The sequence below is a fragment of the Labrus bergylta genome, chromosome 18 (genome assembly GCF_963930695.1).
Source record: "Labrus bergylta chromosome 18, fLabBer1.1, whole genome shotgun sequence".
NCBI lineage: Eukaryota > Metazoa > Chordata > Actinopteri > Labriformes > Labridae > Labrus > Labrus bergylta.
In genome coordinates, this window is record NC_089212.1 from 14,360,406 (window position 1) to 14,469,997 (window position 109,592).

At 41.3% G+C, this 109,592-nt stretch overlaps 6 protein-coding genes across 6 annotated transcripts; 3 read left to right on the forward strand and 3 right to left on the reverse strand.

Annotated features, from left to right (window-relative positions):
• Positions 1–20,208: 20,208 nt before the first annotated feature.
• Positions 20,209–22,591, reverse strand: LOC109992575 (homeobox protein six1b). Its single transcript, XM_020645252.3, has 2 exons — positions 21,718–22,591; positions 20,209–20,919 (listed from the first exon to the last, which is right to left on the reverse strand). Exons 1-2 carry the CDS (start codon positions 22,275–22,277, stop codon positions 20,625–20,627), a joined length of 855 nt encoding a protein of 284 aa, XP_020500908.2. The 5' UTR covers positions 22,278–22,591; the 3' UTR covers positions 20,209–20,624.
• Positions 22,592–29,207: 6,616 nt separating this feature from the next.
• Positions 29,208–34,827, reverse strand: six4a (SIX homeobox 4a). The gene is made up of 3 exons (XM_020645257.3): positions 33,782–34,827; positions 31,514–32,208; positions 29,208–30,412 (listed from the first exon to the last, which is right to left on the reverse strand). The coding sequence occupies exons 1-3, from the start codon at positions 34,513–34,515 to the stop codon at positions 29,820–29,822; spliced, it is 2,022 nt and encodes a 673-aa protein (XP_020500913.1). The 5' UTR covers positions 34,516–34,827; the 3' UTR covers positions 29,208–29,819.
• Positions 34,828–35,977: 1,150 nt separating this feature from the next.
• mnat1 (MNAT1 component of CDK activating kinase) lies at positions 35,978–67,983 on the forward strand. Its single transcript, XM_020645208.3, has 8 exons — positions 35,978–36,178; positions 41,714–41,866; positions 42,265–42,338; positions 43,197–43,300; positions 43,463–43,603; positions 44,749–44,880; positions 56,296–56,417; positions 67,675–67,983. Exons 1-8 carry the CDS (start codon positions 36,090–36,092, stop codon positions 67,793–67,795), a joined length of 936 nt encoding a protein of 311 aa, XP_020500864.1. The 5' UTR covers positions 35,978–36,089; the 3' UTR covers positions 67,796–67,983.
• A 2-nt stretch (positions 67,984–67,985) lies between these two features.
• On the reverse strand, positions 67,986–70,992 carry trmt5 (tRNA methyltransferase 5). Its single transcript, XM_020645205.3, has 5 exons — positions 70,875–70,992; positions 70,127–70,725; positions 69,415–69,539; positions 68,666–69,305; positions 67,986–68,205 (listed from the first exon to the last, which is right to left on the reverse strand). Exons 1-5 carry the CDS (start codon positions 70,913–70,915, stop codon positions 68,144–68,146), a joined length of 1,467 nt encoding a protein of 488 aa, XP_020500861.3. The 5' UTR covers positions 70,916–70,992; the 3' UTR covers positions 67,986–68,143.
• A 50-nt stretch (positions 70,993–71,042) lies between these two features.
• Positions 71,043–83,336, forward strand: slc38a6 (solute carrier family 38 member 6). The gene is made up of 16 exons (XM_020645253.3): positions 71,043–71,315; positions 73,952–74,082; positions 74,206–74,279; positions 75,177–75,229; positions 75,314–75,353; positions 77,276–77,354; positions 79,288–79,373; positions 79,466–79,524; positions 79,619–79,690; positions 80,113–80,169; positions 80,554–80,633; positions 80,719–80,819; positions 81,313–81,437; positions 81,768–81,912; positions 82,199–82,293; positions 82,435–83,336. The coding sequence occupies exons 1-16, from the start codon at positions 71,223–71,225 to the stop codon at positions 82,516–82,518; spliced, it is 1,374 nt and encodes a 457-aa protein (XP_020500909.2). The 5' UTR covers positions 71,043–71,222; the 3' UTR covers positions 82,519–83,336.
• Positions 83,337–89,377: 6,041 nt separating this feature from the next.
• prkcha (protein kinase C, eta, a) lies at positions 89,378–107,425 on the forward strand. Its single transcript, XM_020645256.3, has 14 exons — positions 89,378–90,068; positions 94,967–95,030; positions 96,725–96,878; positions 96,970–97,004; positions 97,106–97,188; positions 97,814–97,943; positions 98,041–98,174; positions 98,284–98,418; positions 98,700–98,873; positions 100,819–100,973; positions 103,426–103,564; positions 104,087–104,275; positions 106,645–106,791; positions 106,933–107,425. The coding sequence occupies exons 1-14, from the start codon at positions 89,718–89,720 to the stop codon at positions 107,080–107,082; spliced, it is 2,040 nt and encodes a 679-aa protein (XP_020500912.1). The 5' UTR covers positions 89,378–89,717; the 3' UTR covers positions 107,083–107,425.
• The last annotated feature ends 2,167 nt before the right edge of the window (positions 107,426–109,592 follow it).

A 109,592-nucleotide genomic window follows, 5' to 3' on the forward strand; every position in this document is an offset into this window, starting at 1 on the left:
TCTGCTCGTGCAGGAGGGCAGACCGTGTAGGAAGAGGACTCTTAAATCTTGCTAGTGTCAGTTTTATCAAAACATCTAGTATTTAATTTAGTAGAAATATTTCTTCAAATGCATTGCGTAAATGGGGGTACCACCGACATCTTAATATATTTATTATGGCCAAATTAGTGTAATATTTAATGAATGGCTTGATTTAGGCTAGTATAGTATCTTAAGCGTGCACATTTTGTTATTATCATTTTTTTTTTTTTTTTATAAAATCGTTAGTTATTATTCGCTTTGTTATTGACTGAAGGTTTTATTTATCTGCTTGATTTAAATCAATACCTCCAGTATTTAAATACACACGCATGCACGCATTCAAACACACGCACACACACACACAAAAGAAAGCAACATAGTATTTTTCAGTAATATATTTTTGATTTTGATTTTCCGTCTTTTATTAATATTTTTTGTTTGTATTTTGTTGCAGTGTCTCCAAACTTGAATGCAAACATAGTTTCCCTAATGTTAAAACCAGTCATTGAAATATATTGACTTGGACATGGTAGCTGTAAACTTGAAACAGTCAAGACTTTTAATCTGAAAAGAAAATGCACAGAGAAAAGTCTTAATTTGAAGAGACGATATGAGGGGGGAGGGATGAGAGGATACGAGGAAAAAAGTGAGCAAAAAATGCCAAACAAGAAGTTAAAATCGAGCTTCTCCAAACTGATGGGGCAGACACCTGGTTTGGTCCAATTTGTAATGAATGAGTCTACAGTAACTTCAGCAGCAGACAAAAGCCTTTGAGCAGCTAAAGAGAGAGAGACAGAGAGGAAACGAGTGAAGGGAAAGAAAAGGGGGTTTGGGGGGGGGGGGGGGTTCTGTTTTATTTTTTTTTTATGCTGCTCTTCTTTCAAAACCACGGGGACAAAATGGCTGAATATTTCCGTTTCTATTGAAAATAAGGACGACCGGAGGGCACTGGATGAAAAAGTCTTTCTCGCAGTCAATAAGGTTGTCAAACTGGTCAGCGGTAATCAGTGCTAATGATGGGTCTGGGGTCCCCGCGCGGACAAAAGGGGCCCTGCCGCTGTTTTGTGTAGGGGAGCGAGCGCAGGTCCCTCTCCAAAGAAAAGAGTCCTGCGAGGGGAGTCTGGGCCACGGAAATCACAACTTATCCTGTGTGTACGTGTGAGTGTGTGTGTTTGCGCTATAGTGTGAGCTCATGGCTTGGCCTATTAAGAGGATTGTACACCAGTTGATTGTTCTCTGACGGGTAGTAGCCTTGTCGTAGATTCAGCACATATGCTTTAGTCATAACTATAATGAATGGGCTTTAAATGTAATAAAACGCCACGTCTTTCTTTTTTCTGCATTAGAGAAAATATTTCTCTCCTGTTGTTTGCCTGCTTTGGATTGAACTGGCTATATAAGCTTTCTCCAGGTATTACAAAGTGTTTTGACAGGTTAAAGTGTAATGTATGCAGTTAACTGAGTATGGCTCTTTTCAGTCTGTGATATGTGTTTGAAGGGCAGGCTGTAGCCTTGACTCTTATTGTTGGTAAATGTGTCAGCGCGGTGCAGTGTGCAGACACTCTGAGGCACAGTATAGTTTGTCAGCAGAAATCGTTGCACAGATGAAGGCTTTCCCTTACTGTCTGCTAAGAGTGTTCATTAGCCTTTTCTGATTTAATCCATTTCAAATGTTCAGAATATTAATTTAACAACAAAATGTTATCGATGCATCGATAGCCTATATAATCATCATACAACAAAAAACAACCATAAAGGTACAAGGCCTCATGAAAACCAAACCAAAACTCATTAAAAACAGTTCTACACTGAAACGCAATAAACACAGAAAAGACACAGACTGTCAAAGTGAAATGCCACTTGTTTCATGAGCTTATTGTTCTCTAAGTCACGATATCCTATCCATTATAGGCCTATGTAAACGATACAGAATTTTCTTTTTACGTTTATTCGTTTGAACTCTTAAGACCCTGAAATTGTTATAATAAGACAAAGTCATATAGGCATATTTAATAGGCTACATTCAGTGCCATAAACTAAAAAACGACTAGAATAGGATTTACCAAAGCCTACTCTAGCATGTAGGCTATCAATTGTAAATCTTAAGACATAGAGGAGCAATGTTTTCACTGTTTTGATGCTATAAAATTCGTTAATTGTTGAATGTACCTTCAGTAGTCTTATTACTGTACACCTCTAATAGCCTATGTGTTAATACGTGTTTTATAAGTCAGGAAAATACTTGTTTCTCTGGGTTCAACAGGAGCTGTGTTTCTAAGAAGTGAAAGTAGCAGAGATGAATGATTTGAAACTGTAGCCTTGTTAAACTATAAGGTGGCACATAGAATAACCCGTTATCTACAGTCTTCAAACAGAGAGAAGGCCACAGATACGAGACGCTGTAAAAACGTCCTTGTCCAGCTGCCTCCTCTCTAAACTCCCCCTGTCACACTGTAAGGATGAAGGTGAGGAGGTGAGGTGAATCAGTGCTCCTTTTGTTACATCATCAGATGCAGAAAATCCAGCCTTTTAATGTATTTCTTTTTAAGAAACACTAACCGTAAACAAGTTTTTCTTTCAGCTGTATTATGTGAGGGGTGATGGTGTCAAGCAGCATTGAAGAGTCCAACCTTCAAATGTCATCACCCTGTGCCCTGCAAAACAAACCACATATGGTGGGGCTATATGTTCTGCGACTTGTACGCTGTCTCCATCCTGCTTTCTCCATCACGCCAGAGTTCAGAGTTACACCTTTGTAGTTGCAGTCAAGACCAGCTGATTAACAGTAGAGCCATAAAAATGCAACAGTTATCGAAGGACATATACCATGGAGGAGGGAGGCAGTTATAATGCTTTCTTAGCTGTAGGATCTACTTCGTGAACACACACGTTTTCCGTCTACCAGGAGGTCTTAAATCAAATATAGACTGTAAATAATAACTGTCATATAGGCTACTGTACTAATTTCAACAACCTGCTGTCTTCATAAATGATCTTTCAAACTTGCGTTCATATTATCGTCAGGTCTGTAGTGCTTCCATTGCCGCAGTATAAGAACCTTAAACAGGCGATTGGAAACATACAGAAAGTTCACTGAATCATGCAGGGCTCCGTTTTTAAGTGACTGGAGATTCTTATTCTGGACCCGCTGGATCCAAACAGTCCTATCGACCAATCCTGAATTTTGCATTGTTTAAAATAATATACATTACACTATATGAGGAAGTTAGTTTTTTTTTTTTTATTCTATTGCTTCATATGTCCAGTGTCTTGTTTAGTTGCCATTTACTTACTACGCCAAACATGGATTATTAGAAAACCCAAACTCCACCTTACAATCTTAAGGTAATAATAATAATAATAATAATGATATAAATAATATTTATCATAATAATCCGTCACGCTGGCTAAACACGCGTCCTCTCTGCACTCTAACAACTTTAAATTGACCCCCCTGCTTGTTGTTTACAAGGTCAAACCGGTACTATGTGATATTGTCAAAGACTCGTCAACATCAACAAGCTCTGTGGAGAAAATGAATAAAAAGTGGTCGTTTTTTTCCCTGCCAGGTCATTTTACAAAGGCCATGGATTTATATCAAAATATTCATAAAAAAAAAAAAGCATTTCCCCACCTTGGATATGAAGCTTTTTCATGGCCGGTCTGTGCGGGCTTTTCGTAACAGGTTATTGTTACTTAACCAATGTAACAAAGTGAGTGAGTAAAACTTTATTTATATCACATTTTTAAAACACAAAGCAGCTGCAAAGTGTTTCCACAAATAAATAAAAACAAGCAAAATCATGAGGAGAAAATAAAGTAGATAGATAAATCACAATGTCAAAGAGTGCGTAATAAGAGTCAGGCAAAAACAGAACCAAACTAAGCACAATGAAGGCTTTAAGAGTTCCATGGAGCCTTCTCTGTACAGGTGAGAGGTTTTTTGTTTTTTTCAAAGAGTAAGAAACAATCTCGGTATGGTTCATACTCTATCTGCTTCATCTTTAGAAGCTTCTCAGCGTCGCCATCACAACTGAAAAGTGCAAACAGCGTGCTACTGACGCCCCCCGGTGGTTGTAATAACATGTGCCTGAGGGATCTTAGTTAGTCCAGCTCTTGTGCTGTCTTCCCAATAATTTACCTCAAGAGCAAACAAAGAGGAGCTACTAAATGCAGAATTTTTTCTCCACATTAGCAGGTCCATGGTTTCTGTAAAACTACACATACCCCCCCCCCCCCCCCCACACACACACACACCTATTGAGATGCATGCAATCATAATCTCATCATTGTCTCGTCACAGTGTACATTTTTTCGTTTTTATTTTGCACATTGTTACACATCATTTTATGTATTTATCTATATATAGCCTTTATGGCAGAGATACAGGAATGGTTACATTTACATTACATTACACATCAGAAGATTTTTCAGCACCATGGACAGAGACACAGCCCTCTACTTATTCTCCACAAATGCATCTTTGAATAATATATTCAATCATTTATTAGATCATTATCATTGATACAAAGTTTGGTCAACACCAGTTCCCATAACAGCTGCAGAGATGGGACTCTCACACTATCATAACAGCATTAGTAAGGGCTTTCACAAATATTGGCATGTTGTTTAAACTATCCCATTAATTCTTTCTCCAAACTCATAAAAAAAAAAAACATTACTGGACATTGTCATAATAAATTGGTGAATTTCCTTCTCAAGGTCATTGCTACATTAAGATAACAAACAGTTCAATGAAAACTAAACCCCAGCCCCCAGGGTCTTATTACCTTAATAATGTATTCATTAGCAGTACCATATTCCTTTAGTTGAGTTAAGATACCTATGTGTGTTATCCCCTGAAAATGCAGAAATGCACAAAAGTATTTGGAGCTCTATTCTAAAAAACATCAACCACCTTCATAAGCCTGCATGAATGTTTTGACCAAGTTAAGTTCATTCTGAGTAAAGGTCCCAAATACAGCAATTTAAAATAAATTCATTACAAGTTATACTTCTTTAAGGAACTTCCCTTATTCAAGTATGAACATACAGTAGTATCTGCTAACTGACTCAAAGTGTTAAGAGCAGAAGAACTGGTTGTGTGTTTATTGGTGCCGGTGAATGAAACATTAAACTCTCAGTAGATTGTTAAATCTGCTGAAGCAGCAATGTGTAAGCAGTTATAAGTGGAGCTAGTTTAACCACAATAAGTAGTTGGGTGAATGAGGATAACGTTTCCAAATATTTAGGTCAAAAGATAAATCTGAAGGGCCAAGGGATGATTTATTTATTATATTATTTATTTTACACTCTTTATTAATCGTAGAGGGAAATCCTGGTCTACACTCTGTTTTTGGAAAAATAAATAATCTGCAACAGGTCAAATTTGAACTCATAGTCTTTGATTTTTTTGTGTGAAGTTTTTCAAGCATAAATGATTCCGGGCTATCCCTCTCAGTGTTTTAAATGTTATGTTGCATTTCCATGTTAAATCTTAATGGCATACGTCTAATAGTAAATGAATTGTTGAGGAGTAAAACATACTATACCTTACACTGGGTATTGAAAGTAGAAGTTTACTAGAATAGAAATACAGACATAAAGCAGAAGAACCTCAGATTTGTGCTAAAGCACTTGAATAAACTGTAGTCTATGATTTTGGCACCATGTTGGTGAAAAATGGATGGCTCTGCCAACTACATGAACCCATTGTCACCAGTATGATAGTATAAAGCATGCTTAACATGACACAGAGTTCACCTCATAGATTACATCCTTTGAGTATGATAATGTCAGCTCCATCAACAGATTATAGTCATAGGAATGTATTTTAAGGTGAACATGCAAAGTAATTTTGATTATTCCCAGATTTATACATCAAAAAAAGCAATTCAATACACACATGGATAATAAGAGCAACTTGAGACATTCAACAAAAAACGACCGTAAAAGATGTTGAAGAAAGAACGACACACATTTAAAAGAATCCACTTTCAAAGTTTAAGTGGAAGGATCTTCCTTTAGTGATACTTCTAACAGCTCATAGAGGTCTGACCTCAAACATTGGTATTTTTTTCTAAAGACTCTTAAGGCAGAATCTGTGCAGAGCCACACTCTGATAAGGATTTGTCATTTCAATGTATGCCATTTTATTTCGATGTTATATCCTGATCTATTAAATAGTAAATCAATCAAACTGATGCTGTGAATTAAAAAAAATGCATAATTGTTCTACGGTGTACATCAGGATAAAATGAAGATCCTCAAGTAAAAAAGGCCCCTTCTTGAATCGACTGCGTTAGTAACTTCCCAGCAGGTCCTGCATGTATTTGAGGGTTTTAACCTATGGCAAAAACTTTGACACACCTTTTTTATTTGAACCCACAGAAAAACTAACATTAGAATGATCCCTTAAGGCTTTCTTTAAAGTTCGACATTTCATAACTTTACACTTTCCTAATAGCCCCTAATGTGAGGAAACCGCATACGAGGCTCCTTATTCGTCATGCTCCATCTGTGTTTGGTTATTACCTTAACAGGGCTCTTTAAGCCTGTCTTGTATTGATTGGACCCATTTCAGGCCCTGAGGTTGTGCAGACCCTACATCTTAGCAGAGCAATCAATTTATCTATTAATTCATTGATCCAACCTTGCCTGTCATCTTCGCTCCACAGATTGCTATCTTATTAAAATGCACATAATGTGAGGCAGTTTTGAGGCTGATGTGAGCGAGGTGAAGTCACTTATTGTTCACCTCACACAAAAGGACTCATGTCGACCTGTTATTTCAGTTGAATGAAATCTCTGTTTAGACGGGAGCTGGTAACTAATAGGAGATGAAAATATGAAGAGAAAACATGCGCTGTGTGTAGTCCTCCTAATATCAATAGATTATATCTAAGATGAACCAGAGAGGTTAGATGGTCTGCAGAATAATCAAAGACTGTCTTTCACAGAGCGTGAAGTGAAAAGTTGAATGACTATGTCGATAAAGCTATTTCAGCTGTGCTTGTTGATTTGTTTATCAAAGAAGACCTGACTTTTGTTCTGCAACCTCTGTGTGCCATTCTACTTTGTGATGCTTTTATGTAACAGACATTTAATCAGGAATATGCCCTTTGTAAACCTGAAATGTTGAAGGTAGGTGGTTCTGGTTTACAAATAGACATTTCACATGTCACACATGCAAAAGAACAGATGTAAAAGATGTAAAGGATGAATAACTGTCATGTCTAACTGGGATTTTAATGACTATGAAAAGTCAAAATACATACTTTTTTTTTGTTATTACCAGATGCAAAAGGGCATCTGGATGAGGTTACTGTAAAATACAGTCTAACACCTTAAGGCCCTGACCATGTCAGTTTACACTGTGTAGAGCAGCATATTGTCAAATAATAAAAAGAAAATTATCAAGTTCCTTCAGAGGGAACCTTTGGCCCTGTGGTTCTCTGGCCTTAAATTATTAAGATTATTTAACTGACATGTTTTACTGATGAATGAATGTATTTTGATATTTTGCTACTGCATCAGAGCATTGTGAAGTTCAAGGCAAATTTCCCACTGGGACAATAAAGCTTTAATCTTAAACTTAAAGCTGTTGACCGCCTATTGAATTTTTTCAGTTTACATAAGCTTATTTTTGGAATAAAACCATATCTTTGTGTCAGTGAAAAAAAAGTAAAGAAGAATGAGAATAATTTATGTGGATTTATACCAGGTTAGTGAGTGAAATACAATATATGGCCACTAGATGGAGACAAAGCCCAAAAGAAGATGTGTAACTAAAATGTGCCTTTGAACGGAAATGTCATTCATTAATATTCAGATACATCTCTCCTGTATTGTGCATCTGTATGAAAAGTCCTTTTTTTGTTTTTTTTTACAGAAATAGAAGCATGTTGGATTACTATATAAAGTACATTTTCTACATTTATAATTTGGCTATATTTAGAACACACTGTGTTATTCTTTTATAAAGAGCTAACCCAAATATCGAAGTGCAGTAAGATTAATAATCAGGCGTTTTATACAGGCTATTTTTAAATAGTTAATTAGCTTGTAAGTTAATTGAAAATCTTTTTTTTTTAAATTAGGATTCTTTTAAAATGATATGTAAACTAAATTCTTATATCCCGTTCTCTTTCATTCATTTAAGCACTTTGGGGACTATTTGAAGACATTTTTTTTCCTAACAAATAATCAATAACGAAATAAATCTCAAAATACCAGCAGTTTTTATTGGTTAGTTCCATAGGTTAGTTCAGGAAGGTAGGAAAAAAGATACTGTATTTTGAACACAAGATGGCGCACAAGATCCACAGTGGAGAGAAGACAACACAGCAGTTGTGGCTGCATGTTTTGTAGACTTCTGTCATATATCACTGCACAAGTCAATAAAAACCAGATTGTTTGTAATAGTGTTTATAAGCCTTAGATTATTGCTAAATATACAGTCAATGCAACAACAACCATGACATGAAAAACCTTACAAATAAAAATCGGAGGGGAATGTCACATACACAATGGGTTTGTAAAATTTACCCCTCAAGTTCAATCGAATTAGAAAGGTTTACCAACAATTGGAAAATTACAAAGTGTAAAATGAGTTCTTTAAATATTTTTTGATCGACATCAAATTAACTGCAGGTAAATTTATATTTAAGTGTAAATGAGCGTACAGCATTACTGAGTGCAGGGTGTGAATGTACATGTGTAAGAAAGTGTTGAGGTAGGGCGAGGGCAGCAGTTGGGATTTTAAGGGTCTAAATTTAAACCCTCTGGTCTCCAGTTTCTGCAGCTGTCGCCAAGTTTAAGTTCAGCACCTTAAGCCTTTCTCAGTCATGCTCTGAGGTCGTAGATCTGAACCTGCCAAACAGAAATGGGGAGAGAGAAGCAGAAACTCTTGCTCGCCCTTTAGGTCATATCTGCAGCAGCTCCTCCAAGTTAAGATCGTGCCAGTGTCATTCAAATTAAACCCATTCCTATAAAATGACTAAATATCACTATCTCAATGCTGAATTTCCTCAAAAGTGTCCCCCTTCCCCTGTTGCTGCATTTGTTTGTTTTACTTTTTCTTTTTCTTTTTTTTTTACCTTTTATTATTTTTGTAGAATCAAATAATAAACAACAGAAAAGGAATCTTCAAGCAGCACCAAGGTATCTTTAAGTCATCCATTGGGATTTCACTGATGTGTTTATTGTGACCTGTAAAACAATAATCTGGATACAAACAACTCCATTGTTTTGCAGAATATTCCAGTATTTGTTTATCATTTTCATACAAAAGATCCACTCCTCAGTTTCTAACAGCAGTCTGTGAAAGTTGAGTTTAAGATAATTAAAATATGTAAGTGAAACACATTACCAAAGATGTCATTTTAAAAACATCATACTGAAGTTGGACAATAATACATGTACCTTGTTTGCTATTATCGACAGGTTAACAAACCCTCTTGTGTCAGTAACACCTGAACTTCATTCTATCAGGGCCAGCTAGGAATTTGCCTCATTCTTTACAGAAGACAAATTCAGATAATTAGATGAGCAGTCAGACAGTACCTTCATATCAGCTACAGGATATGCGCTGTCTATTTAAAGCCATTTTAAATACAATGATTGCTCTTTTTATTCATGTTGTCCTTTTAGATTGTTTTTTAAACCTGCGCAGCACTTTGGTCAACTGAAGTTGTTTTAAATGTGCTATATAAATAAACTTTGACTATGAAAACCTAAGGACTTTACACAAAAACTAAATTATTTTTTCTGCTGTCTAGATATTCTACCTAGAGTTTTATTTTTTCACAATTGTTTAACAAGTCATGGCTTCAGATATAATCCAGCTGGTAAGACTCTTCTCCCAGGTGTCTTCCAACAGACTCTAAAAAAAACAGCAGCTACCAAGCCATTATTAAGAACAATCGAGGTAAGTAAATTATGGACATTTTTCTAGTCAGGTTTTTGACCACATTATAGAACTGAGACTGCTTTTGTTAAGGCATTTAATGACATCTGCTTAAACACAGATTGTTAATACTACTGTATCTACATTGGACTGAGTTAACCCTAGTATATTTCTCAACCAACTCTAGAACTGGGTTCGTCCTTCAAGCACATTAATAAACTGGTTTGTGTTACTTAAAATAAAGGGGCTACTTTGTGTTTATAGATAACTTCACATCTGAGCAGACTCATTTAACATATGGAGTTCCCCAAAGCTCCATCCTGGGACCTCTTCTGTTAACATCTACATGCTCCAACTTGCTCAGATCATAGAACACAACAAAATAACTTCCAATAACTATGCAGACGACACACAGACATCTACATCACAATGCCAACAGGGGACCATGGTCCTATGAGCATTGAGTGTCAGTTGAATAAAAAACATACTGAGGTACTTGGCTTTTGAGCCAATGAGAGGCAATTAAAAATCATCAAGCAGCTTCATTTGTGAACATTAAACACCTCTTATCAGGCCAGAAAACACATTTATGTCTCAGCAGGACCTGTAAAATTTTGTCCATATTTTTATTTTCAGTAAAAGATGCAGTAAAACCACTTAGACCACTCAGGTCATCAGGGACAGGTCTAATTTCTGTCCCCAGAGTCAGAGCTAAACATTGAGAAGCAGCATTCAGTTTATAGTCTCCTTATATCTGTAACAAACACCCAGAAAACTGCAGGTCTGCAGAAAATATCTTATTTTCTTTTCTTTTAGTTCTTTTAAATCTATAGCTTAAAGACTCACCTGTTTTCAGCTGCCTTTTATGAATACATTTTAATAAATTATCTAAATCCCTGTTTTAAGGATATAGTATCACTTCACTGTAACTTTTACACGGTCTTATTACTGTCTTATTAAATACCTACTTTCTGTTTAGTGTTTTCCTCCCTTTGATTCTTAAATTCTTAAATGTAATTTTCTCAATGTGTTTCTAAATACATTTGTCATAATGCTTTTGATGTTTAGTGTGAAGCACTGTGAATTGCCTTGTTGCTGAAATGTGCATTATAAACAAAATTGCTATGCTTTGCCCACAATCAGACAATACATATCAAGAGAAATACTTTAGTTTATGTTTTCCTGTCTCTTTCTCTGTAACTCTGCATGGGTTGAATAGATTGCCTATAGTTAAGACCATAGCTTGATATGTTTGCTGTACACTTTCTCATAGCCTTTTGCTAGTAAATAGCTTATCATTGCTAGTATACATGCCAGGCTTTTCCTTTTCAACATTTTATTAAACCAGTTTCATGATATAGGTTTTAACTACTGTTTTAAGTTTTGTTAAATACTGTTTATGATGAAAATCACTACATGTTAGCGCAGGAACAATAGTCTGAGTTGTACATCACTTAAATGTTTTTTTTTATCCACATTCAGGCTTAAATCTTATACAATGTCTCTTTGTGCATTACACCTGTATCTACATGTTCATGTTCTATGTTGGTTGTCATCCTTTTATGTCCTATGTGTCGCTTGTTTTATGATGGCGTACTGCCAAACCGAACTGCCATATCATCTTATTTCATCATGATGCTTTATAAGGATATCTTTATGAATGTTTTTCACTCACACATTCTCTTGGAAAGCATCACAACCTGCACACACTGTTAGACAATGTGCAATGTTTTTTTTTTAGCATTTCACACAGTGCTTTGAGAACAATTTAATTTAAGATTTATGCCAAAACAGTCCAAATGAACTCTTAAGTGAAACCTTCATGTGTCAATAACTGATTTGCTCCTTTCCTCCAGGTTCCTCTATAAGACAACCTCTGCAGGTCACCAGCAGTGTGTTGAAGACACAGGGAAGGATGACAATGAAAAGGTTTCCTTTTCTGCTTCTGCTTCTGAATGGTGAGTTTGTTTTACTTAAATATTCTTTTATAGGTTGTTCCAAATGCAGCAGAAAGCATTTCTTGTCAATTTATATGAGAGTAATCTGGCAACTCTCCTGCACATCATTACAGCTCCCACATATGACTTACATGCTTTCCACATGTGTCAAAACCCGACTAATTAAGCAGTGCAACCTGCAATTTTTAGCTGTAAAATATTCTGTAAAATGATCCGTAATACAAGACAGACAGTACAGAGCAAGACCAATATAAGGGTTATTCAATCAGATACCAAACGGATTCAGGAAGGTATGAATTCATTTCCAATGTGGCAGTGGATAATAAAGTGAATATTTACAACTTTGATTTAAGTGTTTTTGACTTTGTGGAACTGTGCACTGATTTGTCTTTGCAAATCTACACAGAAGCTATTAATTTTAAACAGATAACTTTATTAAATGAAATGCAACATTATCACACATAGTCAACCAATTCTAGTGTTTATATATGCTCAGCCAGATGCTTTAATACATATGCTGCAGACAGTGCTGGGAGTAATGTAAAGAGTGCAAATGCTCTCCTGATGGACAAACACTAAAACAATTCTACAATCAACTGTTGTGTGCGTTGGATGTTTTGCAGAAATGCTTGCATGTATTTGTAATTTGGGAAACATATACAGTGATGCTGGTATACCTTTGAAGGCCTATATCAGCTTGATAATACATTCAATTAATCAGTACAGTATCTTGGTCAGGATACAATATATATGTAGACTGACTGCTTGTGTATGCTAGAGTAGCACCACAGTCCAGTGGCAGCTCTCTGCCTAATAACAGAGCTTAGCTGGCATACCATAGCCGGTGGCACATTGGTGTAGTGGTAACTCAGAGCGAGCCTTGTAATTACCACCAGCCGCTGACACCATGCTGTAAATGCACCGGGCAGCACTGAGGGGACCAGCGGAGACTTTCCCCTCCCTCTGCTGCCAGTATGCCCTGCATGGCGATCGTCAATACCTCATGGGTGGTTTGATACCCAAACAGCAGAGAGAAAAAAAAAAAAATATGAATATTTTGAACATCAAAAATGTTTTCTCTGTCATCTTGTACACACTCAACTGGATCATAAGCCCTGAAGGAGTCCTGAAGGCTTCCTCTCAGGAGAGGCCAGCTGGAAAACACACTGCAGGGCCGGAATGGGAAGTTTATTTTGCTTGGTGCATGAATATCTGTGGGATGTGGAGCTCTGAGCGCAGAGGGCTGCAGGAGCACTTCACTTTCTGTACAGAGGAGTTCATCCCCGCAGCACCCTCACCTCCTTCTCCTCCACTCCCACTGTCGGCACCCTAATAACTCATCAAACACCTTTAATTTTCTCTTTCTTCTCTCTCCTCTCTCTCATCCCCTCACTCGTCTTCTATCATCTTTCAGGCTAAAATCAGCCCGGCAGCTTTTCTCTGGGCCTTTTGTCCCTGCTCAGGGAGACGTTTGGCACACAGAGGATCGTGTTACAACTTTCATTTCCTGAATATTTTTCTTTTTTTTTTCGGTGTGGAACCAGGAGGGGTATTCTATCCCTCTGCTGCAGTGAGAAGATGAAGGGCAAGGGGGAGCAGGATGGCAGCTCAAATTCAGGCTGCTGTCACTCCAACCACGGCAAACAAATAAAGTACAAACTGCACATAGCTGAAGGTCCGGGTGGAGGGTCACTGTGGTGCGGTTTGGGCACAGTGGGGGTGTGGATCATGTGTGTGAAATAGAGGGGCTTAGATACTTGAGCTATTTGTGAGCCCCAGGATAGGTGAGGGAGACCCTTTGGGAGTGTGAGGTAAATTTCATTATCCCATATCCCATAGCACTTCCTCCTGTTGTGTCTGCCACACTGCCCCTCCCCAAAATTCCCCCAACCCGAGACTGGAGCAGTGATGTGTCTGACTGTTTGGGCTCATGGATCTTTCTTAGTTCAGATCAACAAGCAGTACAGGAGTAACATTACGCAGGATTACACATATTTAATACTATTGTGGAATAATGTCCATTATATGACACTAAACTAAACTATTGTCATCATGGCTCTTGTTATGTCTGGCTCCTGAAAATAAACCATGAGGGCAGGTTTACATTCAACTAATCTACATCACTAATAACACACTTATCTCTGGAGACCCTAGAATCCACGACAGAAGCAAAAAGAGGAAACTGGTTTTAAATCAGCAATGTATTCCTGTTGCCAATAATAATCAACATCTCTTCATACTCTGAAGGTCATATCTTTGTTTGTGGCCTGAATCTTTCAAAGCAAATCACAAACGTAGATTTGAAACTCTGTAAAATAAAAGGAAAGCACTGTAAACGACGATCACTGTATTTCTTATTATCAAATGTTCTGACTGAAATAAATACTGCATTCACCATAATGTAAGTAGGGCTCAGCTGACACTTAACTACACAACCCATGCTCAAGGTTAACAAAAGAACATGTTAAAGCAGCAGTGTTTCTCATTGATGAGTATTTCAGAGTTTTTGAAAATCAATTACAGACAAAGATTAGACTACATCACTCTTTTGATACACACAATGTGTGCTGTACATACTTTCTATGGTTGGCTCTTCATTGGATTTGATTACAATACAGATACAATATATGAAGGCATAGAATATCACCAGACTTTGCTACAAGGTTATTTATTGATGATGAACAAGTGTGACGACCTTTTCATGAGCTTCAGACAACAAAAAACGATGGAAGCATTTTACAAGACTCAATCATAAATTCTGTCAGGGAAAATGGATTAATCTGTCCTTTTTTAAATCTGATATTTTATTTTTTTCTTAGTATTTATAGTTTTGTTTGACATTTTTACTTTGAAGTTCATCCTCTTAAAGATGGAACATTTTCTTTTCATCTTCAGTACAAATTAGTTTATAGTTAACTTGGTGAACTCTTGCATGTCTGCTTTTATTCCCACTCGGATAACATAAAATAACCACACTTAAGTTTGACCACCTTGGTTCTGCCCCTTGTTACGTCTTCATTTTTCAATACAGGAAAAAAAAGGAGAAAAAATAACAATAAATTAACCCAAACTAAAAAGCTAAAGCTGAATCTCAAGCCTAATATAACCCTGATACATCTTATACCGCTGTGTGATCAACTGAATTATCACCCCGAAAGGATTACAGAAACATCTACATTAATGAACCTATTGCTGCACAGTGACTTGCTGCAAATGTGTGTTCATCTGCAGGTGAAGAGGTCCACGCAAACACACAGTTTCCCCCTGTTAAACTTACATTAATATAAAACCCAGCAGTTAAGGAAAAGCATGCTAAACTCATTAAAAAAAATAACTATTTGTGAGCCATTTTCAAAATCAAATCAAAAGCAAAAGCCCTGACTGCAGAGAGCCTCCAACAGAGCTGTTGTTTGTCTTTGTTTAAAGAACCTATACGGCTTTACACACTGAGAAAAAAAGATGAACCCCTTTTTGAAATGTAAATCAGTGAAACGGCAATTGATGAAAGTTCAGTTGAATTTATTAGGTTATTTGCCGGGACCATGCTCAACACAACTGTTGGCTCAAAGTTTGCTCCATAGCAAACTTACATCTGTGGTAAAGCTTTACTTACTACGTTTTCTGAATTGAATATTCACACTTTTCGCACTTTTTCTTTTTTAATGAAGTATGAATTGAAACCCATCCCGATAATGAAGGAGATGTTAACGATGTTTTCAACAGCTCCTGCCCCTTCCTTTAAGTTGTCTTCCTCTCAATTCAATCTTTTCTTTGTCTCTTCTTGCGTGACACTTCATTTGCCTTTGAAACTCTGATACCAACTAATAAATCTGTTATGTCCTTACGAAACTTTTTCCAAAAAACATCCCAGACTGAAGTCACTTCCCTGATCAAACATATGAGACTTATGCCACTATCACATTTCTCCCCCAGCTCCAAAAATATACATATCTGATTCTCGGGAACCAGAGCTGGCTTTTGTCTGTGGAAGATGTCGACATATGAGACTTTGCCTTCTGGCCACTTTTCTTTTATGCACGTCCTCTTTTGCAGCCATCACACAGACACACACACACACACACACACACACATGTCACACAAGTCTTATCTTGTCCTTTGTCTATTCCTCTTGTAACATGTCATAAAATATTTCCCCTTTTTTATCAGGTATACGTAAATGATGCTGTCCTTCATTTGACACACAACATGCTATTTAACACCCTTATAGTTTTGGATTGTCTGCAGAGCCTCCCCCCTTCCCCCTTCTCCTCCTCCTCCCTCTCCTCCTCCTCCTCCTCCTCGGGTCTGAACCCTGGGTCATACATCACTCATCTGACTGGGAGAAAGAGATAAATATTTCTTTCAGCTCTGTCACATGGTAGCTTCCTGTTGGACGAAAGACTTCCTTTACTCCTGAGAGGAGGCTGTGTTTGACTTAACATCAGAATAATTAACATTTTTTAAGGTGGAGTCACATGATCCCTCTGATTTTTGCACAGTTACGTCATAGCAGCACCTAATTCTCTCTGCAGTATTTTACTTTCTTCTTTACGTTAATCAGTTGAACTTCCTCTCTCTGCTACACGTGAGTTTGCAACCACACAGACATATACACACACACACACACACACACACACACACACACACACACACACTCAGCCTGCATCTGCCTCTGGCTACGTCCAGGCAGGAACATTGTCAGATCCATGCATCATCGGTAAGAAAATCTCTCCACCACCCCCCCTCCCCCCCCTCCCCTCCCCTCCTCACCTCCCTGCACCAGCAGCCCTGCCCCTCTGAGGCAGACCTGAAAAGATCCTTTTGTCCCTCATCACCCGCCTGCCTCCCCTCCTCCTCTCTCTCCTCCCCACCTCATACAGCCCTGTGGTTATGGATACCTGGGACTGTCTCACACCCGGCTCCCATGTTGGGGTAAAGCTACCTGCAGGCACTAGACCACAAAAACAGGCCACTGAAAAGTTGCCCTGGCTTTAGATTCTGTCCGTATTTGATAGATTTTCTTTGACTCTGATGCCAGAGAAAACATGACGCACGCTGAGTCAGACGGCTTGCACTCATGCAGGCTACTCTCCATGTTTATTTGCACACGTCAGGGCCCTTTCCTGCTGTTGATTTAGAGCCACTGCCACTTATGTCAAATGAAATGACTGGGCCTCTGTTTGCTATCAGCAGCTGCTTTAACTGGCACAGACGCCTCCATCTTTTGTCATGTAGTGTATACGCTGGAGCACTTGTTGCATGGCCGATGAGAGGAAGAGGCAGAGGCTCATATACAGCACATAGATTCATGGCTGCAGACGCATTCGGAAAGCAGGGATTTGAGCTTGATTAAAAGCACTGTCAGAGTTTCCGTGCTGGATTGATTTTAGTCTCCTGCACATCCTGAAGGTGACTCTGTTAGCTTCCCTCTGTCATGTGGCACAGAGCCTGTTTAATCCCCGCTGTGTCTATGTACCCTGTCGGACATGTTGTCATTAGATTAACAGGTATGAGGAGGCACTTTGGTAGCTTTGTGATCACCTGTTTGTTAATTTGTGAATATTCAGCCATGCTGCGTGCCAACAGGGAGAGACATGTGCTCTGCTTCGAGTTATATGGGGATGTGCAGGACCTCTGCTCTCTCCTGACCTCTGCTGATATAACATACAGGCAATACTGTTTGACTTTCAGGTAAAGCCTCATAAAATGTCATTTCTTTTTTCTTAAGAGTGCAAACAATTTAACTCAGGTGCAAGTTAAAACAAATTTGAAACTATATGAAAAATTATTCAGTACAAAAAAATCCCTTAATGATTTGAATATGAATAATTTATCTATACAACTAGTTATTTTTTTCACATTGTGACTGTTTGTAATCTGTAGACTGAAAATCAAATCAAATTTGAAAAAGTTTAGTGTTATACTTTAGTTGTTTTGTCGTGACAATTTGATGTCTTTTTAAATGTCAATCCTCACACTGTCTGCTTGAAGATGCTGGTTGTGATCTCACCGGGGGTTTAACAAAGAGTAACAAATGAGAATACTCTAATACCTAAATCAAAGTCCCGGCTATTATGATGTACCAACCAGCTTCTTGCTATGAGGGATTGCATTCAATACACTGTAACACAAAAGACATAACCTGTATTTGTGCTTTTGCAACATTTGAATCAGATCCGTTTAAGGTTGTGTTGTTGTTCGATCTGGTTTGAAGGCAGCTGTCAATCAAATCAATTCAAACCCCATCAACACAATCCTGGTGAAGTAAATTAGCTTTTGACATTTTCAGACAGGAACCCTAAATATTACCAAACTGGGATTTTCTCCACTCAAACTGAAGTCACAGCTATTTTTTGTGAAAAAGAAATAAATCAGAATTTAAACACATTGTTTTGAAGGCTTTAAATCAATTTTGAAATATTTTTCTTTACATGAATTAAATCCATCAGAAGCTGTTTTAATTATCTAAACCTCTGCACTTCTCATGTGTATTTTCCTTTTTGACACTAACACCTTAGTCTACACGAAGATTTCACATAAAACATAATTGATGTGATTTTAATAAACAGCATAACATAAAGTAGTTAAGTGTATCACATCTAATCTTATACCAAAAAGACTGCTAGTTTCCCTGCATGCTAACTGTTACTTCTGATACTTAAAGCACATTTTGCAACAAACATTCATTATTTTAGGTCACTTTTTACATGCATGGCTTTTACATTGTTTTAAGAATTTTATAAAGTGACATTGTTACTTTTACTTAGGACAGTGACCTGACTTCTTTACATACATGTTAACACTGCCATATTTAGTTTGTAAAAGGGACAAACAAATGACCTAAAGCCTGATGATGGAAGTTCTGCTGAGGACAAGCAGACAGACACATCACTCAAACAAGCATATGGAGAGCTTTAGGGGGTAACATGAGGGTACAGGACTGGTGTTTTTAGTTGACCTGAGGTTCTTATACTGAGGGGAAAAGAAAGACGAGAGACTAAGAGGGGGTAGAGAGAGAGAGGGAGAGGCCTCCATGATGCAGAATAGCTCAAGGTCCCTCCAGTGAAGCCAGGTCCTGAAGCCCTGCAATCTTTGCAATCAGGCAGTAATGCTAGCAGCGACTGTTTCAGATTATGCTCAGGAAATCCTCTGTGCTCTCTGCTCAAAACAATTTACCCTGACATGAGCCCAAAGAGAGTGAAGGGGGCGGGGGACAGAAGAGCTGTCCTCACCACAATATACAAAATATTCCCATAACCTGTCCCAAAAAGAATCTGTTGTTTATTATTGTTATTTCTATTATTATTATTATTACTACCATCTATTAATATAGTTCCAGTGTCATAATCAGTGTTATTATAAGCTGAAGTCGAATAACAATTTTAAAAGGCATTATTATTAGATTGTTATTATTAATAATGCAATTATCATGAAGTCTATAAGATTTGGAGTATATATATACAAGTATTCGTTTTTGTTTGTTTTTTCTTTTGTTGTGGTGTTGTGTTTTAAGGGCACCTATGGGCTACACAGGGAATTTATTTATGTATTTTTTTCTAATATGGGCTGTTTTCTTTTTTCTTTTGTGTTGTTTTAAGGACATCTACACATGCAGTGAACTTTGTTGTTTTTTTTTTCTTCTCGTATGGGATGTTTTTCTTCTCTTTTTTTGTCTGAATATCCAGAGCTGGTAAAAGTTGAGTGCTGGCTCTTTCCCATGGCCCGGAACCGACAGAACAAACTCAGTGAGAGAGTAAAGAAAACACGGCACCAAAAAGCCAATGATCCGCAGCACTCGGGCAAAAAAAAAGCAAAAAAAAAAAAGCTTTCTCCTTCAGTCAAACATGTATTATGGTACAGACACGATATTAAAGGCAGCTCCGTGTGTACACAACAGCCTCCTGACAGACAGCTGCTCATGTTGACTCACATTTGTATAATTACATTTCCCCTTATGGCTCTGTGTTTGAAATCTATGTTTTGAATTACCGTAATTATTATAAGGGCGAAGAACTGGTGGAGCAGGCTTTAATCTTCACCGCATTATGACTCATATTATTCTTGATGCGGGTTCATATACCACCAGTGTGGACTTGATTGCTGACTTGGCATTTTGTATCGATTTACATTCTCAAGCATTGTTGTTTTTATTTTCTCAAGTAAAAAAAAAAATGGATTTGAGAAAAGTTATTATCTACGTTATTTTCTTTAGTTAGCCTAACTAAATTATGTTGTAATTGACCACAACCCGGATCCATTCGTTTGAGGGCCAAACTCTGTGCTATTTCTCCACTTTGTACACAAATTACACAGAGACAAATGTATGACTTTTGTTTTATTGGAAACTAATTACAATGAGTCTAATGAAAACGTTACCTCTTAGTTTCCATCGCAGGATGTTGCTATAATTCTTTTTTTTTCTCAACAAAATCTCATAAATTAAGCGAAGGGCCAGTCCAGTTAAGTGTCTCGTTGAGTTTAAGAGTTTCAGTCAGGTCCCGTTTGTGTTTTTCTTTTTTTTTTTTATGTGCAAGAGATCAGAAAAAAGCTCCTGTCAGGACTGATACACAGGTTAAGCGCGTAAAAGGAATTTTGATCTAACCAAATTTAACGACAGATAAGTCAGTCTATATTATAAGGTATAGGCTACAATAGTGTTATTTCATACATGTACTCAATCTGATTATCAGTCTTCTTTTTTCACGTTTTTTGTAAAATAAAATAATCTGGTAGCCTCTTTAAGAGCCCAAATCCACGAGACTGGACGTTAGAGGTCCCAACAAGGAGTCCTGCAGTTGGTGCGGGTGTCCGTGCATGCTGTGCACCGGCTGTGGGGCTCCTAGACCGGACATGGGGTACGCGGAGGCCCCGGGGTGGTTCATATTGCCCTGGAGCAAAAGCGCTGAGTTCTGGTCGGGGCTCTGAGGGGGAGAAAACTCGTCCTCCGAGCTGGACATGAGAGACTTTCCTCCGTCCAGCGGCGACAGCTGGTTCTGTTTGTTGCCGCCTGCGTTGCTGTTTTCACTGTTCTCTCTGGAAATGACACGAGGGAGAAAATCAGAGGAAAATACGCCCTTTTTTGTCTTTGAAAATGTCATTAAAGCCGTGAGGCCTGGGGATAAAAAAAACATTTATAGTTCATTTGCAGGAACAACAGAACGTGCAGGCCTTCGAAGAAAAAAACAGGACGTTTTTGTATAAATGGTATTTATTTCCTTCTCTTTAAATGTTTTTATTTCTGTCTAATCTATACGATTTGTTGTCCTAAAACTAAAACAAAAATCTTCATCCAATGAAGTTTGTTGTTGTAGTACACGGTTACCCAATTTGACCTTTAACTCGCTCCAAATAAGAATTGATAATACTTTGTTTTTTTTCCATCGTGCACCATTATATTCCTGATAAATGATCTTAGCATAAGCCCTTTTTCTAATGCAGGAACTTGTAGGGATTTGATTAAAATAGAGACGATTTAGAGAGGACGGTTTCTTAAGAGTCTATCATTTGTCAACAACTAGCCTCTGTTTACATATCTGCACCGTTAGCAGGGTTTACCTGTCAATCGGGAATCAATTACCAAATGCAAACAAAATATTGAGAACCTACATTCGATATTTCTCATCAAGAAAATGTTTGCGTCCGTTTTCCTACTTTTATTTTGTACTCGGGGCACTCTGGCTTCTTAGGCTGCTTCCAGACACATTTTGGAAATACGTCTTCCAATCCGAACCTCGTGTATCTCCTCAATTATGCACAATACAAAAAAAAATAACCATATTTTTCTATGTAAATAACGAGCACAGAGTGAAAGCTGTGTGAGAATGGTCGTACCTCTCCTTGGCCTCTGCTGCTCTGTCTCTCTGCCGTCTGTTTTTGAACCAGTTGCTGACCTGCGTGGTGGTCAGTCCCGTGGCCTCGGCCAGTTCTCTCTTTTCCCGCGGGGACGGGTAGGGGTTGTGTGTGTACCACTCTCTCAGGACGCCCCTGGACTTCTCTTTAAAGCAGTAGCTGGTCTCTTCGCCGTCCCATATAGTGCGGGGCAGCGGAAATTTCCTCCGTACACGATACTTCCCTACAGCTCCGAGCGGCCGGCCACGCAGCTTCTCCGCCTCCACGTAGTGCGCTTTCAGCCACAGCTGCTGCAGCTTCGGGTGGTTGTGTGGAGAAAACTGGTGGCTCTCCAGGATCTTGTAGAGCTCCCTAAAGTTCCCACGATGGAAGGCCACCACCGCCTTGGCTTTGAGGACGCTCTCGTTCTTGTGGAGGTGATCGCAGGCAGGCAGAGACCACAGGAAGCGCCCGAGCCTCTCCAGATTCCCTCCCTGCTGCAACACCTCGCAAACGCACGCCACTTGCTCCTGCGTGAACCCGAATGACGGCAGTATAGACATGATGTCCGAGTTCACTCCTCCACCCTTAAAGTCGGTATCCAAAGCGAAAGCTGTAGTGTATTGCCTGCGTTAACTTGAGCTTCTTCTCGCGATGCAATCCAGTGCAATTTTTCTGCGCAGCACGGGCCTGTAGGCTCTCCGCTCCTCTCCGGCCCCTGATGCGCGCAGCAGATTGGGATGTTGATTGTTGGGACAATTTGTTCCTGTTGGAGATATGTCAGGCTTAAAGGGAGCCTGTGCGTTTCAGTGATTGGCTCTCCCTCTGCCCTGCACCGTGTACAGCAGAGCAGGACTGAGTTTGCGGCTCCGTTTCCTCCCCAGAGGCAGTGCGTCAGGGGCTGAAATAGGAGCGCTCCATGCACCTCCCGCCCCCACAGTCCCTCTCGCGCTGCAGCTGAGGGAGCAGAGCGGCACCTAGACACTAATCAATTATTACAGACCTCTTAAAAAGCCGTATTAACATGTTGTGAATATACATCATCTACTGGTGGGGACTATATGCTTTCAAGTTTCGCACGTGGAACAAACCACACAAGTGCATCTCCTCCAAACGTTATCAGTAATCACAGTCAATGGAGGGTAAACCCACAAAAACACCAAAAGGCTTTTTTAACTGTGAGGGAACGTTTAGACCCTTCTAGAGGCTAACTCTGACTCACTAAAATATAACACTCAATAAACTGACTTTAGTGCAGAATAGTATGATGAAATTCTTTTTCAAAAAAAGTGAAATCTTAAATGGCTTTTGGTTGGGCCTATTTTTTTTTTCTACCTTACACTCACACAGCTGATTGGGAGTGACGCCCACCACCTTAATTACACCCAGATTTAACATTTTGTTGTTACTCCACTTTCCATTAATTACCACAGCCGTTTATTTTATGAGGCGATATAATTTAATAAGCCCCAATGATAAGTGACTCCGTGCGCGCCATTACGCACGTTTTTTTTATGTGAGAAACCTTTACTATGCTACCTGCGAAACGTGTTATGGGACATATAGACCACCTACAGGAAATCAGCCACTTAAGCGTAAAAGCGTGTGTGTGTGTGTGTGTGCGTGCGTGTGCGTGTGTGTGTTTGTGTCTGAGAGAGAGAGAGAGAGAGAGAGAGAGAGAGAGAGAGGGAGAAGGAGAAAGACTGATAGGAAGTGCCACACAACATTTTTGACCAATAGCTGCGAGATTACGGACAAATACTAACATTTACTAAAGATTTTACACATTAATGGACAATTTAAAATGTAGTGTTTGAATATTTTTTTTACAAGGCCAGATTAATCTTCTTTAGCGTATGGATCTGGAAATATTAGATAACCACCCTCTCTTGTTTGTTGTGTCGTGCTTTTTTTTTTCTCCTAGCATCAAGACAGCATGTTTTTTTTTTTGCAGAGCTCCTTCCAGCCTATATAGCTCACATTTATATTTCAGGGATTAGACGGGCACCGCACTGGCTCCAGTGTTTTCTGGTGGGTGAAACACTAAACCAATCCATTAGTAAATGAGTTCTCTGCGACACTACTTCTTGGTGGGGCAGTTGTTGGTTTGAGCCATATAGATCACATTTCTGTATCTGCACCAGAGACGCCCCTCTTTCAATATGTTAAAGGGGAAGATGTGACCTGGAAAAAAAAATGTTTTAACTTTAACACATTCAGTGTAAACGCTTTCACAAGATGACCACGTTGCTGAAGGATTTCTACTGTAGGGGTAAAACACTCTGAACATTTTTGCAATGAGAAAATGCTGAAAAAACAGTTCTGTTCTAAACAGCCCCTGGACTGATGGTGAATATCGATATTTACAAAGTATTAGGGATTGTAGGTAGGCCTGTATAGGACTACTAAATAATAACTACAGGACAACCAAATGAAATCCGGCCAGATGATCATTCAGCAATGAACGCGCATTTTAATATTAAAAAAACACAATTTACGTGACATCATATACTAATTTGAATGACTCTTCATTTTACAATTGTCCAAACAGTTCCTTTGGTCTGAATATGTATCCTACTTAAATGTGCAAAAAGAATAGGCCTATTAGATAATTGGCTTCATTACAACATAAGTAAATGCTTTTATTCTATGCCACAATTGCCATGAGAATGGAATCACAAAAATCACGTTATAAAACTAATTAAATATTAATTAGCTGTATATTTCAATTATTATTTCTAAGTTAAGGTGTAGGCCTATTTTAAGGCTGTTTTAAGTTCTTGTTTTTACGCCTCTCTTATTGCGAAACCCTGATTAAATGAGTGCATCCTCTTGCCTAAATGTTCTCTGTATCTGTAGTGGACACTCAGCCCATTTGAGCCCGAGTCTTCACTGCTCCCTGTCTGTGTGTAAAAGCTCAGTGCTTCAGTAAATGAGCTGTCTGATGAGCGGCTCTCGGGTTTCTCTAATATCTCTACCACATTGCGCCGCGCCTCCTCCTTTAACCCGAGCAGCCCGGGGGGCCAGATTATTTCAAGATGTGGACTCTCTCCGCCTCCACCAGTGCTGGACTCCTCAGACCCCGACCAGTAATGCAATACTGGGTTGCACTATCCCTCGTTACTCTATACAAAATGGGATTTACATGGAGCAGGGATTCCTTACTCTAGTTACCAGCTTTTTCCTCTTCGTTAAACTCCAAACCCCACAACAGCTCAGATCCTGGAAAATCAAGACTGCTAAATATTACGGATGTTCAGAGTTTTAGTCACTGCTTTTTCCAGGAAACTCACATGAGTCAGAATGTTTTCATCCCGAGAAAATGAAACTTTTTTTTTTGCCATTTCCATCAAAAATGATTGTGTGTCATATAGCCAGTTTGAAAATGGGGGTTAGGTGGGCTCCTGTTTGTTCAATTAATCCAATTTATGCGATACATTTTGAAGTGCAAAGACATTGATAAATACAAGAAGCCATTATGTATTGTAATCTGTTACTTGAGAACAGATGACAAATGCAACGATGATATCGTGTTGTGCAGGAAAATATACTCAAAGCACTTCATCAAATTGACATCAAAAGCATGAAGCCTATTTCTTACTGGATGGTTTAAAAAAATATGGAGGAAAATGAAAAAGAGGAATGCCTCGTTGACCAGATGGGTTTAACTCTGTCAGAATCCAAAGATGCTATTCCAGCAGTATGGACTGGAATAAAGCCGATACTGTTTAAATTAAGTGAAAAATGTCAGAGGTTAAGTCCAGACGGCTTTTATTTGATTTGGGCATGAGAGACATTTGGGGACATTTAAGGGCAACATCTCTGCACAGTAAAATAAAATAAATAATGATTTTGAATGCATTGATCAAAAATCCTATCTAATTTTTTAAATTGTTTTCTAATAGACTCAAGGCAGCAGTGGTAAAACTACATTCAATTGTCTTTTAATTGAGCATTTATTGACACATGCATTAATCCAATCAATAGTTAGTCAATGGTTTACAGTTTGTGGTGAGTTGTGGATGTCCTCAATGTGTTTTTAATTAAGAGTAAAAGCGGTTTATTCTGAGAGGTGAAGAAAGGCGGTGAGGAAAAAAAAAAAGCAGCTCCTTCTCTCAAAACAAAACACAACTGTTGACATGAGTGAGTTAAATGAAATTGGAGCTGCAATTATCAGCTTAACAGAGTTTCCTGTCATGTTGGAAAATTAGACCTGGTACAAGTGCACGAGGGTTAACCCCCTCCTCCCCATCAAAATCATTACGCATTTCCTCCGAGGACCACCTCCACAAATATGCAATTATGCAGCCCCAGCTTTTTTTTTTTTTTTTTTTTTTTTACAGTGCTCTGCTTTGTAAACACGCTCCGAGCCGAAAGACCGATGCATTTGTTTAAAGGGAAATTCTTCTTTTTTTCTTTATTTTGCAGCCGAGACGGAGTAAGTAAACAAACCAGGCGGCCCGTCAAGCACATAAACAAACAAAAGGAAGGATTGAAAAACAGGAGGTGCTGCTGCTGGCAGAGAGGGGGCGCCACCACAATGCTGTCATACATATCCAAATATGACTCCAAGGAGAGGGTGAGTTGATGCATGTGTGTTTTAGAGAATTGATGAAGTTTTTTTTAAGAGGCACAGTTGAGCAGCAGCAGGTGTGTGTGTGTGTCTATGTGAAGATCAATGGAGCCATGTGCCCTGCTCCTGTTACAGAGTGCTGTTTTTTCTCTCTTTTTAGACCAACCTGGTGGATGTGATGCTGCTGCCTCCCAGCTGCTGCTCCTGTGTGTGTGTGTGTGTGTGTGTGTGTGTGTGTGTGTGTGTTTATCCCTTTAAAACTCTCCTTATGTTTTCTTTTCAGTGACTCATGGTTGCATCTTCCTCTTTCCAAACCTGCATGATAAAGTGGGCAGGTTCAATTACCTGACAACCTCACAGCCAACCAACAACTCATTTATATTAGTTGGAGGTAAGAGACAAAACTACAACAGCCAATGACATATATTTCCAGTTCATAAACAATACCTAGTTTCCACAATCCAAAAGGAGATCTCTCCCTTGCTTTGGTTGGTAGTGGTGGGTCTGTGCGAGCGGGCTGGTACCCGCTGACCCCTGCCCTCTCATTAGTGGGACGTGGAGCAGTGGAGTACCGTGCTCCCCAGGTCATGTTACATATGGCTTGCAGTCTGCTGCGCCGCATTAAATGTCAGCTTTGAAACCATCTGAAAGAGCAGAGGTCAGTGTTTTTAATAAGGCCAGAGTTCTGGGGGAGTTCCCTCTTATTTTACTACACCCGAGTATGTTTTATACTGCATGTTTGAAATGTAGACAAAAATGATCCTCTTGTTTTAAGTTATGGTGGCCTTCGTTTCGAAACTAAGAAAGCAGAGGTACATTTTATAATTCAACATATAACTCTGACATTCACAATTGAGATGTGTGTTCTGGGAGGGAACAATTCTTCTCCTTTTCTGTCTAATTTATTGTCACCATACAAAAGGTGGAATTTGGAGTTTTTTTTTTCCTGCATCCCCCTCCCCGTGAGACCCACAGACCGTGAGCCTGTCCTGCTGCGAATGGGATATTGTTCTGGGCTCCAACAAAGCTGTTTTCACCCTCTTCAATATTACAGGAGGAGTCACCTGATACCTAACAATCAGCTAATCCACTGCCCATGGCGACGAGGTCACCTGTGCACAGGTAACTTTATCCCGGCTTGCCTGCCTCTCCCTCTCTTTCCCGTTAAGTCTCTTCTATTTTTTTTCTTCTTCTCTCCCTCTGTGCCTCAACAGTGAGCATGGACAAACAGCCTCTGTTTATTTAGGTCATCGGTTAGATCATATATAACTCCTGCAGCCAGGAGGACAACTCCTATAATCCACCACAGACACACTGTGAATAAAACAAAATCCCCCGCTGTTCATCCATTTGTCAAACTTTGTCTCCAGTCTTATCTTTCCTGGCTGGTTTGGTTGGGTGCCCACTGAGCGAACAAGTGTTGGGTGGAAATTTCATGACTTTATAGAGCCAAGAGAGGAGTTCAGACTCTCTGACTGCTCCTGATAAAGACCCAGTATCTGTGAGTGACAGTGCCTCAGATTGATTCCTCCACATGTTAAAGTAGGGCCAGTCCGGCCTTTGCTCTGGGGGGGGGGGGGGGGGGGCCATAGGATTGGAACGAGCTATGGGGAGCTGCAGACCCCCCACCCAAAAGGAGCTTTACCTCTGGAAATCTCATTGCTGTTTATTTGAATTACAGGGGCTGAGATGAGAAAGGAGGGCTAATGAACTCCAGGTTGCCAGGCATGTGCAAACGATCACCGCAGGTTTGCAGAGAGCAGCACCAGGCTTGTTGGATTACTTGCCCTCCTTCACAATTTGGCTACACAGGACTCTTAGATGTTTGGGAGACTTAAGCTTTTGTTCAGAACACACTTACATTAATTGAAAATCAAACTGCTAGAAAGAATGAAAAAAATATATCGGTTTCATGTTTTTATAAATATAAACTTTTATTGCAGTATTGAGATTTAGAAAAATACATTCACATAATTTCATAGAACAAACATATAATCCAAACTAAGATAAAAAAAAAAAAAAAAAAACACAAATGACCCACAGTTCTTCTATTTTCCCACGACTCATTTTTGGTATCTGACATTAAAGCACTGAGAATACACAGATCTGTCCATTCAAATTGATGGGATTGTGTATTACATGTCCATGTGTTCGACTTGGTGAGAGATGTGCACCGTCTGAGTTGGCTGCAAGGCTGAAATGTGCTATTATGGTCATGTACGACAGTGAGGAATTAGGCCCCTGTTGTGAAATGCACCAGACACACTTGACAAATGGGCTCCACATTCGCTCGTCTTTCCTTCCACTGACACCCAAATGTGCCAGTGAAGTGATGGCGGCGTCAGCAACAGCGGCATCACAGGTTTACTTTCAGTGTTACCCACAAAGCACAAAGTAAAAGGCACTAGTGTCCATGCAAAGAGAAATGACCACAATCCCTTTATAGAAAAATAGCATCCATGAAATGTGACGTTTTGGAGAGACATGTCAAAATGAAACAGGATATAGAATAGCGTCATCACATCTAAGTTAACATACTCTAAGCTGCAGCTGTATATACAACATATGATGAGACCTTTCTGTCTTCAGTCACATCTTCATCCCACTGATTGATGATAAGGCTTGAAATATGAGTTGTTACTGAAATAGTGGGCATTTGTTGAGGTGTGTGACACATGACAAACCCTCCAAATGATTGAAACATGTACATTGTCGTAGTGCAAACGCCGAAACAGACCAATGCTGTGGTGTTTTTTAAGAAGCAGAAAGGCACATTAGTCTTAGCTACCAGTCAACTTGGTATTGTATGAAGCATAGAAAGCAGAGTTTTGCAGCAACTCAAGAGGCGTTCAGAGATTTTAAGTTGATTTCTGAAGGACACTTTTTCCTAAATCAGCAGCTTTGGGTGTGTTTAATGACCTTTTCTGTGTGTGTGTGTGTGTGTGTGTGTGTGTGTGTGTGTGTGTGTGTGTGTGTGTGTGTGTATTTGTGCAGTCCTTGAGTAAAGCTCTCGCTCTTTAACTGACCATTTTCACACAGTCCTTCTCTCTATCCCCCCCTACAGAATGACCTTTTTGGTTTGACCCAGATGACGCATTTAGTTTTGGAGGAACATCCCGGTCACATGACAAGAGGCATTCCAGCACCTGCTTCTGTGGATCAAATCCACTCAACTGGAAGTAGCAGGTGTTGTCTATAAAAATGCACATTTAAACACGGCTCAAACTCATACAGCAACTTCCTCTCCTGCGAGCAAGTAACAGTCGTAATGTTTCTTCTTACAAGTGAGTGGCTTTTTAAAAACTTGTCACAGACTTTTTTTTTATTTTTATGATTAGCTGATAAAGCCCACCCACGGGGCTCCTCTCTGACTAGAGTGCATTGTAAAAGTCAAATGAACACAAATAATTTAACATTTAAAGGAAATAAATGGTAAAAAAAAACAAAAAAAACACACACTCACAAACACACGCTCACACAAATTTGAAAGATTCACCGCATCTTTGCACGAGTGCTTCCGCGAGGAGAGATGTTAAAGGTCGGCCATGTCCTCCTCCATCTGCACTGTTTGTAGTTTGGCGAGATCCTTTCCCTCCACCACCTCCATCTCCCCGCACATTGCTCGCACCATCTCGTTCACGCCTCCTGACACCCCGACCTTGTTCTCCGAAAGGTTCATGAAGTTGCTGTGCATGCCGGGGCCGATCAGGTGTGAGGACAGGGGACCCCTGAGATACTGTGCAGGCTGGAGGTGGTGGCTACTGGGGTCCGTCTGAGCCATGAGGGGTGTACTGACTGTAAGGGTGGTGTAGACTTCTGGTTCCGGGCTGGACGAGTTGACAGAGGGGACCTCGGAGGTGGAGACTGGACCCCGGCTGGAGGGAGCATCTTCTGAGTTGGGGGTGGTGTAGCTGAGCTGGCCGCTGGGGTCCAGGTGGAGCCCGTGGTGGTACGAGGAGTAGATGACCCCTTCCAGAGGCTCCTTCTTAATGGAGGGATGGTTCTGGTTGCCCATGTTGTAGAGGACAGTGTTGTGGTGGAGCGACGACATGGTTAGTTTGTCCTGTTGCTGGAACGAGTTGTCACCAGAGGAAGTCACGGCTACATTGTTCAGAGGCATGGAACCTGTAGAGAGTAAAACAAACGATCAATACACGCAGTCTATCTACACCTTTTGCACAGTGTTTTATGTTTAATTTAGAGCAGACCTTGGCCCCAGAATTGCCGTTTTGTGTTTTACACACTTTGAGCTCCTGAAACTGGACCCAGTCGAGCCCCAGAGAACGAGAGCCAGGACTCAACAGCATGCTGTAATTTTCTCTTTTTCCTTATTATTCATGCTGGTGTAGGTTCTCTGCTTTCTGTCAAAGTGAGTGCTGGAACGTCTTACTCCCTGTTAGTGTGTTTCACGGCCTCTGATTGTCTGAAACATATTTCTCCTCCTTCCTGCTCTGCACATCAAGAGTGCAATGATGATGAGTGATGGTGACTCCAGAACTTGTTTTTATTCATCTCTGGGGTTTTCAAAGGACCACCTCTTCTTTATGTCTGTGTGTGTGTGTGTGTGTGTGTGTGTGTGTGTGTGTGTGTGTGTGTGTGGCCCTATTTCTTCTGCTCTGCATGTGTTATGTGTAGTATCGGCCCTTTGGACGACTGCCCAAACACCAGACATGCCAAGAATATAGCAGCTAAGATATATTTCGGGTAGACGTAGTAGAGACTTGTTGACAAACTGGCTTGTAGGTGCAGTATTGCACTGGAACATTTCAGGAGGGCAAAGCTCATCTCACATCATCTCTCAAGATGGGAGGTGAAGGATAAAAACACCTCTATTTTAAAATAGGAATAGAGGAGTATATGTCTATATATTGGTTATTCTAACAGAGTAGTTGATGTTAATTTGGTCTTTTCCTGTTCGCCATTGCTACAATACAAAGCAACAGTACAATAAAGCAGAGTGATTAACTTCACTGAATTTATCTGACTGCTGAAAAGGGGAAAATGAACTCTGAATGCTTCTAAATCATCAACAGTTATCTGAAATACAAGATAATATCCACTGAAAGCTGTTGTTTTAGTTGTCTATAATCAAATTATCACACTATTGAAGTCCCTTTTGCCCATTTTTCTATAAATGATCATAATCTTTATTAAATTGAGCCTAAGAGTATTACAAAGACTACCTTATATAGAAGGTGAAATAATGTTATAGTTTTGTGAACCCACCTTGTTGTGAGATCGTTGAGGCAGACGAGAGTTGCAGAGGAGGTAGACCTACATCACTGTTGAGTAATGTGCCGCTGTCGCTGTCAGAGACTCCTCCGCTCGGTACCTGGACTAGACTGTAGCCCCCCAGCTGCAGTGGCCCTGATGAGGAGCTGAAGGTGAGCACAGAGGAGCCTCCATTCTGGGCGGCCATAGTGTGAATGCCCTCCAGTTTCACTTCCGCTCCGTTCACACAGCCCTGGTAGGAGGCGTACTGCAGGGCTGAATCCTCCGCAGAACTGCTCAGTCCCTTCTCCTGCCCTGTTTGCATTTGCATGTCCACTCCTGAGCCTCCCAGCAGCACCCCTCCAGACGACCTCAGAGGGTTGAAGGCTAAGGGTTGGATGCCCAAATTGAGCCCGTTGAAGAGGATGTTTCCGGGTGTGTGGAGGTAAGACGAGCCTCCATTGTGAAACACGGTGGAGTTGTTACTGGTTACTAGACTGCCATTGTAGAGACCACCACTGCTGGATCCAGGAGGAAGCTTTATGTCTCCAATCTGCTGAATGACTACCCCACTGTCCAAAGACCCCGTTTGAATGGGAAGGGTCCCATGGGTGATCACCCCGTCGGAGGAGTTAGAGAGGGGCCGGGGAGACAACTCCTCCTGGCCTTTGCTGGACTCGTCCTCTGTGCTGTGGTTTCCATCGGATTCACTGGAAAAAAAACAATCTTTATAAATTTTGTGTCACAAAAGCAGGAAAACATAGGAGCAATTAGTGGTACGTTATTATAAGATAACTTTGTTCCACTTTTTTTTTTTATCCCCAAATAAGACTGTAAAATAGTATAATTTAGCAGTTTAGTTAAGAGGACACCCTCTTAAGTAAATTCACCATTTAAATATAATATGACACAGTTTTTATTTATGGTTTACTTCCCTTTGACCCTCATCTTGTCTTTTAGTGAACACAGAGCAGACAGTGTCACATTTGTTGCTGTGTTATGACACAGCTTTGAAGAGCAGGCTGTGTTTGTCAGTGTTTGTCAGTGTGTAGCCCTCTCTTACCTCATGGAGAGCTGCTCTGACAACAACCATGCAACCATTTGGCGCAATAAATTCTGGTGTGACAAAATGCCAGCACTGGTGGCGTGACACAACAAATGGCTCAGGGTATTTATTTGAATTTGTTCCCCTAATTTGAAATGGTTTTGCGATTTGAAATCCCTATTTTATGCTGTTCTCATGAAGACTTTGAAATTATATCACAATTTAGTTGTTATAGTTTATTAATGAACCAATCTTATTTGAGATTGATTCAAACAGCTGCAGCCTCCCCAGCACGCACTCGCGCACGCGCACGCGCGCACATTCACACACACGCCAGCAATCTCATCCCCCACTTCCAGGAAGACATAGAAACAAGGACACTAGTTACCACAGATATGATCAACATCTCAACAGATTATAAATTTAGAAGAAGACGTTTCTAATTTTTATTTTTATTTTTTAAGCAAATAAAAGACAAACATAATAGAACGCGCGTGTGTGTTTGAGAGAGAGAGAGAGAGAGAGAGAGAGAGAGAGAGAGGGGTCACCTCCACCAGGTGTGCGTCAGCTTTGTTCACAGAAAGAGAGAAACATGAAAGAAGCCACACTGCTCTCTGTGTGTGTGGAGGATTATGAAAAGAAACGCAGGAGCTGATGGAGGCCCAATTTTGTCTGGGAAAAAAAAAAAAGTGATATTGAAAATGATTTATGTGCGTGTTCTTCTTTGACGTCGTGCACACAGACACACACTAACTGTACACGGCTAAAAGTGAAATAAAGTTAAACGCTAAATGATTCATCGCCGTTTAGAGGTTTTTGTGCCTGATAGTCAAACCAACCGCCTGTGGGAGTAACGATGTTATTTAGTTGCTTATTGTTTCCATGCCCCTTAGCAGCAACACACTTGAAACCGAATCTGAGTGGCAACCGCTTCATATTTCAAAACAGAAAAAGCGTGCTCCTAACCCTTTTACGCACTCTTTTTTTTGCTTCTGAGCTAAAGGATTTTAATTGTGAAAAGTGAGCTCAATAAGAAGTTAACAAAACCCGAAGTATTTGCAGTGTCGGTTTAAAAATGTAGGCGCCCTTTCTCCAAGGAAGCTTTAAATACGTTGTTAAAATTATCCTTGGGCTAATTTAATGCGCCTTTTACGCACAACACGGTCAGAAATATATATTGATATTTTGTTTCATATGATGTTTGTGACTGAAATAGCTTGTTGCTTTTGTTTCCTCACCTTTTTGACTGTGCCTCGGACGGGTTTCTGTCTCTCTGTCTCCTGTTTTTGAACCAGTTGCTGACCTGGGTCAAGGAGAGTCCTGTAATCTTGGCGAGATTCCTTTTCTCTGCTGGAGAGGGGTACCGATTCTGGTTATACAGATCCTTCAGCGCGTTCCTGGACCTCTCCTTGAAACAATATACAGTCTCCTCGCCGTCCCAGATTGTCCTTGGGAGAGGGTACTTTCTCCGGATCCGATACTTGTCCACGGCGCCCAGGGGTCTCCCCCGCGCCTTCTCCGCCTCGGTGTACCGGGCCTTGTACCACAGATCCTGCAGAAAGGTGTGGTTAGACGGACTGAAACTGTGGTTTTCCAGAATACTGTACAGCTCCTGATACCGAGCCTGGTGGAACGCGACGAGGGCTTGGGCTTTCAGGATGCTTTCGTTGCCGCGGAGCAGGTCACTCTGTGGCAGGGACCACAGGAACCTGGCCAGCCGGTCCACATTGCCTCCCTGCTGGAGCGCCTCGCAGACGCACGCCACTTGCTCCGGAGAGAAAGCCAGGGAGGAAGCGGCGCTCACAAGAAGCTCCGTGCGCACCGCGTCCGTGTTGGGAGTCGTGCGCTCCATGGACAACTCCGCCGCGTCCAGCCCCACAAGCTTGATGCACTCCCGCGTATCCACCTCCTTCACATTTTCCCTCTTGATGTCATTTGCTGTTGTGACTACTCCGGCAGAAGAAGAAGACATTTTTTTTTTGTTCAAGCCTTCCCTTGTAAAGTCACTCCTCCCAGCTTGATCAGGTTACTTCCTCGCCATGCGAATGCGATCGGATATCTGACAGCAGCTGTAAGTAGATATGTCTCTCCCCTTTTCCTTCCAACGTGACTTTTACTCTGCGGGGACTGGAGCTGGACGGAGACACGCTGGGGTCTATCTGTAGGAGAGCCACGCTATTGGCCACAGAGGGCCCCATTGGGAGGAGCGAGCAGGACTCAGGCTCGAATGTTTGGTTTCCAGCTGTCAGTCATATAACTTACAGTAGATTCCCGTTGCTCACCTGTGCAAGGTGAGTGCTGCTAGGATCGTGGGAACGGGATATCCTTGTTGTCTGCATTGTCAGGAGCTGACTTAGCCTTTTGTGAAACATAAAAGTGTCATTATTCCCACAAAGGTGTGGGAACACAAGGGGGAATACATTTACCCAGACTGTATCTAATATGAAATAATGAGCAGCATACAACCCCATTTTTACATTATATTTCAAAAGTAGTAGGGCAATACTACTTACTGTCATAAGCCTCCAAGGTTCTCATTTTATCAGTGGCAGTCTGACATTTTCATGACAGGTTTATAATAGTTTAAGTCCCTATTATGAATGAAATAAGGTGTACATTTTCTCAGTTGGTATGGCATTTGATTACTTTACACATAAAACCCTATGACCGATTCATTTTTCACATCTAAGTATAGATTATTTAGTAATAGCGAATTCAAACCATTTCCTTAGTAACATACAGGATACGTGTGCATTAATATTTTTGTCCTCTAACAGAATTGAGCTTTTAGTTTAATTTCCACATTGCAACAATGCTAAATAACCCAAAGTAAAGAGTAGGCTAAATATCCACTATGCACTAAAAATATGGCCACACGAAAGTATTTGTTTTCTTCTTGCAGCATAATAACTAAATTATTGTGATAGAGTGGATGTTTTCTTTCTTTTAACCTTTGATTGTTAACTGTAATGTAGCCTAGATGAAATGATCTTTCATTTAGTTAGGCTACTTTTCAAACTCTAACTTATACGCCCTTGGTCTCGTCATTGTGCATTGTTGATTGAAGGTGGGCCTGAAAAAAACACAGAAATCATTCTTATTTATAAATATTTACACTTTAATCTAGACACAATATGATATCAGAGGCCCTGTGGAAGATCTGTGGAGGACTTTGGTTTGACTTATGTTTCAGTGCAGACTTAGATAAGGAATGTAAAGAAGTAATGTTGCTAGGGATGAGATAACCTAATGAAATAACAAATATTTCATTCTCTCACTCTAAATACAACCCATGTGTGTACACGTGAAATTAAACACTTAAGTTTCTTACCTCTGGCTCTCTGGGAGCCCCGAGTGAGCCCGCACTACACAGTGACCCGTAGAGGTGATCATCAAGTAGGAACTTCTCTTATTAGTGGCGTTTCCCGTCGGACCGCTTTCTGTGTGACGCAGCGGTTCGCAGCCTTGAAAGCGAAGTGACGGTAAGAGCTGCGAGTTGTTGACATTATTCTCAAACTCTTATTATCTTAAATTGCGTCGACAGAAATGGACGACCAGGGGTGTCCGAGATGCAAAACGACCAAGTACAGGAATCCCTCTCTGAAGCTGATGGTGAACGTCTGCGGTCACACACTGTGAGTTTTACATCTGCAAAATACAGGGAAGCAAATTGACAGCAAAACCAGTTTTTTTTTTTTCTTCACATAACTGGGTATTAGGACACACATGCTAACACAATAAATCATAAATAGGGCTATTTATTCTCAGTTTAAGTACTTAGAAAGGAGTTTTTGCTGCAGTAATTGTAGTTTTTTTTCCAGTAACTATGTCATGTGAAATATAGGACTTTTTTTTTTTTTTTAGAAAGTACAAAAAGTTCAGGAAGGGAAAGAGTGATTTTCAAGAGCATAATGTTTGTGTGGAAGCAGTGTGCGGAAATTTGAACCATAAAATGACATGTTCCAGTGGTTTGAAAAAGGGTACCACAGTTTAAAGTGTAACACTTATTCAGGTGCTTAATTGATGTTCTCTCTGGCTCTGCATCACCAGCAGATCAGTTTACAACATTCAAAATGTAATCATAACTTGATAATCTCAAGACCTAAAATGTTATGAAACATTCATATTTTATTCCTCTTGTAGTCGGGTTTGCCAATTCAGTTACAGCAGTTTTACGTAAAATCCTTTTATGTTGCCAAGTTTCATTAAGTCTAACTCCCAAGATGCCCACCACAAGTTATTAAGACTAAAATGTTGTTTCAAACAGGTTGAATAACATAAAATTACAATGACATAGAACCCAGATTTCTTAAAAGGTTTTTGTTAAGGGTAGATCATGTGTGTATATATATAATTTAATTTAGATTGCTTAATAAACAGATTGTTAGGCATGAGTTAACACTCTCCCTTTTTTATTTTCATTGTGCCATGTCAATACTTTTTGTCAATACTTAATGTCAATACTTTTTATTAAATCTTGATCATCTCACAATAGAACCTGCTCCATTTTAATGAACGGGACATGTTCTACACAAGCATCATGCAGCAACAGTGTTTATCCTGATCCTGAGAACATCTTTTTTTCGACCCTGTCTGTTTATTGACCGTACCGTCAGGAAGTGGCTGTGCTTTGTCATCAGGTCCGTGAGCTCATAACTCACCGCCTGTGTCTGGATGCAGGGCCACACACAGAAAATTAAAATGATTCTGCAATGAAGCAATATGGAGAAATGTCCTAGCCCAGGTCACCTTGGATTGTGCCTCAGAGCCGGTGTGACTGTGTATTAATGCACCACTTGGAAACTGCTCCATTCTGTCTTTTTGTTTGCAGCCAGGCATCTTAAAGATTTGACACATACAGCGGGCCTTTACTGTCGAGTGAGTGAGCAATGTTGTTACTATTTCACAGTCACCGATTTCCCATTTGGTTAATTCAACAACTCTATTAAAAACAGGGAGAAAAGAAAGCAAAATAAATATGTAAAATATATCATAAGAAAGGCGAATAGGTAACATCTATTGTACTAAAATCCATGTGTCCCTATATGGTATACTTAGGTAGAAAACATGCATTGCACTAACAGTCGGAGTGATTTACCTCTGTTTATGGTTTTTCATTGTTGCAGAAAAGCAAACACTAAAAATCATGCGTTATTAGATTGTTAGCATGTTTTATTGGCAATCTTTTAAGTTTGAAATAACAACCTTTATATGGTCAAGAGTGTCTCTTCATTCTACTCATCCATTCACAGTGCTTTTTCTACCTTTGACCTTTCTACTAATCACTATTTGATAATTACGTTGTTACGTTGACGTTTTAAAATCTTTTGGACGGGATTTTTCTGTATTTTGTGAACAGGGTTATATGGATAAAGAGATTAATCCAAAAATAATTAGCAACATTATCAATGCTGAATATAACTGTTTGACCTGTTCAACTCAGTCAGAGTCTCTTGCGCTGCTCCACTCATACAGTTAGCTGTTGTTCTGTCTTTATATCTTCCCTGTTTAGCGTTCATTCTGATCTATGCTGAGCGGGCTCCTCTGCCCGCCGATGCATTGCAGCATTGAGCTTCTCCTCCTTTAGCATGCAGCTAAATATAAACCCCATCTCTGCACATTTTGTATCCCTGTCACTGGGGGGCATTTGATGCTTGTTATTTATTACCTTTTGCACAATGACACCAGGCAAGTGTCCTTTGGCATTTGACACTGGGCACGGTCAGGCTCAAAAGATAGTAGCATAAGCATGCAGCGGGGATTAGAGAATGAGCGAACACAGCTCATTAAGCAAAGTCTGGTTTCATGTGCTAGGTTTGAATACAGAAGTCAAGATGGATTTACGTGCTCTCTTCCAGAGAACTGAATGAGAAGGTCAACACCAGCGTAGCCACTGCAAAAGTTAAGTTTAGTATAAAGACTGGATACAGAGGAAGAGAAGAAGATTTTACACATGAAATAGTGAGCTGTGAAGGCACAGGTTGGCAGGTTTCTTTCACCTTTTGTCGTAGACAGGCTAGCTTTTTTTTCAATCTCATTTCCTTGCTAATCTTGCTGCCCCCTGTCTGTAGTCTTATATTGAATATATAGTCAGGAGGGTGGTCTTAATCTTTTCTCCTGTGTCTGTGAGACAACTAATGTGCATTTTCCCCAAATTTTGAATTATTTAACCAATCAGCAGTTCATTAGCCAGCTTGATTTTTTTGGCGTCTTTGTTGCAATAAAGAACCTCACAACAGTCAGAGTTAGCTTGTTTACATCTAGCTTTTAATTCTCACTTTACATAATACTGTGGCATTTCTCCACAGTATTGTCACATTTTCAGACCCCTGTTCAAATTTTCAGAAACATTAAAATAATTATTTAAAAAAACAACAACTTTTGGGTAAACATTTTGGAACCTGTGCCTGTGCCCACTTTCCTTTACAATAATGTACACCAAATGGAAGCTTTGTTTTTGTAAGATCACACAAGCCTATGCAAGCTCCCTGTGTAAGCAGTCACACTCCTTGGCCTCAGCAGTTTTTCACCATGCTGCTGCAGGTATTGTAGGTCACAGGGCAGGACAGAGCTCCATAGCAGGTTTGAATTTGACAATAAGCCAGCTCAGCTCAGCTCAGCTCAGTCTGGACTCTGTGAGCATGATGGACTTTGTGATTGAAGTAAAAGAAACCTCCTCTTGCCTGTTAACAGGGCTGTTTTGTTCAGCTCTTTCTTGCATATAAAGGAGGCAAAGATGCAGGCAATGTCACCAAGGGGCGTTGGGGTGGTGGTGGTGGTGGTGGAAGGGCCTTTTTGCTGAGCCAGGACAGTGTTTACCCTCTTCTTACCACCCCCTTCTTTGACCTGCTGACAGCTGCAGATGGGAGAGATAGGAGCCTGGAGCTGTGAGCAGGACAGGTGAGCGAGGGAGGAGTCAGTAGCACTCAGTGACAACAGCCTTGGGACACAGAGATGGCAAGCTGCTAGAGATCTGTCGACTCACTTTAAAGCCTGTTCAGTATGCCTTGGCAAAAAAAATTTGGAGCCCCCCCCCCCCTTTGATTCCAAATCGTAGCAGGCACAATCTGAAAGCTGTCACTAAGAGAGGGCTTGTTTCAGGGGAAATCTGGCAAATTGACTCTTAAAAGTCTACTCCCTCCCTCTTTGACGTTCACCCTCTTTGCTCTAGAGTTACACAGGATTTCCCCTTTGGAGAGTTCTGTTGTGTGGTCCATTTATGGGGCAGGGGGCAAGCTACGCCCCACTCCTTACTCCGTGTTGATGAATGGGCTCTTTGTGGGCCTGTGGAAACAAGCTGAATCCTCCATCTACCTCCATATGGCCAGGCCTATACATCTCCTGTAGCCCGGGGCCGCAGTGAACATCTGCCTCTACCAGGGTGCACTTGAGCAGGGGGCTCCTCATGCTCTGAAGCACCAACTGGACAACGCAGATGTTTCTGTCTGTCGTTTTGCTTTCATTTTTACTTTGTGGCTTCATCAAAGCCATGCTAAGATACTACCGTGCGATGCTTCATCAAAGCCATGCTAAGATACTGCCGTGCGATGCTTCATCAAAGATTTTGTGTTTGTTGTAAGGCTGTGAAAGCTTGGTGTCCAACTTGGCAGTATGGGCTTGTTTGACCCATATGTGAGACGCTAGGGGTAAACAGCCAAACTACATGGCTCTGCACTTTCTCCTTCAACTGCTTTTTGTTTGGAATCCTGCTGATGGAGAGAAATGTCTTACAGGATAACTTGACTATGATTCTTCTAATAGCCTCAATCCCCTGAGACACCAGAGTCTCAAGCCCAGGACTTAACTCTGGAAAGAAATGACTATACCGTACCATCAATGACGTACAGTCAGAAATCTTGCCTTTTCCCGTCAACTTCGCTGTGTTTCATTATAAAATCTGTCAGTGCTCAGAAGCAGATAGTAACATTTGGAAACCAGATGTTGCCCATTTTCGTGAAGGTGGTCAGAAGCAGGAAGGTGAATTCCTGTGGAAATAAAGCTCCGCTGAGACTTAATTAAAAGAGCGTACTGTGCAAACGTTTATCCAGGCCCTCCACTCCATCAGGGGAGATTTAGGAACATTCCCATTGTCTTAAACATCCACTCCTCATTTGAGTGTGACAGATGGGTAAACGCCTACCTGCATGAAGGTGTGATTGATGGCTAAGCTCAGGGTTGTGCCCTCAGGTAACTTTGACAGTTGCTATGGACTCACTTCATGAAGGTGCGGAGATTAAACTTTACTGGTTGAAGCAGGGCTTTACCTTAAAATGCCCCGACAGTGTCTGTAAAGTGTTTCTGCCTTTTTGTTCAGAAATTGGTCACGGCTGGAGAGACGTGCTGTTTGCTGAAGGGAATTGTAATTCATATGAGGAACCAAAGGATGCCTGAAAATCTCATCATGACTGCTCCGTTCTGCTACATACGTAGTCTTGGAAAATAATCACATCATCATTAAACAGATTTACAGTTGATACTTGGATCAATACAGTATCAACGTAGACTTGCACTGTATTTAAAAGTTTAGGTTAAAGTTGCATTTATCTTTTTATTTAGTGTAAAGAATATATTATGATAGTGAAAGAGAGATCCATGCTGTTGCTTTAATGGTTAACTTATGTTTTCATACAAATGATAACTTAAAAAAAAAGAATTAATCTCAGCACTTATATTATCCAATATAGTGTGTATGAAGGGATTGTCTATTTGGGTTTCTTGCTTTTCTTAAATTACGTAAGAGTCCGTTCTTATAATGATAGGGTGTACTGTGAATTGCTGGATTTTATCATATTATGCAACTTGGCAGAATGACTGAGGTCTGTTGAAATAACAATAACGCAAATGTTTTTCCATTGCAGACAGACACTCCACTGATGGGGTGTCAGACTAATTTCCTCTTGTCTGAGAGTTGGAGGCAGCCTAATCGACATTCCAATCATAATCCAGGCCATCTTTGAGCACTCAGAGGAAACATTAATATGTCCCATTATCACCCACTGTGCCTCATGATAACTTACAGACATGAACAAAAAAAACACAAACTTGCTTACTCTTAGGAAAATTGTATTTCTGCAGCTGTCATGTATGCCCACACATGCTGTGTGGACCTCTGGAAACATCTAACCTAGCTTGATGGTATTCTCGGTTTGTTGTCTCCTTTCGCCCCACAGATGCGAGAACTGTGTGGAGATGCTGTTTGTGCGCGGCTCGGGTAACTGTGTGCAGTGCGACACACCCCTGAGGAAGAGCAACTTCCGTGTGCAACTCTTCGAAGACCCGACTGTAGATAAGGAGGTGGAGATTCGCAAGAAGGTGCTGAAGATGTGAGTGAGGGGGTGGGTTGGGGGGGATGACTGGGAAGGTGAGGGGTGGGGCCCTGAGTGTTTATGTGTCATCTCATACCTCCTCCCACTTCTTAAGCCACCTTTGTCTTTCCCATTACACTGTTTGTTTTGTAGACAATGAGTCTCCCAAGGGGGGGCTCAAACTGGAAGGCTCTTTCCCTGCCAGGTTTTTACTTCTCAGCCCCTCCCTGGCTCCCATCTCTCCCTCTCATCAGCCCTTTAATAACCCCTTAATTGACATCTAATGGGTGCCTATTAGGCAGCATGCAGACTTGGTATTATAAAATGGTTGATTTAATGGAAGCTATTAATGTTGGTGCATACTTGCTTTTATCTGGTTTTATTTTTTGTATCATCATTCTGTGCTTCCTCTGCAGATACAACAAGAGAGATGTTGACTTCCCGAGCCTGAGAGAATATAACGACTACCTAGAGCAGGTGGAGGACATAGGTAGGAGCAACTCAAGTCTTATTCACAAATGGAGGGCAAACCCATTTTTACCATGTAGACTTTTAGAGGTATCTACAATACTGCAGTTAAGGTCAAGATTACTTTTCATTGTTTAAATTTTTTAAACCACAGACGCTTTCATATTTAGGTTTCTTTACTAGAAAAAATATATTTTGAGTGAGACATCAGGCCAGTTTAAAGTCTATATAGGCTGAGTGGATGAGCAAAGAAGGGGGCAGTCTGAGAGACAATAATGCAAATCTGACATATCTAGTTCCATAACACAATAACAAATTCTACCTTTTGACACAGGAACAGAAAAAGGCTCCAGGGATGGACATCATAGGTTTGATGCTAAGATTTAACTCGTACTTTCTTTGTACGCTGTTGTAAACCTTCTTTATTCCACCTCAAACAGCCTCAAAGACAGGTTTTTTTTCTTCTTCACATTTTAGCATCAGCTGATACGTATTCATTCTCTATCTGCTTTTTCCAGTGTATCAGTGAAAATCTACAATGCCTGCATGAAATAGAGAAATTCTGGGTGCATTTTTTTTTCTCACATTTTTTCTCAGTCTCTCCTGAAAGACATTCATAGTGCTGCACTTGGTTGTTCAAATGTACAGTGACAAAAATACTTGTGTAAAGGACAAAGAATGAAGCTGATGGAGAAGATGAAACCCTCGTCTCTTCCTTAGTTCTACCCAGCTTACCACTCATTGAATAAAGTTATACAAATGGTTCAACGTCTGATTGAAAGGGATGTGTCAGAGAAGTGTGGGCCGATGGGGTTTCAGAAGCTTCTCCAACTTTGAAGTATGCTGGCCCCTTAACCTAGTATTTGTCTTCTGTGTGCAGTGTATAACCTGACAAGCAACATTGATGTGGAGAACACCAAGCTGCGGATGGAGCAGTACCAGAGGGAGAACAGAGATGTCATCCAGAAGAATAAGGCTAAACTTGTACGTATCATCAAGATAACACTGATTTTACTTTCTGTCGCTGAGATGTCATAGCCAGAGGCAAGTACAATATGACATCAGTAGAGCTGGATGTCAATTCAGCATCATTTACATGTACACAAGTTTCTCTAACGTCCCTGCTCTTTTTCCTGCGCTCCTCAGACCCGAGAGCAGGAGGAGCTGGAGGAGCTTCTGTTGTTAGAGCAGCGGGACAATGAGCAGCGCAGACTGGATGTGCTGCAGGAGGAGCAGAGGCAGCTACAGGCGAAGAGGAAGAACAAGCAAGCTCTGCTGGATGAACTGGTGAGGAACATAAATGTTGCATTTTTCCACAGGCTAGTGCAGCAAAAAGCTGTCACATTATGACAGATGCAAATGGTCTGACACGCTCTCTCTCTCTCTCTCTCTCTCTTTCTCTTTCTCTCTCTCTCTCACACACACCCTGGGCCTGAGGGTTCATGGTTGTATGGCTGTGAGATCATTAAGAGCTTATTACCAGTCATTGTGCTGCAGGCTGCATTGTTCTCATTCTGTGATTCCAAAGCCTCTTGGCTCCATTGTGTTAACCTGCAGGCTTTGGAAGTGATTGTTCCTGTAGAGCGGGCTGCTGAAGGACCATCAGAGATAGCAGGCTAAGCTGTGTGTTTGTTTGTTTAAGGCACAGGGCCTGTTGACTGTAGGCAGATGAGATCAGCCCCCCCCTCGAGGGAACTATCCTGAGCTCTGACATCTGTACATCCCTACACAGATTCCTGATTCCTTGTTGCTGAACTGGGCTAACTTATCAATAAATGACATGATTGGTCTTAACCAATGTAACCACTACATTTTGAAATATTTGTCTTTGTCATCACTATCTTTGTGAAATGAGACGCTTTTTAACCAAACATCCAAATCAAGCAAGCACATTCAAACAGTTACAACCCAAAGAAATGTAATTCACTTTTCTTAAAGTCAGTTTGTGTTGATTGTTTGAGCTTAAGACTTCTCTAGACTGTCCTAAAGCGGCTGTCCACAGCATCAAAATTGTCCCACGTCTTCAGTGAACAGTCCGTCCAGGCTTGTGTTCTTAAACCTCTGTGCTTGGCAGCACTCCACTGAAGAAATTGAAACGCCCGACCTTGTGTTTAATGGAGGTGAAGGCGGTGCAGTGCACTTGAAGTAGCGTCCCCTGCAGTGCCACAGTTTTGTTAATACGGCTTGCATCAATAATGTGGCAGCTAGTCTGAAAGCAAAGCACCCTTCCCTGATGGTTATCTTGTTATCAAGAGAAGTCTTGGTGGGTGGGAGTCGCATGTGCTTTCCCCTCTTTTCAACCTACAGCAGTTACAATGGGAAAGGGTTCAACAAGTGCAGCAGTGAAAAGTTACTGATGAAGCATTTTATTGCATGTATCGACACCTAAATGTACTTTCTAATAAAAGCCCCAAATCCATTTATTTTACCAGGAGCAGTCTAGACTTCCTGCCACCATCTTGCTCGCCCAGCACAAGGTGCGTGCTGCCCAACTGGAGACCCAGATTGAGCAGCAGAAACAAGTGGTCAAACCTACAAATATATTTTCAACTGGAATCCATATGGTAAGTGCAACACTTATTCACTGTTTAACATCAGTTCATAATCAAACTCATTTAACGTGACAGTTTGTTTGTTATTTACTTACCAATTTTGCATTTTCTATTTATTTTTAACCCTTTTATTTTGCACTAGAATACATATAAGTAGTTCATTTCCTTGTTGTTGTTTTGCTCAAGTCCAAGTAGCTCACTGACGTCTTTTCATTGCTTTATCATGGGAAGTAGATGACCATGACAATCAACGTTCCCACCATCTTTTTTTTTACGTTTTCTTAAGACAACTGAGGCTGTTAAAAACACCATCATTTGCACTTTGCCACTTTGCCAATTCTTTGTGTCTGAAGATGTTTGACTAAAGTTGAACCTTCGTCAAAGGGTTTCACCTTTTTTTAGCTTTTCGGTCCTGAGTCTTCAGTTTTTTATGTGTGTAAAGAGGATAAAGATATTAACTTTGTCGAGGATGTTCTGACTGGAAACTACCCTTCAAAGTTGAACCTTCGTCAAAAGGTTTCACCTTTTTTTAGCTTTTCGGTCTTGAGTCTTCAGTTTTTTATGTGTGTAAAGAGGATAAGAATATTAACTTTGTCGAGGATGTTCTGACTGGAAACTACCCTTCATCTGAAACATGCAAAGAGCTTCATTGGTAAGAGCTTGTACTTTAAGGCACACGGGAGTCAACGAGTTAACGACCAGTAAGTTGAGTTTGAGACAAAATCCATCAGTTTGAAGGTTTATCATGCAGAACACATCACAAAGGTTTCTTTTAGTATAAGGAACAATTGTAAAACCTTGAAAAAACCTACGATGGCAACAAATATGACATTTTCCGCCGTAATTATGATGTAAAAAAATAATAATACAGCACTCATTTAACAAAGTAATGAAATGTGCTTTTTAGTGTTTGGCTAATTACACTTTTTATTGCCTGGTCTCTGAGCGTTGGCACAACCACAAAATCCATAGAGTTCTCTCATTCAATTAAAGAGCTGTTTGCAATTTTTTTTAAATCACAACTTCAACTTAAAGTTGTCCGGGTGGGCTTTACAGCGTCAAGAAAAGCATGGCGAGCGAGCGCAGTGAAACAAAATAACTTACGGATCCACAAATAACAAACAGATACACAAACTTCTTGTGTATTGCTTGTTTACAATAGAGTGGTGATAACAGTCCAGACCTTCAAAGAGAGGATGTTCCTCTGTGTCTGGTTCTTCTTCAGTGTGGGAACAGACCCTCAAACCTTCAGTTGTGTCATCACATTCCTTCTGAGCGAGTACTAGGACCCACAGAGAGAGCATGGGGGCTCTGGCTGCTCTGAGATTTGTGCTCACCGAGCCTGGAGAGACATTCTCTTTGGCCGTTTTTCAGGTTTTCAGTAGTTTATTTTCATTTTACTGTGATGGAGATAAGCTGCGTCATCACCCCCACCTCCTTCCCTGCAGCCCTCATCAGGCATGCTTGTCTTCCCACAGTTCAGTGGTGCGTGGGAGAGATATGTGCTTAGGACTCACCTAGGCTCAGGCTGAAGCTAGCTTTCAACATACACATGTCTTTCCAGACTTCCTTTTTTTTTTTTTTTTTTTTTTTGCCTTTCCTGTCTATTTCAATCTTTTTCCACTGGAATAGGTCATGAAAAGTCTTAATTAAATGATCTGATGCCATCATAATCAGAGATTTAACAAAAATACGAATTCCCTCAATAACCACCTCAAAGAGTCAACTGTCTCATCCACATCAGTGGGAAAGCATTGAATTGATCCAAATGGAGGATGTGGTTCTCTGAATCTCACCCCCTCGATCTGCAGCCTTAAGTTAAACTTGCTGATGGAGAGAGAAACAGCACGGTTTTGTTTCTCTTGGCTGCTTCGATGGCTGTTTTTTTCACTTCTTTCCTTTTCTCTTCATCTTTCTATCCCTGAGCTGCTGTTGGTTGAGTAGAGCTCCCCCCATGCATCTGCCGTGTTGGACCGAGAGACTTGAAATCAAGGGAAAGTGTGGGTTTGGATTTTCCTCCTTCTCAGAGTCCATAAGAATGACTCCTGTTTGACTTGGTGGTGATTCAGCACAGAGCGGTGGATTCCTGCAGATTGCTGGAATTAATTTATCTGCTTGGTTTTGTTCCCTTGTTCCATGCAAGGTTTCAGTTTTTCTTCAGGATAAATTGAGGAAGGCGAATGTAAAAACACATTTCTAAAGCGTGGCAACATTTACACTACATGACTTCAACCTCATAAAACCTGATATAGGCTCTTCTATTCAGTGACAGGAATATGAATCAGTGCTGAATTTTTTTTGTCAATTAAATATCAATCATTCAGACGTATTTTAAAGGAGAACAGTTTTATTTCTTTTGAGCAGCTAAAGAAAGATTTTAATATTCCAGTCTAGTTTCTTTTATTATTTAAAAGTATGTAGTGACTTCAGAACATATGTCTCTCTTACAACCCCACAGAGGAACTGGTTAGATGAATGCCTGAACATGGATCCGACTGGCAGAGGCCTTGTGTCTGTATTATATGGAAAAAGAATTCAGAGGACTGCATCCCCAGCACTCAGGCATTTAAGAGTCAATATACCAGACAGGACATGGCAGGCAGCAGTTACAGTCATCTTCTATATACATATAGGCTGTTGCAATTTAAAAGTACTGCATAGTTTACATCTATCTGCTAGTAAGTTAGCCAAATTCTAACCCGGATTAAATCCAACCTGCATTAGGTGCAACCAGACCCCAGCTCCCCTCAGTCCTATTTTTTTAATATGTCCCAAACGTACTCCATTTCGGACCGATATATTCAATACTTTGTCATATATGTGTAATACGGTCATTGACCCTAACCCATTGACTGCATTGTTTGGTTTAGTCCCGACTGAAGAAACACTAACACCTTGTCAGGCCGAGGTCACAGCATTGACTAACTTGCTCACTAGTTGTGCCACCTTAAGCTCGAGCATCTTAAATATGCGACCCGAGGCTCCAACGAGAAGTTTTATAAGATCTGGCAACCATTTCTGTTCTATTTCCAGACTGAGTTTCCTTCAATGTAGGAACACACACACACACACACACACACACACACACACACACACACACACACACACACACAACAGTTATCTCAGTTAGTGAATAAAAAGAATAACAGACAACTAAATCAGCCTTTAAAGTAAGATATATTTTATTAAACATTAAATTTTTACACTGCTCTTTTTTTTTTTTTACGATACACACACACACACACACACGTGCCAGGAATACACACATATGCACAAACAGGCACTAATGGAGAGAGGGGCTGCACATGTAAGAGGGCCCAAGCATGAAGGGGTTCAGTGCCTTGCTAAAGGGCAACTCAGCATTGCTCGGGAAGTCAGCCGGCACCTTTCCTGCAACCAGACCACTTTCCACTCTTGATCTGTACCAGGACTCAAAACCGGCAACGCTCACATTCCCAACCCAAGGCCCTACAATCTGAGCTTCTTCCGCCCCAAAGTATGAAGTAGAATGCCCAATATCAGAACTGTCCTGCGAAGCCTGTACACAAAGAGGAACATTTCTATTTGTGACCGTGATAAATGGCCGTGAGGCTGTTTTATGACATCTTTGTTTTTGTTGATGTGCAAGTTCACATGTCATAGAAGCAAAAATACACGGTGCCCCTAACTCTCTCCCACCGTGGTCCACCAGCACTTCAGCCAGCTGCTTACCCCGGGCCAAGGTGAGCCTCACTGATGGAATGACAAATCTGCGTGTCTCTGAGCTGTGCAATTCATGGAGCGTGAGGAAGCTAACTCTTGCTCAGCTTCCTAATGACTTGGGTCTTTATTTAAAGAGTGATCTAATGTTGCATCTAGTTGTGTCATGGTGTTTCCTGGGAACATGCGAGGAGACATCCCAGCCATCCTGGCACTCTTTGCGCGGGCGATTTTCCAAATGTGAGTTCAGGGTATTCTAACCATCCTGTGTCTGGTTAATCTGGTTGTGTGTTAACTTGTTGTGTTGAACGGATGCTTGAGGAAGTTTGTCGATCCTAGGGGAAAGTAATCTTGGTCCAGGTGTGATGTGAGGTGGGATGGGCCCGGTCTTGCCTGAGGAATGGTCTGGAATCACTCACTAATCCCTCACTTTGTAGGCACTCTATTGAACCAGGACACACATATCCATGTGCGGGTGCACACACGCATACACATTAACGACACTCCCCTCACCCAGTCTGAAAAAACATCCTTTGAAGAATAAAGTGTCTTTTTAAAATAGAAGTCTGCCGATATCAAAAGAGACTGGCTGTGTGGGAGGGAGGCGACTATCCGTTGTTTAAACAGGTTGCTTGTTGTTGTCTGACACAGGAGAGTGGCTGCAGTGCCAAGTTTGATGACAAGAGGCATGCTGTGTAGTCATCAGGTTTGACACCTGCTCTGTGCGAAACACTAGATGAGGGTTATGAGCATATAAATTACTTTTTGTTTAACCTTTGCATGAGTCTTGTAAGTTGGTTTGTATTAGTTGTTCATCGTATTAAAGCATGATTGCTTTGTATGTGTGCATATCTAAGTGTTTGTGTGAGGTTGGTGTTTGTCCTCAGCTGCTGTATGGTCCCATTCCTGAAAGCAGTTGACCGATGGGGAATCTCTCCACCTTGGAGCAGCTTTCAGCGCCATCTTAAATGAAAGGTCCCAGGTTCCAGCGCTGCTGGGTCCGATCCACAGCAGAGCAGCTGACATACCTGATGAGGCCGGCATGGGCACTGAATGAAAGCAGGACACATACACATAAACAAAGGCCAACTCTCACACACACACACACACACGTGGGTGGAAAGTTTACCCCTAAACATAGATGTGTAGCTGTCTGATATAACCCCGGGTCTTTTGGCTTTATTCTATTCTACACTTAAGGAGAGAAATGTCAGTAGCATAGAAAACGAAAATACAAATACACACACACGCTCATGATGTGAGATCTGGGCGAGTTTTTCTAGATTAGTTGTCCTCTACAGTGGCCTCTGCTCAGTAGATGTACTCATCAAACTGTACTCTCCTTTGGCAGACTTGTCTAACCTGTTTTGTCACTCCCCCAACCCCCACTCACTCTTTTCTCTGTCTTCAATGTTATTTCCTCTATTCACACTCAGGAGACAAAAGATACAAATTTGTATTGATGTTTATGTAAATGAGTTCTAGTTTTTGAAAATTGTGGTGTCGAAAGCACCAGATGGTCTTAAGCGAGATCATATCCCTTCGGCCTTTTCTTTTTTTATTGGACTGGTGGCATGTAGGTAGATAGCTGCAGGGGCTCTGAGAGATGGGGGTCAGCTCTGGAGGTAAAGAGAACCGTCAGCCCTGATTGGCACAAGCACATGTGGGCATTCACACCTCTGCCCCTGCCCCTGGCTTCGCCTGTTTAGGTTGGCCTCAGCAACCCTTGCCCGAGGGGCAGACTGGCGGAAAAAGGAGTTGTCAGCTTTAGGGGCTTTGCGCTGGGGCAGCTGCCACTGGTCAGGCAGTTATATTTAAACGTGTAAGGCGAGGGGAGGCACTGTGTGGGCAGCAGCTTTTACACTTGCTACTTGCTGCTCAGTGGGCCAGTGGGCAGCCCAAAGCTCTTTATCCATACAGAAGCGCTGGCAGCGCCAGGGCAGAAGGTGGAAGTCAAAGCTGAGGATGAGGCATGAGGCTGGTCCCTAACAAGCTGATTAATTTTATCCCCATACAAAACTGTCCGCTGTTTCCCTTTTCATTGTCCTCATTATCACCCTGTGCATTAATGACAAGGGCTTCTCTGCCTCTGGAGCTCAGCGTGGGCTAGATGTGGCTCCAAAAAGACCCTAGGAAACAAGTGTTAGGTGGTTTTGTATGTGTGCTTTTGTATATGTTGTGGGTAGGTGCTGATGGAGAGGTTGGTCTCTCAATGTCCTTGATGTGTCCTGCTGAGCTGCAAAGTCAGGAGAGACGGGGGGGCTGGAGGTTGCTGATGATCGTGCAGTATGGGTGCACGCTTGTGGCACGTGTTTCTGGTGGCTCTCTTACTGGTGACCCATGATTGGAGATGAATCAATAACGTTTAGTCACAAATTTTTATTGTGAATATAAAATGAGACCTGCACCATCCAGCACTTTGCATCGTTAAATGTCAAATCTGGTTCTTCTCAATTCTTATCGAGAAGAATTGCAAAGCATTGGGGATTATGGATAGGTAAATATATATTGCATAAACCATCTATAAAGGTGAGATTTAAGTGTGTGTAAAGACAAAATAGGCTTTTAAGCACTTTGTTTTAGAATGAAGGAGCACCTCTGACAAACAGCCCATCCATCACCTTGTTGTTTATGTGTGCTTTCTTTGGTGTTTTACCTCAGGGGCAGAACTCTCAAACCTTAAAATGACTTTTATGAGACCCCTGTCCCATAAAAGTCACACGAATGTCTGTCATATCACTCTGTTTGATAGGTTAACCCTGTTGCTTTCCCAGATGGACAGCAGAGTAAAGAATGGGTAAGGTGACAGCAAATCACAAGCTGATTTCAGCCCCCCTCTGAGGGGTGCGGAGTACTTAACAGGTTTCCCCTGAACACCTGTCCCCTTCACCAACACAAGGGTAGGCACCAGCGACGGCTTTTACTTGACCTTTTCAAACAGTTCCACTCCCAGACATTTGAGCTGTTATTACGAGATCACTATTACACGATCTGGGTCTGAGCAAGGATGAGGAGGATCACAAGACCAAGAGAAGGACGACTACTCCCTCTGGCGCGATGGTGATTTCCTCAAATCGTCCTCCCCTGTGGTTTTATTAAGATTGACAGCCCCCAGAGTTTCATTTCGGTGTCACAGGGGTATTATGGAAGTCTTAAATACCAGGTATACAAAAACTTGAAAGTGCCATGAGGACAGACATAATGTTGTGTAGGCAGTAAGAAAGGCCTCTGTGATGTTAAAAGCAGATGTTTGTGTTGGCTCTTTCAGTCGTGTTGTTTCAGTGGCCCCTGGTTCCTCAGCCATTTCTCCTCTGCCTGGCCTGGCTGGACCCCTCCCCCTTTCGGTTTCTTTCTACCAACGGAGCATTTGGAAAACAACATTCATCGGCCATAAATCACACGAGCTTTTAATAGGACGTGATAAGATTATGATTGAAAGTTTCAGCAGTGTTATTAGGTGGAGTGGAGGACAGTGCAGGTCTGAAAGGACACAGCGCTGCGTTAGATGGACAGTCGGTTAGATAAACTGTGTCGGCTCAGAGCAGTTCAGTACAGCAAAGCGTTGATTGAGACATTTTTGTGAATATATTCTGAAGGGCACAGTCTGTTCCTCTGTATGCACGTCTTCTGCGGTGTTTGTTCATTAAGATGTGCCTCTGCCAGATTTCAAGGTGCCTTTTTAGAGGAATGCAACAGAAATGTCTCCAGACCGGGGGTTGGCCCTGCTCTGTCTGTCTGTCACTTTAAAATCTGATTTACTGCACTTTAGTTATCTGCAACTCCCAATTTGCCTCTCTCTTTCTCCATAACTCCACTGCTGTAGATTTTTCTTCCTCTGCTTCTCCCCCACCCCTTCATCCCGGTGCATGTCTTTGACTGGCGCAGCGGGGGAGCAAAACACTGCTGAAAGTCTGACGGAAGATGGATGGAGAGAGTGAAGAAGTGTGAAAGTGAGGGAGAGTGACTTGGTTAGGGTCGGTGGGTCTGGGTTTCGTTAGCCTGTGGTGGGGCGCCACTGTGTTAAGTGAATGGATGAGACAGGAGAGCGGATCACTGGCACCTTGGTGTTAAAGGTTGACTGAAAAACCGTGGAGAAGTGGGGTGCCTTGTGTTTTAAGAGGTATGGACGAAGGCTGTTAAGTAAACAAGTAATGCTTTCCTTACTTTTTTAATAATGATAATACTTTATTTATAAAGCGCTTTCAGTCAAAGTGCTGTACATGGCTTTAAAAATTACATTAAAAACATTGAAAAATCTAAAAACAATTAAACACACACTTTAACTATATGACAGGACATTAGGGAAACAAACAACTCATGATCATACACAACAGTAAACAAGTGGGTTTATAGCTTTGCTTTAAAAAAACCTCAACTGAATGTGGCTGCCTAAATAAAGATAAACTGTTTCACAATTTTGGAGCACGTAATCAAAAAAACATTCTTTCTGACCGCGGGACACTGAAAAGGCCGTTCCCCTGGGAATGCAGTGTCCATGCAGGCACGTATGTGTTCACTAGGTCAGGCAGGTATGATGGTGCACTGCTGTTTACTATTTTATAAGTTAGCAGCAGCAACTTAAAGTTGGCTGTAACCATTACCATTTGGATGGAGGCCTGGGTATAAAAATCATCACACCATTTAAAAACAATCAGAACAAGCTCCAAATTATAAGTGGTGAAATAAATTATTTTGGGAATTATTTTGGGTTAAGGAGAATCATGTTGCAAAACATGAAGAACAGCAGATAGATGTTATGTGAGTTATAGCTCATTTTCACTATTTAATCTTTGATTATTCATTCATTCGTTAGAATAACATACGCTCCTAAAGGACATGCCTGATTTTGAGTAGCAACAGTTCATCATTCACCGTTTCTTTATTTGTAAAGTTGTTCTTTTTGGGCTACATTTGGTCCTTTTTTGGCTAGGACAGCTGAAGAGAGACAGGAAATGTTGAGAGAGGAGAGCTGGGAAAGACATGCAGCAAAGGGCAGAGGAGGGATTTGAACGGCCGCTGTTACAAGGACTTTAGCCTTTGAGCGTTGGGCTCACGCTCTATCCGCTGAGTTAAACTGGCGCCCCCATAACCCAACTTTTTGTGGTTATGTTCCCACTGTTGCTATCCCTGCTGCTGTTCTACCTGCATGTTTAAACCAATGCTTTATACAACAGGTTCAGACTCGTTCTGTTAAAGTAGTAGAAAGTCATTCTTGGAAGTAGGCCTGGGAGATACTGGTAAAAACAATTTTTGTAATCAGAGATGCACTGATATTGGCAATTACTTTGGACCAACACATGACTGAATTATATTTTTAAATAATGTGGGATTTGTATTTTCTGCATCAAGTTCACATTCAAGAAAGATTTAAACAGCTGCTATTAACAGTCTTTATCCCGAGTTGTTTAATGTACAGTAAATCATAAATAAATCAAATAACAGTAAGAGAGAAGTTTACTGCATCACTCTCTTCAGCAGCTTTCTCTCTGACTCCTGAAGGAATTATGATTTACTCAACTAATAACTATATTAAGGGACTACCTCATTAGGCTATTGCTTGCAGTCTGTTACCTGTCTGCTTCTCTGTTTCTAGCTGCCTTAGTGAACAGCATTTACTGCTGCAAATATCTTGTTTTAACCGTTAATTATCGATATGCATTCATCTACTATATTTCCTGCAAAGTGATACATGTCACGGCAGGTCACATGCTCACACGCTGAGGTCTTATCATTAAGATGTCCTACCATAACCAAAGAACATCACGGGAATATTGATTAAATGATATTTAAATGTTCTGCGCTCCACAGCAGGAGCTCATACATAGGCCGGATCTGCCGTAGTATTGTACTCAATGCTTGTGTGTCTATGCTTTTTGGCCTTTGCTGATGGGCACCTCGTATTTGTGAGGACAGGTCGGTCACCGGTCACGGCCAAACAAGTTAAAAATCGATGGAGCCTTCAGCCCCTCAATTAGTGGTCTTTTAGTTTTACTTTGCTGTATACGGTAGTTACATATTGTGATATAGAACACACAAATGACTGGACTGCTTTTAAAACTACATATAGATTATGGTTGGTACCGAAATATTGCCAACGTTGCAATTGCAGTTTGCAGGAGATTGCTCGTAATCTTCGGTAATTAAAAACAAAAAAACTGCCAAGGATGGTCATTTGAAGTCATCTAAATACTCAGGTTCTTGCTGGTTATATATATTTTTACCGTAAATAAAACGTTGGAAACGGATGTCCCGGTGGCCTGCTTGTTTTCTGCGTTGTGTCCCTCATCGATGGTGCGCGAGAAACTGAAACTTTACTGGAGTAACAAAGACAACAACAAGTACTCATGCCCCCTAGTACCACCCAGTATTTGGTGCTTAAGACTTTTCTTTTTGTTGTAGTTATACTGGAACAGGATTTGAAATTGTTACATTTTCACTGGTATCATATGGAAGTTTTGTATCATGACAACCCTAAGATTGATAATTTCTATCTTTATTAAGCAAAATACACATTTATTTGTGTGTCGTTAGTGTTTTCACACGCTGGCCTGCTAAGGACAGTTACCACCATGTTGTGTTTTGATAAGAAACTTATTGCTGTCTCAGTGTGCCTCACTTGGTGCTTCAGGAATTTGCCGCTCAGCTTTGGTTGCTTTATTTCCTTGTGTGTTCACTAGGAAGGGCTAAAGCATGTTGTGAGGGCAAGCAGTCTGAGGCCACGGGGCACATGTTACTCGTTTAGTTTGGTTTTCATCAGCTCCCCTCTGTGTGCTGTTGTTTATACACCCCCACTACTCTTTTATTTGCTTTCTCTCTTTATCTTTTTCTGAATCTTTCTTTTGTCTCTCAGTTCCTCTGCTACTTACTTAAAAAAGTCAGTGTTTGTTTAGACATCATCTTTTTAAATCCCACGTTTGTTTCATGACTTTGGCTCATCTTCCAAGTCTTATTACATTAATGCTGGAGTAAGCCTAGCGGTCTGATGTTCTGTGGAAATTCCCCTTTGATGGCAGAGCCCCAAGTCGAACATTTCTACACTGTCCTCAAGAAGTATCATGTTTCCCTCTCCATCACTACTATGGTCAGGAGAATTCGGAACTTCAATTGCCTGACTGAACTCTGAACTTGTTTGTGGATCAAAAAATCGTTTTTTTATTTGACACTACGTGTGTTATGACTGTAGGGTACCTAGAAATATAAAAGTTTTACTTTTGACACGACTGAGATTCACCAGGGTTGGCTAAACATTGTTCAAGGTGACGTAATCACAGCTAAAGCGGCTCACATTTCTGTACTACCAAATACGATTAAATCGATAATTCCATTTCTCTTCTTCTGTTTTACTTCAGTCGATTTGTAGTTTAATGGTTTCAGGTTTTAAAAAAACTCCCATAGCCATGTCTGTACTCAGGAATTATATTTTCTCATCAACCCCCCTCTTCTTGATATGAGGTTTCCATCACAAACAGTTGACCAATAAAAATAGAGCTCAGTCATTGTCTCAATTGTTTCTCCACCAAACCAGCAGTGCCAGGGGAAAATGACATAACTCCAATTGCCAAACCAGTCGGTAAATGCAGCAGTTTGATTGACTTTAAGCCTTTTCCAAATAGTTTTTCCATTTGTGTCATGTTCCACATCGGAAGTTTCCACTGTTGCTATGCATACTGAAATAAGACAATGAAGAAAATTGTCCTGTGTTAAACTTTGTTTCTGTTTTCTTTTCAGCGTCAGACGGTGTCTCTTCAGCCTGTGCCCAGGATAGAGGAAGTTCTGTACACCTACAAGCCCCTTCACATTGAAATCTATGGACCCCCAGTGCCTGAACTTGAGCAGCTCGGCAGACTTGGGTAAAAACACACACTGTGTATGCATCCAACGTAGCCAGGCTCAGGTTAACTAACCTGCAGAGTACTGATTTATCACAACATTTCTTTGGAACTAAACATCTTAAACTACAGCAACACTTCACAATATCTGTTTTATTTTAATTAATACCAAATGAAAAGGTTCTTTTCAGAGGCTTACAATGAATTCAACTAACAGCTCTTTTCTTGGAAATCATGGGAAACTATGGGGCATAGCTACACAAATTTACTGTAAACATTTTGGAGTCGGTTAAGATACTGCTTGGAAAGCCTGGCTCGGCTCTATTGACTCTTCTAATTAGAAGGAGGCGAAAGAGAGAGAGAGAGAGCTAGTAACAACCGTCGCTCTGCCACAAGCCGCCACAGTGCCTTTGCTGGAGTGTCCATTAACACACACAGGAAGTGCTTTCCCCGACAGCCCCTTTGGGCCAATCAATCCACGACGCCATTGGTCCAGTCCTCGCCGAACATAAGCTATCCATCAGACAGCCCAGCCTTCTGGACTGCAACTGGCTGGTACTAAAGCCTGCCCACACACTGAGAGCAGCCTGCTTTTATTGGGTGACAAGAGCAAAACGGGGTCATTTTCTTTTTGGGCGAGCTCTCTGACTCTCAGCGTGGCTTCACCCTGACAATAACCTTGAATTGGCTGAGATGTGCAGGTTGGAACTTAATGTCAGCATGTAAAGGATAAGACTTATCCAGTTAATTCTTCTTTTGTCTACAGATACAAGTTGATATTGACTTTAGTTACACATCCTGTGCTCCTAATTTCCTGGAAAATCACCTGCATAAGGTGAAACATCTTTCCTTAAAGGTTTGCAGGATAGTTTAAGCAGAATAACTGATACTTATTTACATTATGTATTCAGTATAGTGCTGAGGTCCTACTTCTTTTGGCCAGGCTGATCAATATGCAGATGAAACACATCTCACAATTTTTGCCGCATGCTGGAGCTCAGAGGAGGGTAGAAAGGAAGGGGGGGCGGTGTCAGCAGTTCAGGGGTCCAGGAGGACCGACGCTGAGAGGAAGGGCTCTGCTACAGAGATAAATGAGGTTCACTTCAGTTAGGAACAACAGTCCCTCTGCTGCAGGCCGCAGGCAGCGACACAGAGAGGCCCCCTCAGACAAACCACAACTCCCAAGATGCAACGTTCTGTTAAGTAAAAGAAAGGCATAGTGCTGACACTTCTGCCCAGTTGGCAATTATAGATTTAGCTAAATTTGAGGTTTTGTGCATGCAAGCTCAGATATACATAGACGATCAAGCTTGCACATGCTCACAGACGGTGTCCCTTAAACGTGCTATGCATTTTGTGTCATACACACTCACTCTCACCCCTGTTATTGCAATCTAGGCATTTTTTGCTACAATAGGGCTTGTGTGATGTGGTAAAAATTCAGTGTGTGCAGAGCAGAAAGAAGGCAGACAGCGTTGAGAGGGTGAAAAGTGGGTCCCCTGTGTAGAGCGTTGGACTGCAGCTCCAGTCCTATGACCTGTGAAGGGAATATGCTCCAATGTGTTAGGAGATATGGATGTGCCTGAGTGTGGATGAGGTGAAAGGGGCTGTGAAGGGGTAGGTACTTATTTTAAAACACGGCTGTTTGTCTTGGTCAAGGCCCAGGGTGAAAGCACCACTGCCGGTGATTTGTCTTTGACATAGCCATCAAGTATGACTGGAGAGTTGAGCTCACACACCCCCTCTCTGGTGGCCCCCGGGGGCCTCTGGGGCAGGACTCTTGCACACCAGTGAGGACATGACATGGAGCCGTGTCTTTTTATTTCAGTGGACTGCTCTCCTTCTCCCTCTGTGTCTGTGTCTGTGTCTTTTTCGCCTTGTCCCTTTGCCCCCCAAAAAACCGCAGGAGTGCTGCACGGCTGCCAGGAAAAAGAAGGGCCACTCCTCTTTCACTGTCTCTCCTTCGCCGTCAGCTGTACCTGAATAAATATGGGCTGAGCCGAGCTCTTTTATTAAATACAGCTGCCTCAATACTGAAGCAGAGGAAAGGCTGCATGTTCAGGCAACAGGGGTCTCCAAAGGTGCCCATTCAGCTTCAACATCTGCCCCCCTTCACACACACATAACCAGAATTCTCTTCCTCTGATGTGTAAAGGTGCGTATGATATGCCACAGAGGATAAGACCCTGACTGTGTGAGGTTTCTATATAGTGCTGTCCATCTTATTGAATGGCAAGTACCCAGAACCATGCGTGAGCCGTAAGAATTATGAGTCAGCTATGAATGTAACATTACAGCCAGGATTCAAAATGTCTTGCCATGGCTCCTTTGCTTTTATGTATAACAGTAAAAGCCTTTAATAAACAAAGTCGAGGTTGAAGTAAATACTTGTGGAGACACAAACAGAAACACATGATGTTTACGTTGACATGGCTGTGATATGAATCGAAAAAAAGCAGTAGCTGTTTTAACTCCCACCTCCTCTCACTGAACCTATGTCTGTCGATGGACATAACCTGAACCAAACTCTTGCATACATCAAAATACACAGTACCAGTGAAGTCATGACTGCATAATAGTAAAAACAGGTCTGTGTTTATGCACATGAGTTCATTAAGACACATGCTGACGCCCTGTAAGAAAAATGTATGTTGGATTTTCTTTTATGTTTTGTTTACGTGTGCAGAAAAGCATCTGGATCTGAGTTTTCCCTCTATAAGAACACTTTTTCAAACTTTTTTTTTTTTACCCTGGCTGCGTAGGCGTTGAAAGACTGACTGGGATCTTGGACAAGGACAAATCGCATGGGGTGGGGGGGATAAGGGGAAAGAGAAATTGGCTGCGGAGCGCTGAAAAATTCAACTCAAACCTCAAGTGCTGACAATGAAAGCTAGCCAGAACAGTTGTTTGTGTTGGCAAGGGTCGCCCTGAAATTAGCCCATCTTTTTCTGACAGAGGTTGCTCAATGTGCTTCACCAAATGCCAGTGTGTATAATATTGTGAAGCCATGCCTCCTCCCCCCCTCTCTGCATTTCTTTTTATAATTGGTGGAAAAAGTTAGGTTTTCTGTTGGGAGCGCTTGTCAAGCATCCGTCTCTTGTCGGTAGGGTGTAGGAGAGCAGCTGAAAGAGCAGAGTGTTTAGTCTGGAGCTCCTCTCTTGGGGATGCACTTCTGTGCTGGAGGAAGTATTCCTCAGAGCACTTTCTTTGGCAAAACAGACAAGTGACCCAGCGATGGGTTGAATACAGATGGGTCGTTTTCTTTGACCATTTTTTAACAGAGTGAAATCATTGTTTTCATCACCTACAAACTTCCTACAGTCTTCAGTGAAATTGACTCAATCCACATTGTGGACACAAGTAAAAACGTATAGACATACAGCAGTAGTGTATAAATCACTTAGGTAGACTAGCTATGTTTAACGGCTACTTAAAGGATGCCTGCCCACTGTTCTGGTTGAGAGCCAGGGGTTAATGGGTCTCTAAGTGATGCTCCCTGCCTGTGTTCCTCAGCGTTCTGTTTGTTTGTTTGTTTGTTGGCTTATACTGCATGTTAAGTGCTTTGGTGGTAGGGAGATATCTAGAATAGTCAGTGGTACCATCACAGCCCTCTGTTCCTGGCAGCTGGCTTCGCTAGCCTCTCCCTGCCTGCTTGGCCTGAGTCCAGGTCTGAGCTCTCCATCTTTTCAGCTCAGGCCTAGCTGGCCAAGAGCACTACCAGTGACCCTTGATTTGGCTCTGTAAGGGAGCAGGATCACTAAACATGGTCCATAGAGTTCTCTTGGATCCATTTCTGCCCTCACTAAATGAGCGAATATGAGGTTTAAATTGCATACATATCATTCTTTCCTTACCTTGCTTTCCCCTCTCACCTGCAATGAAAGTGCAAGTGAGCTGTGATATTCCTCTCTTTCACTCAAAGATCAACCGCTCCAGAGAAATCTTGAGAAACAGCCGTGAATCCCAGGTTCTCTGTTCCCCACAGGGAGCATATCCATCTGATAGGCCCGATGGGGCTGGGAGGGCTAGAGAGGGACGGATCAGAGGTCGCTGACCCCGGGGAGGCCGAGGTGCAGCACCAAGACGTCAGAGTGCCGAAACTGACGGGAGCAGAGTGATGGCACCTTGGAGAGACCGGCCTCGTATTCTTGGCCTCAAATAGCCATGCACTCACGCACTCTGTGTTTCACACAAACATGGCTTTGATGCTTAAGTTATGAGCTGGAGACTGAGGCGCCGGTTAGCATGACCTCAGATGAACTCCCTCAAAAGTGGCCGCCTTTGATCTACTTTTACTACCTTTAGATAACGTCTCAAAGTCCATATTTTGCTTTCATTCAGCCAATTAAAATTGTATTCTATTATGCTATGACGTTGCCAAATATTACCATTCGTGGGAAGATGGTTTGTTTGGCTCTTGCAAAACAGAAGGGCTTTCCTGTAAGTCCTTTGGAGTGCCACCATAACCAAGACCTAAAGCTGAACTTTGTTTCTCAGATATCTGATATCCTCCTTTCTTCCTCACAACACACTCATAGCGCGTGCCACTGTTTTGTGTTGCTAGACCCAGCCTAGCTTGTAACTATAGACATCAGCGCAGTGCTTCTTTGACCGTTTAAGTGTTTCCATAGGTCAGATCTAAAAGTCTGACTGCAGCCACAGCTCCCAGATTTAAACATTTGCATAGCAAAATGAGAGTGCAGGCAGAACAAAAGTGTGGAGGTTCAGGTCCAGCTATTTGACTTGCAAACCACTCTGTGTCAACAGGATTCCTGATCTTCTTTGACAGCATACAGCCACCACCTTGCTTTAGTTTCTTGTACTGTATGTGCTTGCTCTCCTCGTTACAGAGTAGATGAGAAACAGAGTGGAGCGCCGCCACTGTCCGATTCTCCACCAGCCCCCACCCAGGCCATTATCCCGTCTGTCTCAGTAAACAGACCATTAACAGACAGAGCTGGTGGGGGCTAGATCACTATTGTTTTCCCTCCCATAGATCTGTGCAAATATTGATCTTCTCTTGAAGTATGAGTCAAAATAAGCACACTCTGTAGTTGACTGGAGGCTTTTTACTCGTGGATGAGTCATTCGTGACCCAAAGAGCAGGAGGAAACAGAGGGAGCATTACAGAACGACAGAGGCGGGCGAAACATTTGTCTTGTGTGTATTCTGGTCATCTGAAAGGGCTCTGCTTTTAGTGTTATTGTTTTCCCTTTGTGGCCATGTGCCAGACAGACCAGCAGTCTCCTCCCGGGATGAACCCAGGCCAGGCCAAACCAGGCCATCGCCAGCAAAGAAGACACGGGCAGGCAGGGAACTCCGAGGACAACAGTGCCTCCTTCCTCCAAGTTTATTTGTGTCACAGCCGAGAGGCAACAGGGTCAACACAGGGCGGAGGGTGAGGTGATGTCTTCTGACTATTTTAACACACAATAATCTGTGTAGAGGTTTGGTTTTGAGTGGGAGGGTGCTTGTTTTCGTGGTTTCCATTTAAACACCTTCAGACCTGAACTCTGTGCCTCTCGCCTGCTCTCATCCCCTGGGGCAAAAGGGCCCGGCAATGTACTGGGGGATTAAATGGCTAATTTTCCCCTCTTAAGAGCTGCACTGAGAAAACAAACTCTTGTCATGTGGGTCTCGACTGGAGAGACCTGCCACCACACCTCATGGTAGGAGGTACTCCTCCACTAATGATGTATGAATAAACAGCCTCCCACTGCTGTCGCTTTCCCTGCACTTTTGTTTTCCTCATCCCTCCTTCTTTGCTCTTATCCCATCTCTCTTCCTAATTGAAACATCTTTTTTTCCACTGCTCAGTGCTTGAGGTGCTTCAGTAACTGATACCCCCCCCTCCCCCCCAACCCAACCCCTTGGGAATACTCTATTCTTCCTCTATGTATCACTTCTCTATTCCATGAATGTGACATCTAACTGTCAAGGCTCCTTTGCCTATGTTCCTTTATGGGTGTGTCTGGTGCTAGCAGCAATTCACTGAACAGCATATGTCCTTCCATTGTTTACAGCCCCATTTGGTTAACGATGACACTGATGTCATGTCATTATCCTCTCACTCAAGTCTGGTTTGCCCCCACCCTCCCTCCTCCTTCCCCTGAGCTCTCCAGGGGGCAGAGTCATCAAGTGGCAGCTCAGGAGACGAGAGAAAGATGCTCTCTCTCCATATCAAGTGGCTAGCGGGTTGTGTGATGCCTCTCCAAGCCTCATGGCTGCTGTGGTTTGGTTTGTGAAGGCAGCTGCCCAGCCTGTCAGCCAGCCTCTACTGACCCCACCAGGTCAGACAGAGGAGGTGCAGGGCCAAGACACAAGAGAAAGCATTGGATAAGAAGTGACAGGTGATGCTTGGACCAGGAAGTGAAGTAGTACAATAGGCCTTTATCTTAGCGAACTCCACAATGCTTTCATTTATAGACAGAAAACAAGCGTACCTCTCAGTCATTATCACTTCTGCCAACAAGCTGCCTTCTTGAGGAAAGCTTACAGCTTGTCAGTCAGTCTGCAAGAGAATGTATTTCTATAGTGTTAATGTCAAGTGTCACCCAAAGCTTCTGTTAACACTCTAAACATGTTCTCCCCTTAACTAAGTGTTAGTGATACCCGCCTCCCCCTCTCCTTCTCTCTTTTGGGATGCAGAGACTCAGACTCTGCCTGCCGGTGGTGATGATAAGACACATGATAATGGACAAAGGGGTCCATGAGGATATGATGTTAGCGCACTGAGCCCCCCTCAGAAACACTCGCAGAGCTCAACTTGAGATAATCTGGTGGACAGTGGGGAGGCTAATGGCTGAGGATCTGTCTCACACACTCGCACGTCCCAGAGGAAGCTGCATTCAATGGAAAAGAGTGTGACCTGTGACCCATGGTGATGAAAGAACGCTGTTGACAGATATAGTATACCTGTGAGAGTCCTCAGTGTTTGGCTTGTCTGCGGGGGGTTTTTGTTCCTGGACCGCAGCCTGGACCAATTCACACGTCCTTATACTGGTATAAATTGTGCGCCATCGCTTCTCCGTCAGAATGGATACAAACAACTCTGCCCTTTAGAAAAACATATATTCACACTTCTATGAACTGCACATCTACACACATGGAGGCATAATGCAAGCGGCACATCTACACAATGATCTCAGTGTGTGTGTGTGTGTCTCTCACAGGGGTACATTTTCTCTCAGGGTAGAGTGTAAGAAGGAGGGGCAGATGGGGTAGTGGTGCTGTGAGTGTAACCAGAGATGCCTTAGGAATGCAGGGGGTGTTTTTGGAAGACTGGAGTGGAGTATATGGGGGGGCGGGGGCAGGGGGGGGGGGGGGGGGGGGGGGGCCTCAATGGGTAGGATGGGTGATTAGGGGGTGACAGCTGAGTGCTGACCCTTCTATAATGACAAATCATCTGGCAGGTGTGTGGCTCTCCAACCCTCCTCCCCACCCTTCCCTCCTCAAGCCCCATCGTTTCCCGGCCAGAAATCCTCCACTGCTGCCGGAGCGGAGCGCTAAAGGAAGACTTCCGGACATCCACACTGCCGCCCTGCAGCCTCATGACCAGCCTTGTAGAAGTATGGGGCAGCCTCTGTTCAGATATAGCCTGCCCTGTGCTTGTCAGCTGCCCTCTATGTGCACTCAACACTCCAGTATAAGCTCCTGTGCTTTAATAAACATAGCTAATGAGACCTCAGTCCTTGGAGCCTCAGGTAGCATTGGTTTTATTGATTTGTCTTTGTAGATGTCATTTTTTTCTGACTCGTGTTGACTTAACAGAACAACACTTTGTCTCCTCAACTGCATGAAAGACAGCGTACCCTGTTTTGTCCATGAATCATGCTGACGACAAGCTGAATCCAAACACCCTCTGATCTTTTGAAGTAAAAACAAAAGCTGACCCTGGATCAGTGAGAGGGCTCTGAAAGCAGACAGGTGCTAATCTAAGGCCCGCTCACAAGTCAGTGCTTTGAAGCCAAAAGGAAGAAAAAAAAAAAACAACTTCAGATATTATGAATTCTCCTCAAACTTTCAGATTTTGTTCCATGTTTTCTGTTCCATTTTCAGATTGTGTTTATCTTCTTTGTGTGCAAGAACACACGTTACAAACAGTATTTCTACAGTGAGCGTTGTTTGAGACAGATTCCAGTATTGTATTGGTCAGCTCTGTTTTTTATTTTGATTATGTATCTTCTTTCTTTAATAGCTGTTGTAGCATTACAGGCCTCTTTTCTTTTCCATCAAGCTTCCACATCAAGCTTCCACATCTTCTCTTAATCCAATTCCAGCCAACACATGGAGTCTAGACAGGAGACCCAACACAGCCTGCACCTCACTCTGATATCTGCTGTTTTCCCTCCAGAGCCCCGACCTCTCGGCTATATCCAATAAGAACCCAAACACCCTTTTTTTTTTCCGCTGCAGCATCGTTGATCCAAACACAGAGGAGCCGCACATTCTCTGCTGGAAATCACGCAGAACCATCCTGAACATTTCCCCACTTATCTTTTCACTTTGAATTAAGGATGGGGCTGTGCTGTGATTTCCAGGCAGCGGTAGCAGGGAATACTTTCATAGTCCTGTCAGGAAAATCTCTGAGTGTTATTAGCATTAGCAGGAGACATTGCCCAGTTATTCAGAGTTCCAGACCCAAGTGGAAAAATGTTGTTTGCTTTGAAAAGGTTTGATCCAGCTGCACATGGCTGAAAAGAATGGGGATTTTTTTTTTGCTTTGTAAAAAAAAAAAAAAAAAAAAAAGATTCTGAATCTTATCATCATGTTGTTTTTACTCCAAGTGAATATGAATTATTCATGCCAATTGATTTGGTGAAAAAAGTTAAAACAAATCTGCAAAAAGCATCCTTCCTATATCACTCCTTAGTGTGTATACTTATGGAAACCCCCCTGTCATATTTCGTTGTGGCAACGCAGTCTGACTCACACACAGTCATACTGTGTCATTCAGTTGTCTTTATCACCTGTGCTTGTCTTTTCCCACTCCCCCCCCCCCCCCCCCCCTCACCACCACCACCACCAAGCAACATAATGGGCCAGTCCAAAGTGACCCATATTTACCCAATAATACGAGGCTTTGAAAAGACCCATATCGAGTTGCAGCTAATGCTCCAGTGGGGCCCGGAGAGTGAAAGATGTTACCGGCCGAAACGGCTTGGGTTTCAGGGCCCCGAGAAACAAAAGGCAGTCCAGTCCTCAGAGAGAAAGGGAGACGGGGGGGTGGGGTGGGGGTGCAGTGTGAGTGCACACAGTGTGAAACAGTAGCGTCAGAGGGTCTCGTAGCATCCGTTTGAGAGTGGCTTGTGTGATGCATCTTGTTTTATGATTGGAGGAAGTGAAGAAATGGGTTGTTTTTTCAGGAAAGTGTGCCGCACATTTTAACGCATTTCATGTTGCTGCACGTCTTAGTCCACTGTTAATATTTCAGCGTTGTCAAGTACAGTCATGTGAGGAGTTCATCTTTCAGCTTCACCAGCATCCACCCTCGGCCGTGTGTATGTACATGTGTGCAAGCCGGCCTTTTACAGGACGACGCAAAAAAATATGGCTGCTGAGTTAATGGAGCAGAACTGAACTAACCTCAGGCGTTAGGGGTGAGCAGAGGTCAGACGGGTTGGTTTAAGAAAAGAGGGTTCGGATGATGATACCCAAAGGTGATTTCACCTCATATCCTCCCTCCTCTCTCTCTCTCTCTCTCTCTCTACTTCCCACCCTCTTCCTCCCCCATCCTCTCCCTCTCCTTCATGTTCTCTCTCTCTCTCTCTCCTCAGGGGCAGGCAGGTATAAAGTTACACAGAGCTCTCAGCTTTCTTGGAAGGAATGACCACATGAGTAGCTTGGGGATTAGATTAGCAGGAAGAGCAGACTTAGCCAGGCTGTAAATAGCCCACTTTTTTCACCATTAAAAAGGCCCCAGTACAATATAATCAATAGATAGCACTCATCTGATGCAGGAAGCCATATGAGAAGACCTCCCCCAAGTGCTCTGAAGGACAGGCTACAGCAGCTTGTGCCTAATGAAGTTATTATTAATCACTGGGCCTGCTGTTTTGAACTTGTGTGTTGTTTCTCTAGTGGCTGATGAGTGGTCTTTGTGTGCAAGACCTGATTGACATCACGTGCCACTCTTCTTTCTACTTTCACTGTCTTTACTGCAAGACAAGTCAAGGTCATGTTTCATTTTCTTGTCTCTCTGTATTTCAAATCACATTCATGTAAGCAAATAAGTTCCGTTTTTCAGTGAAGGTTTCATTGGGCTACGAACACACCATGCTGTAAAATCCTAAAACAGTTAATTGCCAAATACAATCTATAATGCGTGTAGTCTGCCCAACACCTCCCCCCCCCGCCCATCTCTCATTCATACACACACACATACTTCAACTCTCGCTCTCACTGAGCCTCCCCACAGGTGTTGGGTTACTCTGTAGAGCAGCTTGAATGGTCACAGAAATCACAGAGGGCTGTCTGTGCTCTTGATTTTCATCTCACTTTGAAGTTTCCCCGGCTCACAGGAACAGGGGCCACAAAGCCAGACTCGTGTGAGGGCTTTAGGACTATATGATTCCTGCAGGGTGGTGGTGGGGGGGGGAGTATTGACAGGCAGAGCTACGTGTTGTCTCAGTTCTTGGAAGATTTTGCTTCTTTCCTTTTTTTTTTCTCCAGTCAAATGCTTTAAAAAAAAAAAAACCCCAGCACAGATCATGTGTGCTACTTTCCTGTACTCTTTTGATGGCACAAAACAGTGGAGGAAGGATTAGCCGGGTTGGGGGACACAGGTCAGCCCCCCTCTGTACAAACACAAGTCATAAGTAGAGGGGAATCTTTCAATGCAGGGACAAGATGTGGAGACTAAATTAGCAGCTCGAATGTTTTTTCTGTCTGTGCACGACTATGAAAATAAACAGTGACTGTTGGCTTCGCTCGAGAACCTGAAAAGAGGCTTTGGCAGGCTACATCTGTAAGCACTTAAAAAATAAAAGATACCCATAATACTTTAATAGAGCCATGTTGGAGAGGCTTTTAGGCACAAGGTGTTTCAGTGTTAGTGTATGGGTACGTCTGTCTTCATTGATCTCATCAAAGGGCCAAAGGGTCACAGAGAGCCAGAGAAAATAACTTCAAGTGTGGATTTAATGAAGAATAAACTTTCACTCAAGTTACACTCACAGGAACTGCTCTTTAAACCAGCGCTCAGGCTGCCACTCAGTCACTTTATTTACAAAATAGTTCACTGCTGTTCCTGACCAGGGCTCTCTCTGTGTGTTCTCAGGTATCTGAACCACGTGCGGGCTGCCATGCCTCAGGACACAGCTGGAGGATACAACTCAGCTTTGGCTTGTCATCGAGCCCTTCAGGACGCATTCAGTGGCCTGTTCCCTCTGAAACAATGAACACATCCACATCAGACACTGGTGAGAAGTTTGACAAAAAAGGACTGTAAAAGCCCCTGCTGCCACTGGGGAGCAGGCAAATGCCACTAAGGTAGTTCTCTGAATTTGTGTCAGGGTTTGTATGATTTTTATTTTTTTTTTATATTTTGTGTTATTTTAACATTCAAATAAATCACAGTGACCAATGAGATGTTTCTGTCTTTACATTTTTATTTTGAAGTGAAACAACTTTCTTTCTGCGAGAAGATGCAAAGACATTAAAAAAAAAAAAGTATGACTTTGTTAAAAAAAAAATCTCAACTTTAATTTTGTTCTTGTATTCCTTACAGAACACGGTTAATATGATCATCACGTTGAACCTGTAGCTTCCTCACATTTCTGTCTTTTTGGTGGTGGTTCACTTGACGACTCTGTGGACAAATAAAATGTGTTTAGAATCAAATACAACTTTATTATCGTTCAAGAGGGAAAATAGTCTTTGGTCCACCTGGCAGTACAAAAAAAAAAAAAAACACTTTCAATAACTATTATCTGTTCATGATCATAAACACTTTTAGTGAATATTCAGAGGAGTGAATGATACTAGAAGATAGAAAAGATTCAGAGCTGATGGTTATATTTCTATATCACTTAGTTTTTGACTGACTTTAAGTCTGAAATGCAGAGATCTTCTGTTGATTGTGTTGAAAAGGATTAAAAATCCATCTTTAAGAACTGAGAAAACTATCTGTAGGATAAATAACCTCTAAATGTCTTCATGGCCAAAGGCTTCCTACAGCACACCACAGTTAAGCGTCTCGTACTTAGAGACACCTTGTTGTCTTTTGATGTCTAACTTGAGTTACCACGGTTTAATGAATGAACCCTCACCTGTCTGCTCATGATCACTGCTGAAGAGGACCTCTTTGGGGAGTGTGAATGTCACACACATCATATCCTTGTTTGGTGCTACATTGCGCACAAAATGCACTGAACACCGCTCCTCCACAGGGAATCCAAGGCTACTGGACGCCCTCTTCACCACGTCTGTCTCAGGTTCATTATCTTTTGAGAAGCCGTAGCAGTGCACTGTGGGTAGGCTCTCTTCACAGACATGCTCTCTGTGCAACAGGCCCCTGAATGCATCCAGGAATTCCAGAGCCAAGGCGGGCAGGTTCATCACCACGTGGATTACATCTTTTTTCTTCAGCAGTGCAGGCAGCTCCTGCTTCACAGGTCCCTGGATGAACGCTCGTCCGTCAAGGTTGAAGGTTCGGACTTTGCTCTCCACCTTGTTGAGTTTGCAGTTGTGCTGAAGCCATCGGTAGGACTCTGGGTTGAGATCGTTGGCCACCACGTTGGCACCGGAGCGGGCAGCAGGGATGGCAAAGGGACCAACGCCGGCAAACACATCAAACACGGTGTCCCCACGTTTGACGAGCTGCACCACACGCTGATGCTCAGTACTCAGCCTGGGGTTCCAGTACACACGAGAAAAATCAAACTCATATGCCACCCCATTTTCTCTTACCTGCAGCACAAAGAGTTTATCCACCATTAATCATGAGAACAAAGGAACCGTTCTAAGTCAGTATCATTAACCTGATGGTTTTTCTACCAGGATTCACGATTAAACCTACTTTGGCGACCATGTTTTCCTCTCCAGCCAGCATCTCCATCTTAAAGTTGCGGTAAGTGGAGTCGATGGTGTTTGTCTTATTTACCACACAGGTGACGCCAGGATTTTTGTCCATGATGACTTGACCTACATTGGAAGCAGCCAAGAAGTCAACAATCAATGTCACTTTGTAACTCTGAAATCCATTATCTGTTCAATTATGCTCCTTAAAATTAGACTAATTAGAACATGAATTAAAAAGGAATAAAATACTTTACATTAATAAAAAAAATGTACACAGGAACACATTTTTAAATTTGTAATACAACTGCTGTTGTATTACAAATTATGTGAAATTTAAACCAAGAACTCTCCTAAGAAGATTTTAAAAAAAAAGAGTGTTTTAGCACAAAACTGGACCGAGGACACTGATAACATGTCAAATCTTTTAAAGGGATTATTTGCCAAATTAAATGTTAATGCTGTGATTTGTCTTCACACTTATGATTCTTGGGGGGGGGGTCAAAACATTGCTCATGAGGTGTAAAGGGCACAGAAGTGTAAAACCTCGACTCAACTTTGTATCAAACTTCACTTGCAAAATACTGACTTTGACATTTCTCGTTCCAAATAAATAATCGCAAAGCTTCTAACTAATAAAACATATATACAACCGGGTGCAGAATTGAAGGAAGGTTCTCGATAAAATGAGCGTAGAAACATAAATCTGTCACCTATGAGGTTCTTGTAAGGGAGCTGGTGGTCCCTCAGGTTCATGTGTGCAATGTGTCCCACCCTGCTGAAAGAAGAAGTCACATCCTGACCCTGAGGCAGCACAGCCTCCAGCACCTCTTCGCTCTTCAAGTTGTCGTAGGTGAGCCTCAGATCATAGTGCTGCAGCTCCTGAGAGACACTGAAAGACCTCAGAGCCTCGGCCTCTGCCTCACTGAAAGAGGTGGGCGAAGTCACTCTGTGAGGGTCCAACAGGACCAACCGAAAGTCACTACCCTCCTCTTTCTCTTGGAGCACTCTGGGCACTCCAGGGCGCTGGATGGTGGACTTCTTCAGGCTCTTGACCACTTTGTTTAAAACCCGAGTGGGCACCCGTAGAGCAGGGACAGAGATGGTCTGTGTGAAGGCCTCTTTGTCCAGACAGGTCATACCCCGAACATCTGGAGGGGGTCGGTACAGTTTATGCTCCATTGTGGGCTTCAAAACAAAGCCAGGAACCGACGAGGCTGGCGCTGAAGAAGCAGACAAGTGGCTCCGGTGGACAACAGCAGCTTTTAAGTTTCTCTGAGGTTGTACAGATGCAAAGACTCTTATAAGGAGCCTGAAATGACAACAAAGTCTACTGCCGTGAGCCTGAAAAAGTAAATACACATATTCTAACTGTGAATAAGAAATACATCTAACAAAATAGAGGCTGGATACAAAATAATTAACCTTTCTTTATCAAGAAAACTCATGAGTAGAACTCACCTCCACATCCTCCGCTCTCGGGCATGCTTCGTATGCGTCATCAGTGATCGACCAAGAGCCGACTGCTGATTGGTCAGACGAGTGCAGAGTCCGCCTCTGATTGGATAGTATAATTCCCGACGCTTTACAAATGCGACGGACGAGAGCAACACGTGACGTGAGTAATCAACAACAACAGCCAGCAGCTGACCGGCTGATTAGAGGAGAGTTTTAAAAAGTGATTATCTGACCGGATGGGTTCGTAACTTTTGCAGCTTCACGTCGCCACGCTGGCAGGAGTGTTTTTGAAGTCTGACCCGGAGCAGCGGTGGTTTGTTACTTTTAGTTTGTGTCTTTTTTTTGTAGAAAATGAGCATCAATGCAGACAAACACACAGACTCATACAGTGAAATAACCGCCGGAGACACAGAACGCGACGAGACTTCACCTTTATTAGGAAATGTAAGTATTAAAGAAAGGACAATGTGTTTTTCAGCTCGTTAACAAGTAAAGTTCCCTTTAAGTTCATGGTCATCACGTGTCCTCTGCTTTCTGCAGATGTCAGCACTCAAATGGGAGTTCTGTCTAAAAGCAGAACTGTGTTATTTTCAATGGAATTATTGCAATGAGGATGTATTTATTTTTTTATGCAGTTGATAATTTATTAGACATATCTCTTTTTGTACTTGCACATTTTACACAAGCTTGATCTTCATAAATCAGTTATGTAATATGTTCTTCTGCCCTAAAATGGCATTTTTGTAGCTCTCTCATACGTATTCACCTTCATTTGAACGGAATTAACTTGCATGTTTGCTTAAATCTAGTCAAATTTAAAGATGTCTTGACAAAGTCCAATGGGAACCAGCTTAAAATGCATTCTATGAGTAAGCAAAATCAATCAATGAGAATTGAATCCCTTCAGGATGTTAACATTATTATATCATCATCAGAAATAAACTGACTGGGATACAGATTCAGATTATCTACATCAACAGTAATATGTTTTATGTATGGTTTTTTTCTTCAGCAGGAGCACACAGAATGACACAAGGACAACAAGAGTAAAATCTGATTAAATGTTGGACATGATCAGAGGTGTCAAGTAACTAAATACAAATACTTTGTTACCTTACTTGAGTAGAATTTTTGGGTAGCTATACTTTACTGGAGTAATTATTTTTCAGCAGACTTTTTACTTCTACTCGTTACTTTTTCACGCAATTATCTGTACTTTCTGCTCTTTACATTTTTAAAATAGCCTCTGTACTCCTTTCATTTTGGCTTGTTTTGTTTCCGGCTTGTCATCATTCAAAAAAACAAAAAAACCTATGCAGATAAATTGCGCCATCCGGATAGAGTGAATTTGATTTTGTTTGGATCAGAAGTATAAACATATACCATTCCAACACCCTATTGGTTTGTACGGCTCCATTGCACCTGCACATGACACAAATCACATCACACTAAAGGCAACTAGTCATCATATCTTCCTCTCCATGAAACACATGTTAATGCTCAGTAGTACACATATATGGTTCTTTAATGTATTTGCATTGTACTAAAATGCGTTCATTTTCAATGGGCATAAATGCGGCTGGAACAGGTGCATACAAAATGTTTCAACATTAACATTTTCATATAGCATTATAGTCTTCATGGCCTTTAGAAAAATGTTTTTTTGGGGAGGTGGGGTAGTGCACTATAGGCCCCAGTGGCGCGGCCTAAGCTTTTGTCCTTAATGGCATTTTATTTCCTTTGCATTACTTTTACTTTTATACTTTAAGTAGTTTTGAAACCAGTACTTTTACACTTTTACTTGAGTGAAAAGCTTGAGTTGATACTTCAACTTCTACAGAAGTCTTTTTAAACCCTAGTATCTATACTTCTACCTGAGTAATGAATGTCAATACTTTTGACACCTCTGGCCATGATACAAATGACTCATTATGTTAGAGGAATATCAACAACAGCTAAAGTACAATGTGGATGGGGATATTTTTTTTTTAGAGTTTATTGGTAAATTAGTGCTTAATAAAACAGTATCTTTGATAAAACTGTCAGGCACATTTCTTGAAAATCTATTTTGGCAATGCCATTGTGTTCTCACATTGTCTTAGAAATGAATCAGGTTTTCAGTAGCTTTGGTATCATATTGTGAAGGTTTTGGATTTAAGTTTGTCTCCACAGATCTAGAACGAAAATAAAATAGTTCGGACATACAAATCAGTTCAAGGAAGCGTTCAAGAACAGTATATGTTGCGACCTGTACTTCTATTTTTAGGTTAGTTTCTGTCTTAAAAGACCCTCTGAAAAGTTTGGCTCCATGTAGGGTTCATGCAGAGATTTTCGATTACTCTGACCTGCATAGGTGAATGAAAGAAACTCCAGGTCATTGTCTGCTTGATTAATCAGAGCCGTTCTCACACACTCAAAGGAAGTGGATACAGTAGATATAACAATTTACTTCATCAAAGGAGCAATTGTCACATTAAGTGCACTGATTATACCACTTATTGTTAAACATGTACCAAATGACTCATGAAAGGACTGATTATCCTCTATTTTAATGAATCCCCCCCCCCCCCCTTCCTTGATCAGAAATCTGCTGATTAATGCCTCCATGATATGAATAGATATACTTCTTAATAGTGTAGTGTACATTTGTTTTTACATACTCTATTGCCAGTCCTTCCACTACTGTGACTCAGGGTGATTCAGATTCAGCAGCTAGCAGGTCAATCCAAGCTTGTTGTGACACTGACACCAGAGTTGCCACTCGTTCTCTCCAGGATATCCCCTATTACAGAGGTCAAGCAGTTTGGGCAGCTCCCCTTATCCTGAGCTCAGGCAGCTGTCCCAGAGCCAGCAGCTCAAATCCCACCCCATCCATTCCCATTCCCTGATCCCGCATGCCAGAGCAGTGTTGCTTCATGACATCCATCATCAGGGCCGACCAGTTGTTCCTAATTCTGTCACGAAAAATTCTGTGCAAGCTCTTACAAAGATAATGAGGTTTCTCCTACTGCTTTATCCTCACATTTATTGTTGACCTCTTTATCTTCTAGTTGAATGTTTTCTCTCCTGTGTATATGCAGGGATCAGTGCAGACCAGAGCTAAAGGAGCCTCCTTCGCCTCCTCTGTGTTTAACCTGATGAATGCCATCATGGGCAGCGGTATACTGGGTCTAGCTTATGCCATGGCTAGCACTGGAATAGTTGGTTTTTGGTAAGAAGGATCTTGTCACACAGTCTATAACAATGCTGTTGGAATAAATTGCTGCCTTTGAATTAAAACAGCGTAAAACCACATGGACATTATTTTCTGTTCTGTTATTCCTCTCCCCTCTAGTATCCTGTTGGTAGTAGTTTCCAGCCTGGCAGCGTACTCTATACATCTCCTTCTGAAGCTATGTGACCAAACAGGTGAGAGACTGACTGTGGATACAGTCTAACTTTAGATAAGCACATTCCTATTCCAGGGGCTTTAATCCCCCTTTTTTGACTGTACACCGTTTTTGTTCTTCATCTAACTAGTGTTTAGATTGGTGTACTGGAAAGCCATCTTAAATGAATGAATGAAATCTTTATTGCCCCTAGAGGAATTTGCCTTTCACAGAAAGCATAGAAAAAATCATCAAGACCACGTTTTCCTGTGTGTCTTTGTTTTCTGTCTTTGTTTATTTCCTAGTTGTCTTTTATTTGGGGGATGTTTCAATGTTGTTGAGAGACATGAAAAAACAGATTAAAATGATGTTCTAGTGGATTGTTTTCTTGTGAATTACCAGCAAAATACTGATACGATTTTTTTTTTTTTTGGGGGGGGATAGGGCCCTCCATTTCTGATTTTATCCTCTTTGAAAGGAACTCCACCTGTTTAACACATAAAGTGTGTTTTCAGGTTTTGAAGTTACCTAGTCAAATGTTTAAGTGGTCTTTTATTGCTACAGAGACTACTGCTAAATCTAATAAAACTGACTCAAGTGATGTCAATTAAGTCAGTGTAGACTGGGGCAGATGACAAAACAAATGTGGGGTGTAGTTAGACAGCAGTGAGTTCACTGTAGCTGCTTCAAGCCACAGACCACATTAGCCTCAACCACCATAACACGCCTAATTCTTGGACTAAACTGTAGGTTGTTGAGTTGTAATGTAGGCAGGCACAGTGTTGTGACAAAAAAGAGGAATGTATGGGGAAAAAGATAACATCTTGTGTTCTTCTGCAGTGCTTTATTAATTTTAAACTTTGCATGGTGGGATTAAATTGGTAAGCCCCTTTATTCAATTGAGAATTTCTGATTGCTTTTGATTTGACTCCCATAGGTATTAACTCGTATGAAGGACTTGGCGAGAGAGCCTTACAAAAACCAGGAAAGGTACGTTTTTGTCTTTTGGATTAGTGTCAAACAAAGAATCAAACCAAATATTCTTCCTAACCGCCTTTTTGAAATTCCTTGTAGGTCCTGGTTGGAATTGCGATTCTCATCCAAAACATTGGTGGTAAGTCAGCTCCCATTTGACTGCACAGTTTCAAACATTATTTCTGACATTTTGGACATAAAGTGATTTTGGGGTTTTTACAGAAACAGAGTGGTGAAGAGGTTTCAAAATACAGCAGGGTCAGAAGTTTATTTTGGAGGCTTATAGTGCCTCCTACTGGTGATCAGAAACCTGAACTCGGCTCCTCTCTTCTGTGAGGCTATTATCCAGATTCCCTGATAACCTTTGACTCTGAAGCCGCTGTCCCCTCGGCCCCTTCCCCATGGGCATGAAACCTGACTTCTCATCTAATTGGTCACTGATGGTGAAACCCCCAACCCCACAATTTTCTCTGCCTTTCACTGTCCTTTCAGCCACGCACTGCTCTCGTCATACAGTGCAGAGCTGAGGTGATAGCTCCTCTGCAGTCATTAGCGGCCTGCCTGAGTGGATTACTGCCCTGCCCTCTGGTATGTTTGTGGTTTTCCCAGCATGGGGCAGTATGTGTGAGAGTGTGAGAGCCGGCACTCCGGCATGCATCTGTCTGCACCCTGGGCCCCCCTCCCCTTTTTATAAGAGTGCAATTAGCCTCACTCTGGCTAAACATTCATCTGCACTGCCAAAGCCTGATGGGCCAATTGACCTTAATTACTGACCAGCCCAGGGCTTACTCAGCCCGCCCCTCTGTTCCATCTTAATGAATTGAAAGTGGCTCTGTCTTATGACACACTCTCTCTTCCTATGTGCTGACCACACACATACATGTTCATGAAATGTGTACATAGATGCACCCTGTTAGAATATGGTTTCCTCCATCTTTGGCCAATAACAATCCTTTTTCTTCACTCAAGGGCCTTCTGTTGTTTAGAGATGTAAGTATGATCCCTCCAGGATTTCCCATGAAAAACATTGTTGTGCTGTGGCTAACAAACTGCCTGAGACTAAACCACTGCATCATGCCTGTTGTGTGATCCCTTCCAATGTGGTTACGTGGTTAAAATCATTTTCATTTTTATGGCTTTTTATTTTTAAGTTTATGGATGAACTTTTGCAGCAAAAACTCCAAAGCCATTCCCACCTCCAAAATAACCTCTTTTTGACAGGTTTAAGTGCTCACAAATGGTATTAGCTTTTCACAGAGTGAGTGTCTGTGTGGGCTGGGAGGGTTATTGGAGGAATTTTCTTTCATAAACAAAGACAGGATCTGAGGGATTATGGTCTAGGCTTATTTGACGGCGAGTGCAAGACCTGCCCCTGAGGCTATAAGGTCCCAGCTAACTCCAGCTAGCTTTGCCTGGCTTCCCCAAATTTAAATCCCTTAACACACTCTCCCTTTATGACTGACCACACGCTGTATCTGCATCCCCATTCAACCAGAAACACCCTCCCCATTGGTTGACTCCTTTGACACCCGTTTCAAGTTTTCCTCCTGACGTTATTGAGGCTGGTATGAACCTTAGGAAGTGACCCTGATCCCCTCTCTGATTGGCTGTCTCTGGAAGGATGTTGGAGCCCGTCGGAGGCTGATAATATCCTGTTTCCTAAAGAGGTGGAGCAGAGGGAGAAATACCTGGATTAGCGTCAGAGATCATTATTGTTAGCATTCCTCCCCCCCCCCCCCCCCCCCCCCCCAAACTTCCTCACCTCTTCATGCTTCTCTGGGTCTCCAGCAGTCGAAAGATCTGCATAACGTCTGCTCCTCCACTCCGGAGGCTTTTCTAGTGATCCCCTTGAGCTTTTACCCCACCCATCTGTATTAACTCAGAGCAGCCAAACCCCACTCGCCCCTGCACTGGAAAATACACACCATGAAATCATGCAATGATATGTTGTGTTTATGATTTCAAAGTTTGGTGGCTTATGTGCTTCTTTTTTTTTTTTGGCCTTCTATTATATACAACAAAAGAAATGATCTGACCCCTTTTCTCCTCTCTTCCCCTCAGCCATGTCTTCCTATCTGTTCATCTTGAAGTCTGAGCTCCCTGCAGCCATCAACAGCTTCTTGAGCTCACACGGCACAGGGTAGGTATATTCATCACTTTGAGCCCAGTCCTTTGCCAATAAGGATATTTGGTTGAAAATCTGTCACAGCTGCGGGTAAAACCAAGCCATCCGTTTTAGATTAGCTGCATTAGCAGATAACGAATGAGTCATTCCTGTTCCCATGATGTTGTAGATTATACCTGTGATTTAAATAAGTCAAACTTGACACATCGGCTCCACAAAAATGTTCAAATAATGAGAAATCTTTGTATAAAGCAAGGAAGAAGCTCTTTAACAAAACCACAGTGCACTACTTTGTGTCTGAGATGTGGAAGCAAACTCTATGTTGTGTAGCCTGAAGCCTACCCAGAGGAAATGTACAACAGAGAGCCATTCATCATGCATCATCAGCGGCCGCTGTTTTTCATTGGTCTACAAGGACGAGCCTGTAGGCCGAGGCCAAGAAAGTAACTTCTATCACATTATTATTGGCCACACTGGTTTTAAGCAAAGATATGTAGCTGCTCTCAGCCGATCTGTCAACATCTGTATCTTCTACACACAGCTGCTTTTTATTAGCACTCTCCTTTCACCCCTAAATCTCTCGCACATGTTCCCCGGAATCAGACTGATACAAGGGGATATCAGTTTTGCCATCCTAATTACAGCCCACTGCTGAGGGGAAACACAACATTTCTGTTAATGAGCGGCTTTGGGATGTTAACAGACACATACACTCAATCCCATCAAAGCATAAATAAATTGAGTTGTTTTATATTTTCTTTCTTTTCTTGCCAATTTATCACAATATGGCAGAATGAAAACACAAGTTGTGCTCAATCTTTTCTTAGTCAGTGCTGTTTCAGTTCTCCCGTCTTGTTTCAGTTCTGTTACAAGTCCCAATACATGCACAGCTGTGGATTTGGTTTATGCGCCGCATTGGCCAGATTTATGCTGATCTTCAACACTATGTGCAGATTGACTCATTGGCAGTCAAACTTAACCGAGAGCAATCCTGCATCTTGTTATAGCGTGAAATGTTCCACATTTCATGGGTCGTCTAGGTATCCTGTGTCTTTACAGTAAGCCTCGAGCCGGATCCTGGTGGGATTGGAGATTTTTTATTTTTTTTTCTTACATCCCTGTGTCTGCTTAACGAATTGTACAAGTGGAGCAGAGGGTTAGCGAAGCTGTGGTCGAGCGCTTCATCTAAACTTGGGTTGAGGTTGAAGTGGCAGGACAAGAGGGAATCAAGGTCAGAGCCGAGTTCACGGTGACATCTAGTTACGGGGCAGAAACTAGTGTAGACGCAGACAAATCCATCCGCGCCTCTGCTAACGCCACAGCTGTGAAACTGCCAAACAGGGGTCAGTGGGTGTTGATGTGGTCGGAGCAGGTGCTGCTGACTGTGGGAGCCCCATAAAGAGAGCTGGAGCCAGTCCCTCATGACCCCCACGCTGCCGTCCAGCCCACAGCAGCGCCAGGCAGCACTCCGACCCCGACCCCAGCGGAGCCAGCATGCCTTCCACATGTGTCACCTCCAAACGCCACCCCTCCTCCTCCTCCTCCTCCTCTTCATTCTCCTTCTTTAGCTCCCCAATCCCAAATAAACCGTCAAGGCGATCCCTTTGCAAAGGAAAATATTATTCCCCCCTCTCCAAAAAAACCCCCCGAAAAGTGAAATGTGGTCTCAAATGACAGAGTGACACGACGTTTGCATGTGAATTACATAATTGTTACGGTTTGCAAGAGCTAAAGCCCTTAATTCGTACCACATGATGAATCTGTCGCTCTGTATTTGAGCACAAAATGGAGACACATTTTCCAGAGCAGGTCCGTTTTAAAGCGCTGAAGATTAATCTGTGCTATCCATGACATCCACTGCAGGAGCAGGAAGATGATGATGATGATGGGAAATGTTGCTTGATTCAGCTTCAGCCTTTTTAATAATTCACGTGTACTTGTTTTGCAGGGATGCCTGGTATCAAGACGGCAGGATGCTTCTGATCCTCGTCTCACTTTGTATTATTCTACCTCTGTCTATGTCACCTAAAATAGGTGAGTTGAGATTTCAAGTAGCATCTTTTATTTTTCTGATTGACTGGTTTAAATTGTTGTTTCTCAACAGATCTGTTCTCTGACTCTTGCAGGCTTTCTTGGCTACACCAGTGGTATTGCCTTCTTATTCATGCTGTACTTTGCAATTGTGGTAAGTCTCCAGTGTATATCCCTTTTTGGCCTTTGAAAATTATTAAAAAAATATATATTGCTGTTGTTGACAAGCTGTGTTAACGTCTCTCCAGACTGTGGTGAAGAAATGGGCTATCCCCTGCCCACTGCCTCACAATGTGACCACACTTGAAGATACATTCCAGGTAACAACAACCACTTATGTCCACACAAACACACACGCATATCAGAAACTGTAGGATGGAGCTCTGTAGTCTGGACCAGGCGGTCATGGCTGCAGGATTATAAGGGGAAACCCAGGAGACCTGATTTTACTGACTGTGTAAACTGGCTGATGAGGACCAGAGGAGGCTGCGTGCTGAACGGTGCCAGTCCTCCTGAGGGTGGAGGAAGTTCATGTGACCTTGCATCAGACTGGAAATGACCTCTGGCCTCTTGGAATTATACCGACCTTAATAGAGCTTCAGATCTGACATGGATTTCTCAGACGCTTGTTTAGATTTAGCTCCAAAGCCAGGGGATGCAAACCAGCTTTCTTCTTCTCTCATTTACAGGTTAGAATTACAGAAGTTTTAACACGTAACATTCTCCCTCTTACTTCTTCCAGGCATCAAATTCTTCTGGCACAGAATGCACACCAAAGCTTTTTGTCATCTCCAGTAAGGTATGTCTATGAAACAAGGTTTTCTTTTCTCCACACTAAACATTACAAGGTGGGAAGTGAGAAGTTGTTTAGCTGTAGAAGTTTGACTTTCTTAATGCATAAGAAATCTATGCAGTGTGCAGCTGCTTCTTATGTATGTTACATGTGAAGGCCATACATACATATGGTACGTAGAATAGTCCAAACCCCACATTTGATCCTCTTTTCAAAACTTTATCATTTATTTTTTTCTAAAGCGTTCCTTCAAGTTCCAAACTTACTGACATTTCCGCATCACTCCTAATAAAAACCTCACCTTGATGCACCAGTCCTCTCACTCCTTTGTAACATTATGAGCTGATAATTTGTAAATGACAGCTGTGATCCATCCCATGTGTCTTACAGAGTGCCTACGCCATCCCCACCATGGCCTTCTCCTTCCTGTGCCACACAACCATCCTGCCAATTTACTGCGAACTGGACCGGTCAGATCTCACTTTCTCATTGACTTACTCCTCACCTGTTTTGTTATCATGTTGCTCAGTGAATGTGTCCTTTGTGATTTTTCAGACCCACTAAGAAGAGGATGCAGAACGTTACAAATGTCAGCATCAGCCTCACACTCCTGTTTTACCTCATCTCTGCACTCTTTGGCTACCTCACTTTCTATGGTAAGCCCGCACACAAACACCATTATAACTAAACACTGTGCTCTTGTGTATTTATGAAACTGTCTGAATCTTGAACTGAAACAAAGCAAATGTTTAAATACTTAAAGAGAAAAGGCAATAATGCTAGTTTCTCTGCTATTGACATTGATTGGATATTTAGGTTTGAAAACAACAGTGATCCTCAATACACTGTCAAAATCGTTTTGTTTTTTTTGTTTTTTCTGAAGCCCTGTGGGTGGCTCAGGTTCGAATCCGTCCTGTGGCTCCTTTCCCTGATGTCATTCCTCTCTCTCTCTCTCTCTCTCTCCCCCAGATTTTTGACACTCTTTCCAATGTTGTACAGGTTTACTGCTCTGCCTTTTATTGATATTCTTGTATAGTTTTTGAATCACTCACATTTTATCTACATATTTGAAATACTATAGCGACTAAACTTAGCCCTCTCTTGTCCGCTGGCCTGTACCCTCACTCTTGTCTTGTCTCCTCCTCACAGCTCATGTAGACTCTCAGCTCTTGCTCAGCTACGACACATATTTGCATCATGACATCATGGTGATGACAGTCCGACTGGCCATCCTGCTCTCCGTGTTGCTTACTGTGCCGCTCATTCAATTCCCTGTAAGTTCACTGATCACAGGATATTCTAAATGAAGTTATATAGTTCCCTGAATGTTTGAAGTTGTTTGACTAGTCTCTAATGTAAAATTCAGTATATTTAATCCTGGCTCTACAGCTTTTATTGGTAGTTAACTTGATCATTTCGAATAATGAAGTCAATTTATTGTTATTTGTGTGTGTGAACGGAATACATTATTATTTTTAAATAAAATGAATGTCTCTAGATGCTTATTTTCTTACTGGATCAGATAAAAGTAACTAACTTTACCTCTGAGTATGTTTTTTTTTTTTGTTTTTTTTTACACTGAACTTTGTGTGTGTGTGCTGCAGGCACGTAAAGCTGTGATCTTGCTCCTGCGGGGAGATCGACCCTTCTCCTGGCTGATCCACATCATCACAACTCTAATCATTCTGGGTGTTGTCCTGCTGATGGCTATCTTTGTGCCAGATATCAGAGAAGTGTTTGGTGTAGTGGGTAGGTGTTGTATTTGTATAAAGAAGAGATTTAATAGTCTTTATGAATAATATACTTGTTATTTTGGGGCAGTAAGTAAGTTTGCTTGGCTGTGAATGTTTTTTTTTGACTACAGCAGACATTGAAAGTGCTCAAGATCTCAGCCCAGATATCATTGTTCACAATTATTGATTTTACTGGCTAACCTCACAGTCTCTACTTTTACATTATTAATGGTGCAGTCGCTGCTTCAACAGTTTAAGAATCTGCGATTTTAAGACACATTTTTTTTCTGTTTCTTTGCCAGGATCAACCACATCCAGCTGCCTGTTGTTTGTCTTCCCTGGCATTTTCTACCTCAAGATCAGCGGCCGACCCTTCAGAACCTTTGATTCCATTGGGGTAACTACACACTGTTGGAACATTGTTCATTTACAGCAACAAAATAATATTATTCTATTTGACTTAACAACTCAAGGTTACATGTTTTAATTTATTTAACAGGATTACAACAGTTGTTTGATATGCTCTTTCTGTTTCTAGGCTCTTTTCCTGGTGGTCTTCGGTTTGATCATGGGTATCATCAGCCTCTCTGTCATTGTCATCACAATGGCAAGGAGCTCCTGACCCCCCCCCACCCACCCACCCCCCTCACCCACCCCCACCCCCAAAACTCGGCACTAAAGACAAGAAAGGGAAAATTGTGCCAAGTATACTCGGTACTGTGTAAAGAAAGGAACTAGCCAGATTCTAATCTGCATCACCTCGGGCAGTTTGTTTATGGAGAAGTTTTTCTCAACACTTAAAAGGGTTTGTTTTTTTTCACTGCCTTTATCTCACTATTATACCAAAATCGACTCTTATGAGCTGTTGGGAAAATACAATGCACACTTCAAAGAAATCGTCTTTTTCTTCTTTATCTTTGCTAGGGAATGAGATAGGAGAGGTTTAATGTACAGCAATGCAAGAACAGGTCATGTGGGTCAGTAACTTCGTTCTGTTTATGTTGTTTTTAAATATTTTTCCATTTTAACCTTCTGACAGACTTTGTACTGCCCCATATGGATGATCATTCACTTTATGTAGATCAATCTGATTTTTTTATTGAGAAAACTGCTGATCAACTCTGAACCATAAATGTACAAGGTTTACCACTTCAGATTATGTTTACGTCAAATGTTCCACCAGTGAGTCATTTGACTCCTGGAATAAGGGCTAAGTGTTTTTTCATTTTACTTTATTATTTGTTTGATTTTTATTTTAAGCTTGCTACTATATTGGGTAACTTTAATGAATGTGACAAAAGCTGAACGGTTTGGTCATAGATTTTGAAACTGATCAGGTTGTTTGGACCAGTAAACTATAAAATACTCCACCTGGTTGTGTTGTATAAACTGTTGATGTTCAACTTGTAATTACATCCATTTAATAAAAGGGAAATGTTGTCCATTTTACTCATTTAACCACAAAGATGTCTCTACCAGTGTGTTGGAGAGCTCATCAGTCTAACATGTCACATTTATGACTGTGTGTTTGATTGGCAGGCACATTGAGACTTCCTCTACAGTGTTGTGCTGTGTTTTCAGTCTGTGACTAATGAAAGCCACATGCTTGGTACGTTTCTAATCATGATGCTGTTTAGATTGTCTTCATGCTGCCCAGGAACCTACAGCCACCCACTGCTGCTTTTAATCTAAGGAATTAGGCCGAGCGACCCTGCAGCAAGCAGCGGCTGCTCGGTCTTCACACTCCCTCAAGGGAGGTTCTCCACACGAGGAAAAGTTCCCGTTCTCTGCCCTCAACTCTGAAGGATACTCCTGAGGGGAAATTGCATCACATCTTCTTAGCGATACAAAAGGTATTTGTTAGTTGCTGTTGAGAGAAATACTCTGATCCTTAACCCTCGTAAAAAGATCATTACAACAATGTTAAATCTGATTCATCTCAGGTGGTAGATTACTACTGTCAACCATCAGCTGTCATTCACCATGTCTGTTGAAACATTAGCCCATTCAATTGAAGCAACCTCTCATAGGTTACGAAGGGAAACACTGATGAAACTCATTTGAAACACAAGATTACCACCTAGTGTCAGACTGTGCTCACAACAGTCCAGGTCCTCCTAGTTTCATTGACATTCCTCGCTTGGTTTATTAAAGCCTTACTAGTAAGAGATAACCAGATGCTCGTTTTATTTTGTGTTGGAAACAAGCATGTGAACAGAGACCAGAGCTGTTTTTATGGAGGTCTGACTGAGGCATGAGTCCCCGGTTGAGGCTGGAGTGTTTTTTGTTTAGTTAAACTCACTCACACCCTGGGCCCATGTCCAGCAGTATGACAACACCATCTCCCAGGGTAAAAGGATAGAATGAGGCGGAGGAACGATGGTGGGCTGAAATTAATCCCCTGCTGGCAGCCATCGCTCTTGTATTGTTTTTAGAGGTGTGGGCTGTGTTCTCTGAAAATCATTTCTGTTGTTGGAGAACAGGATTTTTGGGTTACAGCTGGGTTTGATCCAAATGTCGCTGCTTTGACCCCTGACACAGTTTGACATTTTTGGTTTCATATATTAGATCAGTAATACCACCCAGCCTATAAATTGATGGGCCTACATCTGCAATTGCCGGGGGGGAAAACTGCTTCAACTAAAATAAAGGAGTTTTCAGTTGAGAATTCACTTTTATATATTAATTAAGGATTTGTTTCAAAGACATGAAAAATTACATTGGTGTATTGATGATCTTTAATACATTTACCTCCACTGAATTCCTTCAGAGACATGCGGTCAGGGGAGGCAGGTGAGGTAGAGACATTTTAAACTTCAAAATTAGTTTCAAAAACCTATCCTATCTGACAGGGGTGTGGGAATATGTCTGACAAAAATAAATCGTTTGGGAGTCACTAGATTATATCACATTAAGCACCTAACAGTCTTGATTGTTTAGTTTTTTGAGGCTCTACAATTTAGTACTGGCAGAAAGCAGATTCATTGTAGCATTCCACTTTATGTTCCTGTTTGTATTTTTAACAACATTAGATCCACTTGCCTTTACAGGTAGAGGAAGTCAGAGCTCAGTACATGCACATCTGCTTTCTGTTTATCCGTATGATCTTGTTCAACAGGCATTCCTGGCTGAAAGGTGCTTCAAGGGTCTTCTCACATAAGCCTTTTAATGCTAGGCTGGCATGATGAGTGGTTTTCTCATTTAGTCATGGTCGTGGACTGCAACTCAGCAAATGCCATCGATACGTAAATGTCATCACTGATGAAGTGCTTTCAATCTAACTTTTTTTTTTTTTTTGTCTTTCCAGTCCCTTCTTTCACCATTATTGCATGCAGCTTTTCTGCTTTTAATCGATTTCCACACTCTATCAGTAAACATGCTCCTTGTGTCACAGTGCGAGCATTCCCGCTTTGAGGACTCTTTTTTTTTTTTTTTTTTTACACATTGGATCCTCTGGACATTGTGGAATTTAATCCATTTACACTCACATTCTCCATTCTTTGTTAGAGATTTAATAAGAAAAACGGCACACGAATACTACGAAGTACAGACTTCCCACTCAAAAAAGATCAGCTATAGAGGTTGGACTAAAGTATTATATCTTACAAAAACAGTTCAACATGCCAAGGTTTGTTTTAGTTGTTCTGTATAAAGCCATAATCTTGACACAGACATACGCCTCTTCTTTTTAATGAATATGGCTCGGCCGCTATTCCTACATGATGTTCCTGTGTATACAAGTAATGTCTTTCACTGTACTTTCATTGTGGATGCCAGAACACGGCTGAGCACCGCTGACTTTCCTTGTACCTGACCATAGTGTGCTGAAAACATAATGCTGTCTTGAAAAGCATTCAGGGTAAAAAAAATTGCCAGTCAGCCAACAGCCAACACAAATGCTGCAGCACAATGGCATGACATCGATTTGACCCAAAGATTGCTGTCACTAGAGTCACAAAGACTTAACAATCCTTGGAGAACGATTTTTTATTTGTCCAAGCCGAAACCAAGGTCATGAATTACGGAAAATAAAAAAAGAGGGATTGTCCTACAGTGCTTGGTTGTTTTGGCTGATGATGTGCAACAGGGCGGAGGGGCATTCATGGAGTGTCAGTGCTCAGCAGCAAAGTATGAGGTTGAAGCTGTGTTTTTTTGGGGCTGGTGTGTAGGGGTGAGCTTGTCCCTCTGCGATCCCATCAGCTCCGGGCTGAGCTTTTAATGCAGCCCTGACGCCTTGCTGGCGCAGGGGCCACGCTGCCTCACATCTGGAGCCAATTACCCTGGAGGGGCTGTGACAGAGCCCCCCCCCCCCCCCCCCCCCCACCACCCTCTACTACACTATGCGCTGCTCTGCTGTCCAACTCAGACAGTCACATTCCTCCACTTTCACAACAACCTATTTTTGTCAGTATCCTCTCTCTCTCTCTCTCTCTCTCTCTCTCTCTCTCTCTCTCAGCGATGCTGTTTGTTTTAAACCAATCAGAAGAGGAGTTGATCTACAGCTTCAAGTCTATAATGTCCTTTGGTGTATTTCACCCAATCTCTCTACCTTGATTTCCTGATGAAGGTGCTATTTAAAGCAAAAAGGGAAAAAAGAAGAGTTTTTTTTTCTAAATAGTAATATGAAACAATCTCATGGACTTTTCCACAACATAAGCTACAACATAAATCATTTCCCCGATGCTGGAACGCTGACCGTAAACACCACTTGTGAATAAAGAACATTTGGGACCAAATCAGCTTTTACAGGTGTGATTTATGGAGCGACCCTACTTCCACCTCAGACAGCCACAGGGATTTAAGTGCAAGTGTGTGTGTTTGCATGTGTGTTTTTGATATGTTTCTATGCAGACTTACCTGAGGAAAGGTTGGGGTCTTGTGACTGCAGGATAGAGGGTAGTTTAGTGGGGGGTGTATACTGGCCCAGCAGGAGTTCTCTAACCGGGGTCAAGCAAGTTGGGACTGGGCTACTCCTGATCGGGGCTGAACACTCTTTATTCCCCGCTGCCCTTTTTTTTGGCAGCGATGCTTTGGTTCATTAGCTGCAGCTATAGGGTGTATACCTGGGCAAGGATCCAGAGGATTGAGCTGTTCTGGGTCACACGGAAATAAATCGAATATGGAAACTCTACAGGTGGCTGAAATAAAGTTCTATGCAGAGATCGAGTCTGTGAGAGCTCTGAAATATGGGAGGCTTTTGGTAAGCCAGCCTTGTGCTTGTGTGCAATCACATTTTGCTAACTTGGGGAGATACACCTTAAGAAATTACTGTTATGGATATATATAAGTTTGTGTGTGTGTGTGTGTGTGTGTGTGTGAGAGTGAGTGTGTCCAAGAGTGCGTGTGTTTATGTGTGTACATGTGCATGTCAGAATTTTGTGTTTTGACTTATGTGTTAGTTCATGTGAAGTTGCAGACTATTCCCACGGGTGCATAATTCAAGCCGTGACAACCACTTACAGAGGAAAAGTTAGCTTGAAATATGATTGATAGAAGTAGGGGGGCAAAGAGGGAAGGAGGATAAGATGCAGGGAAAAGAGCCACACATTTGACAGACACGAGAAGAAAATACAACTTAGAAAACAGAGTAACAAAACAAATCATCACTCACTTTAAACATGCCCGCTTTTGAGTATGGAAAACGACTGAAGGAGTGTAGAAATACAATTTAAAGTACATTTTGAATGAGAGAGGTAGGGAGAGAAGAGCTGGTGAAAAGTGAAGAGAAAAACACTGAGCATGTAGTCTTATTGTGCCCTCTGCTGGAATAATGAAACACTGAACACATTTCATCCATTTATTTAAAACACAACGTCTTTCCCTATGGCACAAAAAAAAAAAAAAAAAAACATTAAAAACACTGCAACTGTTTTGAGTGTTTACGGAATTTTACTGAAATGTTTAGTTGGTGATGGAGGGGATTGTTTAGTCTAAACTTCTGGTATAAAATGTTTCACTTTAATCCATCAGGCTAACCAGACAATATTTAGAGTTTGCTGCTGATAAAACTAAGTGTAGCTATATTTGTTGTGTATACTTCTCTGGTCAGTAAGGTCACCTCTTACTCTGAGATGTTGTCTACAAGACGGTATGTACCCCAGGGATGTGTTAGATCTGCGATCTCGGCTTTTTATTTATAACAGCTGGAGCAGAGAGATGTGAAGCGCTGACATTTGGCAGAGTAGGGTGAGAGGTCAAGTCTAACACCAATAAAGTGGAGACTTTGATCTTGGCATTTATGAATGGAGCGGGCACGGCACCCTGACAGAGAAAGAGAAGGAGACACACGCACACGCGCACACGCACACACACACACACACACACACACACACACACACACACACACACACACACACACACACAGCATGTCATTTTGAAGAAGAAAACGATATCACAGAGAGAAGAAAAGGCTATTTCATTAACAAAAATCGTCTACTTTTACCTCCACAGAATTTCTATTAGCAACTGGAACTCTCCTTCTGCATCTTTTTTAATCCCAAAAATATTTTGGTCCGTAAATATCAGAAAAGAAGATTTTTTTTTTGCCTCGTTTTCACCACAAAAAAAGTAAAACAGATGCTTGATTTGGAGGTAAAGAGGTCCAAATCACCATAAATATTTTGCAATTTCAAAAATAATCAAAGGATTATATCCTCAAATCTCAAATCACTGATTTTTATTTATTTATAGAGCTCAAAATCACAGCAAAACTAAAACTAAATGCCCTTTAACTAAATCAACCAAGGTTTACAATGGACTTCCATTATTTCCTACTTTTTCTGCTGATTGACTGGATAATTTTACAAATCAAGCCAGCACACAACGAATCCAATCAGTGGGTTGTCCATGACTTGTGATCAGTTACAGCATTTCCTTTTGACTACTCAGACACAACCCTTTTGAGATTAAATACATTCGTTCAAAAAAAAACTTAGACTAGGCCTACGTGTTGAATCCAAAACCCTTTTTAATGTCTATGCTCAAATGTTGAACATGAGTTTTCAGTAGCCATAATCAGTATGGAGCCAATAGCAGGCTACATGTAGTCCAGTAGACTAGTAGATGTACCACAGAGCTTATTTTCCAAAACGGATGACATCCCTCTTATTTTCCACCAGGGAATAATTGAATCTGGTAGGAATGGACTGAATCCCTTCATTAAATGGATATTTCATTTCTGCAGAGACATCCAGCTTCACATCATGGCCCTCAAGTAGTTTTGATAATAATCATTGATTAAAATGTACTTGCATATATTCTTTTAGCCGATAATATGAACGTTCTCATGTTGTAGTTTAAGAAAAAGCCACTTGACGGCAGTATTTCCCCCAGTAAGCAATGTCAGGTGAGCCATCGCAGCACCTTCAGAGAACAGAGCGATGCATCATGGTAATTACAGGAAACACACTTTAAAAGAAGAACTACAAATGCACCCATGTGACACAGCAAACCAACAGTGACAGGTTGAGAGGCTTCGTGTGTTTTTAGTGTGGTGTCGGCTCTCAGACGAGTAATGCGGAACTTCTCGGCATGTCTGTTGTTGTGGCTTCCTTCTTTCTCACTGAAAGTTTTAGCTGAGACAGAAAACGCGTTTCGGGGGTTGACTGACAGCTTTACGTCCGTGTTGTGAAGGTGAAGCGCAAAAGAAAGAAACCTTAATTCGGGATGAACGCTTCAGACCGCGAGAGGTGACACCAAAACAGTATGAAGATTTTAACAATTAACTTATGACAGCACTTTGAGCCGATGTGAATAGGTCACTTTTATGACGCGTTTTTGTCCTTTACCTTGCGCGTGAGGCTTAACCTTAACTTAATTAAGATGAAGTTTAACGGTTACCTGAAGCTGCGGATAGGTGAGGCGTTGGACCTGAAACCGACCACTTTCTCCCTCCGCCACTCTCTCATCTTTAACAAAGCCGCTCCAGGTCTGGACCCCTACATCATAGTGAAGGTGGACGACTTTAAAATCGGACAGACTCACACCAAACAGAAAACCAACACGCCGACGTACAACGAGGAGTTTTGCCTGAACGTGAAGAACGGGAAACAGATCGAGTTGGCAGTCTTTCACGACACGCCGATCGGATATGATGACTTTGTTGCCAACTGCATCATCCAGTTTGAGGAGCTCATCAAAACCTCCAACACAGGAGATACTTTCGAGGGATGGGTGAGTGACAAGTAGATTAAACCTACCAAGGTAATATAGGCAACTATTATGCAAAAGTAAACTGTTAACAGGGTCAATTACCATCTCCCATCCACAAAACACCCCAGAGAGTAGACCACCACAACCTTTTTTTTTTTTTTTTTTAATCCTAAAAACACCTGATCCCATAGCATACTGTATATTCTCAGCCTGTCATGTAATGTAGAATAGAGCAGTGGCATGATGTATGCATCACAATGTAGCTGGTGCTAGTCAGTAAAATGGACCCGCAGATAGGTGAACCCGCATCTTACTCCCGATGCTGCTCTGAATGATGCTCTGATAAGATGAAACCACGTCTGGCGATCCCTGCAGCTTTAATACGATATGTTCCGCGGCCGTGACACAAAAGCAGCAGAGATGTAAGGCCTACAGGTGGTGTCGCCTGCAGGCAACCCATCATTTTTGCCTTATGTGTAGATCTCGATAAATGTATTGTCTAATGCATCAATAACAACACCTGGTTTACTTTAGTACAGATACATTGGGTATGTGTCCAACATTGAGACGGTTGTAGGCCTAATTGATTGTTTCAGTATTGTTAATTTGACATGATTTGTAAAAGAAAAAGTTAACAACAACTAAGCCATGTGCATCTGTATAAACAGTATGTTTTTAAGTCAAGGGCAGGTATTATAAGTTTACTTCTTCCTGCTCCTGTTCGTTGACGGACAGTGTATTTTCAGTAAATAGTTTATGGTATGCTGTGTTGTATTATTGTGTTGGAAATCATACACTGAAATGACCAAATAAAACCAAACATGAAATGAAATGAATGAACTCTACCCTGCATCAGAGACACCAACCAGAACCCTTGAAATAACATGCCTGTTCTGTTCTGATACGGCCTTCTGTGTGTCAAATAACTTGTACTATATGAATTAAAACTAACACCGTTGGGAGCAATATGAGAGCACAATACAGACACATGAAAATGTGGTCAAAGACAATAGCGGCATTTTGCGAATTTAGTTTAATTTATAGAGGCATATTGATAAGTTAATTTTTTTTTCTCCATACTTTAAGAAAATTCCTGCTATTGTGTCTTATGTTCTCTCTGTCCCATAGACGAGCTGAGCTACGCAGCCAAACCTGATCCTGTTTAATGCAGTTGGTTGCCTGAAAAAAAATGACAGCCTGTTCAGCTACGGCTGTTTAGAAAACTAGTGAGGGAATATTGTAGAGCTTTGACACATGCTGATCGATATTTGGGAGGAGGTTCTGAAAACAAAACATGCTATTAAGCTTGCCCGTAACGTGTCGCTGACATTTATCGAGAAACGCCTTAACAGCATGTCGTCTGCACCAAGCCCAGCCCTGCTGCTGTCTGACAGGAGGCCTATGCAGTGTTCTTAAGTACAGGATTATGACATCACATCACATCTTCATCTTGTTTTGAGTAGAGTCGAGTGGACGTGGACCTTTCACATCTTGTGCTTCTCTGCTTAGAATATTTCCTGTGAACATTAGCAGTTATGGTCTACAGTCACACATACCAGTTTTTTTCTTCTTACTCACACTTGACAAATTAGGTGTGAAAAGCAATTGTAGTTTTATTATAGCTCAGATGTTTTCAGTAAAGCATCATATGAGTCTCAGTCTCTTCCAGACTCTAGCCAAAATCGGCTCCTACCTCTGACGACTTACTTTCATCCCTCTAGGACTTTAAGCCACTGCAGGTGTCAGTGATTGTAACGTGAACCTGCCCAGGCCTGGAGCACGCTCAGGTGGTATCGACTACTAAGCACATCACGCTTCATTACATGCAGATTTCTCTCCTGTCTGCAGACCTTTCCCCTTTGGTGATACAGTTTTTTACCCGACAATCCTTACTTAATTTAAAGCTTAGGATAATTAAGTAACCATGTGGATGATTTATATTATTCAGCAAAACCCTTTATATAATCCGTAAATAACTTTATAATGGTGGAATGTGTGTTTCAGAAGTAAATGAATTCAATGTTTTTGTGCATAACACCACATCAAAGTAGCAGTAAAGTCATACAGATAATACATTAAAGACAAATGCAGATAAATAACTTTTTTTTTTTTAAATGAATGGAAAGCGGACCTTCACAACATGTCTGTCATTTTTTCACCATACATGACATCTACAGTATATTGAATTGGCCTTGTAGTAAGGGGAAGTGTCACTAGCATGGGCATGATGTTTTGAAGAAGTGAAGCACACAATGTTTTTCTTTGATGATTCACACCACAACTTTTAGTCAAATCATTTTTTACAAACAAAGTAAACTAAAAGTCATCACTATTGGAAACTCGTAGCATTACTGTCTGCACTTAATGTATCTCCTGCCTTTGAAATGTTCATAAAATGATGATACAATCGTTTACCTAAATTACAAAAATAGATATTGATGTATGTCAGAAAATTAAGAAAGGAAAATAATATTCCAAACAGTTTTTTCACATCTTCAGAGACCCCCAGTGGCATGAAATTAGAGCGCTTGGTCTTTGTTACTGCATCTGACTTTCTCACTTTGAGACACAAGCTTGAAGTTGTTATCAGCTGGATCTGAGCCGTGAAGGCTTTTTGTGCTTTGTTGCAAAGTATTGAGTGCTGCTGGGCTGGTTTGTTTCACACGTGAGGCCACTGAGTCTGAGACACAGGCCTCCACACGCCCACACTGCTGTTTATCACATCGTTCCCACCGTCTGATCTGCGCTCGGGGGCTCACTGTAAAATACTCACTCTCGAATGACTCTTATCGAGATGTTCTACTTTCTCCTTTAACTTTTTTTCAGTGTCTTCAACCCCTCACTAAATGAACACACAGAGTACTTGAAGTCGTTGCTGCTGTAAACTGACAACACAACTTCTTCACTTTTGTTTCCAACTCTTTTTACTTAAAATTGTCAATATAGTGACAAACAATTGTAAAGGACACTGACAAGTAAGGAACTTATACTTACTTCTTTAACTAATAATGAAGTGTCAGGACTGACATCATCTGTCTGAGACATTTACCATATGGCATTTGAACACAAGGCCCGTTTCCTTTGCCTCCCACTTGTTAACACATCATGACAGCACACTGTCACTCCTTTGACTTGTTGCTCACTTATTCAGTTTTTAAAATCATATGCTGTACATATGTTATTTTGTGTTATCTGTGGCGTTGGTATTGTTTCTCAGGTTTTAAGTTTAGAAGTCAACCCAAGGGGCTCTGAAACTGAAAGTGAGTAAGATATGGCCTCGCAGAAAAGTGTTCTGTCTACTCGAGTGAAACAGGCCCCATCGCCTGTTTCTAAATTAGACACTTCCTCATCTGTGATGAAGCATTCAAAGTTCTGCTTTAAACTACTCCATCATGCTGCCATCACCAACATTTCACATACAGTTGCAGGAAAAACTATGTGAACCCTTTGAATTTCCTATTTTTAGATACATTTCTTACAGTCGACATGAGGAGAGATACATTTCAATAGACATGAGGAGAGATACATTTCAATAGACATGAGGAGCGATACATTTCTTACAGTAGACATGAGGATAGATTAATTTCTTACATGCATTGCAGCATTTTGTTTTTTCCTTTACCTTGGACAAAGGAAATGGTTAAAATATCAAAGATGACACAAACACTAAGGAAATTGTCACAGTCAAACTGGCTGTCTAGACTGTAGATTCAGATGCACGATATCAACAGGTAAATGGAAACAATATGGAGATGTCTGAAAAGATATGAAATGATCTCTTTCTTAAATTGAAATGAAAAGTTCTACACTTAAGTAAGAACTGAGTGGTCACAACTGAAACCCGATGTGTTTTGTGGGTGAACTGTTTTTCTCTAGGCGGGGGTGTATGTGCAACATTAATAGAGCTAAAGCATAACGCAACTTGTTTTTCCACTTAATGGTTACTGCAGGAAGTATGCTGTTCTGCCTCTAAAAAGACCCTCTCTCACTTTTTATACTTTTTTAATCATATGTCTCAGCTGATCATCAGGTAGGGCTGCTCGATTATAGTAAAAATCACAAGTCTTTAAGGGCAAGAAATTAAATAAGTAAGAGTGCCGGATAACGTGGAGGTGTCATGCGCCCCTTGTACAGAAGTTAAGTCCTCGTCGCAGCGACCTATAACTGGAAACTGACCGCAGCCCTTTGCTGCAAGCCACCTCTCCTCCCGTCATTTCCTGTCTCTCTTTCGCTGTCCTGTGGAAAAAAGGTAAAAGGCCCAAAAATCAAACTACAAAATATAATTCAATAAATGACAATTATTTGTATGCGAGGTAGTGGTGATGTACTCTTTTGGCACTTTGAAACATTAACCACTCATGACAAAACTTATGAACAACAGGACATGCGGCACAGTAATCAGTGAATCTTGATTATTTTGTTTTTTCTGATCACGGGAAGCAAAAATCATAATTGAAATTCAAACTTGATTAATTGCCCAGCAATATCATCAGGTCAACACAACCTCTGCAACCAGCCAGACCTGCCAGACCTGCTTTGTTTTCTTTCTGTTTCGGTGTCCAAATTCCTCTGACATTACGTACACACTGAGGAATGAAAAACTATGAAGCTACATAGCTGCATGTCTCCTGAAGGACTGATTCTCAATCCCATGCCTCTAACACCGGGCTTTTGCACTATAATTTCCACATTTTAAAATGTGCTTTATTGCTGTCAGCTAAATGAGAATGATAAATCTAACTTTCTTTAGTAATATATATTATTTGGGGGTATATATAGTTAGTTGAGATTTGTTTTTCCAATTATAATTTAGTCTTGTTGGAATTGTGGTGGATCTTTGTGTATCTTTGTGTACTGTTTCTGTTGGTTAGTAATTTGATTACCCAGAATTATAACATTGCCTGTTTGTGTGTCTGCAGATGGATTTGGAGCCAGAGGGCAAAGTTTACATCCATGTTACACTCAATGGATCCTTCATTGATGGTAAGTCTGCTACTGTTGAACCACAGCTCAAAGTTTCGCACATGCTAGAGCCCTTTAATAGCTAATATATACCTGCTCTGAGAATAGGTGTGCACAACGTCACTGTGTGACTGAAGTTGGCTGGTATGTGCCAGGTATGCTTGTTTCCTACCTCATATGTTCAGAGGTTACGTCTGAACACATTATTCCTACCTGATCTTTTATCTGTCGTCATCCTACCACACTGCCAGCCAGATTCTATAAAGTAGCAAAATTGACACTGCCCGAAAGGCAAACAATACATTTTTGTGTGTTGGTAAACCTCGGGGGGGGATGTGAGGGCCTTCAAAATAACACAAAGGGGAGACACTATGTCATGTGGTAATGCAAAGACATGAACAAACTCACTCGTGATTACCAGTTAAGACACCATTCCTGATGTGTTTTTTTTAGTCATTAAAAGACTGAACCTTATGCTTTGAGTTTACATTTTAACACCCATTGGATCATTAGGTTAACATCATATGTATTATTATTACACTGAAGTTAGCTGAATCAAAATTAATGTATCATCTAAGTCATTCTGGGAGGGTTATCTGTTATAATATAGCCTAATATAATATAATATAATGTAATATAATGTAATATAATATTGAGCGTCAGCAGAGAAAAATAAAAATGTTTGTGTTCATGCATTGGGGTCTTTCAGTGTACAGCATCTCTTGATGTAAAGCCCCTTTCACACTTAAACCACAAACACATCGTGTTTGCTGGGGTAGGTGAAGGCTCTGCAGTTTCAGTAATGCTCGAATGTGTGTTTGCTTTTAACCTCGCAAACCCCTCCCCAAGGCTCACTTTCGCTTCAGCTCATACACATAGACCAACCATGCAGATATGCACCTCTGTATAAAGATGTGCACAACTGAATGTCTAAAGGGCTGTTCTGCTCAGCCTTTTCTGTCCACTGTTGTATCTCATTAATCTTTCAAAATAAAACTTTATAACAAAAGAATATACTGCATGTTTTGCACTGTCTGTCATGCCACAGTAATGATGACAAGGAGAAAATCAATCTAGATGATATTCTTCTGATAATTTTATCAGATATTTGGAAAAATATGGAATTGTAATTGTAATGGACATTTATTATTTACAAAGCGGTTCAGCAGTTTTTACATGAAACATGGTTATTTTTCTTTTTGTTTTAAAGTGAAATGTACAGCAGTCTGAACACAATAGTGATAAATTATCACCTTTTTTTTAGATGACATGGAAAACTTGCTAGCAAACACTTTATTTACATGACTGGAAAATAGAGAACATATAGTTACATCCACGTGGAGCTGTATACACACTTCTGTGGAATTCTTTTGCTCTTTGGCTGCTTGACCCCCCGGCTACTCCCTAACTAAATATCTATTGTTTGTTGCTGAGGAGGAGGTGGAGGAGGAGGAGGAGGAGGAGGAGGTGCGTGGTGGGTACTTTGAAGCTTAAAAGAGCCGGGTTGAAAATATGGGAGCTGTGAGAAAAGCAAAATCATGAACTAAGAGATGCTCTTATTGTAATACCAGACAATTTGGAATTGAATATTAATATTAAGGCTTTAAATAAAAACCCACAGTATGACAATAATCCACTCTTACTTCAGATGTTTTTCAAACCTTTAATTCCTGTTGTTTCCCAACTCAAATGTTAGCTCTCTTTCTGCATTTCAGACGACGCCATCATCCAAGAGAAAACATACAAGCAGTTTACAAGAAAGCGGCAGGGGGCCGTGAGACGGAGGATCCACCAGGTCAATGGACACAAGTTCATGTCCACCTTCCTCCGTCAGCCCACCTTCTGTTTCCACTGCAAAGAGTTCATCTGGTGAGACAGTGGAGCAGGGGTGATCAGTGCTTCCTGCATGTATGTGTGTTTCCTGTGAACTGAATCTGATGTGTCTCTGTCTCTGTTGTAGGGGTGTTTTTGGAAAGCAGGGTTACCAGTGCCAAGGTGAGTAGGCCGTGTTTTAATTTTAAACTCTGTCTGACTTTTGGCACACTCACTCTAACATGGAGAGTTGAGAGTTTGACACTTTTTTTTTTTTTTTTTAGTGTGTACCTGTGTGGTTCATAAACGATGCCACCAGCACGTCGTCACAGTGTGTCCACTCATGAAGAAGCCAGCTAAAGAACAGGTAGGACAACACTTTAATAAAGCCAAAAACACCCTTCAGTGTGCTGCTCATTTACATCCACATATCATTTTATCAATAGCAAAGTGATCAGACACTCAATCATGTTGTCACTTTTATTTTTCACCAAATAAAAAAATTGTAGCGGTTTAGACAGCCCCCTCCTATACGCCCTCATACACATGCAGAAACACAAACACCTCTGATTACCACCTGCAGTGATAAGCAGACTGTACGTGTTCCTGTTTTGATGTTAAGCTGGCCACTGAGCCAGAACGCTGCACTATACCCGACTATATTTAAATCTTTCCATGTACATCTATTTTAGCTTGAAAATGTGTCTTTAAATACAATTTTGCTTGTTTGCATCTCAGCTTTTGGTCATCTTTGTTCCATTTCACTACATTTTGCTGAATAGTACAAGTTTCTCTTCCTCTGGGAAATTAAAAGAGAAGCAAATGCAGCAATAAACAGAAACAAGGTCCAACTATGTCAAAAATACGAACTAAAGATTGTTCACAGTTCATGTGGCTGCTTATGAGCAGTTAAATTATGTACACAGTGGTTGAGCACGCTGTTACAACATAAAGTGTGAAAAAGAGATAACAGTGTGTTTTTCCCTCTGCAGCCCATTAACCAGGGTTTCAGCATCAATGTCCCTCACAAGTTCAACCACCACAACTACAAGTCGCCCACCTTCTGTGACCACTGCGGCTCTCTGCTGTGGGGAATAGTCCGGCAGGGGCTGCACTGTAAAAGTAAGACTCACATCAATGTTTATGTCTGAACATCAGGACCTCAAACGCCAATTGGTCTTATTAAATGTTCCTTGTCTTGTATTGTTGCTCTCCTCAGGCTGTAAGATGAATGTTCACATCCGCTGTAAAGGCAACGTCGCGCCCAACTGTGGGGTCAACAGTGTGGAGCTGGCCAATAAGCTTGCAGAGATCGGTCTGCAGGCTGGAGGACTCTCTAAACGCAACTCAGTGGTATAAAGGCTGAGTTTTTCCAGAATTAGTTGAATGAGGATTCATTTGACCTAAATGTGGTCTTTATCAGCCAGATCTAAGTGCTGTTTTTTTCATGTTGCTCTGACAGGCTAAAAGTGCAGGTCAGATGAGAGAGCCGTGCCCTGAAGGAAGCGAGAGTAGGGAGTGTCAGCCGCAGACCCCCCGACTTGGCCTCTCAGACTTCACGTTCCTTCAAGTCCTTGGCAAGGGCAGTTTTGGCAAGGTGGGAATGACGAGAGAATAATGTGAAACATGCTCTGTGTGGATAAATTATGACTAATGTGAAGAAGTGGAACATGTATGAGGTCAAGTTTATTTATTTTTTTACGTCTTATTCTGAAATATTTTAAGCTTCTTTCTGATGATTTTAATTCAAATTTCCAAGCAAAGTTACTACAAAAGCTCATCCGCTCTGAAAGGATTTGAATCAACATAATGCAGAGTTTGTTAAATACCGTGAATTCTCATCAATCAAACTCGTTTGTGTTTGCGTTTTGTTTGCAGGTGATGTTGGCGAGACTCAACAATAACGAACGAGTGTTTGCAGTAAAGGTGTTAAAGAAGGACATCATTTTACAGGATGATGATGTTGAGTGTACCATGACAGAGAAGAGGGTTCTGTCATTGGCCTGCTGTCACCCCTACCTCACACAGTTGTACTGCTGCTTCCAGACCCCGGTGAGTAGGGATATGCACACATGCACCTGTGATGCAGTTCAGTAGGCCCGTATTGAAAGGACAATCTTTAGCAGACTTGATACTGCCAAGTTTATTTTTATCTCTAACCAAATACCTTTTTCCTAAAATATGCAAAGTATATAAACTGTATATATACTTTATTTATTACATTCCTGAATTAAGGTATCTTGCAATTATCTTCATCCTTATTTTGTTACAGTATACAGTTATAATTATCTTTCAATTCTTAGCAATCATCTTGTGATCGGTTCTAAGCATAAATAAATACAAAAAACCCAGTTTAAATGCTTTGTATTTAAGTATCTTGTGAAGTTAATGATGACATTGGTAATGTCACTCTTAGTTTTTTTTAGAGATAAGTTTCCATTCTTAACTGTCATGATTATCAATACATTAATTTAAACACAATGAATATGCTCATTTAACACAGGCAATCTAACAAATGAATAATTCACTGACAGAAAACATTTCTATATGCCAATCAAAACTTTACCCTTAATTCAAAACATCATCAATTGATTTAGTAACTAACCTCAAAAAGGGTAGAATTAGAAATACTGTTGTATGTACAGTTAGTTTATATTGTGGAATAAGGACTTGGAGTTGTAATGTGTACATTGGTCAGCAGGTGGCAGCAGTGCCTCAGAGGGAGCTCAAGGTGCTTCTGGCACAGACTGCATCCTTCTAATCTGCTTTTTGTTTAACCCCTGCTGGCCTACTTTAACTTCAGGTCAAAATAGAGCGACAGGAAGTGAAGAAGTGACACTTCTATCCTGACGGATTCACACGCACACACACAACAGATTATCCTTCGTGCCACTACAGAACATTATCTTCACTTTTTAGCTGCCGTTTAACAAAGACATGGGTGAAATTGATCAGTTGTCAAATTTAAAACACTGCTAATAAATGGATAAACATTGGATGTGGCAGGTAAACTTGTCAAGTCACCAGCCATTGATACATTTTCTTACATTAATCTAAAAAATGTTTAAAGACATTTTTAAGTCCAGAGTATTATGTAAGGGTTATTTGTGATATTACATTTACTGTCCTATACTGTCCGGTTCTCAGTGTTTGCACTCAACCATTTACACACATTTCAGAAGTAGCAGACAAAAAATGAGTGATTAATAGAAAAAAAACTATATTTATCCAAGGGGCAATAATTAGCTCTGAATTTGAAAAGGCAACCTTCAGGTGTAGGGTTACTAAGATATTCAAGTAGAAACAAAATAACTGTGTGGAACTTAAAATAATCTTAACAATAAGCCAAGATTTCTGAAAAGAAAATGTTTGAGTTAAGTATTATTGTGATCAGCATTTTAGAATATAGAAATCAATAAGATTCAATAGAAATGTCAAATCAGAAATGTTCTAGTCTGGAGTTTACATTTCCCACACCTGGACCTCACACAGACTGCCGCCTTCTTTGCCTGTGCAGCACATCATTATTTAACATCACATATGTAATCTCAGGTTAAACAGCAGCCCACTGTAAACCACAGAGCAGCTAAACAAACTCAGCAGAGGCTGAATGTCCCGATCACCTCAGGAAGCTTTATGAGCAGATCTTTACATCACGTTCTCCTGCAGTATTTTTTCCACCTCCATGATCTCATTTTCTAGATCATTTATCGACCACAGTCTGTAATGAAAAAGAAAGATTTATGGATTTGATCAGTTCTTTTTTTTTTGCCCGGCCGACTTTCAGCTGCGGCTAGTTGCACAGAAATCCATTAAACAGACATGTGAAATTTATGAGAAGCAGATGTGCATCCTCCTTGAAGCAATCTCTGAATGTCTATGGTCATGGCTTCTTGGACTGTTTAATAACCCAGGAGCTTCTAGGAGGCTCTTTTGGTTTGTGTGCACAAAGTGTAAATGTAATTTCCTTGCTTCCCCTTTTTTTTTTTTTTTGAAGGACCGGCTCTTCTTTGTGATGGAGTTTGTGAATGGGGGTGATCTGATGTTCCACATCCAGAAGTCAAGGAAGTTTGAAGAGCCAAGAGCGCGTTTCTACACGGCAGAGATTACCTCCGCTCTCATGTTCCTGCACAGCAAAGGCATCATCTACAGGTGTGAATCAGGCAACACTAACACTCATCCAATAGGATGGGCCTAAAGAAATACAACATGTTTGTAAACAGAAAGATTTCTAGATTGCAGTATCTGTCCATCTTAACTAAATAATTAGACTTTTAGAATACACATCCAGAATACACATCCAGCTTTATGAAGTTTGAGAAGATAACCCCTGATTACACAATCAGGCTTATACATCCGTTTTTCTTTGGAGACTTCAAATTGACTACAGTAAATGTGTGTGACAAAATCTTGACTGAAACAAGGTGGGGATGTATCAAACAAAACAAAATAAAATCACAACAGTGCACTCAAATTTCAAATATCTCCATTGAGGTAATCACCTTACTGCTCTCATCCAGCATTTGGTATTTGAGTTTATTCTTTGAGTTCTTTTTTAGGATGCTGTTATCCACGAGCATGAGTAGGGTGACAAAGCAATGGTGTCCCTGCCAGTGTATGATGTTAACGAGGGGGCATCATGTGAGCTTAATCCTGAGTTATATTTAGTGGTCCATGTGGCTTGTTTCAGCCAGCACCACATAGCATGACAGTCAACTTAAGAGGCCACAAGCAGTTTGCATGCTACTACTAAAATAATGTGGCATATAGCAGCGTGCGCTACAGGCCATCCGTTTAAGAAGAGCAGAGTTCATACTGCCTCTTTAGAATAAGGTCGTAGCCTCAGTCAATGTGTTGTTGAATGCTAATGTCTCCGTCCTCCTCCAAAAGAAGTTAAGAGAATGTTTGAAGATGTCTTTTAAAAAGATTTGTTGATATAACAAACCTCTTGTTTTGTTAAAGGCTCTTGAGATTTGAAGACTTTATTTCAGACATTTTGAACCCCGAAACTGCACATTTTAATTGAGACAAGCCACTTATACAAAAGTCTACGGTGACGAACACAGTATCACGAACAGCTGCTCAATGTCGTGCAGCAGCCCTGCAGTGATCACCGCCTTTGTGAGGTTTATTATGTGGCTCTTGTGCAAGAGAGATGTCTGTCCTTCCTGAAACCTCTAACCACAGTCAGACTTACGATTTCACTGCCTGCGTCACAGCCTTTGTCAGCACTTCCTTGTCCGTTCTTTGGAAATGTTTTAAATGAATGCAACATCACCTTTTACACTTAGTTGCTCGTGCAGTGTGATAAAGTTCATACCTCAGTTTTTTGTCAGGAATCCAGGTGTGAATTGTTGCTTTTGTTTCCACACAGTCTGACTGACAGACTCCATACAGAGACACTAAGTCACACTTGTCTGTCCAGTGTGCTGAGGTACACTGCTGTGGCTTATATACATTACACGCAGCCCCCTTTTCTACATGGACACAGTCATACTAACACAAATGTTCAGTATCTTATCTCGGGAGATGATAACCACAAACACCCACTTAAACATGAATACATTTAGTCTCATTAGTTTTTCTGAGTCAAAGCCCAAACATCCTCCAAACTGTGCTGTACAGCTAAGTGGCCATGATGTGGAAGCTTCAGCTCTCTTTAGGCCTTTTTGTTAGACTGTGAGGGACAGTCACCATGAGCATCTGAGTCACTTGTCGCACAATGAAGTAACCAGATAAATCCAACCAAACCAGCTATATCCAACCAAACCAGATATATCCAACCAAACCAGATAAATCCAACCAAACCAGATATATCCAACCAAACCAGAGCTGCCTGACGGTCCTTTAAAGTTGTTTAAATGCTGTTATTTAATTTCATTATCAGCATGGGACAGTAGAGTATATTCCATCTTGCTTTAGTCAGTCTCTATAAAATGATCTTGGTCCACCTGATCACTGATGAACTCTAGAGCCCACACTCAGCAGCTTTCATCTCTCAGTCAGATGACAAAGAAGCATCTGGATATTTCTCCATGTGTTAAGTTATGGGAGTATCTACGTGCATAGTCAGCACTTGAAGGAAATGCTTCCTTGGACACTTTATATATGAGTAGATGTTGTTTAGATTCAAGTTATATTAAGAATTGTTTATTGCTTTCTGTGGAGAGTAAGGAACGTGTTTACTATAGTGAGTAGTTTTTTTTCATTACAGAACACTTCCTCAGGTCATTTGATATTTCATATAAAAAATAATCTCTACTTTAGCCTTCCCTGGAGGTAAAATAAATAATGGCATCAGGTCATTTTTTCCATTTGTCTTCTAAAGGTGTCAGACTTCTCCTGGCTGATGTTGCTGTTTTTTGGCTTCTGCTGCTACAGAAGCTTCTCTGTCCTCAGACGACCTCTTTTTTGTCTCACCACAAATTTCTTGAATATAAGTAGAAACAACAGCAAATAGGAAAATATGAGCCCAAACGTGACATAACCGCAACCCCTGGCTTTATTTGGATTTTGTAATTTACGTCCGTCTGTCTTCATTTACATCTGCTATATATCAATAAATAACAGATTTTCTGACTTCTCCGTTTATCTTGCCTTTCAGGGACCTGAAGTTGGACAACGTTCTTCTCGACAAAGATGGTCACTGTAAGCTGGCAGACTTTGGCATGTGCAAAGAGGGCATATTTGAAGGTGTGGCCACGGGAACTTTCTGTGGGACCCCTGATTACATCGCCCCAGAGGTCAGTATTTGCAATCTTTAGAATTAATGTACACTCACTTTACATAAATACTGGTCAAGAATCATAACAACTTCTAATGACAAATATTTGGATCATTTATTCACCCCACACCTGCGATGTTGTATATACAGTATATTTTAAAAGATTGCATCCAAATATATATTTGAATAACTTTGAAATACCGGCAGCCCAGGTCTTTTACATTCATATGATGCAATTCCCTTTTCCATCTCTGCTCCGTCACACCACCCCCACTAAAACAAACACTGCGGTCAGCTCCCTCCCTCCTGACGGGAAGGCATGCCTGGTTTTCATAATAAGGGATTAAAATGGTCTCTGCCCCCATAATCAAGGCATTTTTCTTTCTTCCAAAACTGTGCTTATGAATTTATGAAAGGCTTCTTTGCTGTCAGAAACACTAGCACCTCTGTGTAGCCTCTCTGGCCGCACACTCGTCTGCTCTCTAAAGCTCTCTGTGCAGTGGTGTTTCACTTTAATGTTTGCTTTGTGACGTTTCCACAGATCCTGCAGGAGATGCTGTATGGGCCCTCTGTTGATTGGTGGGCCCTCGGGGTGCTGCTGTATGAGATGCTGTTGGGACACGCCCCCTTTGAGGCTGAAAATGAAGATGACCTCTTTGAGTCTATCCTCAATGAAGAGATTGTTTACTCCTCTTGGCTCAGTAAAGAGGCTGTGAATATACTCAAAGCTGTGAGTCTTTTCGTTTGAGTTTAACAGTGTAATAGTTAATCATCTTAAAAAAGCTAAATGAGAGAGGCGAGGTGTGATGTAGTCTTTATCCTTTTGCAAAACATTAACCCTTCTTAGATTTTCTCTGTCAGACGTTAACTTTAAGCAATTGCAGGAAAGAATTCCACTCAACCAATGAAAGAGGAAATCAATTATCAGTGTGGCTTTGGCCAGCATGGTCAGGAAAAAAACAAAGATTTGTGTGAACATTTACTAAAAGACCACATTTCCTGCATTCCAGGACAGTTTAACACATGCCTTCAGTGTCATATATTGAGATATCAAAGGTTGAAATCTGATGTCAAGGTTTGTTATTTGTTGTCCTTCAGACTGTCTGACACTCTGGCTGCAAAGTGACTTCCAGCCCGATGGCGCTCTGACAGCCAGCTGTTTGGCCTGGGTCTCTTACATAACTATATTAAGGCATGGTTGACTGCCCAGCCACCGCACATAAGCTATAAATACCAAGATACCCCCGTGCTCCATTCCTCCCGCTCTTTTCCCCCAGTTCTCCTCCTCTCTGCACCCTCTTCTCCTCTTCCTAAGCCCCCTCGTCTCCTCCTTTTATTCATGTTTTTATTCTGGCACGCATGAGCGAGCACTGGACCGATCTCTCCTGGTGATTTATGTCAGAGCTCCCAGTGTCACATGTTACGTAAAGATGCATGACAGCGTGAGTGGATTTGAACGCTGCTGCACTATTTATACTGAGGGTTGATCCGTTGTAAAGTTCTCCTTGTTCCCATTCCCAACCTCATGGACTTGAGCGTTAGGTTGAGTTTCTAAGGATCTCCATAGAAATGTTGCATAAATGCATAAAAATACTGAGAGTTATAAAAAAAACAAGTCAAATTTGGTTATCAAATGAATATATTTATTAGGGTTCAAACATAATAGTGTTCATTGTTCATTTGGATAACTGAATTTATCTTTTAATATATTAAACATCTACATTTAGCCTCTAGCTATAAAATGCTACTCAACTCAAGTTGCTTTTTTCTGATCAATACTTAAAACACAAAAAATCTTCAAGCTGAAGGTGGAACCATCATGGATTTGATAGTTACATTTCCTCATTAACATCATCATGTACCATTACATCCAAAGCTGTTCCTGACTAGTTTCCTCTCCCTTTGACGATTAAATGATTGACTTAAAGTTTTAGGCTTATTATTGCTCCCCTGTTGAGTCAGAAAACAGCTTCTTCATGCAGACATGCTGACTCGGCAGGTCGTCTATTAAGAATGGCACAGCTGGCGTGCAACCATGGAAAGAAGTCATCAAGTGGAATTTTTTTTCCCCAGGTTTTGTCGTCCGAACTGAGCGACCTCAGCATGTCTTACTGACTCATTCATTGCCACTTTAAGTACTGCTCTGGTAAACTGTGGTTTTGAATATATGTTTTAGCCACTTAAATACAAATCAGGTCATCAAAATAGTGCTCTTACACGAAACTGCATGAGCAGTGAACCATGATGTCATTTAGATGTTTTATGGTCAACAGTAATGTGTGAAGTTCCTCCACTTGTTCTTTTCTTTTTAACTCAATTTAAGTCCCATGTTTGATTTTCTTCTTTTTTTTTCTTTTTTTTTGACATTTTTACTTGTTAGAGCTGATTAACCAATCAGCAGGGGGTATTAAATGTTTCCAGTGTCTTTGGGATAATCAGGAAACTGTTAAAGTAGAGATGGAGGCTCGTTGTTGTGTTGAAGTCTGCTCTGAATGTCACCGTCAGCCCTCAGGTGTGCACAAACTCAGCAGCCAAGAGACAGACAGACTTCCAAAACACATTTGTTTTTTCAGTTTGTTCCTAAAGGCAAGGCAAGTCAAGACAAACAAACTCCAACTCAATTTGAAGTTTGTTTTGTTTGGGCCTCTGCCTCTGGCCTCTATTACATGATAGTGGCATTGAAACAATTGGCGCTCAGCAGGTAATTTAATGCTCTATTGTGTTATTGTATACAACACCGGGAAGTCGAGACACCTCAGTTGCTCTTTTGAACCCTGTTAAACTTTATGGAAGGCACCAGTCACAATCCAGGGTGTGTTTTTTTTTTTTTTTTTTTTGTGAAGGGAAGGGAGGCGGGGACAGACTGGATGTCAAGCTGGCTCAAATCCAGTTTTGGCTCAACTCCAAAAAATGATCTTTTTACTTACCTGCGCCACATTTCCCCACTTTGTCAGATCCTAAACAATTTGCTGAAATCCTCTGATGCCAATATTTTATACTGGTTCTTTTTACACATGCACTTTCTTGATAATTAACAATGTTTTAGTCATCATAAAGTCTACAGTGTCAGTCTATTCATTCAACTTCTTGTTTTCATAGTTCTTGACCAAAAATCCGGCCAGGCGTCTCGGCTGTGTGGCCTCAGAGGGCGGAGAGAGCGCAGTGACCAGCCACGCCTTCTTCACTGGCATCGATTGGGAGAAGCTGAATAGTAGAGAAGTAGAGCCACCTTTCAAGCCCAGAATCGTAAGTTACAGGACTTCATTGATGGAATTGTAACGGCGGTAGGAATGATAATGAAAACACTCAGCAGACATTACGTAATGTTTGACTTTCACTTACCTTGTGTATCTGACTGCTGATTAATTCCTCTTTATTCTCGTCCAGAAAACACCAGAGGACGTCAACAATTTTGACCCAGATTTCACTCAGGAAGAGCCCACCCTCACACCTATCGATGACCCCCTGATCCCCTCGATCAACCAGGAGGAGTTTCGTAACTTCTCCTTCACTTCGCCTGAACTACTGGAGAACTAGATTTCTCCTCATTGATCCACCAGTTGTCCCTTTTTCTCCTCGCACGTACAGTCTGACGCTGTCACATTCCCCAGAGACATGAGGCTTCATAGTGCCCAAGGAGTCAGCCCAACACATGCTTGACAAGAACAGGGGCTGCATTATGTTTTCACTATGTTGCAACTCGATATTCGACCATTCAGACCTGTTTTCTTTTTTGACAAGTTGATGTGAAACGTGTGCTAGAAGGGTGTACAATTTCATGTTTGTTTGTTTTTTTTTACATTTAATCTGATTCAGCCCGATGGGTTTGCTTCCAGGTAGTACTTCAAATAAAAAAAAAAAGCTATTTTTTGGAGTGTAAGGGCATGGTTTGTGTTTCATTTTCACTTTAGAACCTTCCAGAAAGAGAAAGAAATGGCGAGTCAGTTTGACCCTGTTTGCCTGAGATTTCCAGAAAAATACAGCTGCCAGTTGAATCCTGGAAGGACTGAGTGAGCAGATGAAATAGCTTCTCCCTGACGTGATCACACTCTGGGAAAGAAGAAAACTCACAGGGACATGCAGCCACTAGCTAATCGGAAGTTAAATCCCTTCTTTTTCTAAATCAAATAATGAAACTTCAATGAGGTGAAATAAACAGCACAACATTAGCTCAATAATATAAAATGTGTCTAAGTTACAGATGCTAGTATTACAAAGTAGGTTAAGTGTAGTACTTTTTTTTTCTGGCCCTTTAACCACAACTTGGCAAACATCTTGGTGACAACCTATTTTATCAACAGGGCATGTCTACGATGATGCAAGACTTTGTTGAAGGTGAAAAGGTTGTGGTGATTCATGTAGACTGTGAAATATCTGGAAGTTTGACTATTTCACCACACAGTCTGAACCTGAGCAGAGGAAGACAACTGCTTTGGCTTCACATGAGTCTTTGGGTGTGTATGAAGATTTCTGGAGAGTCACAGTAAATGTGCACCTATGCCTATCTTTTAGGTCCCTGAAAAGACAGGGACTCGCACAGGGATATTTTCAAACATGCAAATAAGAAAAAGTGATTAAATATTCTCCCTGCTGCTCACTGCAAGATTGAAATGGATACTTTTGTAGGAGGTTGTAGAAAAAAAAAAAGAAATCTGAAAATGAAACCCTGCAGTATAGTATCATCAAATCATCTGGTGGAGGGCGTTAGTGGTTCCTTTTGTCATCACAGACCAGTAGAAGATACTGTAAACAGGAAACCACGCTGGACCATTACTGCCGCCTTTGATAGAAGCAGGAAGACGCAAGAAGAAACAATCTCGCTTTTGTGATCCTTTTTGAAGTATTTATACAGGACGTTACTGCTTCTGGTTGTAGAAATGGAAACTAATCACACAGAACAAAAAACAAAGGGAAAAACTTGTATTGAAAGGAGCATGCTCCATGCTGTAACTGTCCATGGATGAACAGCCCTGACCTCACAGGTTAAGGATGGACACTTCCTGTTAGTTTGAGGGAGGAAGTCACCACATCTGTTTATCTCCTCAGCCCACTCTCCCCGAGGAAGACAGTGAAGTTTAATACAGTCAATTGGTGGGTTTGGATACACAAACACCTGAAAGCAAAAACAAGTCTTCTCTTGAAATACAACGTTGTGTTTGCAAGTGCAAGTGTGCAAGTTGAGGCTTCTGCTAAGCTCTTCTTGTTATGCTTTAAACCTTGTTAACGCTCCGGCTCACCTTAAATACCTTTTCAACTCACAAGTTAGAGGTGCATTGATCTCAGGGACTTTGCTGTGCTTTAAGCTGTCCCTAACAAAGATGTGTGCTTAACAAAGAACAGGACATTGGATTAAATGACTTGACTTTTTGTTTGCCCATTAAAGGGGCCCCTGTCTGGCAGCTTTCCTCGGGTAATGTCTGAATGAGAAGAGAGATTTAGGAGCCTTGTCTCTACTTTCATTACAGTGACGTACTGATGGCTGCCAGCAGAGTCTCTGCGCTGCTTGATTGAATCAGTGCCTGAGTGGAAGATACCCCAAAGTCGGACCCGATAATGAAATAGACTCCTTACGCAGACATGTCCCCATCCTCATCTTTCTTTCCCCTGTTCAAATTATGAGAAAAGTTCAGGGTTTTCTGTCTTTAAAACTTTCTACAAGGATGAAAACAGGGACTCATGAAGCAGATTCCGATCAGAGATTTCAAAGATAATGCAATCTTACTTGTACATTTCAACATTTCCCTTTTTTAAAGCTGTGTTAGTTGTGTTATCACAGAGCAAAGAGTCACTTCATGGCATCTAATTGAACTTGCATGACATGAAAGGTTGCATCACATGTGTGATCTAGATCAGACAGTGGTTCTCAACTGGTCTAGCCTCAGGACCCACCACCAACTCCCTCATGAAAAATTGCGACCCGAGGTTCAGATATTTTTTAAGCCAGACAATTGTAAAGTTAATCAGAATGACCAGATACACCTCATTTACAGTGACTTACCACCAGATCTGTAACCTCTGGGAAATGACAGCAAAAAGTGATGAATCCA

What these genes read in the sequence shown, in the direction of transcription:
- LOC109992575 (XM_020645252.3), bottom strand. Translation starts at nt 22,277, where the DNA reads ATGTCTATACTGCCGTCATTCGGGTTCACGCAGGAGCAAGTGGCGTGC. An exon ending in GCAGCAGAGGCCAAGGAGAG is followed by an intron (nt 20,920 to 21,717) that starts GTACGACCATTC and finishes TGTCATTTCCAG; the next exon opens with AGAGAACAGTGAAAACAGCA.
- six4a (XM_020645257.3), bottom strand. Translation starts at nt 34,515, where the DNA reads ATGTCTTCTTCTTCTGCCGGAGTAGTCACAACAGCAAATGACATCAAG. An exon ending in TCCGAGGCACAGTCAAAAAG is followed by an intron (nt 32,209 to 33,781) that starts GTGAGGAAACAA and finishes TTTTTTTTCCAG; the next exon opens with TGAATCCGATGGAAACCACA. An exon ending in CTCAACGATCTCACAACAAG is followed by an intron (nt 30,413 to 31,513) that starts GTGGGTTCACAA and finishes TACTCTCTACAG; the next exon opens with GTTCCATGCCTCTGAACAAT.
- mnat1 (XM_020645208.3), top strand. Translation starts at nt 36,090, where the DNA reads ATGGACGACCAGGGGTGTCCGAGATGCAAAACGACCAAGTACAGGAAT. An exon ending in CGCAAGAAGGTGCTGAAGAT is followed by an intron (nt 41,867 to 42,264) that starts GTGAGTGAGGGG and finishes CTTCCTCTGCAG; the next exon opens with ATACAACAAGAGAGATGTTG. An exon ending in TTTCAACTGGAATCCATATG is followed by an intron (nt 44,881 to 56,295) that starts GTAAGTGCAACA and finishes TTTTCTTTTCAG; the next exon opens with CGTCAGACGGTGTCTCTTCA.
- trmt5 (XM_020645205.3), bottom strand. Translation starts at nt 70,915, where the DNA reads ATGACGCATACGAAGCATGCCCGAGAGCGGAGGATGTGGAG. An exon ending in AGGAAAACATGGTCGCCAAA is followed by an intron (nt 69,306 to 69,414) that starts GTAGGTTTAATC and finishes TTTGTGCTGCAG; the next exon opens with GTAAGAGAAAATGGGGTGGC. An exon ending in CAGTGATCATGAGCAGACAG is followed by an intron (nt 68,206 to 68,665) that starts GTGAGGGTTCAT and finishes ATTTGTCCACAG; the next exon opens with AGTCGTCAAGTGAACCACCA.
- slc38a6 (XM_020645253.3), top strand. Translation starts at nt 71,223, where the DNA reads ATGAGCATCAATGCAGACAAACACACAGACTCATACAGTGAAATAACC. An exon ending in ACTGGAATAGTTGGTTTTTG is followed by an intron (nt 74,083 to 74,205) that starts GTAAGAAGGATC and finishes TCTCCCCTCTAG; the next exon opens with TATCCTGTTGGTAGTAGTTT. An exon ending in GTCTATGTCACCTAAAATAG is followed by an intron (nt 79,374 to 79,465) that starts GTGAGTTGAGAT and finishes TGACTCTTGCAG; the next exon opens with GCTTTCTTGGCTACACCAGT.
- prkcha (XM_020645256.3), top strand. Translation starts at nt 89,718, where the DNA reads ATGAAGTTTAACGGTTACCTGAAGCTGCGGATAGGTGAGGCGTTGGAC. An exon ending in CAATGGATCCTTCATTGATG is followed by an intron (nt 95,031 to 96,724) that starts GTAAGTCTGCTA and finishes TCTGCATTTCAG; the next exon opens with ACGACGCCATCATCCAAGAG. An exon ending in GCAGGGGCTGCACTGTAAAA is followed by an intron (nt 97,944 to 98,040) that starts GTAAGACTCACA and finishes TGCTCTCCTCAG; the next exon opens with GCTGTAAGATGAATGTTCAC.